Here is a 144,179-nt window from a genome sequence, read left to right on the forward strand (position 1 = left end):
CATTGAATCTGCTTAACGAACCCACAACATCATTGGGTCGTGATGACCAACTACAACTAATTCGAACAGATTTGCAAAAGAGAATTAAAGAAGCGTTTAAAGTAAATCAACAGCAATACAATTTACGTACAAGACAGCAAACATTTCAGGTCGGCCAAGAGGTTTTTAGGCGGAATTTTTCCCAAAGCAATTTAGAAAAAAACTACAATTCAAAATTAGCACCTCTCTTTGTGAAGGCAAAAGTGCGTGAAAAGCTAGGTAGTCACTATTATCTCCTCGAAAACATGGACGGAAAAATAGTGGGCACATTTCATTCTAAAGATATAAAACTGTAGACGACTTTTTCCTGGTTATTTACTATCGAAATCTGGTAAATAACCCGGTTTTGTAATGCGTCTTCTAGATAAAAGAGAATAATACTTGATAGTTGAATCGCAGACTTTCAATGACTAGTGTAATTTAGATTTTCTCTTTTTATGTACATACATAACAACATGCCTACTCATGTACTCTTGTTATTTGTATAACACTTAGGACATGTTAACTTCTAGTTCATCCTTCCACCCTTACCTAACATTATGTTAAATTTAACATTAACATTACATATTACAACTAATTCTCTCTTAATGGATTTTGTTTTGTTTGCCTTTTGCTCTGCATCATTCGCTAATGGTAAGATCAGTCATTCGATCGGTTTCAGCAAGTGTAATCAACAATTTGTATATTGGAAATGAAAATAATAAAACATAAATAATGTTCTCATAAAGTGATTAAAAAATCAATAAATTGTGAAAAAATCGGAAATTATAGGTAAATCCTTTAAGATATTACATTTTATCAACTTATTAAATTCATCATTATCAACTGAAAAGTTGGAAAAAAGTAGTTTGAAAGCTACTGCCATAAGTCGATATAAATAAAGAATACTACCAATAATGCTACATATCGCCTTAAACATTTATCGATCGTTTCATATGGTTAGGTTAGAGGTTTCTCCTTTTACCTCGAGTTAGACAAACTTCCTTTCTGATTGAGACTCCGTAAGAAAAACACCCAAAGCTTCAAAAAATTTAAGTTTTCAAGTAATATATTCTTATTGGAAGTATATCATATTGATCTGTAAAATCAGCAACAATCTGTGCGATCTTATACTTTTTCCTGTGATTTAAAAGTAAACATACAGCCAAAGTATTACGGAAAACTAAACCACGTATATTTTTTTTTGTGAAGGTAATCAAATTTAACATTTGTCCATAACTCCGCCCGTGATAACTTAGGTGCATTATATTCAACAGGAAACTTCAATATAGTCCCAGAAAAACAGAGTAGATCCATCAATAATCCTTCGTCAAATATATAAGTGCATAGACAAATTCCTTCCAAGGCAATAATAATTGACCCAAGTCGTGGCTACCCACAGGGCAGTGGCGACTTGGGCAAATTTCTTGAAGTTTACTAAGGACAAACTAAAATCCCAGTTGAAACAACCCCAACATAAGACTCATCCATGATATGCGGCAAAAAGTCAGGAATCCATCCTAATACCTTCATGTCTAGCGTTTTTCTCCAAAGATTGCTGCTTCAAAACATGTGAATAGGATCTAACCTAACCTTAACATATTGGTAACATCGTTGTGTTTAAAGGCATATTAAAGGCATCCGGTATACAAAGTGTGCGCATATAAAAACACCAAAGTGGACATCAGTAAAAACTACTTCTGCAATAGTCCCGGCATTACCAGGAAAAGATCAAATCTGTTTCCAGAGATCCCGAGCATATAAACCCATAACAGGTCAACAAGACAACCTTTCCAAATCACTTAAAATCGTCGTAATTATGAAAAATGTATATTAAAAATTATTATTAATTCAAGCTGCTTATTATTAACGCCAACTACAAACATCCAAAAGGACATTTTTCCGTCCAAAAAAAAAAAATCGCCATTGTAAAAAAAAAAACCGATCAAGGCAAAAATACCTCATCTCATTCTTACTTCTTAAAAACAGCACAAAAAAACAGAAAAAAAACAACACCATCGACATCGTGGAGGCCTTCATGCTGTACCTGGAAATTGTTGGTGAGTAAATAACAAAACAAATATGCAAATAATATTTCTCGTTCTTACATTGCCTTGATTTGTTTTTATAATTTACATATATACATACATACGTAGCAAAGTAAATCAATCGTGGGAGGGAAAGAGCAACGACGATAATCAAAAATAATAATTGACAAAGAGTTGAAGATCATGTAAAAACGGTAATCATCATTACTTTTCATATTTCGCTATTGCTACTTCCCTCTTCTATACGATCAGTTTTTTTTGTGATTTGTTTTGCTACAGCAAAAGAACTTTCTTCAAATTCTTCACTTTTACTTTATTCAGAGTTCATTGAACTTAGTAATTTATGCTCGCAAGATGAAATTAATAGGGTAGATCTTATATTGTTAAATATCAGTATCAAACAAGAATCTCCGAATAATTATTGTTACGATGACATCATTAATCATATAAGTATAACCTTAGTGTTTTTTTCTATCCTGGTAAATAAAATGAATAAGGTATATTAAAGTAAATAGCTGTAATATAGACATTCATAACTTTAGACAAAATAATAAAAAAAATATGAAATTATTGTTTACTAAAACATGAATAAAACTAGTGTGAAATCTATCATGATGAATTAAATTAATAATATGTTTTCATTTCAAAAGATGAGAGACTAAGGAAAAGGAGTTAAGCTTACTTAGGGGTTCTTGAATCTAATCCGTGCTCGAAAGAACGAAGGCTGGTGTGGGTTGTGAAGCACCTTCTCCCCTCAACATCTGGGAGAACTCGAAAAATATAAGATAATGTTAGGAAAATATCACAATACCTCATGATTTTTTTTTTTAATAGTATTTGTTTTTTTCTCAATTTCCTTTGTAAAGAAATAACGTTGTTTGGTAAAAAGTTAGTATTTTGAAATAGAAGGGAGTCTGTAATAATTAATTCAAGTAATGAAAAAAGTGGTTTAGAGAGAAGGGACCCGAACCCCCCACCCGACTAGTGCTAGCTAGAGAAGGCTCCCGCTGTCCTCAAACTCTCTTAATTTCATAGTGCATTAAATCCAGTATCTTGGAAGTTAGCACACCGACATATATGTCCGGTACATTACACATACCATGGATTCCTTGGTGGAGGTCTGGGCATGCTTTGCCATTGCGCTGATATGTTATCGAGATGAGGAGTGCTTTGATTAAGCAATTGGGCTAGTTGAGTGGGATATGCTTCGTGTTGTGTCTGTTTGTACTTTGTTTGCTACGTTTAAGCGGGTGCGTACCTTTGCTGCAACAAGGTAGTGGTCCGAATCAATGTTTGCGCCTCGGAACGATCGTACAATTTGATTTCTCGTTTTCTGATCTGGTGACAGCCAGGTGCCCTTATGAATATCGAGATGATTAAATCTGGTACTGCTAACTACCATGTTTTTTGCAGCTGCAAAGTCTGTCAGCCTCATACCATTGTCAGATGTTTCACTGTGGAGACTGAATTTCCTGACTGTTGGGCCAAAGATATTCTCCTTTCCAATTTTGGCATTACAATCGCCTAGAATGATTTTAATGTCATGGGCAGGGCATCGGTCATATGTTTCTTCTAAGCGCTCGTAAAATATATCTTTGGTCTGTTCATCCTTTTCTTCAGTGGGAGCATGAGCGCAAATAAAGCTGATGTTGAAGAATTTAGCTTTTATTCGAATTGCAGCAAGTCTTTCATTCACTGGAGTGAAGCTGGATACAAGATGTTTTAGTCTCCGACTAACTACGAATCCGCAACCAAACTCATGCTTTACGTCATGGCAGCTATAATACAGTGCGTCACCTTTAGGTGTTGTTGTGACGCCTTTCCCAATCCATCATATTTCCTGTATGGCAGTAATATCGGGCTTGTACTTTTCAAGTACGTCTGCCAATGCGAAGACTGCACCTTCTCTATAAAGAGTGCGAACATTCCAGGTGCAGATTCGCAGATCATGGTCCTTAAAACGTTTGCGGGGTTCGTCAACTTTACAACAACAAAACACAAAAACAAAAATCGCCGGAGCGCTTTTTAAATAAATCGCGATTTAAATTGACATTTTTAGATTTTTAGATTGACCTTCATGAAAATTTCGTAAACTTTGCCGTTATTGAGATATGGAAGTTCAAATTGGGACAATGTATTGGCACACCGAAATATCTAAAACTTTGTTCCTAGTCTTCGGTATAGGTCAACACCTTCACCTTTGTCGGTATAGGTCAACACCTTCATAAAACGGTACCCCCCGATTTTCGGTATTTTGAAGGTTGTGGCTACAGCTACCCACCGAAGAGGCTGAAATTTTGTATTTAGTCTTCATTGGAGGTAAAAGCCCTTCTGCCTGAAATTCGTCGGTATAGGCCCACGTTTCGATATAGGCCCTATAGAATCGTACCTCTCGATTTTCGTAATTCTGAAGGTTGTGATGTCAATATCCCACCGAAAGACTGAAATTTGATGTTTAGTCTTCAATGGATTTTATAAAATATTCCAGAAAAGAACTATCAGTATAGGAAATTTGGTATTTGGTCTTCATTTGGGGAAAAAAAATTACATATGAATTTTGTCGGTATAGGTCCACGCATATTTTCAGAATTTTTGAAGTTTATTATACCAATGAAATGGATGAAATTTGGTCTTTAATTGGGTTATTAAACGTTCCATATGAAATTTGCGTTATAGGCCCACGCATAGAACCCATACCATAGAACGCTACGACCCGTTTTTCGGTATTTTGAAGCTTTTAGCCTCATTATATCACTAAAATGGCTGAAATTTGGTATTTGGTCTTCATTTGGGGTATTAAAGGTTCCATATGAAATTTGAATAGCCCCATAGAACGGTACCCCCGATTTTCGGTATTGTGAAAGTTTTAGCCACAATATTCAACCGGAATAACTGAAATTTGGTATGTAGTCTTCGATAGAGGTTCAACACATTTTTACAGGAACAAAACATCCTTTACAAAAAATCAGAAAGTATAGGTCCACGCTTTGGTATGGAACTCATTTAAGATTTTAGAAGATCTTAATCACCTTTGTCTAGCGAATTGGTTGTAGTATTTTGGAATTTGTTATACCTTCAGCATTTATGCTAACGAGGGTATATACACTTTCATACGGACAAAATGTGCCTCATCGAAATAATGGTTTTAGACCCCAAGTATGTTTGGACGAAATGTGTTTCAGACAATTTTGAGTCAATTGAGCAATGTCCGCCCGTCTGTCTGTCTGTCTGTCTGGCTGGAGCGCACGATAACTCTCGAACGGATCAACCGATTCGATCCAAAATTTGGCTTTCGTAATATTTTGTCCAAACTTAGTTTAAGTTCGAAGATGGGCTATACCGGTCCACTCCTTCCGGTACCTCTCCCACAAAAGTTCGAAAATGTTCGGAAAATTTGTGCGCACGATAACTCTTGAAGGAAGTAGCCGATTTGATCCATACTTTGCACATAGTGAAATTTCTACTAAACTTAGATGAGGTTCCAAAATGGACTCCATCGGTCCACTCCTTCGGGTACCTCCCACACAAAATTAGATTAGGACCAGTTCTCGAATCGCTTTGATTTTTGTTGCAGCAACTTGTATTCATTGCCCCCGATACGACGGTACAAGTTTAATCAGGGGCAAGTCCAAACTTCCTTAGAAAATAGCCTGAAAGATGCAAAAAGCTCTTATAACACCGTGTGTAGTGGATGGAGCTCAAGATAACTCTCGGATCTGCTGATTCGGTCTAAAATTTGGCCTTCGTAATATTTTACCCAAACTTAGTTTAAGTTCGAAGATGGCCTATATCGGTCCACTCCTTCCGGTACCTCCCCCACAAAAGTTCGAAAATGTTCGGAAAATTTGTGCGCACGATAACTCTTGAAACGAGTAACCGATTTGGTCCATACTTTGCCGTGAAATATTGAAATGTGTTCCAGACTTAGATAAGGTTTCAATATGGACTCAATCTGTCCACTCCTTCGGGTACCTCCCACACAAAATTTCGGAAAAGTTCAGTTTAGGGCCATCTCTCGAATCGCTTTGATTTTTGTTTTAGCAACTTGTACTCACTGCACTCCATACGACGGTACAAGTATCATCAGGGGCAAGCCCTACTTCCTGAGAAAATAGCCTGAAAGATGCAAAAAAACCCCTATGACACCGTGTGAGGTGGTTGGAGCGCAAAATAACTCTCGAACGGATCTGCCGATTCGGTCCAAAAGTTGGACTTAGTAATATTTTGTCCGGCGACCTGACTTAACGCCCAAGGACATAACGCCCAAAATTAATTTTGGGCGTTATGTCCGCCCCGACCCCGGACTTAACACCCAAAATAAAATTGGGTGTTATGTCCGCCCTAACTCCGGACATAAGGCCCAAAAATAATCGGACACAACGCCAAAAAATATTATGTTGAGTTTTTTCATATTTTAATGATTATTATTTGTAATGCAGGGCCGGTTTCAATTGATGTGTTCCAAAACCTACAATAAATTATTATTTTGAACATTCTGTCTAATTTTGTTATAAAAAAAATTTAAAATTTTCAAAATGGTAGACTCTTTTAGGTTATATTATGGTTAAGTAGATTTTAAAAATGATTTGATTGATTCCTAAAATAGCAAACATCATTCAGTAGATTTTAAACTAGTTGGACGCATAAGGAGCTCTGAAAAATCGAAATCTCCTCAGGAATTTATTAGCACATTTCCAAATAACGAACACTGACAAAACGGAATGTTTAACAGCGTGTTGAGTGACTTATTTCTTATTGTGAATTAAAAATTGAGTCATAGATAAAACCTAAAGATGTTGAAAGCGATGGAGCAAAAGTCGAAATGGTATATTTTATAAAAAATCGCGCGCGCGATTTCTTATAAAATATACCGTTTTCGACTTTTGCTCGATCGCTTTCGTAATTTGTTAAGTGTTAATATGTATTTAAAATTGTTTCCTCATTGAAAATAAAATTGAGTCACAGTCATAAAACCTAAAGATGTTGAAAGTGATCGAGCAAAAGTCGAAAACGGTATATTTTATAAAAAATCGCGCGCGCGATTTCTTATAAAATATACCGTTTTCGACTTTTGCTCGATCGCTTTCGTAAGTTGTTAGGTTAAATTAAATTATTTCCTCATTGAAAATAAAATTGAGTCATAGAGCAAACCTGAATATGCAGGAAGTCAAAAACCGTATATTTAAAAAAACGCGCGCGCGATTTCTTGTAAAATATACCGTTTTTTGACTTTTGCTCCATCGCTTTCAGCATATTCAGGTTTGAAGTTTGATTTTGATTTTCTATGACTCAATGTTTTATTTATGGCGTTGTAGATGTGTACATGTAGCAAGAAAAATCTTTTATATGGAATATGTTTTTAAAAAATAAAATTGCAGGTTTGCAAAATTGTGCATGCTTGTAAATCTTGTTTCGAGAAAACTCAAGTAAATCATAACGATCACAGTACTGTAATGTTGGGTCCATTTGTCCACAAATTGTTGGAAAATCCGTATACATTTAAATATGATTTCAGTAAGCTTATTTTTTATTTATTACATACATATATAAAACAACTTTATTTCTAAATAAATCTGAATTTTACTTATGAAGTGGGAAAATCATTAATTTCGGAAAACGGACATAAAGCCCAATGGGCCTTATGTCCGCTATGGGGGCGGACTTAACGCCCAATTTTATTTTGGGCGTTAAGTCCGGGGTCAATGAGGACATAACGCCCAAAATTGATTTTGGGCGTTATGTCCGTTGGGCGTTAAGTCCGGTCGCCATTTTGTCCAAAACTATTTTAAGTTTAAAGATAAGGCATATCAGTCCACTCCTTCAGGTACCTCCCCCACAAACGTTCAAAAATGTTCGAAAGAATTGTTCGTACGGTAACTCTTGAAGGGAGTGGCCGAATTGGTCTATACTTTACACATCCTAATATATCTACCAGATATATGTAGATAAGGTTCAAATATGGACTATATTTGTCCATTCCACGCGGTTACTCCCACACAAAATTTCGGATATGTTCACTTTAAGACCTGATATCGAGTCACTTTGATTTTTGTTGAAGCAACTTTCATTCGCTGCCTCAATTACGATGGTAAAAGTTTTTGTAGGGGCCATACTTCTTGAGCAAACAGCCCGAAGAGTTTAAAAACCCCCTATGGCACCATATGTTGTGGCTGGAGGTCCACTTCCATAATGGTCAATGTCGATCCATTCCTCTTAGTATCTCCTCCGCAAAATTTTTGATGTTTAATCCTAATCTACATTTTTGTCGGTTCAAACGCCCAAAAATTTTAAAACCCCCTAAATACATACGTATTTTGGGGAAAAAAATTGTTTCAATATACACAGGCTTTTTCACTTGTTTCTACGACTGATACTTTTTCACTTGTTTCTATTCACTTCAATACAGTTCAGAACTTAACGCCGTTCTTACTTTTTCAAAGATTATCCTTCTCCTATAACCCCCGTAAGAATAATACATTTAAGAAACACATTTTACACTCTTCACACCATTGTGCGCAGTTAGTTCAGTGTGTCAATCCATCGGTTGTAATTTAATTTAGTTTGATTTGATGAAATTGCATGTGTGTATTTGTGCATCATTGCAAGTTTATGTTGCTGTTGTTGCCGTGTTGCATATTTAGTAACACGAACGATGATGATGGTGTCGCTGCATGTCTAACTTTAGCATTACTGGCTTGGGATTTCTTAGTCAATGTTGTCTTTATTTTTTCTACGTTAGTGCATCTAATCGTGTTGTCTGTCACAACGTGTATGTTGACATTGAGTCCGGCAGTCATATGTACGTGTAGATTGCATTGTTGCATACGATGTCACAAACGTGTGTGTATGAAGTGCATATGCACGAATGAATATTAGAGTTCGAAAGGTAGGTAATATTAGAAATACATGCATGCGAAATTCGTTCACAAAAGCCGAACAAAAACTGACTTCAATAATATAATTTGATGTGATTTGATTCGATTTCATTGATGTTGCCACTCATACGTTGCATGTTCTAGTTGTTGTTCTTGTTTCATATTACACGACCGTTCAGTCTACACTGTTTGGTATTGCATAATCATCGCAATGTTTGAGGGTCTCATATACTCTGCTGTGCAATGTGCAATTCTATATTCATTAGCTTTAACAGTTTCATGTCATGAAGATGTTTTTCCACTGTCATCAATTTTGAACGCAAATAAAAAAGAAACAAAATCGCATAGAATTGTTAATTCGTTTATTTATTTTATTACATCCAAAAATTCGTTTCGTTATTATGCAATGTTTGCAAGGGATTGTATTTTTGGCAATTCAATAGTGTTTTACATACATATGTATGTGTTGAATTTAGATGATGCTGTTTTGAGATTTCGATAATCGAATAAGATTAGAATATCTAAAATTCGAGCCACATAAGCCGAAGTACACATTAGAAAGTAATGTAATGGCTATATTACACTATATGTTTTTCACATCTACGACAGCAGCTGGTCTGTATATTAGTATCTCCAAAGTGACAACACATATGTAAAAAAACATATGATGTAATATACACGTAATCTATCTAGCTTCAGCATAACATTATAGAATAAAATAAATGTGGCTGCATTGTCCATTTCTCATTGTTCCTGGCTAATGAGTATATGCCCTTGCTAAACATTTCCTACTAAGGCAATATTTATCGTTTACTAATCTCTGCAGGCTAAATCTGTCGGCGCACTCTATTTTACATTTTTCACAGTGTTGGAGTATGAAATAACTGACATTTGTTCAACATTGAAGGCAGGCAACATCGGGGAAAGATATATATAGGGGCTGTATCAAAATCTGAACCGATTTTTGCTAAAATCGGTGAAACTACTCAGGAGCCTAAGAAAATATCACATATTAAATTTGAAGGCCATTCGATTAAAATTGACCGAGTAATAGCAACATCGTTGAAAGATATATATAGAGGCTGTATCTGAATCTGAACCGATTGTTGTAAAAATCAGTGTAGCTACTCAGGGTCCTAAGAAAGAACACATACTAAATTTGAAGGCTACTCGATCAAAATTGAAGGAGTTATAGCAAAATCGGGAAATGATATATATGGGGGCTATATAAAATCTGAACCGATATATCTCAGAAGGTTGCAGGGATGGGCAGAATGTTTTTACACATTTTGATTTGGAAGAGATGTACAATTAACGGAAAACAGGAGCCAAGGTGGCAATAGGTGGCAATCAAAAGATCTGCTCTACTAAATATTAAGAATTTTAAATTTTTTTATCAACTTTAAATTTTGATTTCTTGATAACGGTACATTGCCCATGTGCAGTTAATGTCAACTTTTTTTAATAACACTTTATATTTATGGCCCACTCATCAAATCTCTATCCAAAACTTTAAGTATTATCAACAAATTTTTGAGAAAATTTTATTTTGAATGTCCTCTAATTTTCATATGAATATCGCCTTAGATCACCTGGGAAATATTTTTCATATTTAAAGAGCTATAACTTCATTATGGATGCAATTATCGACAAAATTCTTTCAGATTCCTTGTATCGGATGTGTTTACTGTAAGAAGAAAACATAAACATATGTAAAAGTTAACATCACATTTTTTGATTTTTGTCCACGCGGCAATGGAACTACACACTAAATTTTGGATTTTATTAAATTGACAACTGAAATGTGAAGAAATTTCCATTACTTTCGAAGTTTTTGACCCTGGGAAGAAGTTCGTATGACTGATATCAGTTTCAAAATTGTATTCACTTTTAATCTTTCCAAACCAAAAACAAATGATTTGAATCATATAAAAAATTATATTTTACAAAATATTGAAGATTTTTGCATGGGATTTGGTTCAGTTGCATATGTTTTGACCATTAAATTTCAAGGCGTGTTATGCATTTTCATATTTGTCAACATTTTGTCGTATAACGTGCCAAAACGTTTTATTTTCTTATATTTGAAGCAATGCAATAACTGCAAAAAATACTTAATTTTACTTTTAAAAAATATTTTAAATAAAATAACTTTATTCGTTTCAAGATCTCTCAAATTTAAAGTTGTTTATTGTTTATTTTTGGGTAGGAGAAAAATTATAGTTGGAGTCGTTTATCTTCCTAATGGTAACATGGAGGCTTTTGAGCATGATGTTGCCGATTTGTTGGTAAGGTATCCTGAAGTTTTGATCATGTGTGATTTTACCAACGACTTATTTTGTCTTGACAGTTCGGTTAAGGTTAGAGATTCATGCAGAAGGCTAAGTGTTTCCATCAGACACAATTTTCTACCAACCCATTACAGTGTGGTGCATGGAAGACTCAATTGTTTCTTCAGGTCAGCTTATTTGCCCTAGCATTTCTGACCATGCCTTTATATTTTTGTCCTTTGATATATCCGTTTCTCGAGTTGATCACTTCTTTGAGTTTATTGACTATGGTGCGTGAAGTCACGAGACTTTTTTGATGCAGTTGCCGCATTTGATTTTTCTTCTATTTATAATACAAATAATGTTAACGTCTCAAATCGTTGCTTTCCATGTTCCCTTTTAAAAAGAGGAGATAATTTAGGATCACTGATATCAGTGCTCACTCTTAAATATTTGAAGATTATTCTTCCTTTTGTTTCCAATCACTTTGTTCACTTGGTGAATAACATTTTAACAACCTCAGTCTTGCCTGATACCTGGAAGTTGTCTAAAATTGTGCCTGTTAGAAAGACAAATTTAGTAGGGTCGATTCAAGAATTTCGCCCGATATCTATTTTGCGGATTTACTCCAAAATAGTTTAATATATTGTAAAGATGCAAGTGACGTCCTATCTTGAGTGTAATAACATTTTTCATGATACCCAGTGCGGTTTTAGGAGGGCAAGGAGTACGTCATCTCTTTTGCTAACTATATTAACATGGTAACATCCCAATGCATTCATGATGCCTATTTTCCTGTACTGTGTTGAGGTGTATTCTGGTACATCGGGGTGTAATCTTCATATTATACACTTAGCAGTCAATAGGTTTATTGGCTTCGTATATATGCTAAATCGCCGAGCTCATATCACCCCTTATGCGATTGATTTTTTTGGTTGCACGTTTCAGTCACTTGTAAATTCTCGACTTCCCCTCATTTTTTTCAAGGCTATCAAACACCAATGCCCTCAGTTTATGGTGGACAAACTTGTCTCAATTAGGCGTAATAAAATTCAAATTCCTATTGTTCACCATATCATGGATGAATCATTTCTGGTGCGTGTAGCACATTTGTACAACACTTGCCTAATGAATTGAACATTTTCACCATGATTACGCCTACATTCTAAAAACGTCTTCGTAATCACTTTGTAATAGTTCAAACGTACTTATATTGAAAACGTGTTAACGTGTTATTAAAAACACGTTTTCATTTCAGTCTTATTATTAACCCTTAATATTTTTTTGATCTCACAATTTTTTTAATAATATTAATATAGGATTATTTGTATGTCCTGATTAGGAGTAGTGTATTCTTCTCAGTGTTGTATATAATGTAACCTTTAAAATATTTTCTTTATCTCACTTAATTTTAGTATGATTTGTTTACATGAAAGAATTTTAAATAAATAAATAAATTTCCTAAAATGTGCTTATAAAATCCTTTACATAATTGTAAAGGTGATCTTGACTTCTTCCATTCGCATAAGAATAAAACTTTAAATTTTTTTACCATTCCGACCTCTTACTATTATCCGACCATCACCAAACTCAACACGTTTCTTTCCCTCCCCCATGTATTAACGACTATTAGGATATTTCAGGTTTTTGACCACATACGCCAACCTATTTTGTATCAATGCAATGGTGAACTTTTCTTCTTCCATTGACAGCATTTCCTTTTGGAATACCCCTAAGAAGCGGATATATACGCTTAATAAAAAAACGTTGAATTTTCTTCACATAAGTTTTTAGTCCATTCCAACCCATGAATACGATCAGACCACCACAAAAATCGGTAGCTTCTTCCTCTGTGGGATCTCTATTAAGCCCCAGAATTTCGTGACGAAATGGGACGTATTACCGACTACTCCGATATATTCGTTGTCTGACCCACTACGTTAACCTCGTTACATCGTTGTAAAGGTGTTATATTCTTCTTTCATTATCAGGTTTCCTTTTGTTATACCCAATAATATTATCAAATAAGTTGTTTGCCCATCCCGACCCCTTCATATTACCCTACCATCACCAAAATACCGAAATTCGGGAGGTGCCGTTCCATTGTGGCTATATCAAAACGTCCATCTATACCTACAAATTTCTGGCAGAAAGTTTTTAGACTCAAAGAAGACTAAATACCAAATTTCCGATATTTCGGTAAAACTTTCAAAATAGCGAAAAACAAGAGGTACGCTTCTATGGGGGATACAGGAAACCGCGGACCTATACTGATAATTCTCTTCTGGCATATTTTATAACCCCTTGGAAGACTAAATAACAAATTTCAGTCCTTCTGTGGCATATTGACGTCAAACCCTTCTGAACTACGAAAATCGGGAGGTACCGTTCTATGGGGACAAAATCGAAACGTGGACCTACACCGACGAATTTCAGTCAGATAGACTTTTACCTTCAACAAACACTAAATATCAACTTTCAGAATTTCGGTGGGTTGTTGTGGCCACAACCTTCAAAATACTGAAAATCGGGAGGTACCGTTCTATGGGGGCTATATGAAGACTTGGGCCCATAGCAACAAATTACTGGGGGAAAGATTTGTGGCCCCAACGAAGGCTAAGTACTAAATTTCAGTCATTTCAGTGCGATAATGAGACTTAAACCTTCAAAATACCGAAAATCGGGTGGTATCGTTCTATGGGGGCTATATGAAGGGCGTGGACCTATACAGACAAATTTCATATGGAACTTTTAGTACCCCAAATGAAGATCAAATACTAAATTTTAGCCACTTCGGTGGATTATTGTGGCCACAACCTTCAAAATACCGAAAATCGGGAGGTACCGTTCTATGGGGCTATATGAAGACTAGGTCCACATCCGACAAATTTCTGGGGGAAAGTCATATGAAACGTTTAATACCCCAAATGAAGACCAAATACCACATTTCGGTGGGATATTGAGGCCACAACCTTCAAAATACCGGAAGTAGGGAGGTACCGTTCTATATGGGCTGTACTAAGGCGCGGAACTGTACCGTTTCGCAGGGAAAGATTTGTAGCCCCAACGAAGACTGAGTACAAAATTTCCGCCATTTCGTTGTTATAATGAGGCTAAAACCTTCAATAAAGCGAAAATTCTCTTGCAGAGAAGTGTCAGTATAATTCCTAGTTTTGATTTTTGGTATTTTGAAAGCTTAGGTATGACACTTCGGTGTATGAGACATTTCTACAGGTAATTGTCAGTATAGTCATGTAATGTTACTGCACGATTTTCGGTATTTTGAGAGATTCTGCCATTTTATCCTACCAAAAATACTGACAATTGGTATCAGATCTTCGTTGGGGAATTAAGACAATCTCGTAGAAAACGGTCGCAAAGGTCAACGTTTTAATATAGCCCCTATGGAACGGTACCTTCAGATTTTCGGTATTTCCAAAGTGAACCCATATTATCCAACCGAGATGGCTGAAATCTGGTTTTTATACCCTCCACCATAGTATGGAGGGTATATTATGTTTGTTTTTCTGCTTGTAACACATCCAAATAATCATTTGCGATCATATAATATAATTCTAAGACGATCTAGCCATGTCCGTCTGTTGTAATCACTCTAGCGTTCGCAGTAATTGGGCTAGAGCGCTATATTTTTGCACCCGAGTGTTTTTTCCATAGGCAAGTCAATTTCGTAGATGGGCCATATCGGCGCACGTTTTGGTATAGCCCCCATATAACAGTACCTCCCGATTTACGGTATTTTGGGAATTTTAGCTACATTTTTTGACCAAACTACTTGTAAATTCATGGTCAAAACACATGTCCACAAAAACCGTCAATATAGGCCTATATTTTGGTACGTAGTGACGTACACAGGATTTCATTTCGGGGGGCCCACCTTGACCAAAAATCATAAAATTTTAAAATGTTATACGCAACGAGAGCTATTTTAAAGGTTGATTTTATATAAAATAATAACACAAAGTACATAAATTCAATAGAATGGTCTACAAAATATAAGATACAAGTTTAAAATTTGTTGATACACTATATCCAATGTTTAAGCATTATTTCCTTTTTCGATTGTTTTCAGCTACATACAAACATGTGTATATTACAATTAGAACTTTGTTGATGATAGAAAAAAAAATCAAGTGGGTATGCAAAATATAGCAGATTTTAGCAGTTTTTTATGCACAACAAATTATTTTTCTTCGTTACTTTTTCCTCTGTTTAGCAGCCAAGTTAATGGCAGTGAATCAAATTTGTAATTGGTTTCTGAGATGTTGTTCGCGGAAAACCTTTTATATATGGGACATTTTGTAATTATATCATCAATGCATTGAAATCCTAAATATGAAAATAAAGAGGCAGTGTGAACATTATATATATTTTGTAGAATGTATAGGGTGCCACCGTGGTGCAATGGTATGCACATCCGGCCCCCTGGGTCGCCCCCCCCCCCCCTGAGTACGTCCCTGGCCACAATATAAAGGTACCTCCCGAATTTCGGTTTTTTGAGGATTTTACCTACAATTTTAAAACGAACTACCTGTAAATTGACGTTTGAGGTTCCCAGTGATCACAAAATATATCCACCAAAAACTGTCAATATAGGTCCATGTTTTGGTATAGCCTCCATGTAACGGTGCCTTCCGATTTTCAGTATTTCGAGGATTTTTGACCAAAGTTTCTGCAATTCGACATTTGAGGTACCCAGTGGTCACAAAACATCTCCACAAACAATTATCAACATGGGTCCACACTTTGATTTATCCCCATATATGGTTGCCAACCGATTGATTTGCATTTTGTTTACCTTATTTAGGTATCAGTGGTCACAAACTATCATTATTCCATTTTAGTTCAGAATATTTTATGGTGGAAGGTATAAAAAGTTCGTCCCAGGGATAGTGGTGTAGGGATAGTTGGCGTTGATGAATCAGTGGATCAGTAAGTCAATCTCTCAACTCTTTTATTAATTTATGTAAATTACTTCATCTATGCCTGCTAACTGTAGGGCATTGTGTAGTCGACATTGTTCTTCTTTTCTTGGTTGTTGAAGTTAGTTGTCAATCAATACTTACTTTTACTTTTTAAAAAAATAAACAAACTTATTTAATTTTTATTTATTTATATAAAAACAATAATTTATTCAATATTTATGAAATGTGTGTGTTTTTACATGAATTTGCTTAAACTAATTATGATTTTTTAACAAAACAAAAGATATTACGAACATAATTTTAAATCAATATACATATAATATTTTTTACAAACAATATAAAATGAACTAAAAATACAAACATACAATGTAAACTAAAATTATTAATGAGTATTGGATTTTTTTATCAATAAATGAAGAAAATGTAGGAGCAAATATGGGAAATAAAACCGAAAGTTAAAAGCAATTTTAAAATGATGAAAACCATAGAAATTTTGATAATTGAAATAATTTTCGGAATATGAAGTAGACGAAATTATGTAAAGCCTGTTGTACAATAATATCTTGCAATGAGTATGAAATAAATGAGGACACATTATTGAATTTTGAAAAAATGCTATTCAGTGATGTTTCGTGTTTGGAGTTTCCCTTGACAAAAAATATTTTTTCTAAATGCGCTTAATGGAATTTAGACAACTGATTTATCCGGAAAATTTGTGAATAATTTTTAGTCAATTCACACGAGGAAAATTAGTCAGATGTCGGTAGCGAATTTTAATTCAACTCTCGACTTTGGATTCTTACTTTGTTCGAACACAGTATATAAAGTATCCGGAACGATAACTTGGGTGCGACGACCTCCTCCAGTAACTACAAAGTGTAACTAACCAAAAATGTATAAAGCATGAAATGGACACGAAATTGTGAGTGTAAATATGTATGCAGTTATATGTATATATGTGTTTTTGCTTATTTTGTACATTTAACTTAAAAATTTTAACGGCAATTAACAAAACGAAAAGGAAGAGTTTATGATATGTGTGATTTTGAGCAGAGAGTGTGTTTTCTTTTTAGAGAAATTGGCACCACAGTGCCTACGATTTGTTTCAAATTTGGAAACACAAGGAGATACTACAACATCCTATTACACAAAATGCTGTACATGTATATATGCGTGTATGTGTGTTCTTCATTAAAATTAATAAATTAAAATTAAAATAATGTCTTTTAAAAATTTTGTTCGTCGTAACGTAACGTAACGCTTCTTAATCCACTTAACTTAAAGCCAACAGTGGTTCATCTTCCAATTCCTTATGCACCGATTTCTTTTTGTATTTCTTTTGTTGTAATTTTGTTTTAACTAATTTCGTCTTTGATTTGCTGGCGTGTTTCGTTTTCTTTAGTTTCTTTTCTTCGGCAGCCTTTTCTTTATCCAATAGCTCCAATTGTTCAAAGATATTTTTCGGATGTGGATGATTACTGGGTTTTGTGGAATTCTTGGCCTGATAGACAACAACGAAATGTGAGAAGGCTGTATCGACGGGCACATTAATATCAGCAAAATCACGGAAATGGGCAAATTGTTCTTCGGGATAAGTGTATTTTTGTACAAAATCAACGGTATCTTCTGGATGATAGGGCATTTCTTCTTCCGGATAGAATGTACCACCACGTATTACACCAAAATCTCCCGAACCTAATATTGAGGCATCGTAGCCTCCTTGTTTTTGATTGGGGGCTAAACCAGGACCAAGATTGCCTTCGGGGCGAGCGTCAGCATATTTGGGTACAAATGGAGCATCAGGCAGAGAGAAATAAGGACGAGAATGTCCCGATGGTGGTGCCTCCCGGAAAAAGGGTGGATAATAATTTTGAGCAGCCTGACTGTGCGAATCGGCTGGATTTACGCGATGTATTGGTTCGGGTATATCGGCTCTTGCATTAAAACGTGAACTTTGTACTGGTCGAAAGTGTTGCGCTGTTGTTGTTGTTGGCGGCTCATAAAATTGTCTCTCCTGAGAACGCAGTATGGTTATGGGAGAAAAATCATTCGGCTCCATAAGCATATCAGTGTCTTCCTCGGGGAATTCATCTGGAAAGAGAAATATGATAGAAAATTTAAATTTTATTCAAAACAATGCAATATTGTTAGGACTGTAACTGGTTAAATATAGCTCCCATATACTTTTTCGGGCCTTTAGTTAAGAATATTATGATGTAAATCCGTCATCCGTATCATATAGTCGGTTCCGCCCAACTTCGATATGTTCCTTACTGGTTTTGTATGTACGCATGTGTATATGCAAATAAGGCGAGTGAGTTGTAATTCAGACCGCGAATTAAAAACGTCAGTAAAGTAAGCAGTAACCTGAATAGAGTAAAGCTGTATGCTTACTAGAGTTAAGCTGTGTGCTTAGTAATGAAGTAATGTCTGGTGTGAGTAAGTGAATAACGCCAATAAAGCATTGTGAAACTTCGATTTATATGGTATCGGGGAATAAAACACCGTCTACACGGGATTAAGTTAAACCCTAATTCCGTAACATTATTATACCAGCAATACAATCTTTGAGTTCGGCTGAACGCTGTTGTATAAAATCCAGAACATAACTTAAAAAAAGAGTTCCCCTCTATCTCAGGAAATATATATTTAATACATTCATTACAAATATTTGTTATAATTTTTACTATTAATCGGCAAAATGATATTCAACTAATTTAGGATGAAGTAGTACTTCAAAAGCTTCTTTTGGAAACTGTCTACAGAGAATCATTGTAAATGTAGTGTGTTTTTCATCATTTAACAATATCCGATTTGTATGCATGAAATTAAGTGTAACAATTAAAAATCAGTCAGTATCAGTTGGCTTTGAACCAACAAACATGTGCATTACGATTAAAGTCATTTCATTGGGTCATCGTATAACTTTTGGAGCAGTATGCCAGGAAGCATGGACTTGTCCACGGAAAAATCGGTTGATCAGTCCGAGGAGAGTTATCGTGCTCCCCAGCCACTACTTATGGTGTCATAGGGTTTTTCACCTTTCGGACTGTTTTATCAAAAAGGATGGGCATGCCCCTGAAAAAAATTTACCGTCGTAATTGAAGCAGAGAATGCAGGTTGCCTCAACAAAAATTAAAGTGATTTGAGAGCAGGTCTTTAAGTGAACTTATCCGAAATTTTGTGTGGGAGGTACCCGAAGGATGGGACAAATATAGTCGATATTCCAACCTGATCTACATCTGGTAGATATATTACAATGTGTAAAGTATGGACCAAATCGGTCACTTCCTTCAACAGTTATAGTGCGTATAATTTTTCCGAACAATCTTGAACTTTTGGGGGGAGGTACCTGAAGGAGTAGACCCATATGGCTTTTCTTCGAACTTAAACTATGTTTGGACAAAATATTACGAAGGCCACACTTTTGGACGAAATCGGTTGATCCGTTCGAGATTTATTATGTTATCCAACTACTACATACGGCGTCATAGAGTTTTTTTTGCACCTTTAAGGCTATTTTCTCAGGAAGTATGAACTTGCTCCTGACGAAACTTGTACCGTCGTATGGGGGGCAGTGAATACAAGTTGTCACAATAAAAATCAAAGCGATTCGAGAAAAGGTCCTAAACTGAACTTTTCCGAAACATTGTATGGGTGGTACCCGAAGGAGTGCACCGATTGAGTCCATACTAGAACCTCATTTAAGTCTGCTAGAAATTTCACGATGTGCTAAGTATGGACCAAATCGTTTACTCCCTTCAAGAGTTATTGTGCGCACAAATTTTCCGAACATTTTCGAACTTTTGTGGGGGAGATACCGGAAGGAACTTAAACTAAGTTTGGACAAAATATTACGACAACCAAATTTTGGACCGAATCGGTAGATCCGTTCGAGAGTTATCGTTCGCTCCAGCCAGCCAGGCACACAGACAGACGGACGGACATGGCTAAATCAACTCCAAATTGTCTGGAACGGATTTGGTCCAAACATACTTGATGTCTATAACCATTATTTCGATGAGGCACAGTTTGCCCCTATGAAAGTGTATATACTCTCGTTAGCCTAAATGCAGACTGAATTTTTGGTGGAGAAGTTTCGTGACTGCAGGGAAGCTGAAATGTCAAATTACTGGTAGATCAGTCAAACATGTAGGTAAACCCCTCAAAATACAGAAAATCGGGAGGTTGAAAGGTATGGGGGCTATACCGAAACATGGACCTGTGTTGTTACTTTTTGATGAATAACAGGTAGTTTGGCCAGAAATTGTAGTAAAATCCTGAAAATCTGGAGGTACTGCTACATCGAAATGTGGACCTATGTTGACAATTTATTGTGGATAAGTTTTCTGACCACCTGTAACTTCACGTGTTAAAATTCAGATAATTCGGTTAGCAAATGTAATAAAACTCTTCAAACTCCTAAAATCAGGGGGTATTTTCTTTGTATGGAGTTATGTCAAGACATGGACCTATATTGACTGGGAACATCCAATGTCAACTAACAGGTAGTTCGTTCATCAAATGTAGCTAAATTCCTCGAAATAACTAAAATAGGAAAGTACAGTTATATAAGGCTACACCAAAACATGGACCAATGTTGAACATTTTTGGTGGAGAAATTCCTTGACTGCAGGGAACCTCAAATATCAAATAACGGTTAGTTCAGTCCAACAATGTAGCTAAACCCCTCAAAATGCAGAAAACTGGGAAGTACTGTTATATGGGGGCTATTCCAAAACATGGACCTATGTCTACAATTTTTAGCAGATAATTTTTTTACCGCTAGGAACACTAAATGCCATGTTATAGTTAATTCGCTCAGAAAATTTAGCTAAAAAATTAAAATACTGAACTAAGTTGGAACCGTTGCATGGGGGATACACCAAAACTTGGATCGATATAGCCCATCTCCGGACTGGACTTGCCTGCAAATAAAAGACCCATCTTCAGCGTCCTGTATCAACTGTTGTGGATGTTAGAGAAATTACCACAGACGTACAAGCACAGATCGACTCAGAATTTTAACCTGATCAAGAATATATATATACAAGGCTGCCCTAAAAAAGAACAAATATTATTTTGAGAGGACTACCTCCTAATTTTTTCATTGGATCCACAAACGTTAGATATGCAATTTTATGGCGATCAGTTAATGTTAACCAGTGTCATCTGACTGATTTGTGTTTCCATAGTAATGTGTATGGCACCAAAAAGTGAATTTTCAAGAAAATGATCTACAGGCCTCATTTATGGTCCAATCGATAAAAACATTTTACCAGTTCGTTCTTGTGCCTAAAAACCAGTCCAATTTGAGTAAGATTTTGATTTACTCCAATATGCAAATTTGGCCAACTTTAGGTAATTTGTAATGAGTTCTCCTAATTTCGAAGGCTGTCAAAAAAACTTAATGCAGTGTAGAATCAAAAAACCCAATTTTATTACTTGGGCCGTTTGTCTACCGGTCTCAGATATTTCGCGACTTTATAGATTGTTATACATTTGCACTCATAATGCCTGCGGTTCGATTCCCAGGCCGGGCAAAAATATCATACTTTCCAAATGTGGCATAATACCACTCAGTGTAATGTAGGCGACATTTCCCCAGTATTCCACCCATGTAAAACTTCTCTTAAGTGGTGTCGTAAGACATGCTCTTCAGAATCGGCCACAAAAAGTAGGTCCCATATCATTGAGCTAATATGAATCGGCGTGCACTCATTGATTTAAGAGAAGTCTCCCGTGTCTCCTCGGGGATGTGTATGGAAGCATATGTATGTATTCCCAGCAAAAAATTGCCTCCAATGATGTAGTTAAATCATATGTACAAGTGATTTGGAATGACATCAACTCATGATTTTTGCAAGAGCATGACTACCGAAAGATGCACTCCATTAGTACTGCATTTTAAATAACCCTTTGACATTGCATTATAACTACATCTTTAGAGTAGAATAGGATGGAGTCCAATTTGCATCCAAAGCATGTGTTTTGATGCTGTGCTTTGTATTGAATTTTAAGGTACTCTTCGGAATGTGTTTTAATCAGTTAAAAGATGCAATAAAAATGCAACCATCACAAAATGTTCCAGAATAAATAAAATAAATTTATTACTTGTGTAAGCAACAATATTAAGAACTTTATTACATAAACACAAATAATGAAAAATATTCATTCAACGGCAACTGAGTTTGAGAGAGGAGGGATCTGCATTTAATCCAATATGAAATGTTCTTGCTTCATCTGTTAAAATATGTTCGATGCCAAAGATGCTATTCAATTTTCATCGATGAATTTTATATGAGCGTGGACACCAAAAGATGATATTCATTTTTGGATCCAAAGCATGTCATTTAAACCAATGCTTGACATGTCATTTTCACCAATGTTTTGGCATGTCATTTCCACCAATGCTTTGCAATGACCTTATCATTACGACGAGAGTTTTAACATGCTAATGAAAAGATCGGATCTTTCACGACTTCCTTTGCATTGGTTCAAATGCTAATGAAAAGATCGGATCTTTCACCTTCCTTCACATTTTGCTGGGGTGTAATTATACTGTCTTCCCATCACCAGATGAGATTTCGACATGTACTCCAACAGAACTCCATTAGGAAATGTTCTTCTCCTGACTTACCGTAATGGTGTGAATTTTTTATACCCTCCGCCATAATATGGAGGGTATAATTAAAATTGTCATTCATTTAAAGTATGTATAACCATGTCCGCCTGTCCGTCCTTCTGTTGAAATCAAGATACACTTCGACATTTTTAAGATAGAGCTTTGTAAATTGGATTAGAAGTTTCTATTTCTCCTAGGATGTTTGGTATTGCAAATGGCCTATATCGGTCCACGTTTTGATACAGCCCACATAGAACGGTACCACCCGATTTTCGGTATTCATACCAAAATGGCTAAAATTTAGTACTTAGTCTTCGGTATAGGTCTACGCCTTCATATAGGCCCCACAGAGCGGTACATCCCAATTTTCGGTATTTTGAAAGTTGTAGCCTCAATATTCAACCGAAATGGCTGAATTTTGGTATTTAGTTTACGTTGCGGGTGCAAAACTTTCCACCCGAAAGTTTTTTTTGCCTTGATATTGCCCCCTATAGAACTTTACCTCATGATTTTCGGTATTTTAAAGGTTGTGGCTTTTAATATTCCACCGAAATAGCTATAATTTGGTATTTAATATTGCTTGGTCGTATGAAACTTTCCCCTGAAATTTGTCCATACAGGGCCACGCCTTCATATAGCGCTCATAGAACAATAACTCCCAGTTTTCGGTATTTTCAAAGTTAGTTAGTCTTCTTCATAAACGAAAGGAAACTAATTGATCACATGTACTTCAATTCAACTTGTGGTGGAGAAAATAACAAGTTCGGCCGGGCCGAACTGAACGCTGTTCTTACTTGTTTAAATTTTAGAAATTTATGCACTCTTTTTGTTTCTACAAACTGGCTTACTTGTAGGGATCTCTAAGCAACTGCTTGTAAAATGTATCGAACGGAGCGCTTTTTTCACGACTCCCTTGAACTGCATCCGAATGCAATTAAAATGTGAGAAATTAATGTAAATCGTTGGATCGCATCCAAATGGAGTGCATTATTCACGATTGCGTTTAAACTGCATCATAACATGCTGTGATAGAACTAGTTTACATTGCACTGCTTCCAATTTATTTGGCTGGGTTATATTTTAGAGCTGTATCTAATGGAGTTTCCTTCTTCCTCGTTGCGGTTTTCATACTCGTAATACATTAAATTGCTTTGAGCATTACTTCTGCGAAAGACTCTACATCCAATAGTGATTCAAATCGATAATGTTTCATATTAGACAAGTAAGCCAAGGCTACGAGTATAGTCGGACGGGCCGACAATGTGATACCCTACACCTTTACCCCTGGGAATTAGCTTTCCACATATCAAAAATTTTTTATGGAACAAATAAACTTATTGTAACATTGTGGATTCTGGTACCGTATCCCACCAACATTAAATAATAACATAGTAATTGTTTCACAAACATCCCAGAAGGGACAAGGGAGACTTCTTTCACACCATTGAGTGAGTATACCCCGATTTATATTCGCTCAATCATATGGGACCCACAGCTTATCTCCGAGTCCGAACGGCGTGTCCTAAAACACCACTTGTAGAAAAGTTTTACATGGCTGAAATACTCAGAAAATGTCGCAAATCTTATTGAAGGATATTTTGCCACCGTTGAAAATTTGATTTTGCCTGGCTGGGCAATGTATGTATGAAAATCCAATTGGACAGTTGAAACGTAAGGGCACCATGTAAATTGCAATAATGCAAAAACTGGGAATGGAAAAATGTGGTTTTCTACACAAAACCCAGTACATATTAGACACGTTTTTTGCATCAGGGGGAAAGGACAGTAGTTCTTTTTCCATATGTAGGCTACTTTGTCGGTGTATGCCCTCCAGGAAATAATATATAGACCAAATTTTTTTTTTGTATTTTTCATACAAAAGTGATGGTCTATTTCATCCTCTAAATAATATCAGATCATCATCCAGAATTGTAAGCACCTTCTGATGATGATCGCCATCTCAAGCTTCATCTTTGTCATATAATCTTACCTTTCGAGGCGATTGGACTATTATTGCGATCTACAGATCAGCTAGAAATAGGATTAAACTTATGTTTTTGGTCCATTTCACCCGCTAAATATTTCACGATCATCACCAATTCAAATAGCGATATATTCTGATGTGAAACCGACCTCCATACTAAATTTCGTGACGATCGGTCCATAATTGCGGCCTGGAGTTTGATTACAATTTATAATGGACAGACGGACGGACGGACACACATCTCAAAATCGCTTTATCTCGCCGAGATTGGTATACCACATTGTGGGTCTCCGACGAATATTTCGCGGTGTTACATGATTTTTTACCAAAATAAACTTATAATACCCTTTCCACATAGTGGTATAGGGTATAAATATCAAGAGGGAGAACTGTTAACCCTGGCTTTTCCTGAGGGTTATGCACGAAAGCCTACAGCCTTGTTTTCAATCTCGTTTTTTACTGAACTGTGGAAAGGTTCTTTCTTTCTCATTTACATTGAGTACCACTTCAGTTAATGTCCAATTTTAAAATCGAAGGTATCTATAAAAAAAAAATATGGTTAGGATCGATCTATTTTAAGACTTAATATTTGACGTTGTACTCGTACTTGGTGTTTCTTCGAAATATATATGTGCCATTGTGCGTTAAGGTTATATATTAACGTCGTATTACAAACTATTTATTGTCATCGGCATATTTATGCGTGTCCAGGTTTAACCATTACTTTGGCTATGTCATGTTAAGAGAATGAATAATGATATTCCTGGTTGAAAAGCTTGAGTCGCTAGGGGAATGCCAAGGCTCCGGCGGGAAAACCAAGTTAAAAATTATATCTCAAAGTATAGTAAGCAAAAGAGATGAGCCAAATATAAGATAGTCGCTTGAGAAAACTGTTCTCATTTTGTCTTATCGAATTTTTCTCTAGACAGTTTGTTTTGTATTGAACCACCTATGTAACTAAAAATTATTTTGAAATTAACTAAGTGATATTTTGTAGATCACATCTTATCAGAAGATCAGAGAACAATCGACAGCGGCTAATTATTTTCACATCTTTTGCACAAGTGAATCATTAATTTTACTTATCCACAACTATTACGAATGATTTCGATGATGTTTATTTTCAAATCAATGTCGCGGTTTATTGTTTTATAATACCTTCATATAAACATCAACAGCTGGACAATAAAGACATTCCGCCAATAATAAATAACCTTGATTTTCATTGTTCTAAAAGAAGTCACAGGCAGTTGCAAAAAACAACAACATATCTACAAAAATAATTACAAACATTAAAACAAATAATCATTATTATAAAGAATGGGTGTCATGAAAATTAAATAAAATATCCAAACAAAAGTAAGAATCTTAGTTACCGCTGCTACATGAGTTGTTCTATTCTTAATGATCGCATAATTCAAGCTTATAATGACGGTGCTGCTATGTAAGCAAGTGTTGTTTGAGTGTGTAGATTCCCATAAATTATTTACGGTTTGTTAGCATCGTCTTGTGATGAACGGGCGTAGTAGCCATCTAGCTGCTGGTACAAAATCCTCCTCATGATGATCTCAGCTGACTCAGTAGTAGAAGTTTTCAGTTAAAATTATTATATTACGCTAAAATCGTGGTTAACAGACGTTCTATGTTAGAACACATGTTCCTCTAACACTTGATGCTTGCTTAGCTGGCTCACTGACTGAGTCAGTTAGAATGTCTTGCCAGCATTATCCACTGGGCGTTGATGTTTATACTATCATCACTATAGTCATCATGAACATCAACTGTGGCCATTATGATACGATGACGTGAAATTAGAAAAAAAACATGGACAGACCACCAGACGCCTCTTTAGATGTGAACGAACCAAAAGGTCAAGTTAGCGATTTCTTTGTTTGTTTTTTGCTATGAAAAACAAATTCCGAAACCCAGAAGTGTTCTATGATTAATTTCAACATGTTGCAAATACTGACAGCGATGATGGCTGTGATTAGCCACAGCAACTAGGAAAAATACACATAATTATCAACCGGAATAAATTAGTCATAGGGGTAATTTATAAAACTGCTAACTCAATTTGTGGGAGGTTATGTCTTTTTCATGGAAGCGAATATAATTTTAGAAAAGTGAGTCCAAAAGGAAGTACTTAAGATGTTTACAAATGTTTTTTTTAATGACAAACTACTGCGTGATGTTATGTTATGAGACAACCGCACTAATTTAATGCTTATTCCGAAATAGTTAATAAATGTTGAACAGACAGTACTACCTACTTGTACATGATGTTAACAATAAACATGTAAGAACGGAGTTAAGTTCGTTGCATTGAAGTAAAATGGAACAATCATTATCCTTTCGTTTATGAAAGTACAAAATTCTGCGCCACGTCAAAGCATATCCTAGAGGAAGTAGTATATGCTAACTGGAGTATATCACTTTCCTTTAATAACGTTTAATACCAATAAGACAGACATTGGTGTCTTATACTCATCCAGAGTCGGAAATACCATGTTACAGTCATTTAATCAGCAAATACCTGCGTACGTACCAAAATATTACCCTATATTGATAATTTTTCTGAGAGGAAGTTTTCTACCCATTTCTATGAACGCACAATTTCTTTTTAATGGCAGATACATCAAAACGTGCCTCTTTATCCACAATCCCATGTAGAATACTACATCCCAAATTAAAATACCGAAAATCGGGAGGTACCGCTCTATGCGGGCTATAAGAAGGCGTGGACATATACCGACAAATTTTAGGTGGAAAGTACAGTACCACTAACAAAGACTAAATAACAAATTTCAGTCATTTCGGTGGAATATTGTGGTCGCAACCTTTAAAATACAGGAAATCGGGAGGTACTGATCTATGCGTGCTATATGAAGACTTTGAACTAAACCGACCACTTTTAGGTGCAAAGTTTTGTACCCCCTACGAAGACTAAATACCAAATTCCAGCCATTTCAGTTGTATATTGAGGCTAAAACCTTCAAAATACCGAAAATCTGGAGGTTCTATGGGGGCTATATTGACACATTTCTGGTGGAAAGTTTCAAAACGTGAACCGATATAGGTACAATTCTATGGAGTCTATATGAACACGTGGACCTACGCAGACAAATTTCTGGGGGAATGTTTTATAAGGAATAATATCCAAATATCAGATATTTGGGTGTTCACAATGCCAAAATTCTTAGGAATAATGGGAACTTCTGTATCAAATTATAAAGCTCTATCTTACAAATTGCGAGCTGCATCTTGATTTCAACGGACGGACGGTCGGACATGGCTACTTCGTCTTAGAATTTCATGCTGCTCAAGAATATAAATGCTTCACAGGATCTCCGACGAATATTTCGATGTGTTACAAACGGAATGAGCAATTTAATTATACCCCAGTAAAATGTTATCGAAGTTGTTCCATGAGGTGCCATGACTTAACTGGATATTTTGCATTGGTTCAAATGAAGTCGTGAAATATCCGGTATTTTCATCAGCATTTTAACCCATTCAAAGGAAGTCGTGAATGATCCGATCTTTTCATCAGCATTTGAACCCATTCCAAAGATCCAATAGATATGCATTTTGTGTTTTTATTTATACATATCGCTCATTTACTCAAAGAGTGGCATAACCCAGTTTCCGATCATCAGCGTGAATTCCGTAAGCAACACAGCGCAACAACAGCGCTTCACGCCATCTCCACACATATTAGTCGAGGACTCAACCAGAGCAACCCGTGTGACAGAACAGTGATTGTGGCGTTTGACTTATAAAAACACGGTGCGCCTTAAATAATTTTAAATGGAAGGTGCTTACACCTGCGAAGTTTTTGCAGATTCTGAAACTACAATGCTCATAAATGAGAAATATCAAGAAACAAAAAAAAATCGCCGGAAAGATTTTCAAATAAATCGCGATTTAATTTCACATTTTTAGGGGTTCTTTAGGTTTTCACGATTTTGCTTGGAAACCGCGAGCCCTATGTAAATGGGCCTAACGAAAATGTTGTAGCTGTGAAAATTCTCCACAAGTTGACCTTTACGATATTTTCGTAGGCTTTACCGTTTTTGAGATATAGAAGTTCAAAGTGAGACAATGCACTGACTGTATCGCCTCCTTATAAAACAATGTCAATACTGCAATTTCCCAAATTAAACTTATATATCTTGAAAATGATACAACATAGGAAAAAATAAAACATCCAATCTCGTAGAGAATTTTTACAGCTTCAACATTTTCTTTAGTCCCATTTTGATATGACTTGCGGTTTCCAAGCAAACTCTTGAAGACCTAAGATAAAAACTTAAAAATTTGAACTGAACCTCTATATCTCAAAAATGGTAAAACCTACGAAAAACCCTAAACGTCAGTCTTGTAGAGAATTTTAACACCTACAACATTTTCTTTAGACTTGTTTCGATACGACTTGCGGTTTCCAAGCAAAATCGTGAAAAAATAAAAAACCTAAAATTGTGAATTTTGATCGCGATTTATTTAAAAATCCCTCCGGCGATTTTTTCTGTACTTTTTTATTTTTCTTATCTATGAACATTGCTGTTTCAGAATCCGCGAAATCTTCCCATGTGTAAGCGGTTTTCATCAAAAGTTAGTTAAGGCGCACTGACCATGATATTGTTTTATAAGGAGGCGATACAGTCAGTGCATTGTCTCAATTTGAACTTCTATATCTCAAAACCGGTGAAACCTACGAAAATATCATAAAGGCCAATCATGTGGAGAATTTTCACAGCAACAACATTTTTTAGGACTCGCGGTTTCCAAGCAAGATCGTGAAAACCTAAAGAAACCCTAAAAATGTGAACTTAAATCGCGATTTATTTGAAAATCCCTCAGGCGATTTTTTTTGTTTCTTGATATTTCTCATCTATGAGCATTGTAGTTTCAGAATCTGCAAAACTTTCCAGGTGTAAGCACCTTCCATTTAAATTTGGTTAAGGCACACCGTGAAAAAGCCTTTGGTATTGTCCAGAACTCTACGCTGTTTGAGGACATCGACCAGAAAACGCTCCGGCCAAGCTTGAAACGTTGGATAAACATTTGGAATGTGTGGACGCCAGTCGTACGTGGAATTCCGGAACAAGAAGTCCAAGGCCCGTAGAGTGAAACAGGGAGGTGGGGTGATATCTCCGGAACTGTTTAAACTCTACCTCTCCTGAATTCCGCCCCTCCAGACGGCATTGAGATCGTAACGTATGCGGCGTCAGGTGTCTTCCCAGATGACATTTGTGAAAAGCTAAACTCCTATCCACCAATAAATCTACGGCCACTCTGTTCACCACATGGGCGTCAGAGTTGAGAACAATATAGTTAAATGCCATGGCAGCAGAATTCAGACCACCAGACCCAAACGTGCCAGGACGATCTTCATGATCTAGAAAGAGACGACCAACGTTACAAGAGAGAACCCCTGGATCAACAAGCCTATCAAGCAGGTTTAGGTAGCATTCACATGAATGCAGTCGCAGATGTCGTGTTCATGTGGTCCTCGGGGAACATCCACCATCTATCGCAGCCGAGGAGCGTTAGCTGTCAGGAAAAGGATGAGTAGTTTTGGCTCAATACGCTCGGGATGGTGCAGCCGTCTAAATTCCTATAGGCCAAGGAGTCATGACAGCGTACAAAAAATCTGCCCAGCAGGCAGCACAGGCCCGCATGACACACTGCACCTTTTCAACTGCCCTACCAAAACTACTAGCGAACTGAAGTACACTAGCGGTCATCTGAATAGGTTTGAATTTTTTTCTTTTTATATGTTAAGGTATCTTCTGATGTGTTCGTATTGCAGATCCATACTATTTACTTTTTGAGAGTCCTATACTATGCCAACATTCCCAAGAAAAAACTTGACGGTGTTGCCATATTTTCGGAAAATATCCCAATTATAATAAAAAATGTACATAAAAGTGTCCAATTTTTGCGATCATCAGAATAGGTTTGAATCAAATAAAATTGAAAAATTGTACTACCCATGCAAATATTGCGCAATTTTTTGGTATAGTTTAGTAAAATGGAACATTCTGATAAATCCTACAACAAATTTGACCCGCTTTATTAGGAACGTGGGTTCAATTCTCAACATGGAAAAGTTACCAAGAACTTTCAGATAAAATCAAGAAATATTCCAACAAAAACGTTTTATAAACCAGCTTTAAATGACTTTTTGAATTCGTTAGATCTCTTCTGAGCTTCGAAAATTGTCTGAAAGCAAATACCAAGTGTTAGCCATATTATTAGGATGGATAAATTAGGAAGGACATTGAAAATAGTTTGTATTTTAGCTCAGGTTTAATTTTTAACTATCCTTGCAGTACAAATTTAAGTATTATCATGCTCACAAATCCACCATAGTTGACCACATGTTTCATTAACGTTCGAAAATTGGTCTGGAAGAATGTCTCTTCGACGACAATAAAGTAGAAAATTGTAAATCAAATTTAACTCAAAGGGGCATGATATCGCCGACTTTTATAGTGCTGTATAACCTCAGTAGTCCATTCTTTTGTACTTATTCGTGTTTGTTTTATGACTTGTGAACAGAAAAAAACTTTTTGACCTGACTATATAGGTATTACAGCACTATAAAAGTCGGCGATATCATGCCCCTTTGACTTAAATTTGAATTACAATTTTCTACTTTATTGTCGTCGAAGAAACATTCTTCCATACCAATTTTCGAACATTTATGATACATGTGGGCAACTATGGTGGATTTGTGAGCATGATAACACATAAATTTGTACTGCAAGGATAGTTAAAAAATGAAACTTGAACTAAAATACCAACAATTTTCAATAACCTTTCTATTTTATCGATCCTAATAATATGGCCACACTTGGTATTTGCTTTCAGACAATTTTCGAAGCTCAGAATAGATCTAACGAAATCAAAAAGTCATTTAAAGCAAATTTATAAAACGTTTTGGTTTGAATATTTCTTGATTTTATCTGAAAGTTCTTGGTAACTTTTCAATGTTGAGAATTGAACCCACGTTCCAAATAAAGCGGGTCAAATTTGTTGTAGGATTTATCAGAATGTTCCATTTTACTAAACTAAACCAAAAACCTGCGCAATATTTGCTTGGATAGTACAATTTTTCAATTTTATTTGATTCAAACCTATTCTGATGATCGCAAAAATTGGTCACTTTTTTGTACATTTTTTATTATAATTGGGATAATTTCCGAAAATATGGCAACTTCGTCAAGTTTTTTCTTGGGAATGTGGGCATAGTATAGGACTCTCAAAAACTAAATAGTATGGATCTGCAATACGAACACATCAGAAGATACCTTAACATATAAAAAGAAAAAAATTCAAACCTATTCAGATGACCGCTAGTGTATGTAGCTTTGTAGTTACAAACCATCGAATTCTATTTCACTTGCACATTTTGCTGGGACCCTCCATATTATGGTGGATGGTATAGAAGCAAGTAAAAACGATAAGTTCGCCCGGGCCAAACTTTTTATACCCTCCACCATAAAATTTTCTTTACAAAAATGGTATCATTATTATCATTTCCTGTTCACAAATTTAAGTGCAAAACCACCACGGATACCACAACTGCCTATATTATCCAATCTAATCTAAAAAATGTGTTCAATCAGGTGTCTGTATCAAAGTGTGGAATTTTTGGTGGAAATGTTTTGTAACTGCTAGGAAGTTCATATGTCAAATTACGGGTAGTTCCGAGTCGAACTAAATAGGAAAAAAAACTCCTCGAGACTTTCAATATCAAACGAGGTTTTTGACAAGTTGGCAGTCTAAACAACTAGGCCAAATATGACATTTTGGAAGCAAAAAGTCCAAAAAAGTGCATAAAAAATGTTTATTTCGGGTCCCGTTGTGCGAAAAAACGGTAAAACCAAAACGAAAAATTATGAATAAAAAGTTTAAAAAATGTTGACAACACTTTTGTTATCGGTAGAACTTTACGACTAATTTTTATTGGTCGCTAACTTACCAAATAATAACTTTAACTACCGAAATTATAGGCATTTTAATTTTACAGATTTTTGTCGATAACACCCTGCATCAACATCGATCAAAATTAGCCGTTACTGCTAACTTTCAAAAAAAATGAAAATGAGTCTGTCGAACTGGGCGATAAGACTTGGACCGACTGTGGACTTTGAAAATTACTAATTACATGAATTGCATTGGTTGGGAATTGTCAACATGATGGTAAAAGATGCTCCGCCAGAAAGGCAAACGAGTTATTTGACGACAAACTCCCGAAGGGAAAGCTCCGGTGGAAATGGTAAGTTGAAGATAATATTACACAACATTGCGATTGCTGCGTATAGAAATATATACTAAGTACAGTTTATTGAACAAAGTACAGTTTATAAAAGCCATATAAGTAAGTAAGTAATCAGGTTCTGGAGCTCAACTTTTATTATACTCTCCTTCTTATAGCTGCAAATCCTTTAAAACTTATTCATAATTTTACCGATTTTTGTCAGTAACCAAAAATGAGTTACAGAATTGAAATTCGTCGATAAAGGTCTACGTTTCGATGCAGCCCCCACAGAACGGTACCTCTCGATTTTCGTAATCCTGTAGTGCGATTCTCTAAGTCCGTGTTTAGACACACAAATTTCTCGGGAAAGTAAATTCAGTTTTTAGGCAATAGGGGGTAGGAAAGAGTATTGAGGAGCTCTTTCCTCTCCGCTCTCTCCCAAAAAACTCAATTTACTTTCCCGAGAAATTTGTGTGTCTAAACACAGACTAACTCAATTTTGAAGTTACCGACAATTGTCGGTAAGATTAAAATGCTCATAATTTCGGTAATTACCGATTTTTTTCGGTAAGTTAGCAACGAATACAAAGCAGTCGTAAAGTTCTACCGATAGTAAGAGTGTTGTCAAATTTTATTGAACTTTTCATTCATAATTTTGGGTTTAAATTTTACAGATTTTTGTCGGTAACTCAAAAAATGTGTAAAAGAATCGCACTACTGAAGGTTGTGACGTCAATATTCCACCGAAATGATTTAAATTTGTTATTTAGTCTTCCATGGGGTTATAAAATATTCCAGAATAGAATTGTCAGTATAGGTCCACGTCTTCCTATATATCCCTCAGAAGCGTACCTCTCGATTTTCGGCATTTTGAAGGTTTTAGTCACATAATCTTACCGAAATATCGGAAATTTAATATTTAGCCTTCTGTGAGTCTAAAAACTTTCCGCCAGAAATTTGTCGGTATAGATCGACGTTTTGATTTAGCCCCCATAGTCGGTACCTCCAGAATTTCAGTATTTCGAACATTAGCCATATTGCTTTACCGAAATTGCTGAAATTTGGTATTTAGTCATCTTCATAAACGAAAGGATTATATAAATTCTTAATTAAAAGGTGAATCGGTTAAAAAAACCTCACGCACAAAATGAGTTTAAAATTTGAATTTATCAGAGTTATGGGTAATTTTTTGAAGTCAGTGTTAGCAGATATCAAGCTTTTTGTAGAAAATTAACCTATGTTGAAACTGAGGTATGGGGTATTGTAACTCGCGATCAGTTTTACTATACAATAACTTTTGACCGCATTTCGGCAAAATAAATTGTTTTAGCCCGATTCACCGAGGGGTTTCCTAAAATAATAATTTGAGCGGAAGCTGTGGTCGTACTAATGTAAAAAAATCGGAAAAAATCGTTGAAATAAACGAGTTTCATTATGTTATTTTCCAATTAGTGGTTTTACAACACAATGTAGAGCTTAATGCTCAAAGGAGAAGTTAAAGAGCACACTTCAGAGTTGAAGTTTCTAATGTATGATTTTTTTAATATATCCACTGTATCTACCTCAAACGGATGCTGACATTTTGAAACATGAAAAATGGGGTTTTTTGAATTTTTGCTCTAATCGGGACGCGCATCTGGCTATAGGTGTCCGTCCGTCCGTCTGTCCGTCTAAACCTTGTAATCACGCTACAGGTCGCAAGTTTAATCCGATCTTCACCAAGCTTTGTTGTTGTTGATGAAGGTCCCGGAGGGGAAGAAGCCAGTAGAAACGGTGTAAAGTAGGTTGCCGTATGTGGTCAAGCAACGAATATATCGCAATATTGCGATTTTAATTATAATGGCGAATATCACAGCTTTGCTTGGGCACCTTCCAAAAGCGAAGCATGGCTATGAAAGTAGAAAATCCCATCTTGACAATGATGCAAAATAGTTTGGCGTAGTTGGTCAAATAACGGAGATATCGCAATAGTCGGTAATACATTCCTTTTTTTGTTTAATGAGGGTCCCATATAGGAATAAGCCTATTGATCTTAGTAATAGTCGGTATGGGCAAAAAACTTATGTGGAGAACATTCACAGTTTTATTCATATGCGAATATCTTAGCTTCAGTAGTATTCCGAAGAAAAGCCCGCCAATGGAAAACTATTAGATGAATTGTACTGACGAGTATATAAGCTTTGGTTGGATGCGTTTGAACAATGAAGACATTCTGAGCTTTAAAATGTTCTGAATTACGTTACCAAAATTGGTGAAATTCTTGTGATGTTGAAAAAGACGATGATTCCAAAGAGAGAGCTCCATATTGAAACTAAACCATCTGAGCTTTATATTAATACAAATTGTGGCATTGATAGTCAAATATCAGAGTAATCGCTAAGCTATCACAATTTAATATGTTGAATCTTTTACTTTAATTATAAATACCTCTGCTTCTATTCGGTGTATTAAAGACATGTTAAATGCTAATCAAGAAGTACCAAGTAGGTGTCGACAGTAGTCAAATATAAAATTATATATTAATTATTTTGTTTCAGTTCGCCTTAAGAGTCATTTGGTATAAGACCAGATAGGTAAAAATTTTAGTATCTCCCTAAAAGAAATGTTTACGAGTGAAAAGTTTATGCACAGGGGTAGTGGTGTAGGGTATCACATGTCGGCCTCGTCCCGATTATAGCCTTTGCCCACTTGTTTAAAATCGAATCGTGCGTGAGCTTTTTTATATTTCAATGGAATAAACTTTATTTTAGTTATTAATAACCAAAAGATCTTTCTTAATTAATTTGATTAATCGAGCTAATATGGCCTAAGGAGTTTTGTATTGAAAAATGAATTCTAGCGAAATACCACACACTCAACCATTACGCTACGATCGTTTCGCCTGGTGGTTTAAGCCAGGCTCATCAGGCGTATTTGAATGCTAATGGCTAGAAGACAAAGGCTGATTTTGATAACTTCTATTTATACAAACATTTTTACAATTTTGTAATTATGAAGTATTTATGGAAGTCTTTTTCTTTATCAAGTCACCCTAGTGTCTTGTCTAGGAATCATTTTCTCAATACATACACATATACAATCGAAGGGGGGTTTCCTTCATGAATTGTAATGCCTTCAGTTTTTGAAGTTTTTTGGATATCATGTCGACTAGTTTTGTTGATATGATACATTGGCATCATGTCGACTAGTTTGTTGATATGATACATTGGCAGTGGCTTAGAACGCTGAGATCTCGACAACATTGTCTGTTTGTTGGAGAGGACCCAGGTTCAAACCTCAGCCGGGGCAGCCGGGCTCTGCTGTGAAGATTTTTGTTTATTATTGTCTTTTTAGGACGAAGGCCATTATTTATGAAAGTTTTTAATTAATTAATTTGATTAATCGAGCTAATATGGCCTAAGGAGTTTTGTATTGAAAAATGAATTCTAGCGAAATACCACACACTCAACCATTACGCTACGATCGTTTCGCCTGGTGGTTTAAGCCAGGCTCATCAGGCGTATTTGAATGCTAATGGCTAGAAGACAAAGGCTGATTTTGATAACTTCTATTTATACAAACATTTTTACAATTTTGTAATTATGAAGTATTTATGGAAGTCTTTTTCTTTATCAAGTCACCCTAGTGTCTTGTCTAGGAATCATTTTCTCAATACATACACATATACAATCGAAGGGGGGTTTCCTTCATGAATTGTAATGCCTTCAGTTTTTGAAGTTTTTTGGATATCATGTCGACTAGTTTTGTTGATATGATACATTGGCATCATGTCGACTAGTTTGTTGATATGATACATTGGCAGATCTTTCATCCGTACTACAGGAAATCATTTTTGAGAAAAAGTCATAACCCTAATCTAAATACGTATAAGCCACATGCAGAAGGATGTTTTGTTGTGAGAATGTCAAAAACTCGTATAAAGTAGCACTAGTCCTTTATTATTAGTCATAGATTGTTGATATTCATGTTTTTTATGAATGTAGAATTTATTTCCTTAATATGTATAATTTTCATTTATTTGGAATATTGGCTGCCCCAGCAGTTTGCAGCAAACTGGCATTAAAAATGTCAACCATTTGAAAATGTAATTAGCAAATAATTCATAAATAATTACTACAACACCGCTTCTTGATAAATTATTAATATTTTCATAAATTATACAACAATTAGTTAAAGCAAACAACCTGTTGAAAATATCCACGTTCAGATCAAGTTCAATCAAAAAAGGCTTTATTTGAAATATAACTTCGTTAATAATTTAATGCGATATATAAATCCCTCTATTTGAGCTAATTTAATGGGACATTGACAAATGGCAGCGTAACAAAGTAAACTAAGTTTAACAGCTATTCTACTGAAATCGTTGTACAATGTCATGAATTGTCAACATTTTGCCAGTGACACTTCAGAAGTCGTGACACGTTTTGAATCATTTATTCGCATGTCAAAGAAATGCCATTATTTTGAAAACACCATTAAAAACCGATATCATGCGGAAATAATAAAACCAAATGTTCTCGCGAAGTGCACTGTTGGCGGTGGGGTTTTTGTTTTTCTATGTTATTGTTAAAATATAGAGCAATTTTATGCTGTTGACTTAGTGAACTAAAATCAAAGATATGAAGAAAGATAATAACAATAAACTCACTATAAAACGTGGTATGTAAATTTTATTTTCTGCAACATGCACAGACATTTGATATGCTGACATTAATGAATGACAGATTTTAATAAATAAAATGTTTTCAGACATGCACTTGAGGGTGGTGATCATTGTGATCTGTTCTGTTGTTATACAACTGGCCATAGCTCGTATATCACACCTGTTCAACAAAAGGGTAGTAATTCAAAATGTTTAAATTTAAATTTTTATTAGAATCTCCCATTATTTTTTCTACACTTTCGTCAAAATACACCGTTATGACACACTACTGAATATTGTACCTTTAGAGTAACAAATTTTTTAGTCACTTCTGAAAAATAGAAAATTTAAAGTTATTACCCTTTTGTTAACCGAGTGCGATATGTATATAAGTTATATAAGAACAAAGGGACCTCTAATGAAATTAAAACAATGTTTCTTTTAAAGACTAGGTAGATTTAGTTACTTGGACTAAAGAAATGGTCAGTGGAAGATTGTTCAATCAGTAAACCTTTATAATTTGTTCACCCAACAACTAATGGAGTTTGAAGTTTGCTGTGCAAAATCGTAAAAATTCCTAGTTCCAGTGTAGGGCCAAAATTGTTGCGGCTACTACTAAAGTGAATCGGTTAATGGGTAAGTAAGCAATGGTATGGAAAGTATGAATAGGACTGAAATCAGTTCAACGGATTATATAAAGAGGCTAAATATTTATACATAAAAACTCTACAAATACAAATCGTCATCACTGGATAGACAAACGGAAAACCAAATAGATTAAACAGATAGATCAAAGCTCAGAGGATTATGAAGTTTTATATTTTCAGTTTTCATTTAAAGATCGTGAAAATATATAAATATAAACTATTTATCCCATAATGGGTATAGGGTATTATCAATTTACCCAAATTAACAGCGAAATGTTTATATCCTCAGCCTCTAGGTTAAAGAGGGTTTGTGCACTAGGGCTATAACCAAAAACAAATACCTTGCAAGTACCATGTTCTTAGTCAAAATTTTTTTTCGAACAAACATGTATATTTATATATGCTTTTTTAAAATTAAAATAAACGCACAGATATCGCGATTTGGCGAAAAAAATTTATTTTACTTACGTAGAATAGTCCGATATTGATATTGATTATATACAATTTGAATAAGAAATAGCTTATTTAATAACGATTTGCTATCACAATGGAAAACATAGAAGAAATAACTGCAATGGAAAATTTGTATGAAATCGATGCGGGAACTTTTTTACCGGTAGGGCGAAAGCGATATAGCATTTCTTAATATTTTTCATGTTCTATACGGCTATGTGGTGGTATTTTTGATATTTGCAAAAAATTCAGAAAACTCATAACCCTAATATACTATTTGATACGACCAAAAATGTGCCCTATGGATATTATGGTTTTAGAACCCAAGTAGTTTTGGGACTAAATTCATTTCAGACAATTTTGAGTCAATTTTGCCATGTCCGTCCGTCTGTCTGGCTTGCTGATACGCACAATAAGTCTCGAATGGATCAACCGATCCGAACAAAATTTTGCACTTCGTAATATTTTGCCCAAACTTAGTTTAACTTAGAAGATGGGCCATATCAGTCCACTAATTCGGGTACCTCCCCCACAAAAGTTAAAAATGTTTATGTAAAATGGTGTGAACCATATCTAAACTTTGCATATCGTATTATTCCTTCCAGATATAGATCAGGTTCGAATATAGGCTATATCGGTCCACTCCTTCGGGCACTTCCCACACACTACTTAGGAAAAAAAGTTAAGTTTAAGAGCTCCTCTCGGATCGGTTTGAAAACATTTTCAGCAGGCTGCACTTGCCCACTTAATGAGATTATGGCCTTAATGCTCCAAGAAACCCTGACGGAACTAACTAAAATGGCAACTCCGCAAGATAACTCTCGCAGAGAGTTTCTGATTGGTCTAAACATTGCACATCGTAGTTTTCTATCCGATCATGCATCACGTTCGAATATGAAATACATCGGTCCTATCCTTCGGGTTCTTCCCACACAAAATTTGGGAAAAGTGCAGTTTTGAGGACTCCTCTCGAGAAAAAGTGGAAAAAAGGGATTTATTACCGATATCTCCATTATTTGACCACCTACGCCGACCTAGTTTGCATCATTGTAAAGATGGGATCTTCTACTTTCATAGTCAGGCTTTGCTCTTGGAAAGTCCCCAACGAAAGCTGTGATTTCCGTCATTATAATTAAAATCGCAAAAATGAAAAGTTAGGTTTTATTTGCGACTATTGTGATATCTTCGTTGTTTGATCACCTACGAGAACCTGCTTAACATACTTAGAAAGGTGATATTTTCTACTTTCATTGTCAGGTATTGGTATACCCCTTATAGAAGCTGAGATATTAGCTTTGGAAAAAAACGTTGCCTTTTTATCCAAATAAGTTTTTTGCCCATTCCGACCCCTAAATATTATTCGACCCTCACCAAAATCAATCGGCTGCTTCCTCTTTGAGATCCCCATTAACCCTCAAAATATCCGATCAAAATTGCGACCTGTAGCGTGATTTCCAAAAAAAAATGGATAAATGGGATGCATTACCGACTATTGCGATATCTCCGTTATTTGGTCACATACGCCGACCTACTTTGCATCATTGTAAAGATGGGATCATCTACTTTCATAGTCAGGCTTTGCTTTTGGAAAGTCCCCAACCAAAGCTGTGATATTCGTCATTGTAATTAAAATCGCAAAACTAAAAATTTGGGTTTTATTTGCGACTATTGTGTTATCTTCGTTGTTTGATCACCTACGAGAACCTGTTTTTCATCATTAGAAAGGTGATATTTTTTACTTTCATTGTCATTTTGGTATACCCCATATAGAAGTTGAGATATTCGCTTTGGAAGAAAACGTTGTCCTTTTTATCCACATATGTTTTTTGCCCATTACGACCCCTAAATATTATCCGACCATTACCAAAATCAATAGGCTTCTTCCACTCCGGGACCCCCATCAACAGCCTAAATTTGGTGACGATCCGATCAAAACTGCGAACTGTAGCGTGATTACAAGGTTTAGATGGACAGACGGACCGACAGACACACAAAGCCACATCGACTCAGCTCGACGAGACATTCATTTTGGTATATATAAGTATTGGTCTACGACCATTATTTCGATGCGTTACAAACTTTTTGACCAAAACCAACTTATAATACCCTCCCCACATAGTGGTGTAGGGTATAAAAAAAGAATTAAATGATTATGATATATGTCAATAACTTGGTACAGGATCACATTACGGTACCTAAATATTCCATGTATTTTGAGGGTATATCTTTGTCAGAACAGCTGCTGATTCTTTCTTACTTGTTGTTCTGGACCCTTTGGTATGCCGATCTTCATATCTCATTTAAAGAAATTATAACTATACTCCAGCTCTAGTTATGGGTCATCGTTACGAAATCTGATTTCTCTTACACTGAATGCCCGGCTTAGATTTCCAAGAAAGACAGCATCATATTTTCAACGGTGTCAAAAATACTCCTCTCTGCCAGTGTGTCTTAACACCCTGTAAAAAGTTGTTTTCGTATTATCGACCTAATCTATATCGGAGTGTACACATTGATAAATAAGATAAATCTCTTTTGTCCTTTAGGGAAGGAACATAAAAAAGAAATAACAATTTATTTTCCTGAGGACATATTCCGACAAAGAAATTCTATTTGGCAAAAAAGTAGCACAGTCGAACCTTTCTAGAACGTCGGTTGGGGGACCAACGTTACGTTATAGAGAAATTGGGGCAAAATGACAAACCATTCACTTTAAAGCAATAAAATGAAACTATGCATTCTCTTTGAAAGCAGTCATTGAAAAGTTAACGTATTTTGAATCAAACTTTATTTTAAGAGCGTTAATAAGTGAGTTTTGTTTCTTCTTTTTAGTGTGAACTTTAATGAACACAAAATGGTGGTTGTCTGGGTTCGAACCTTCGGCTTTCCTTTTCCACTTGCAAACATGAACGGTCATTAAGCTCGACTGAAACGAGAAATTAATTAAAATTGATATTAAAATTATCTTTGTCCTAATAGGCAAAATTTTCGAGAGAAATTAATTAAAATGAATAACTTTTTCAAAAATTCGCTACAGAGATGTCGTTATAGAAATTGTATATCCACAATTTACATAAATTGCATTTACGTTTTAAGCGCATCCCATTTCAATGATCACCATTAAAATCATCATCCTATACGCTTTAAATACAATCCCTCAAAAATCAACGGATCAGTCAATGGATGTAGCATCACGGTACATTTTAGCATTGTACATTCTGTGGGTATAATTAAATGTGTCATTCCGTTTGTAACACATCGAAATATTCATCGGAGATCCTAGAAATTTTATAAATTTTTATGGGCGGTATTGGTCCACGATTTTATTTAGTCTTCGATGGGTAGAGTTCTTAAATCTAATAAACTAGTACAGTACCATAGTTCAGATGAAGTCACTCATACCCAATTCATTCATCCAAACAACCGGTATCCTTGGGACCTACGTTTTACCACCGAGTCCGAACGGAGTGTCGCGTCCAGCATTACACTGAGGGGATTTGCCACCGCCGAGTGTCGAGTCCAGCATTACACAAATCCCCTCAGGATTTGCGATCGCCAAAAATGTTGATGTCTGTTCACCGACGACCTTCTGAGTACAAGATGGACGCATGGGTATTTGCAAAATCAGGTGAAGGTATAACTTGGTGATAGAGTTTGGGAATTCCCGACTTTTTTTCATTCCCGGGAAATCGGGAATACAAATTTCTCATTCCCGGAAACCCGGGAATGTCCCGGGAAATCGAGAGAGCAAACATAAAGGAAATAAATACTCCTTATATGTATAGTTTTATCATTAGTTATCTCTTTGGAACAATATGGAACAATATTAACGACGATACGCCGAAATCTTGAAAGTGCCAATGCATCATATATGGCAGCTGTTCAAGCCAACCAGTTCTTCCTGACTAATTTGCGGAGATTATATAAATTGCTGTTTCCCACGATCATCCTCGCAAAAGCTTCCTTCATATCAAAGATTGCTTTGCGACTCTATTTTTTAGGTCAATAATATGGGGGGTCCTTTTTATGGTTCGAAGGGCGTGTCGATCCTAGAATAAATCCGTTGATAAAGGATTTTTACAAGGCTGACCTTTTGTGTACAAATCTTCACAATTGCACCACGGTGTCACCAAAGATATAGAGGCGTACTTATGTGAATATACATACTATATGTAGTTATTACTGACTTCCATTCCTAATATACACGATTTACCACTTACACATTATACAGTTTTTAATATTACATACAATAATTTTGGAGAAAACAACAATTCGAATCGATCACAGAGTTTATATCTTAGTAAATTAATATACTTCAAGAATGCCATTAATAAAAATATGGACTAGAACAACAAGGAAATAACTCCAAAAAGTTCAGAATTATGTGAGGTTATACAGACTTCGAATTCCAGAAAAAACAATAATTATTGAGAGGACCAAAATGTATGTACTTTAAACGAATTATCGCGATTTTTATTATGGACCTTAAGTTTGTTACAAATGATCGAAAATTAAGAATTATCGGGACGTGAATAATCGCTATGCCACTAAATTTTCAACAATTAATAACTATAAGACAAATAATATAAGACTTATATATGAAAAATACAAATACCCGTATTCCCGGGAATTTCAAAAATCCCGTCCGAAAAAATCGAGAATTCCCGGGAAATCCCGGGTCGGGAATTCCCGACCAGAAACTCACCAAGTTGGTGAGTTTGAGTGAAAAAATCTTCAAAAGATTTATGTACCAATATGCTTTGAAGGCGAATACAGGCGTCACACAGTGGTTAAGGAATCGATTTTCCTGGCCGCAACTCCAATTTTTATGGCTACCGATTGTTAATTTCTGTATTGGGTTCGAAAGTAAACATATTGAAACAAAGGAAACCAAATAATTTTTTCGCAATTTTGGAAAATACGCCATTTTTTTTGCAAATTTCTAGAGAAAGAAATAGCTATTTCTCAGAAACTATAATAGATATTGAGTTCATTGTTTTTTTTTTTTTTTTTGGCTAGGTAGGTAGGATGGATGTCTTTAAGAAACGTTTCAATAAATTCCGTACAGTTTACACAAAGTCATCTTTTTTATTTTTCATCGGGTACTTAATTTAGTGAAATTCCAAATTTAGTGCACTAGACGTTTTAGGGAACAGCTTGAAACAAAGTTCCGTTTTCACAGAATGATGCCCGAGAGTGTCCTCATTCAGCCTATATATACTTTTGTACAAGTCAAGTTCCGCACTTTTTTAAATTTTTTGAAATTACGTGGGTAAAAATATGTTTCTTCCATACCGATTCCCATATAAGTTATAGCTTTTTTACACGAATGGAAATTTTTTAATATTTTTCAATTTTTTGAAAAAATGTAAAAAAATGTTTGACCTTTTTTAAATAGTTCTAGCTATTGAAAAACTCAAAAACACTATTTTTTGATACAAAATATGAAAAAAATTCAAAATTTTAACCTTGACCTTGAATTCCTCTTCAACTACTAGACCGATTTCGAAAGTTTGCATGCATCGGAAAGCTGATTATGTAATCTGTCGAACAACAAATGAAAATAAACCTACCCGTTCAAAAGTTATAGAGTTTTGACCAGGAAAAAACGATTCTGAACCACTGTGCTTCGTATGAACCATATATCGATATATGTACATAGTAAAACAAATCAAGCTACAACGATTGGGTTGACTAGGCCGTGTCAGCAGGATGGATAAAGGTACCCCCACCAGAAAGACATATAAATACGGGCCACAAGTCATCATTTGCGACCCTATAAAATATTGTTACGAATGTAACTGGTAGATTTAAGTAAATTTTTATGAATTTCTGTTAATTTAAGAATTTGAATTGTTAAATTTGTACCATTTTTGCAACAACACCTACTGTATGGAGTTTACTGCAATCACTGTTTACTTAGAGGTAGTTTACACTATCTATCAATGTCATATGACACGAAATAAAAACATTCCATATTTACCCACGGAGGCAATAAGGAGACGTAGTTTTTTAAATTTTTGCTGGGGTGGACGCACAGAGTAAATGGCATAAGGAAAATCTCTAATATTACACATATTAGCGAATATATAACGATGGAAAGTTTCATGTCATATGACATTTACATATAGTTTAAACTACCCCTTAATTAAGTGTTTTTGTACCCTCACTCTCTCTATCTTTTAATATAACTATTCAGTTATGCTTCTATCAGCCAAGATCACCCATATACGTTAACGTGACTGCAACAACAACATATGTTCTCTTTATTCTCTTCTATCGTGGTTTAGCAAAGGAAAAACTCGCTCAGAGAGAATATAATGCACAAAATACTTTGAGCACCACCGTTCTACATTGTAACGTCATTCATTGCAACCCCTCCTACTCCCTCGTATATTTTACCTTGGCACCATTAGTAGTTTACTTGCATTCGTCCGTTTGTATACGAGTATATGTGTATGTAAATCTGGACCTCGTTTGAGCATTGGAAAGCCTCCAGATGAAGGATGCTAGAACAGTCTATGCATACACAAGCGAGTACAAATAAGGAGGTGTAGCGGGTGGGCGATTAAGTAGTTATTCAGACCACGACTTAAAACCGGCAGTGTAATCTAAAGAGTAAAGAATTAACCTGAATAGAGTAAAGCTTTGTGCTCACTTGAGATAGGCTGTGTGCTTAGTTACGTAATAAAGTCTTGCGTGAATAACTGAAGTGAATAACGTCAATAAAGCACTGTAGGATAGTAATCTAAAACGAACTCTAGTTTTAGTTGATGCAAATCGTATCGGGGAATAAAACAACATATACACGGAGCTAAGGTAAACTTTAATTCCGTAACAGTATATGGCGAAAACCAAAAATGTTTTACAATCGATGAATCCGAGTTTCACCCATACAGAATTCGTGAACTGTTAACCTATTCTATCCCAGCAAAAATTCGGATCCAGTAGTCATTACGTAACCGATTACAAAGTAATGTAAACAAGCTTCTTTTCCCATTATAAGTAATCTGAAAAGTAATGGGATAGTTCTTAAAAAAATTACAAGACGACCCTACTTACTTTGCTCCTCACTAAGTAATGAGGACGGTGGCACAGTGAGTGTGTGTCCGACTATAAATCCTAGGGCTGTGTGTTCAATGCTCACTGTCGTCACGCGAGTTTTTTTAATTAAAAAATAAGAGTTCGTGGTGCACATGCGCGCTGAACATTTAAGTTCTTAAGCAACCCTTAATGTTCGTGTGCGTGGCATAGTATGTAGTGTCTTTGGCTAGAAATCGGAGGGTTCGTGTGTTCAACTCGCACACCGACCGAAATAAAATAAAGTAAAATAAAAGTACGAAGTGTAATGAAATTAAAAAAATCTCTACATCAACTGTTCTAAAAATAGAATTTTTTTCAATTTACTTTTCAACTTCTAGTGGCCACAAAATAACTAGTTATTCGAGTGGTCATAAAATAACTACAAACTGAGTGCGACATGCCCTTGTAAAAATAATGGGGAAGAAAGGGGGTTTGCGAGTAGTTACGGCTGCCAAATATCCCTTACAAAACCCATGATTTTGGGAGGACTTTTTTGCTGGGATATAGTATGATATACATTCTTTAAAATGAAGTGTTTTAGGAGGAATCCCATAAGGTCGACCATTAAAATTAATTTACGTGGAAGCTGTGTTGGCATCAATGTAGAAAAATAGGTAAAAATGGGTTGAAGCCAACAAGTTTTTTTATGCTCCCTTCCGATTTCTGGCTTAACCTTACATTTTATAGACATATGCCCAAAGAAAGACTCAAAGAATACTTCATGGGCAATATGATACTATTGTATCATTTTTCGATATATCCACTGCATCCACCTAAAATTGGTGCTGACATTTTGAAGCCGGAATTTCGGGGTTTTTTGATTTGTTTTAATAATTCGGACGCGCAACAAGATAATATTCAAAACTCATAATAGAATTATAAAACTCGTGATTTTACGTCGTTTAATGCATATCACATGAGTGTGCTCCTGGAGTCTAAAATTTACAAGTGCCATTCAATTTCATTTGTACCCCGCGTGAATTTAGTTTTTTTACACGACGGATCTAATGAGCCCAGCGATCGAATCCATCTACTAAAACCGCGGATATAGATACCCTGAAAATAGGAAAATCAGCAAAAATTTATTTTGACAAATCCGCGTACTAAACCGCATTTTTCTTTAACATTTTTTACGTAAATGGAATCCTTTATACGCGATTATAATATTTGCGAAAACGCGGGTCATAAATTACAGAGATTCGCGAGTAATATGGGTTTTTACCAAAAATAGAATGTGGAGGCACATCCGCGGTTCTTAAAGAATCTGTTTGAAATATGTGTATATAGACGTATTTTTGATGGGTGCTACTGAAACCGGATGCGCATCAAAATTGTGTGCAAATTGCGCGATTTGTACCCGCTTTAAAGTTTTTTGTATTGTGTGATGCAACTGGCGGCACACTTTGGCCGCTGAGTGAAACATCGAAGTATGCATAGATATTGAAAGAGATTGATTGGCTGTATCCAAAAACGGATGCGCATCAACTGATTTTAATTAATTCGCGAATAATAGGATTTTTAATTTCCACATTTTTTGAATTATTGTAATTTCAATATTACTCTTAATTTCCTATCCTTATAAGTTACCACAGTAAGCAAATAAGCTCTCACGATGGCAAACCATATTTCTTCAGTACACATTAATTATTGTATGGGATTTTAGCGAAATAGTTGGAGAACTCCCAAATATTTTTTTTTCTAATTTTCGGATCAAACCAAAAAATATATTTGCAACAATATTTTCCAACAAAAAGTTCTTCTCTTTTGTTGTTGCTATAATATGCAATTTATGTACCCAATCTCTATAAATTTGGTATCATATTTTTCTACGCATTGTCTATATTCCGCATATATTTTTTGAGGGTTTGTACGGACTCTGGGACAGGATAATTTGGTTTTTCTTTAATTTGTTTATTATTTGTTGATTATCCGCAAAAATAATATTAAATTTAATAGCTATTTAAACATCTACGAATAGATATGGAATGCTGTTAACGATTTATGCATACATTTTCTCATAACAACAAATAAGATATTTTTAAATATATTTTTCTTTATATGAGAATAAAAACCGCTAACAGATTTGAAACCAGATTTTTTTCCTAACCTCTATGCCAAAAATTGTAGATGTGCTCCCAAAAATTTTTTTTAATTTTTTTCAAGTGGAGTTGCAAAGGATTTTTGGTTTTCGCCATATATATTGGGGGCCACCGTGGTGCAATGGTTAGCACGTCCGCCTTGCACTCAGAAGGTCTGCGGTTCGAATCCCAGGCCAAGCAACATCAAATTTTCAACGGTGGCAAAATTCCCCCTCAGTAATGCCGGCGACAATTCTGAGTATTTAAGCCATGAAAAACTTCTCTACAAGTGGTGTCGCAAGACACGCCGTTCGGACTCGGCAATAAAAAGTAGGTCCCATATCATTGAGCCAATATGAATCGGCGTGCACTCATTGATATGAGAGAAGTCTCCCTTGTCCCTTCAGGGATGTTGTGGGAACATATGTATGTATGTATATATATTCTTGATCGATCTATGTATCCCTGTCCGTTTGTGGCAAGCACTGTAGCATATACAAAAATTGAGATAGGATGCTGAAATTTGAAGAATGTAAAAAAGTAAAGAAAAGCCGACTGCTTTGCCGACAGATATATACCCTCAGCCTATGTGTTTAAACTTTCACCTACGGACATGTAATGGACCGAATTGGCCATTATGGAATTGGATGTTATTTTGAGAGTCATATCTTGTCGATAGATACCATGTCCACTAGTCATTTCAGTGGGTCATCGTATAACTTTTGGACAGTATGGCAGGAATCATATGGCAGGGCCATAACAAACAGCATCGGTATACATTTCCAAAGGATCTCCGAACAGACCCTAAAGTGCACTTAGACACAACTGTTGAACTTTTGTGAGGGAGAAACATAAGAAGAAGGTCGATATCGGCCATTTTAGAAGTTAAACTAAATTTGGACAAAATATTAGGAGATCCAAAGTTTGGACCAAATTGGTTGCTCCGTTCAAGAGATATCGTGCATACCATTTTAGTGACATTTTTTAAATACAGGGGTTGAGTACCGTTAGTTGTGGACCAGTAGTTTCCATCTTTGAACTGAATCTAAGCTTGGACAAAATATGACGAAGCCCAAATTTGGACCAAATCAGTTGATCAGTTCGGTGCCATAGGGGATTCGTACACCTTTCGGACTTTTTTTTCTCAATAAGTGTAGATTTGCCCCTGAAAAAAATGTTACCGTCGTAGTTGAGACAGCGAATGCAAGTTACTTTAACAGAAGTCAAAATGATTCGAGAGTAGGTCTTAATGTGAACTTATTCGAAATTTTTTGTGGGAGGTATCCGAAGGAATGCCCAAATATAGTCCATATTCGAACCTGATCTATTGGGAGATAAATTAGGATGTGTAAAGTATGGACCAAATCGGTCACTTCCACCAAGAGTTATCGTTCGCAAATTTTTTCCGAACTCTTTTGAACTTTTGTGGAGGTACTTGAAAGAGTGGACCGATATGGCTTATCTTCGAACTTAAACTAAGTTTGGAAAAAATATTACGAAGGCCAAATTTTTGACCGAATCGGCAGATCATTTCGAGAGTTATATTGCGCTCCAACCACTATACACGGTGTCATAGGGGCTTTTTGCAGTTTTTAGCCTATTTTCTCAGAAAGTATGGTCTTGCCCCTGATGAAGCTTGTACGTCGTATAGGGACAATGAATACAAGTTGTTATAACAAAAATCAAAGCGATTCGAGAGCAGGTCCTAAATTGAACTTTTCCGACATTTTTTGTGGACCGATTAAGTCCATATTGGAAGCTCATCTAAGTCTGGTAGACATTTCACGACGTACAAAGTATGGACCAAATCGGTTACTGTCTTTAAGAATTATCTTGTGCACAAATTTTCCGAACATTTTCGAAAGCCAAATGTTGGACCGAATTCGTTGATCCGTTCGAGCGCTATCATGCGCCCTAGCCATACAGGGAGACGGACATGGCTAAGACAACTTCAAATTTCTGAAACGGATTTCGTCCAAACATACTTGGAGTCTAAAACTATTGTTTCGGTGAGGCACATTTCGCCCGTATGCAAGGTATAAAAATGTTTCCACCAAAAATTGTGGACATACATTGAATTTCCCCCATATAATGGTACCGCCCAATTTTCAAGTATTTTCAGACCAAATTGGCTATAACTTAGCATTTAAGATCCAAGAGCTCAAAAAACTTATCCACAAAAAAATTGTGGACTTAAGTCCACATTTTGGAATAGCCCTTATATAACTGTATCGCCTGAATTAAGGTATTTTGAAAGTTTTAGCTACATTTTCAGACCGAATTGGCTATAATTTGGCACTTAAGGTTCAAAATGGACAAAAAACTTATCCATCTAAAATTGTGGACATTGGTCAACGTTTTCGAATATGCCCCATATGAGGGTAACGCCCGATTTCAGACTATTTCAGATTTTTAACAGACCGAATTAGTTAAATTTAGGTATTTGGGGTTCTCAGTGGTCAAAAAATTTCTTCACCTAAACTTGTGGGCATTGGTGCTTTCGTAATAGACTGAAAGTTTATTATTCCATATAAGTTTTAAATATTTCATGGTGAAGGGTACAAAAAGTTCAGCCCGGCCAAAATGAACACTTTTTAATGGTTTATTGTTCGTTTATTGTTAAAATAAATTTAAATTATTTTGTCACTTATATATTTTTCCAGTACCTCATCAGATTTCTAACAAATCCCTGGCTAACATGCAGTACTAAGTCCTTTCACTTTTTATTTAAGCTTAAATTCATTATTTTTAATGAAATATGTGACAAACGGCTAATTAAAAATCAAGGTTCGTATATTGGTTCCTCAGCTACATAATAAATTATATTAAAAGAATCTTCAGCACTAATCTTGACATTAAATACAGTAACATCCCACACACACACATTAAAATATATGCAAAACACCAAAAATGCCTAAATGGCGTGAAAAGCATACGGCTTTGTATGTTCTATGAGACACAATCAGAGTCACATGTGTGCCGTCACACTCGTAATCCATTGCACGTTTGTCTTAAACAAAAGACTTAAGAAACAAACTTGGCATATCTAAGTATACAAAACAAGGACGTTATAAAACTAGCAATGAAAGAATGAACGAATGCAGGTATTGCCATGAGGAGTCACGGTTTTTAGGTGGTTCTTACCATTAAATACCCCTGTTCAGTTCTGTGTTCTATCTGATGTGTCATTGTGTTTAGACTGTTAAGATTTTTTTGTTTAACTGACTTTTGCCATAATAATAAGTGTATGCTTAGAATTTTCAAGTATGGCATTTAACAAAAGGGGCCATTCATTGCTGCAAGCGAATATACAAACTAGACAACAAAAACGATCATCAGTTTCCCTGAAAACAAAAAAACTCTGTATAATTCGTTACAGGCCAATTTGCCATGAGAATCTTAGCTTTAGGATAAATTCTTAGTTTCTTTAGAATATTCATTAACTTTTTTCAAGAATCTTCTTATTCGTATGAGGAGTGGCCTGAAAGACAACAGTAAAAATATACGTTCAAAACAGCGGGGTAATAAATAATAATTGAATATTATCTCAAATTGAATATCTAAAAGTTCTTAGGCGAAAATTATTTTCTATGGCAATGTTGGGTTTGACACTTAAAGCATCAAATGTCATGATAATTATTTCTTTGTTTTGTTGAAGTTTTGTTTTTGGTAAAATGCCAACTGATGTCGTGAATAGAACAAAAATTACTGTTCATGGCATTATAATGATTATTATCCCGCTGTATGATTCCAGCTTGTTTGTTTATTATGAAGTATCATATTGATTGGATTGTAATTTATGTATATTCGTATTCATTTCATATTCTGATTAATATGAATCTTCTGATTAAGATTTCTTATCATTATTAGAATTTTTATTTTTTGATTCTGTTATTCTCTTTTAAGTGGGAAGTTAAAATTGGAATACCAGAAACATATTCGGATAGTATAAGAACATACCATTATCCTGTGTGAAAATACTTTAATATCAAACTAGAAGGAACATCTTCGTTTCCACATTCTGAAACTACGGTTAGGCATGACTAAATCAACATATGGTCAGTCTTATGCTGAGCAAAACAAGTATAGCCGGACTATTCAAGGATCAACATTTCCTTTAAGGGGATGCTAAATTATTATACCCTCCTCCATAATATGGAGGGTATAATTAAATTTGTAATTCCACTTGTAACACATCGAAATATTCATCGGGAATAAAGGGGTATAAGTATATATATTCTTGATCAGGGTAAAATTCTAAGTCGATATAACAATGTCCGTCCGTCCCTCCGTCTGTTGAAATCAAGATACAGCTCGCAAATTGTTAGATAGATAGAAGTTTCTATTACTCCTAGGATGTTTGATATTGCAAATGGGTCATATCGGTCCACGTTTTGATACAGCCCCTATAGAACGGAACTACCCGATTTTCGGTATTTTCAAGGTTGTGGGCTCAATATTCCACCGAAATGGCTGAAATTTGGTATTTAGTCCCGTATAAAACTTTCTATACGAAATTTGTCGGTATAGGTTCACGCCTTCATATAGCCCCCATAGAACAGTACCAGTACCAACAGTAACACACCGAAATGGCGGAAGTGTGATTTTTAGTCGTCGCTGGGGGTATTCAACGTTCCCCTCTAAATTTGTCTTTATAGTCCACGCCTTCATATAGCCCCCACAGAACTGTACATACCAGTTTTCGGTACTTGAAAGGTTGTGGCCTCAATATGAAAATTTTAGGTATAAGTTTTCGCCTTCATATTGCCCCCATAAAACTGTACCTGCCGGTTTTCGGTATTTTGAAAGGTTGTGGCTTCCATTTTCCACAGAAATGGCTGAAATTTTGAATTTAGTCTTGGTTGGTAGTGTAAAACTTTCCTCCCGAAATTTGCTCGTACAGGGTTACACCTTCATATAGCCCCATAGAACGGTTTCTCCCGAATTTCGGTATTTTGGTATTTAGTCTTCTTTATAAACGAAGGAAACTAATTGTTCAGTTTTACTTTAATACAACTCGTGGTGGAGGGTAACAAGTTCGCCGGACCGAACTTAGCGCCGTTCTTACTATTTTTTTAATGGGAAGTTAAAACAAGTAAGAACGACCTTAAATTCGTCCGGCCGAACTTCTTATACCTTCCATCACGAGTTGTATTGTATTTCGGTAAAACAATGTGGCTATTGGGGTTATAACGAAACGTGGATAACCTTCAAAATACCGAAATTCGGGCCTATAATGACAAATTTCTGCGGTAAATTTTGTAACTCTAAAGAAGCATGGTAGAACAAGAAAAGGTAGCAGCAATACCCAGCTGACTGAACTGGGTTGTAGTGTTAGTGTCAAATTTCATATGACATTTTATACATTTATTTCTATTTCGATGTACATTAGGGACATATATTTTTTGAGAAAAAAAAATATATCATTCGGAAAAAAACATTTCCCAGAAAGACTTCTTCATTTCAATGATATGTAACCTCCTCCAAGTTCGAACGATAAGCCGCGCAGTAAATCACCGCTTGTAGAGGCGATACAACGTTTGTTAATATGTGAGGTATTTTGTTAAAATTTAAAAAAATAAAGCCCTAATAAACATGTGCTTCTTTGATTTTTAAAACAAAACATTGAAACAGCTTCTCCTTTTTCTATGAATTTCCAGCGACCCCAAACTTTTCTGCAACAATTCTACTTTCTTCGAGAATTTATGCATTTAGTGGAATGATGTGGAACCATAAAAATTGAAAATGTAACGAATTTTCATTCATGTTTTCCAAAATATTCAACCAAATGTGAAAAATTATTAGTTTTTTTAAGCCTTTACCTAATTAAGTGCGTGTTGCGTGTGCGTTCAAAAATACAAAAACAAAATACATGTATTTCAAATTGAAAACAACAACAAATACATGTATTTTGTTTTTGTATTTTTGAACGCACACGCAACACGCACTTAATTAGGTAAAGGCTTTAAATTCCAATAATTTATAGACATTTCCTTGTTTTGTTTACAAATACAACTGGCAGTAACGTTACAAACAAAAACAAATTCCTTTGTGGTTGTTGTTCGAGTTGTATTTGTTGTAGTATTAACTTTACCTTATATTTGTTCTACCATGCTAAAGAAGACAAAATACCCAATTTCGGCCAATGCGGTAGGGTAATGTGGCTAAAACGCTAATCATCGAACTTCAGCCATTTCTGTGGGATATTGATGCCACCAACTTCAAAATACCGAAAATCGGGAGGTACCGTTCTATGGGGATTATATGAAGACGTGGACCATAACCTACAAATTTCAGGTGGAAATTTGTATACTTTCAACGAAGACTAAATATCAAATTTCAGCCATTTCTGTGGCATATTGAGTCCACCAACTTTAAAATACCGAAAATCGGGAGGTACCATTCTGTGGGGGCTATATCGAAACATGGACCGATATAGCCCAATTTCAATACCAAACATCCTAGGAGTAATAGAAACTTTTGTACAAATTATATAATTCTATCTTAAAAATTGCGAGCTGTATCTTGATTTCAACAGGCGGGCATGGCTATTTCGACTTACAGCTTGTTTTTGTCACAAACATTTTCCGATTCTTTCGTTTATTTCACAAACAACAACACATTTTGGTTTTTGTATCAACTGTTGTTTTCTGAAAAGAAATTCCATCGTTTTGAACCGAAATTTGTTGATTGTTACAGAATTTCGCTGAAAGCACATAAATATAATGGAAAAATGATTTGCAGATATTTTAAGATAGCCATACATGTAAAATCGCTTAGTACAGGACAAATATCAGCAACTTCCCAATATGGTCTTTGACATTTTTTGAAAATTGTTTTTAAAATTTGTCTATATGGCGAAAACCAAAAATGTTTTGCAATCGATAAATCCGAGATTCACTCATCCAGAATTCGCGAACTGTTAACGTATTCTATATAGTATGACTGTAATTCTTTAAAATGAAGTGTTTTAGGAGGAATCCCATAAGGTCGACCATTAAAATTAATTTCCTTGGAATCAATGTAGAAAAATAGGTAAAAATTGGTTGAAGCCAACAAGTTTTTTATGCTCCCTTTCGATTTCTGGTTTAACCTTACATTTTATATTCATATGCCCAAAGAAAGACTCAAAGAATACTTCATGGGCAATATGATACCAGTGTATTATTTTTCGATATATCCACTGCATCCACCTACAATTGATGCTGACATTTTGAAGCCGGAATTTCGGGGTTTTTTAATTTTTTTTAATAATTCGGACGCGCAACATGATAATATTCAAAACTCATAATAGGATTATAGAACTCGTGATTTTACGTCGTTTAATGCATATCTCATGAGTGTGCTTCTTACACCATCCTAGTAATTGGAGTCTAAAGGCCAATATTTGACCAATTTTTTTAAAAAACCTATATTTGGCGCGTGAAATTAGTTTTTTTTACGCGACGGATCTAATGATACCTTCCGCGATCGAATTTATCCGCTAAAAACGTGGATATAGATACCTTGGAAATACAAAAATCCTCAACAATATATTTGAAAAATTGGCGTATTAAACCGCGATCTTCTTTAAAAATTTTTACAAAAATGGAATCCTTTATACAAGATTATAATGTGTGCGAAAACGTGTGTCATAAATTACACAGATTCGCGTTTTTTTACCAAAAATAGAATGTGGAGGCACATCCGCGGTTCTTGAAGAATCTGTTTGAAATATGTGTATATAGACGTATTTTTGATGGGTGCTACTGAAACCGGATGCGCATCAAAATCATGTGCAAATTGCGCGATTTTTACCCACTTTAAAGTTTTTTGTGTTGTGTGATGCAACTGGCGGCACACTTTGGCCGCTGAGTGAAACATCGAAATATGCATAGATATTGAAAGAGATTGATTGGCTGTATCCAAAAACGGATGCGCATCAACTGATTTTAACTAATTCGCGATTAATAGGCTTTTTAATTTCCACATTTTTTGAATGATTGTACAGTCGAAATCGCTTATAACGTCGTCGTTTATAACGTCATATCGCTTATAACGTCGAAATCCACAAGTCCCGAATTTCTGCCCTTTATATTCCACAGAAATAAATATCGCATATAACGTCGTCGCTTATAACGTCATATCGGTTGTAACGTCGATTTTTTGTGAAATATTTGAATTTTGCTCTCGGTTATAACGTCGAACCATGCAAAGAAGACAAATATTTCTCAATATTTTGTGGTATGTATGTATATGGGCAATATTATTGAAAATTTAACATCGTTGAAGCCAAGGTTTACCCGTTTATAACTCGCGAATAGTGATTGTATATTGTACAATTTACATGCTTTTGGATAAAATGAAATGTTTTTAGACTTGGCCAAAAATATTGGCCTTCAAAGTTGATTTGCGTGGAAGCTGTGGCTATATTTATGTTAAAAAATGGTTAAAAATGGGTTGAAGCCAACGTGTATTTTTTTGTTTTCTCTCGATTTGTGATTAAACCACACTTTTCACGATTTTCCCGTTAAAGTAAAAGTAGAAGGCAACTAAAAAAGGACCATCTCACTAGTGTATAACTTCTCAAAATTTGATCTGCGTCTACCATTAAATGATGCTGACATTTTGAAGCCAGATTTTAAGTGTTTTTTGAAATGTTCTCATAATTTCGTTCCGCAAACAGGTTTTTCAAAAAATCATATATAGGAATGAAGAACTCACGATTCTGACTTATTTGATATATGTGTCGTGAATGTAGCCTACACAGCTTCAGAAAAATCTGTATGCAAACACGAAAATTTTGTGCGAACAAATTTCTTAAAATCATATATTTCTGGTCTAATTTGTACAATTGGCATTCGATTTACTCGTGCATGATTGCAAATTTTGGATTTTTACGTTGCGGATCTAATGAATCATTATTCGTTAAAATCCATCTACTAAAACGCGAGATAGGAGAAATTCCAAGGTAGGAAAATCACCTAAAATTGTTTTTGAAAATATTGCGCATTTTATCGCGTATTCTGTCGGCCGCTTGCACTACTATGAAAAAACAAGTGCAGCATCTTCCTTTTTGCGGAAACAGAGATTTAAAAACTTCACTGATAAGGGAACTACATTCATTTTATCCCAAAAATAGTGTGTGATGCTACATCTACGGTTCTTGACTGATTACCTTGAAATAGGTATATATCGATGCAGATTTTCATGTTGACACTAAAACCGGATGCGGAACGAAATTGTATGAACTTTGCGCAAATTAGCGATATTTTATAGGTTTTTTAATGCTAAGATGCAGCCGATGCTACATCTTAGCATCCAAATTATATTTCGAAAAATATATACCAATTAAAAGATAGGGTCTTGCTGTACATGAAAATCACATGCGGACAAAACGATTTTGATAATTACGCGATTTACACATATTTTAATAATGCATATAAGTTAAAGCGGTTTATTTGAACTCTATTTCCGTTTAAGAAGTCTAATGACTTATTTCAACAACCTGATAACTTTCCTCAATGGGAAACCTTCTATGTGAATGTAGATTAAACAAAATCCGCCCATTTTCTTGGGAGTTTTAAGAAAAATAAAAGAAGTACTCCTATAGAATTTTTCCAATATTTTCAACTCTATAATGCATGTGAAAACTATTATTCCAAACCAAAATTTGTTTTTGTATCACAAATATGAGCTTATTTTGGCTATAATATCCTAACTACTATCCCGATGATTATAAGTTTGGTCTCACTTGATTCCCCGTGAAGTCTTTCTTTAAAACTGTTACTTTTTTCTAATTTTTGACGGGTAGATGGACCTATATTTTCAAACAATTGGGATTACATTTAAAATTTTGTCAATTTTTTGTAAATTCCGCGAATGCTGAGTAACATTTTACAAATATTATGCAATCTACTAAATCACGTCACTTCGTGATAACTTTTTAGTGCCAATTGTGCTCAATAAAATAACTAGTGTTTTTATAATAATTTTTTCTTAAAAGCAGAAGTAAAACCGCGATAACATTTGTCCGCAACAACCAAAAATTTGCTCGCGAGCGGATTTGTACTGGGGAATTTTTTCTTAACCTATGTACCAAAATCGTTAATGTAGCGCGAAAAGAAAAAAATCAATTTTTTGGAAATGGAATATGAAATAATTGGCAGTTTTGCCCATATATTTTCAAACTTAAACAACAACAAAATACCAAACATATGCGCAACATGTTCGAAAATGGGGTTGGACAACTGAATTACGACTCCCATAAAGCTTGAATTTTTTGCCACCTAATGTCAAATTTGTTTTCAACCTATGGACCAAGGTGTATTAAAAACACATTGCCGGAATCGGAAAGTATCCACTTTCATGGCAAGAATAGAAAAGGATCAAAGTAGGAAATTAAATGTGTTGGATGTCGTGTTATTGTTAGATGAAGCGTGGAAAAATGTAAAGTCGTATGCCATTGCTGATTGTTTTCATCGTGCGCGATTGCCAATGGCCCTTTAAACGATTCTGAAGACATTTATCTTCATTCTCATTTCTCCCTGCAAGTAGAAGATATTGATGAATAAGTTGCCATTGATCACAATGTTTTCAATGACTACATAATATTAGAAGATGAAGACAATTCTAACGAAGAAACACTTCAAAAATTTATTTACACAGAAGAATGTGTTTTTAAAGACACTTTAAAACTCAGATCTGAGTTAATTTTAAAACTTATGTTACAATTCAAAAGCAAAAACTAAAATAACAGATTATTTTAAAGATAATCAGATAACCATGTCACATATTTACGTAATATATCTGCTGAAGAATGTATTTAATATAGTTATTTTTTATTATTTTGTTTTTATGTCATTCATACGTATGTACATGGACGGAAAAGTAATAAAACAACGTATTTATACCCAAAAGTCACTATACGTAATAAAATTTCACCTCTTTTATAAGTATCGTTTATAACGACTATCGCTTATAGCGTCCGGTTTTGGTCGGTCCCTTGACCGACGTTATACGCGATTTCGACTGTAATTTTAATATTACTCTTAATTTCCTATCCTTATAAGTTATCACAGTAAGCAAATAAGCTTTCACGATGGTAAACTACATTTCTTGATGTAGTTTTAGCAGTACACATTAATTATTGTATGGGATTTTAGCGAAATATTGGAGGACTCCCAAATATTTTTTTCTAATTCTTCGAATCAAACCAAAAAATATATTTGCAACTATATTTTCCAACAATAAGTTTTTCTCTGTTCTTGTTGCTATAATATGTAATTAATGTACCCACTCTCTATAAATTTGGTATCATATTTTTCTACGCATTGTCTAGATTCCGCAAATATTTTTAAAATTTTTTTGAGGGTTTGTATGGACTTTGGAACAGGATAATTTGGATTTACTTCAACATTTTTTTATTATTTGTTGATTTTCCGCGAAAATAATAAAAAATTTAATAACTATTTAAACATCTACGAATAGATATGGAATGCTGTTAACGATTTATGCATACATTTTCTCATAACAACAAATAAGCTATTTTTAAATATTTTTTCTTTATATGAGAATAAAAACCGCTATAACCAATTTTGTCAACGCGAAAAGATTTGAAACCAGAATTTTTTTCTTTACCTATATGCAAAAATTGTAAATGTGCTCGCAAAAAAAATTTTTAATTTTTTTCAAATAGAATTGCAGAGGATTTTTGGTTTTTGCCATATATAGAAAATTTTTGGAATTGTCACAAATAACACAATTTTCAGTGAGAACAAAGAAATGTTCAAAATGAAAATATTGGAAATACTGATATGAAAAACTTTTCGGAATCAGATAAATGCTTTTAATTTTTTTATAAAAACCAAATTTAAACCATTTTTTAACTTAATTTCTTGTTAGAATCGAGCTTAATAACCGATGATTTTTGCAAGTGAAAAAGCTAACCCGAAGATCCGAACTCTAAAGTTGGGTAATCTAGTTCCTAGTTCCTTGTACTAGTTGCAAAACGTATGTGTAACGGCATGAAATATAACGTGTGATATTAAGTATAAGCAGTTTGTTCAAAGTTTAGTTTAGTTAGAAGATGGGCCCTATAGGTTCACTCCTTCGAAAGCAGTAACCGATTTGGTACAGGGGCAAGAAAGCTGTAAAAACCCCTATGGCACCATGTGTAGTGACCTTCGTCATATTTTGTCCAAACTTAGTTTCAGTTCGAAGATAGGTAATACAGGTCCACAACTTCCGGTACTTTCCCCTAATATTTAAAAATTGTCGAACACTGCACTGTGGTCCTAGCCCGCGACAAAAATGCAGAAATCGATGTCTACAAATTATGATTGTAACTATTCAAATCTATCGTAGACACATTAAATTTTAGTATTCCGGCTTTCTTTTTACAACTACTAACGGTACTTGCTAAAGCAGAGCCACAGAAGTGAGCATTTCAATTTGAAGAAATTGAGACATAGAAATTTCCATTAACGTAGTGACAAGTTACAAGTGATATCACAAAAAAGTAATGTGTAAAATTACAATAGTAAGAAATGGAAGTTAAAGTTAAAGTTAATGGTATTTTTATTGTTTTTAATTGATAACATCATAAAGTTTTATCTTTGTTTTGTAGTAACATTGATTTCTTTTGAAATATACTATTGTGAATGTGTTTTTTATTTAATATTGTGAAAAGAAATAGACTTTAAGCACATTGTATCCTCGCGGATCCTCACGTTATTTTTATTTAAATGTTCGTGGAAGTGTCCAAAATTAGAAAAAAATTCAGTTTTCATTATACTGAATATACTCGGAGTTTTAATGAATGTTTAGTATAGGGTTTTTGGTTGTTTTCAAGCAATCGGTGTTGCTGTTTTGCATTTTGTTTCGATCTTATTTCATAAAAATTCATGTTCTTAGGATTACAGTATGAATGTGTGTTTCACATTTGTATGTTTTTTAAATATCGTGTTCAAAAAACATTGTCAATGTCAGCATGGGACGGGCGGTATTCGAAGAAATTATACCAAACCATCAGGTAGAGGTTGTGCGATATGATTTCTCTAAGTCTCTGCAAAGGAATTTCAAAAATCATGATACAGAACAAGAGAACAAAAAAAATTTATAAACATACATATTGGCTTGCTATAAAAGACACCATTATTTCTGAAGGATAAATACCACTTCAAGAATTATTTGCCACTGAAAGTAAAAACGCGGAAGGCCTGTCGTAGATTAAAGCTCCATACAGAAAACTAAACAACGTAGAATGGTGAAATTGTCAAGCAGAACCACCTGTGTGGTCTTGTTTACTGTTTTTATATATTCTGGTACATTTTTAGTCGATTTGGGAACTCTCCTAATCGAGATATGATGTAGCTAGTATTTATTGTAATAAATGCCAACCCCTCCTCGCGAACTAAAAATTTCATAAAACATCTTAGTTTCCAGATATTCCCTGTTTGAAACCTACATGACATTGTTTACATCTGATATAATCTGGTACACCCTTGGTCCATATGTTAACCCACATAGTAAGAATATTCCGTGCCTCATATTGTTGATATTTGTTACCAGTTAATCCCTGTCATGAATAAAATTCATAAAATGTTATGATTTTTACAAATGTTTTTGTAGAAAATTTAGGCCAAATACTTAAATATGCCGAAATACCGTTATGAGGGGTCTATACTTAAAAGTGGACCAATTCTGACGATTTTTGAGAAAAATTATCTTCTAGTTACTACTATCTTGGTTAGAAATATTTCTGTCGCTCTCTCCCATACAAGCTAAACCACAGTGATAGCTAATACAATTTTGTTTTTCAAAATAGTCTGGCTTTATCCCATTATTGTTGTTTTATTATTTTAAAACAACTAATTTATTAGGGGAAAAAATTTTCACTAAAATGGTAGCACGAATATCTTGAACGGAGCTACCGATTTGGTCCATACTTTGCATCTCCTAATATTTTCTCCAATTGTAGATTAACTTCGGAAATGGTCCATATAGATCTTCTCTTTAGGCTACCTCGCCCAAATAGGTACACAATTTTCGTTTAAGTGCAGTTTGGGGTCTCATTGGAGATTCTTTCGAAAATTACTGATGCTACTTTTTGTGGTCTTGTTTACAGCGATATTATGTTTTTTGTGGGCAAGTCCACGCTTCCTGACGTAGTGGTCATACGTCCTAAAACAGGCACACAATCCGAAAATACATAATTATTGCGGAAACGTATTTTGGTTTCTGAGCAGGTATTCGCTTCGATATTGTCAATATCTCTGTGGGCAAAGCTGACTGATACTTGTTTACTTTTAATATTGGTCACTTTTGTCTAAATGCCCCAACCAAAACTGGGATATTCGTCGTTACATTTAAAATAAAAAGTTGGATGTCGTTTGACTATCTACGCCATCCTACTTTACATCATTTAATTGTCAGGCTGCTTTTATTGTCAGTATGTCCTTAATAGAAGAGGGCATAAAAACATAAGATTAAAACGTTGAAGCTTTAACAAAAAAGTTGTTTGCCCATTCCTTGAATACTCCCTGAATATTATCTGACCATTACCAAAATCAATAGGCTTTTTCATCTCTGGAAGACTATCCGATATTAATGGGGAACTGTAGCGTGATTACATAGTTTAGATGGACAGACGCAAGGAGCCAAATGCCATCAGCTCGTCGAAACATTCATTATGCCACTATTGCGATGTGTTACAAACTTTTGATACTTACTTATAATACCCTCATCACATAGTGGTGTTGCGTATAAATATATTTTAATTGCTATTTCAAGAAATTACAGCAATGGTGGATGTAATACAAATAAATTTCAATTACTTTAGAAATTTTAATAACAGTTTTGTCCCTAATGTTTTTATAATCACTGGCGCACGGTATATTGCAATAAATATTTCACAACATAAAATCTTTTCCTTTATAATTAATATATTTCTTATTTATTTGAAGGCAGAAATCAATTTATTTGCCTTCAATGACATTTACGTTTTCGTATTCATTTATCATAAATGGCCGAGAGGCAAAATAACGTTCAACTTCGTTTTCAATGTCCTTCCTAACAACCATTGACAGACTATTATTTAAAGCTAATTTAATGAGATATTTGCCTAGATAATTATTAATGGCTGTTAAATAAAATTTGATCTACTTTTTCTTGTGCGAAAATATGTTTGTTGTTGGCCCCGTACGTGTAATTACCACAGCCATTAAGCGAGAAGAAACACTAAAAATTAATTTCGCAAACGATATTCCATCAAAGAAAAAACTAAACAAAACTGCTGCACAACACATGCAACACTTTAAACAAATTGGACAAGGCACTTAATAACACCACATTTAATATTTACTTTTTTGGGCTTTTTCTCTTTAAAATAAGTAAATAGCCATATTTATAGGCAACACTGAATATGAGATATGCTACAAATGTTTAAATTCAATACTTTAGGGCGATGTAGAAATTAGGAAATGTAAAAAATATTAATATTGCGAAGTAAAACAAACTTATTTTTTATTCATGAATAGAAATTATTATTAACATAATAAATATCTATAATTTATATCATCCAATACTAAAATAATTGAGGAACCGCGTAATTATGAACGATGGATTCAAGCCCACATAAACATAATACTTTTTGAACTATAAGTATAGATACGATTAATCCAGTAGTGCGGTACTTTATACGCCTTTCGCCCATAAGAGCACCAAACTCCGAAAACTATATCGAATCGAAGGATATCGTTAAAGGAACAGATCAATGTGGATGAAATTTAAATGTTTAGTTAATTTTTTTTTCAAATTGTCGCATACACTAATATCAAATTTCGAGCGCGCACGTACTTCTTCCTATGTATTAAAAATTTCTTCCGACTGTCCTCTCGTCAATTCATGCAGAAAATGAAGGCCAAAAATTGGCTAAACAATTATTAAATAAGCACTTTTATTATTGTAGCTGTTCGAAAGGATTCAAATGTCTTTTTATTAATTTTCTCGTTTAGAGTTAAGCTTGATGATCGGAAATTATTTGCAAGTGAAAAAGGAAAGCCAAGGACTCGAACCCACATAGTCACCAAATTACGTTACCTGGTTTCACTGGTGGTAAAGCAGATCTTCGGACTTATCGACTATGTAGTGGTTTCTCTGTCCTAGAAATTTTCGTTTTTCAAATGCAAACGTGTTTTATACATTTACGCGGATATTTGGCCGCTGAAATGTATTTTCTTCACGACAAACGCTTTTTTTGCGCTGCTTTTGAAGTTATGAGTTTTGGCTTTGAACGCTAACTAAAAAATCCAAATGAGGAAAAAAACAGTAAAAGAGTTTTAAGTTCTGCCGGGCCAGATTTTTCCTACCCCACGTCATGAAATATTCTGAGCTAATATGGAATAATTAGTTTCCTTTCTGTTCCCTTAACGCTAAGTTATACTAAATTTTGATCGAAAATGTAAAAATGCCTGAAATCGGGTGGTTCTGTTATATAGGGATCTTTTAGACGTAAATTTGTTGTATTTGATGGACAATTAAATAAACGCGAAGTATTGTGGGAGTACATCATTTTACCCGGACCGGATTTGTGCCGCAATGGAAAGTGTTTGTTTAGCATATCGTCGGTTCAGGTATTTATTTCATCTGTATCCATTTATGGCCTGTTACTGCACGTTTTTCACGTTTGCATTCTATAGAAGGACTTATTAGATGCCCTGACGATATAAGATGAAATCCCCACGCATGTGTCGGGGAGTTGAACCTTCTGTCACTGAGGCATAGATGGAATGATACGGCAGATAACAAACCATCAGAAACTGTATTGCTAGCAACACATTATGTTGTCTGACCGACATTATGTTACTTGGTCTCCTCATGAAGGTGATCGACACTGGATATTTAAACACAACGTTGTCTGTACTTGTTGTTAGTCCTTAAACCTTTTTTATTCCCTCCACCATAGTATGGAGGGTATAATTAAATTTTTCATTCAGTTTGTAACACATCTTAATATTCGTCGGAGACCCCTTCTGGTTTTCGGTAGTTTGAAGGTTATACCCTCAATATCAAACCGAAATTACTGAAATTAAGTCTTCCATTGGGTTAAAAATATTCCAGATGAGAATTATTAGTATAGACCCACGTCTTTGTGCAGCACCTAACCGAAAACACTCAAATTTATTATTTAGTCTTCGTTGGAATTACAAAATTTCCTCCAGAAATTTCTCGGTATAGGTCAACGTTTTATAGAGTCTCCATAGAACGGTACTGCTGATTAATAAGTGAAATTTCGTATTTAAGATCCCTTATAGGTACAAACTTATTACAAACTTATTTTCAAGTACAAAACATCTTATGTAAAATATCAGACAGTATTTGCCCAAGCTTTTTATAGCCATCGTATAAGGTTAGCCTTTCAAGATTTGAGTGACATTTTTTACCGATTTTTTTTGTCAAATTTTCGAACCTGTAATTTAATATTAGATGTAGCCAAAGGATACAAAAAGTTCAATTCGGAAAATTGTAAATATTGGTCCATGTTTTGGGAAGAACAGTGATCACGCACATATGAGCTCTTTTAAAGGAAGTATTATAAGTAAGGATATTCTGCAAGGAATAAGGGGAAGAGCTTGATACTTTCATAAACGAAACAAATTGTTCCTATATACTTCCAAACAATTCGTGGTGGAGGGTATAAAAAGTTTCGTGGTGGAGGGCATAAAAAGTTTGCCCCGGCCGAACTTAATGCCGTTCTTACTTGTTTTTGTTTTTAATAGAACATAGGTGACTTTTTTATTGGGATAGCTTTTGCAATTTTGTGTTTGTTTTTTTTTCAAAGTAATTAATCCCATTGTTGTTGTTTTAATATGTTAAAACAACGAATTTATTAGCGAAGAACATTTGGCATTGTTCGCCAAGGGTGAGGCAGGGAAGACTATAGTTTCGATTGTCGCCCTTTTTTATTTCCATCGTTGATTATTGTGTGACGTATGGAATGGAAGAAACCAAGCAACGGACCTGACCGGCTTTAACATAACAAAGTCCCTGACTTATATTGGTCCCACTTTCATTTCAACTGGACACTTACTTACCTGTGGTGTTAGCAGACGAACTGTCTTTAACACGCTAACATGTGCCGCACTTTTAACCATAAGAACGACAAGTAACTCAACCCTATTAAAAAACATCATACTATGAAAAAAGAAAACAAACCCCTATAAAGTTAAAGATCCATGCAAATGTTTTAAGGACCATGACCCTTTATAGAAGTTGCCGTTTGTGCGCTGGCAGATGTATTTGATGAGTACACGAAGTGCGATGGAATCGGGCCCAGGTAAAGTTCTTAACGATCACGCCCTGTATTATGAAACATAACCTGGTCTCTAGATTCACTGCGGTAGATGAGAGAACATCATTCTCATCTGCGCCCACGACCCAACCGATAAAAAGGATGAATAAACCAAGGAAATATTATACGAGCGCCTTCATGAGGTAACATCTAACAATGGAATGAGGCAGATCGCTTATGCAACGGTAAAAAAACATGGCTGTGAGCAACCCCAACATAGACACGGTCACATGGATGTCCCCTTATCGATCATGTTGAGATGGACGGAAGACGCTCTTCCAGTGCGTTACATATCCGATCGATTCGAGGAGAGATCATCGATTCGGACCATATCTTTTAGCAGCCAAACTAAGCACTCGCCTTAATATAGCGGCACTATGCATTCGCCTTAATATACACGGTATAACCCAGGACGGAAGCTGGGTATCGAGAAGCTGCACACACAACAGATATCATAAGCCTACTTACACACATACTAGAAGACGGCAATCCTTGCCCCTCTAATGTGGAAACGCAGTGACAGCAAACTGCGGGTACAAACAACTAACATCAGGATCAGGAGTTTCATAAGGCTACTGAAGAGAAGAACGCGCCATTCAAGGCTTTCTTGCATTTAGTAGCAACACGAAGCTCCAAGGAAAAATATCCTGAGAATGGGAGAGAGGGGAATTGTGTTTTCAGAAGAAAATGTAAAATAATATCAGTTGGTTTGCCGACAGAGATATACCCTCAGCATGTGCAAGTTCATACTTTCATCGATGGACGATATAGAATCGAATACCGGCTACGAATCCAAAATTCTTCTTCCCAATAATTATGCAGTGGGGGGTTTTCAGATATTGTGGCCCCTTTTTAGCGTATGAACTTTCCGACAAAAATATATATTTGGACTAAAGCTCGTAAGTTATGCGGAGGAGGTACCTTTTGGAAATGGATTTTATTTTGGGAGTCATTTCAGTTGGTCACCGTATTACTTAGAGGTTTTGCACCAGTATGTCAGGAAGCATGGACTTGCCCACGAAAAACATAATATCATTGTAAACAGGACCGCAAGGATTAGCGTTGGTATAATTTTCCAAAGGATCTTCGAACAGTTCCTAATCTGCACTCAAATAGAAATGTTGAGCTTTAGTGTACACATTGCACCGTAGGGGTGTTTTTTTTGCAATTTTCAGGCCAGGAAGTATACACTTGCTCCTGAAATACTTGTACTGTCGTAATGGGGGCAGCTAATACAAGTTACTACAACAAAAATCAAAACGATTTGTGAGCAGCTCTTAAATTCCACGTTTGTATGGGAGGTACCCGAAGTAGTAGACCGATATAGACCATAGCAGACCCTTCGAGAGTTAAGTCCTCGACACATAAGAAGCATGGTATTCTCGCTTAAGTCATATCTGGTAAATGACTAAAGACCAAGTTCGACCTAATTCATATGTGATCCTGAAATCTCTTTATTAGGACGAACTTGTTTTTAGTCTTTTATCAGATATGACTTCAGCCAGAAATCTATGCCTCTTATGTGTCGAGGCCTTTATAGTGCACAATTTTAGCGAACATTTTTTAACTTTATGGTGGAAATACCCAAAGGAGTGAGCCTATAATACCCATCTTCCAACTTTAACTAAGTTTGGCAAAATTATGGACCTAATCGGTTGATCCACTCGAAAGTATCGTGCGCTCCAGCCACGACATATCGTGCCATAGAGGGTTTTAAGAACTTTTGGGCCAATTACTCAGGAAGTATGGACTTGCAAAAAGAATCAAAGCGATTCGAGAGCAGGCCTTAAACTGCACTTTTCTGAAAATTGGGTAGGTGGGTACCGGAAGGAGTGGACCGATAGTGACCATATTCGAAACCCATCTGTGTCTGGTAGAAGTTTCCCGAGGGGCAAAATGTGGACCGAAAATTTTAGAATTTTTGTGGGGGAGTTACATGAAGTAGTGGACCGATATGACCCACCTTTGAACTTAAACTAATTTTGGAAAAAATATTACGTAAGTCAAATTTTTTAGCTAATCGGTTGATCCGTTCGAGATTTATTGTACGCTACAGCCAGCCAGACAGAAAGACGGACGGACATGGCTAAATCAATTCCAAATTGTCTGAAACGGATTTCGTCCAAACATACTTGGGGTCGAAAACCATTATTTCGTATGAAATTGTATATACGATCGTCAGCGTAAATGCTGAGGGTATAAAAAGGATTTGAAAGGATAATTTCATCTCGATTTAGGTATTGAATATGGGCAGCATTGATTGTTTACCACCTAGCGAAAATGAGTTCATGGCAGCAATGTTTCGGCAGAAGAACAAAAAGTCAGCACCAATTAATAGGCTGCCTCCCAAAATTTGCATGGCCGGTGGCGACATACTGATAAGGAGTATGCATAAGTTGATTAGCAAAATTTGGCTGGACGAATAAATCCCCTACGATTGGACCTATGTCTGCTCCAGCCCGTACACAAACAAGGAGACAAATCCTAGAGAAGATACATGAAAAACAGGTCAAAGCTGTTAATATGATTATACAGAATAACATTTACTGACACTAGATCAGCAGTTAAAATAGGAAAGGACGTCTTGGAAACTTTACACACCATAAGACTTTTCAGACAATGTGACGTTCGATATCGAAAATTGGGAGGTACCGTTCTGTGGAGGCAAAAGTTTTGTAGCCCCAAGGAAGACCAAATTTTTGACATTTTGGTGTAAAGCCTCATTACCTTCAAATTACCGGAAATCTGGAATGAAATGAAATAAACTATGTGGAACTATCTAGTTCACTAGGCAGTTTCAATAGCCTACATCATTTGTATGAACAAACTGCACATACGTAATACTCATACGTTTTGGAAGTAGTACAGTGAACTCGAGACTAGATTACCCAACTCTAGAAGTAAGAGTGGAGTAAAAATGTGATGCTTACTTGTCGTTTTTAACATGTAGGGTACAAACACAAATATTTATAACTTAAGAAAATAAAAGCACTAACAACAACATTTGTATAATATACTACAATTTAATAGTATATTACGCTTTGGCAGATCTGTATCTGATGACTAAAGAAAAAATAACATAAAACCATAAATCCAAGTACATAAAACTAAATACCAAAACAACAACAACAAATTAAATAGCTGTCTTTGTTAATGCGTGAACTGAATAATTTGGCTAAATGATATGTTACGTTTCAAAATTGTGTCTGTCTTGTTGTTGCGTCGTTACTTTTGCCTTCTTTTTTGTCTAGGCTTTGTTTTAATAGTCATTCATGGATTTGAAATGCAGCCGCCGTAGCAACACCACTAATTGATTTGACGCACTAAATACTATACAGAAGAGAGGAGGTGGTAACTAGACGGACATTTAGTTAAAGCTCACGTCGCTTAAATACTTGTTGGTTAGTAAACAAAAACGTAAACAAAAACTACTAACCTTAACCTTGTTGAACAAATGACTTGCCTATTGAATACGAATAAAAAAACTATGTGCAAAAATGATAATGGTTAAAGCAAAAGTTCTGAATACATCATTAATATTCAGAATTGTTTTAACCATAATCGTAAAATGGTTCTTCGAAAATTAAAGCAATGACAAACATTGGGGCTTGAAGGTTTTTTCGTTTAATTAAGTTAATTTGTTACTGTTTGATTTGAAATATGTAACGAAGTTTTGTGAAGTACTAATGCGGGCCAAGATAGCTAGACTAGTTCTACCGACAATTCTCTAGTCAGGTACAAATAATAGAACAACAACATTGACTCATGTCCAAAGTGTCACATCATGGGCTCAATTTTGTTCCTATGAAAAAGTGAATTGGAAAAAATTAAAAAATGTGAAATAAAACAAATTATAAGGAAAATATTTTTCTTTTCAAATTTTCATAAAAAAGGAATCCAACCCCGGGCTTGTGGTGAAATTGTACTCTCCATGGGTATGTTTCCAATTATACTGTCAATGTATGTCACGTGAAAAATGTAACAATCCGATATTACTTTTCATTAAGGGCACGGAAAACATTATTTACATTATTTCGTGATATTACGTTTAAAAAGTGATATAAATACTCACGTATAGAAAGAAACATACCTGAAAAGAAAAATACAAAATATTAAAACATTAAGTAAATTATTTATATAAAATAAGTAAATAAAAATTAATATCACAAACATAGACAGAACTGTAGTCGTTATTGTTTTAAGCTATAAGTAATTGTAATTTAAAATTATAGGAACTATTTAAATATGTAAATAAATAAAACAGATACATTTTTTTCATATAACATACAAGTGAGAATCATTTCAAATTATTTCCAACTTTGTCTACATTATTTTGTGTAAGGAACGAAAATGTTATTCTTTAATATAGCTTCATTTATAATTTTTTGACAAATTGTTTTTTTTATTTATTGCATCACCCTGTCGGACTTTTATTAACCAGTTGATCAAATGATTGATAATAGATCGATAATTTTTAAACTGACTAAAAACTGGCTGAAAAGTTATCTAGAGATGAACCACTTTGAACAGAAAAAATTTTCGGCAATTGTCCATGTCTAGATAACATTTCGACCAATATAAAGTTAGTCGAAAAGTTATCTAGAGATTAACCACTCTGAAAACAGAAACATGTACCGTCTGCAAAGTATTTGTGTTTGTCGAAGAAATTAGGCACAAATGTATAAATAATTCGCACTTGCTTTTTCTTAATATTCTTCGTATAAATGCAGCATCCAGTTATAGAATACAGTGTTGATGGACTGAACATATTCGTACATATTACTCGTATTATTCTGGAATTAAAAAGGAACACAAAGGAAATATACAAATTTGCCCCTTATTCTCTCTAACAAAAAGAGAGAGAGAGACAAAGAGAGGGAGAGAGAGAATATGAAAAGTCAAAAATAAAAAACACACAGAAACAAAAATTGTTATTTTTTCACATTATGTTTTAAACTGACTAAAAATAGGCAAAAAAAGTTAGTTTATTATCAGTCGAAAAGTTATCTGGCGTTGGACAATACTGACCACTCAGGCGCTCATCGCCTTGTAAAATTAGTCAGTTGGCATAAGGCAAAATGATCGATAAAATGCCACTTATGTTTAAAAAAAAGCCAACCTTAAGTGAGCTTTAAATCGGCCACAGTCCCTACAGGGCAATGCCAGAAGAATGGCAATTAGAAGCAAGGTAAGTAGACATAATGGCCATGTTGGGTTTCCAAAAAACTATAGGCTGCTTCATTAGTTGTTAATGATATGTGGTTTGATCTAATTTTTTAGCAAATGCACACTTTAATAATGGTTTATTATTAAACTTAAGTTTCCGAATGCACGGAAGTAGCAAAAGTCATTATAATTGTTCATGGTCTACATAATTTGTTTTTGAATAGTTGGAATTGAAAATTAAAGAAAATCAAGATAAAGTTGGTGGTATTTCTTCATTAAATAAATTTGTCACAATCTTTTGACTGCAAATTGTAGCTTTTCATGTTTACAGACTTCCTAAGAGAACTGATGAGTTTATCTGGAGTATCCAAAACTACCCAACAAAAAGTTTGCATCCATGGATGCTTTCTATTGACTTGTACAAATGCCGCAACATTACATTACATTCCAAAAGAGAATTATCAGCATAGGTCCACGTCTTTCTATATTCCCCATTGAAGCGTGTCTCTTGATTTTGGGGTTGTGGAAGGTTTTAGCCACATTATCTTACCGAAATATCAGAAATTCATTCACACTTCAAGAAATCATGACCCAAATACCCATATATTCTTTAAAAAACTGTGCATAGATTCACTATCTGAGTCCATTTTCGCTTGTCTGTCGGTCCATATTGTCTGATTCGCATGAAAATTGTGAAAGATCATTTTTTTAGCCAAACGCTATATCTGTCCAATTTTGATGAAATTTGGGATGTATGAGAGAGTTTTGTTTAGAAATAATAATTATGAAATATAGTTCATTAACGCCACGTGTTATATCATCGTAAATTATTCAATTTAGATTTTAGGTAATTAATTATTGCAATGGTTTCAGATATGAATATAGCTCCTATATATTTCCCCCGATTTTATTTATACGACGCACCAAACACAAAATTGGACAAACAATTTGATGAAGCTAGGCAATTTAACGGAGTTTGGTCTAGAAAAAATTCTGCATGATTTTCGGAGGTAGCACTGTACTTTCCCCTATTAGGAAAAACGATTTATATACAGATTGCCTTAAAACGGTACAAAACCCATATACATGTCCAACAGCAATGAAAAACTAAACACCTATACGTCTCAATAATTTGAGAATTTTTTTATGTTATAACTTTTATAAATAGATCGCATTATCATTGGGCGGAAAAATCTGCCAAAGTCCGTTATAGAAAGGAAAGACTACAAATAAAATCTGTTGATAAATTTAAAATCCACAATAATTAAAATCTGTCAATGGACCCGAAGAAATGAGGTAGTAAATACATATTTTTGAATTGTAATGAATAAAACGGTCATCTTCGTGGGGACACGAAGGATGTAGCGGTGCATCGCCGTCATCCTTGTCACGATTTAATGACAGGCTTCCACCACCTATCATGATGTAGAGAGAGCTCCAAAGGTATAAAAGAGAGACTCTAGACCAACAAGAGGATATCGTAGAACATTTCAATCTGAGAACCCGCAATAGCTCGTCTATGGGGGCTATATTAAAACGTGCATCTGAACCCACAATTCTCTGCAAGCATGTCAAATACTAAACACCAAATTTTAGTCATTTCTGTCGGAAGGTGTGGTTAAACCTTCAAAATACCGAAAATCGGGAGGAACCATTCTATAGGGGTCGTATCAAAACGTAGGCATATATTGTCTAATTTCTGGGGGAAGTTTTGTAGCCCTAAAAGACTAAATACCACGAGGTATTTAAAAACGTGGGCCTATACAGGCAAATTTCTGTGAGAAAATTTTGTTGCCCCAAAGAAGTCCAATTACCAAATTTCAGACATTTCCGTAAGACAATGTTGATAAAAGCTTTTAACAAATTGTTTTTTATTTATTTTATCAATGAGAGAACATGACTGCTTGTAATTTATTATTTTTTAATAATATTTCGTTTGAATGTATATTTTTGACCTATATCTGGCAAAGGAACACTTTCATAATGACATACTTTGAAACTTGAGAATCCAAATGCACGGAAGTAACAAAAGTCATTAAAGTTTAAATAATTTGGAAATTGAAAAAAAGTAAAAAAGTATCAGTCGGCTTTTCCGACAGAGATATACCCTCAGCCTGTGTTAATTATTTACGGGGTTTTCAGTATTATGGGCGTATCAACTTGCCGACAAAAATATGGATTTGGATTAAAGCTCAAAAGTATTGCGGGGAGGTATCTAAAGGAATGGACCGACATAGTCCATTTTGGAAGTGGGCCCTCTTTTTGGAGACATTCTTCTCTTTTTCGAGACATATGGCGCTTACCAGTCATTTCAGTTGTTCACCACATAATTTAGACCTTTGGACCATTATATCAGGAAACATGAACTTGCCCACGAAAAACATATAATCGATGTTAAAAGGGACACTAGTAGAGTTGAGTAATCTAGTTCCTAGTTCACTGTACTAGTTCCGAAACGTATGAGTAACGTTATAAAATCGAACGTGTGATATTACGTATACGAATTTTGTTCATACAAATGATGTGGCAATTGAAACTGCATATTTCATATGGCACAACTCTATGTAGACATTAGTAAAAATGTCCATATAATCCTCGAACAGACCCTTAACCGCAATTTAGCAAAAATGTTGAACATTTGTGTGGGTGGCACCCCAAGCAGTTGACCGATAGGACACATTTGGACACATGACACGCGTACTGGACCGTGACCGATATAGTCCATATTTGAACATGATCTATGTCTCGTTAAACTATAACTATGTACAAAATATGGACCAGTTACTCCTTTCGAAAGTTTTTTTTTTTTGAATTTTTTGCGAAAAAATTTAACTTTTATGGGGGTAGTGGACCGGTATGACCCATCTTCGATCTTAAACTATGTTTCTACAAAATATTACGAAAGCCAAATTTTGGACCAAATATGTTAATCCAATCGCGAGTTGTGGTGCGCTCCAGACAGACAGACTGACGGACATTACTAAATCGACTCCAAATTGTCTGAAACGGATTGCTTCTAAACATATTTGGCCTGACTTCTTTTTATAACGTACATGAAGAAAAAGCGTAATCAACACTTTGTGTAGCCAAAAATGCTGTTGAAGCGTTTAAAACCCATTTTTTTGGGGTGAAAAAGTGCTTCAACAATTGAGCGCATGCTAAAGTTTATAAAACATGTTGGAGAATACTTTGAAAAACATTAAAACCATTTTTGATTTTTTAAAACAACAAAACTGAGATTAGGTGCAACCTGTCATATAATAAAATAAAAAAAAAATAAATAATTAAAATAAAATATTTTTTTTATATTCTGAAACTCATATAAAAACTCATTTATTTAAAAAAAATTTAATTTGAGGATTTTTTGAAAGTACACACCCAAACGACATGAAGCCCTAGTTGGATTTTGTTGTGTCAGATCCAGCTTGGATTTTATGGCCCCATCTAAACATGGTTAAATATTGCCTTTTTAAAGTAATTCTGGGCTATATCTCTGAAACCTATGTGAATCTTCATCTGACATTTGAAGCGAATTTGTAGATAAGGGCAAGAATAAAATATTTGGAAAAATAATAAACTCGAGAGACTATATTTATTGCCTCAAATTTTAAAAAATATCGAAAATGTCCATAATTTATATATATTTCGCACCATATCTCCAAAACCGTCAATTTTTTTCTTAATGTTTCGCTGAAATGTAATACACAACAGAACATACCATTGTTGTAAAATGTCTCTATCACGTTGTTTTCAGTAAAATTTTCAACGACGATATGTCAGTAATGTGTTGAAATCCGAAATGCGAGGATAAACTATTGGTAAAAGCTATGATGCACAATACAGCTGAAACAACATGAAGTAAACATTTTTGAGTTTCAGAATTTTCTGAAGAATTGCTGAGAACTTTATTTGGAAGATTTTTGCAAAAACTTGCTTGGTTGAACACCCAATAGTTTAGCTGAATACTGACCAGAATTTTAGCAATTATGTAAAATTTTCTATATTTTTTCGATTTTGATGCCTTAGATGGAGTTTTTCTGATGTGGCCCTACTAGCGTTTTTGTAGTCTCAAATGTACTTTCAAAAAATGTGTACTAGAAGTTGTTTGAATTTTCAGTGTTGCATAGTGCAAATTTAGCAAAGTTTATGGCCTGAAAGACGACATCTTTGCGAATGCAAAACTATGTTCCCTAAAAGTTCTAATACACTAAGTTTGGAATTTCAATAAAATCGAAACGGAAATTTATTGAAATGTTTCTTAAAGGCAACTGAACAATTTGGTACGAGGATTTTATTAAACCCTTCTTCATTTTTAAAATTGTTCCAATGATGCTTTTTCTCCTCCTTAGAATCTGTCTACTACCTTTAAATACGGCTGTGTACTTCGTACATACAATCAATGATAATAACATATTCTAATGAGAGACGATTTATATAAGGCCTGCTTTTCAGCATCTACGCTAGAACTAAACTAACATCTTGGCTAACGGCAACGATAGGATCACATCCTACTCCTCAACCCCATTGTGCAAAGGCAATAGTCCACTGTGATTAGAAAAAAAATACTTTCACATCGTGTTTTATTTTTCTCTAATTTCTTTTTTATATTTCTATGCAAAAAGCAGCAATTTTACATACCGCAGAAACAATGATAACAAATCTGTTCAATTTCCTTTCCTTTTATTTTTCTCTAATTTCTTTTTTATATTGCTAGGCAAAAAGCAGCAATCCTACCTACCTAAGAAACAATGATCACAAATCTGTTCAATTTCTCCAGAAATTTGCAAAAATGAAATATTTTTCAAAACGAGGGAAATTTGTCGTTTTTGGAGCACCCACAACTTCCAATATGATCTATCTTTTTTGGTTTCTTTAGTCTTAATATGAATTTAATGGAATGGCATTTGACTAGGAAACCCGATTTCTGAACCATTGTGCGCCAATGGCAATAATTCTTTCGAAATCATGAGAATTTCTTTCTTCCATCATTTATTTAAAAAAATTTTAATTTGAGGATTTTTTGAAAGTACACACCCAAACGACATGAAGCCCTAGTTGGATTTTGTTGTGTCAGATCCAGCTTGGATTTTATGGCCCCATCTAAACATGGTTAACTATTGACTTTTTAAAGTAATTCTGGGCTATATCTCTGAAACCTCTGAGAGAAGTCTCCCTTGTCCCATCTGGGATGTTTGTGGAACAATTATATATATCTCTGAAACCTATGTGAATCTTCATCTGACATTTGAAGCGAATTTGTAGATAAGGGCAAGAATAAAATATTTGGAAAAATAATAAACTCGAGAGACTATATTTATTGCCTCAAATTTTAAAAAATATCGAAAATGTCCATAATTTGTATATATTTCGCACCATATCTCCAAAACCGTCAATTTTTTTCTTAATGTTTCGCTGAAATGTAATACACAACAGAACATACCATTGTTGTAAAATGTCTCTATCACGTTGTTTTCAGTAAAATTTTCAACGACGATATGTCAGTAATGTGTTGAAATCCGAAATGCGAGAATAAACTATTGGTAAAAGCTATGATGCACAATACAGCTGAAACAACATGAAGTAAACATTTTTGAGTTTCAGAATTTTCTGAAGAATTGCTGAGAACTTTATTTGGAAGATTTTTGCAAAAACTTGCTTGGTTGAACACCCAATAGTTTAGCTGAATACTGACCAGAATTTTAGCAATTATGTAAAATTATCTATATTTTTTCGATTTTGATGCCTTAGATGGAGTTTTTCTGATGTGGCCCTACTAGCGTTTTTGTAGTCTCAAATGTACTTTCAAAAAATGTGTACTAGAAGTTGTTTGAATTTTCAGTGTTGCATAGTGCAAATTTAGCAAAGTTTATGGCCTGAAAGACGACATCTTTGCGAATGCAAAACTATGTTCCCTAAAAGTTCTAATACACTAAGTTTGGAATTTAAATAAAATCGAAACGGAAATTTATTGAAATGTTTCTTAAAGGCAACTGAACAATTTGGTACGAGGATTTTATTAAACCCTTCTTCATTTTTAAAATTGTTCCAATGATGCTTTTTCTCCTCCTTAGAATCTGTCTACTACCTTTAAATACGGCTGTGTACTTCGTACATACAATCAAAGATAATAACATATTCTAATGAGAGACGATTTATATAAGGCCTGCTTTTCAGCATCTACGCTAGAACTAAACTAACATCTTGGCTAACGGCAACGATAGGATCACGTCCTACTCGTCAACCCCTTTGTGCAAAGGTAATAGTCCACTGTGATTAGAAAAAAAATACTTTCACATCGTGTTTTATTTTTCTCTAATTTCTTTTTTATATTGCTATGCAAAAAGCAGCAATTTTACATACTGCAGAAACAATGATCACAAATCTGTTCAATTTCCTTTCCTTTTATTTTTCTCTAATTTCTTTTTTATATTGCTAGGCAAAAAGCAGCAATCCTACCTACCTAAGAAACAATGATCACAAATCTGTTCAATTTCTCCAGAAATTTGCAAAAATGAAATATTTTTCAAAACGAGGGAAATTTGTCGTTTTTGGAGCACCCACAACTTCCAATATGATCTATCTTTTTTGGTTTCTTTAGTCTTAATATGAATTTAATGGAATGGCATTTGACTAGGAAAACCGATTTCTGAACCATTGTGCGCCAATAGCAATAATTCTTTCGAAATCATGAGAATTTCTTTCTTCCATCAATATTTCTATAATAACATAAAGTTTTCGGATTCAGAAGCAAGCAACAATCACATATATTTTGATTTAATTACACTCTAAACCGAAGGCCATCTGAACTCCGTAATTACTCTACAAGTTTTCTATTTTGTTGCCACTCCTCCTAACCCACTGTTGTTAAATTTACTTAAGATCGGAAAATAGTCATGGAAATTCGGGAAATTTTCAAACTATGAAGTGTATCATTGGCCCTCTTCTGGTTTTGAGATTTTTTTTTTCAAAATATTATAGACTTTATAACTTCTGAAGTAAACGATGTACTTTAGGGAAAGGGCTTGATTTTGCATTTTTACATTAATTTACCTTATTTTGACTGAAAATTTCCCCAAAAATTACCACTCGAAATTCAGTGTCTACTTGAGATTAAAACGATCCAAAATATATCCTGTACTTTGCCAAGTTTGGTATCTTCTATGTATTCCCTACGCCACTCATATGTACATATTTTCAATAAATTACATGTTTAAATCATCTGCTTCATTATATTCTACGCATATTTTGTCAGTATACTTTGAATATTTCGTTTTACTACACTTTCACTTTTTCTAATAGAATTGCATAAGAAACAAAAATGAATTAACTCTAAATAATATTAATTATAGTATATTAAATATGAAATGCCCTCTAAGACCTTTAAATCGTCCCGCAGAAATAAGAGAATGTATTGTATGTTTCATAAGCTGAAATCAATATTATTTTTTTTTAAATGAAAGTTATTTGCATTTTTGTTTTGGACACAGCTAATTAATCATTTACAAAAATCAACAGCTGCTCAACGTGTAGCAAAATATTTATAGAAAACATGATCAAAAAAAACATAAAATTGATATGTAAAATTGGTTAATCAATCAATCAGGGGTGAAATAAAAGAAAAAAATAAATTTTATTCAAATCATAAAAACAAAATTCAAATAACTGAACACATGATTAATGTGGGACAATTAAAACAATGGTCGCCGATCTACAATAAATTTGCCGTCCGTAAACAGTCCAAGCAAAAAAATGTGCGGTATTGGTTCAAAGAAGGGCTTCAAATTTTACATAATTAATTTGGATATTTATGGCTTTATTTATCTATTTTATTCATTATTGGCGTACTGCTTTGAATTTTTATATTGTTATATAAAATTTTAATTAAATTTATTTTATGTGTGAGGTCTAATGTTATGCTATGTTTCTATTGCGTTTATTGTTTGTTAAAATACATAATTTAGTAATGTCTTATTTTTTATCTTAATCTTTTGATAAGAAAAATTAAGAATTTATACACTATGATAAATATTATAATTACATGGATATAAAGGGAAGATAAAATTTTTGCAGAACTTTGTAGGAGATTGTCCCAGATACGCTAACTTAACCGAGATTTTTAAGCTTTTTATTCCCACTTTTTTATCCTTCTTCACCGTATGCAGAACATTACACTATTTCAATTTAATTTATTATTTGAAAAAATGGATTTAGTTCTCATCATGGTACAATGATAGGGGCAGAGTCATCAAATCCTTTTACTTTTACGTGCAAATTGTGGCAAAAATACAATATTTATATATTTTTGAATACAGTAAAATCGGTAATTCTATCGCAGATGAATCAAAAATCTCCATAATTCGTAAAAGTCGGTATTCAAAAAATAGATGAAAATGAAAAACTTAGAATGCCACAACTGATGAATGGAAGTACCGAAGAGATGTTCCCAGGCCAAAAAATATTACATTACATCAAAGTAGTGTTGGTGAAATTTGCTTTAATATTTTATAGAACACTAAATAACAACTTTCAAAATGCCGAGAGGTTCCATTCTACACGGACGAAAAAAGGACTTTCTAACATATGTCCCAAACATATTTTGCAGCAAACATATTTATGTTTGCAACAGTCCCAAACATAACATATGTTTGGATCCTGCAAACAAATTAATGTTTGGGTGCAAATAAATATTTGTTTGTTTGCAAACACGTATAAGTTTGGGTGGAAACGAATATATGTTTGGGTGCAAAGGAATATATGTTTGGGTGCAAACAAATATATGTTTAGATGAAATATAAATACAAAACCTAAATCCACAAATCCACAAAAAGACAAACACCATACCACAAACAATGGGTCTCCCGTGAGCGTAAATGTATTCTCGCTCAAAACCTGTGTAGGCCCTAACTGTGGGTGACCGAGAGTAAATTTTCGCTCACGGGAGACCCTTTGCCTTATTCCGACATACACACATTTATAAATGGTGCTGTTTTTTCTTTTATTGAAATGTATAGAAATATAAAACACAAAAGCAACAACAGACGCGTAGATACATTCAAAATTCCAAACACCAGAAATAGTGTCACACCCTTAGAAAGAAGAAGGAATAAAAGCTATTAATTATAAAATATAGAAACATCGTTGATCGCATCTCGTTAATTGTAAAATAAAACACATTCTCCTCAAAATTGCTATCATCAACTGGAAATCGGCTTCTGAAAACAAATGATTATGTAATGTAATAAATAGATACATCCATATTTCAAATATATGTTATTACAAACATTAAATTCGATTTCTTCCTTGTCCAATAAAATATTTCCATTCACCTTTTTGATTCAATTATAAAATTTCCAATTATAAAATGTGTTGGGTATTTAATTTTCTATACAACACAATTTTTTAAGAAAACACAACTACTGATTTATTCACTCATTTTCCCGTCTTTTTCGTAAAAAGAACGAAAATAATTCATACTATTATTTTCCTCTTCGCTTGCTATGTTTGTTAACTGTTGCAGGAAAAATGACTGCTTGTGGATAAAAAATCGCAACAGCAAACGGAACACACGTGTTTGGCCGCATATCGCATACACACCACCAAATCAAAAACAAACTTTTTAACCCTCCCGTCGTCGCTTCCACGTCTTCTATACCATACACACAGCTCTTTGTTATAATCCAGCAAAAAAAGTCCTCCCAAAATCATGGGTTTTGTAAGGGATTTTTGGCAGCCGTAACTACTCGCAAACCCCCTTTCTTCCCCATTATTTTTACAAGGGCATGTCGCACTCAGTTTGTAGTAACGATATCATGCCCCTTTGACTTAAGTTTGATTTACAATTTTCTACTTTATTGTCGTCGAAGAAACATTCTTCCAGACCAATTTTCGAACATTTATGATACATGTGGTCAACTATGGTGGATTTGTGAGCATGAAAATACTTAAATTTGTACTGCAAGGATAGTTAAAAAATGAAACTTGAACTAAAATGCCAACTATTTTCATTGACCTTTCTAATTTATCGATCATAATAATATGGCTACACTTCCTATTTGCTTTCAGACAATTTTCGAAGCTCAGAAGAGATCTAACAAAATCAAAAAAAATCATTTAAAGCAAGTTTATAAAACGTTTTTGTTTGAATATTTCATGATTTTATCTGAAAGTTCTTGGTAACTTTTCCAGGTTGAGAATTGAACCCACGTTCCTAATAAAGCGGGTCAACTTTGTTTTAAGATTTATCAGAATTTTTCCATTTTCCTAAACTATTCTGATGATCGCAAAAATTGGACACTTTTTTGTAAATTTTTTATTATAATTGGGATATTTTCCGAAAATATGGCAACACCGTCAAGTTTTTTCTTGGGAATGTTGGCATAGTATAGGACTCTCAAAAAGTAAATAGTATGGATCTGTAATACGAACACATCAGAAGATACCTTAACATATAAAAAGAAACAAATTCAAACCTATTCAGATGACCGCTAGTGTATATACCAAAATGAATGTCTCGACGAGCTGAGTCGATCTGGCTGTGTGTGTCCATCCGTCTGTCCATTTAAACTAGAGTTTGGGAATTCCCGACTTTTTTCCATTCCCGGGAAATCGGGAATGAAAATTTCTCATTCCCGGGAACCCGGGAATTCCCGGGACTATGGTAAATCGAATTCGTGGGGCATAGACGTGACAGAGAGTAAGCAAACATGAAATACCTACTCCCTTTATGTGTAGTTGTGTCATTAGTTATCTCTTTGGAACAATATAAAGGGTAAAATAGCAATAGGGTCAAAAAGCAATAGCAAACATCTTAAACGACGTTGTGCCAAAATCTTGAAAGAACCAATAAATCATATATGACATATGGCAGCTGTTCAAGAATATCTTATGTATGCGGTCAAAATCCAATTATTCCTGACTAATTAGCGGAGGTTATATAAAACATCTTTTTCCAACTACCATCCTAGCAAAGCTTCCTTGATATCGAAGAGTGCTGTCCGATTATATTTTTAAAGTCAACGATATCGTATGTTCTTCTTATGGTTCGAAATGCGTGTTGATCATATAACAAATCCATTTATAACGAATTTTTACACGGCTGACCTTTTGAGTACACCGCTTCACAATGGCAACACGTTGGCACTAATGATATAGAGTCGTACTTATATAAACATACATACCATTGTTATTACTGGTTTCCAATCCTTATATGCTCTATTTGTCACTTACATATTATACAGTGTTTTATATTGCAAACAATAACTTTGGAGAAAACAACAATTCGAATGGATCACAGCTTTTATATCTTAGCAAATTAATATCCTTCAAGAATGCCACCAATAAAAATGTAGACTAGAACAGCCGTGATAAACTATAAATCAAGAATTATGTGAGGTTATACAGACTTCGAATTCCAGAAAAAAACACCAATTATCGAGAGGACCAATACACACATATTTTATACGAATTATGGCGATTTTTCCAATGGGCCCGCATTACGAATAATCGGGGCACGAATTATCGCCACTCTACTATATTTCCAATATTTAATAACTATAAGACAAATAATATATGACTTATACATGAAAATACAAATACCCGTATTCCCGGGAATTTCAAAAAATTTTCCCGGGAAATCCCGTTCAAAAAATTTCGGGAATTCCCGGGAAATCCCGGGCCGGGAATTCCCGACCAGAAACTCTAATTTAAACCTTATAATCACGCTACAGGTCGCAATTTTAATCCGAACGTCACCAAATTTTGGGTGTTGATAAAGGTCCCGGAGGGGAAGAAGCCAATTGATTTAGGTATATATTCAGGGGTCGGAATGGGCAAAAAGCTTATTTGGAGAAAAAGTCAACGTTTTATTTCAAAGTAAATATCTCCGCTTCTATAAGGGGTATATCAAAAACAAAACCTGCTAATGAAAGTAGAAAATATCACCTAGGTTGTTGTACATAGGTGGTCAAACAACGAAGATAGCGCAATAGGCGATAATAGAACACAACTTTTCATTTTTTCGATTTTAATAATAATGACGAATATCACAGCTTTGGTTGGGGACCTTCCAAAAATAAAGTCTGACTATGCAAGGAGATAATCCCATCTTTACAATGATGTAAAGCAGGTTGGCGTAGGTGGCCAAATAACGGAGATATCGCAATAGTCGGTAATACATTCAATTTTTTAATTTTTTTGTAATCACGCTACACGTCGCAATTTTGATTGGATCGTCACGAAATTTTGGGTGTTAATGGGGGTCCCACATAGGAAAAAACCAATTGATTTTGGTAATGGTCGGATATTATTCAGGGGTCAGAATGTGAAAAAAACTTATTTGGAGAAAAGGCCCAACGATTTATTTCAAAGCGAATATCTCTCTTCTGTAAGAGGTATATCGAAAGCAAAAACTGGCAAGGAATGTAGGTTGTATAGGTGGTCAAACAATAGAGATATTGCAATAGTCGGTTATGCATCCCTTTTTCCATTTTTGTGCAGTCACACTACAGGTCGGAATTTTGATCGGATCCTCACGAAATTTTGGGGGTTTAAGGGAGTCTCACAGAGAAAGAAGCCTATTGATGGTTGGCGTAATTTTCCATTTTTTTATTTGAGTTGTACTGACGATGCACCTAAATACGTTTCAACAAAATAGACCTGTATTAATGAAGACATTCAGAGCAAAGGCGCGCTATCCCAATTTTAATATTTTGATTTTTACCAGTCAAAAGCTTATGTAGGGTATCACATAGTAGGCTCCGACCCGATTATAGACTTGGTTCACTTGTTACTTCTATATTTCATTAAATTACAATTTAAAAAAATATTATATAGTTACCACAAGTGATTTAATCATAGAAAATAATTTATTTTCTTTACTATTCTTAATCCGGACAATGTGATAATTCGATCACCGACGAAACCTGTGGTGTCCGGGTTATCGAGATTATACAGTATATATGGGAGCAATATCCAAATCTGAATCGATTCTTACCAAAATAAATAGGGATCGATCGCCCTAGGGCCAAAAAATCTTCTCCAGTTTGTATGCGAATTGGTCAATAACTGTACTTTGTTTTCAAAAATACATGGCCAGACAGACAAGCCTAAAGGGACTCAGTAAGTGAATCTTTGCATGTTGCAAACTCATTCGTTATGACATAATACCCTTAGGGTCATTATTACATGTGTTCTTTTACTATCTGGTGGATTTGAATATGCAAAATAAACTAACTTGGAGGCATTAAAAATATAATTTTCACATTGAAAGTTAATGACAAAAAGCTCCTCCCTGAAATTACATCATCACTTTTAACTATAAGTTAACCGGAATGCTAAAAATCTGTTCGGTAAATCCAATCAATAACAAATGAAGACTTATAATAATGGGCGTTAGGGTATTAAAATATCGTTATATGTTTTTTATATGTTATATGTTTTACTAAAATATAAAGATATTATGTGATATTTAATATTGTCTTAGTCTTAATGTCTAGTTCATTTGTTTTTCTGGCAGACAATTTTGGCCGAGCAGAAACTATCAATATATTTGGATACGTTGATTTTGACATTTCTGATTGATTTTTGAACAAATTTGTGTAGGAAAGCAACTTATGTTGTAATAAGAATGCTGGGCTATAGGCAATTTTCTCACCTTGTGGAAACTAATTTTGTTTATATCTGTGTATATTAAAGTCTTTTAGTCCAGATTTATTGCCGTGGCTAACTAATAATTAATAACATACTAATCTGCTAAGAAATCAACGTTTAACGGCAACAAAATAAATTTTAAACAATTTTTGATGATTTTACAAATTTAATTTGACGATTTTCATCAAAAAAAAAATTACTTGCATATATTGCATGTTTTTGCATATTTTGTGCATATGCAAATATGCAAAAATAAAAAATATGAGCCCGTCATTGCATTCAGTTTTCTTCGAAACGAATTTTGGTCCAATCAGAATCCGATGTCTAGTTATAAAGTAAGCGAGAGCCCTGTTGTAACGATCTTGGACAAAAATATAAAAAATATTTTCTAACATAGAAAATATGTTGGTACCCAAACGAATAATATTGAGATATGTTACAAAATTTTGCAAACATATATTTTTTAGGATCCAAACATAATAAGTTTTCACCCGCCCTGAATTATATAATAACTATTATATAATAACTAACTATTGTATAATAACAATAATAACTCTAGAAGAGACAATTAGAGAAGAAGAATAGAAGTAAAGGTATTTCTTATTAATATATAAATATTTCAAAATATTAAAAGTGGTTTAGCTTAGCGTATTTTGCAATAACTCTGACATTTTACTATCAATGCCAACACATTAGCTCTCAGTTTAAAATTCAGACGGTCTAGTTTCACTATCAGGCTCTCCCCTTGACATGTGTCCAACAGGAGCAGAGATATCCTCATTGGAAGTCAAATTCTACAAATTGGAATATCTGAGCGCATTTTTCTATATCTTAAGTATTTGTCTACTTTTGGTAACGCAATTGTGATCAGTTGAAAGCTCAGAATATGTTGATTATGATTATGTAATGTGTGATTATGTGGAAATGTACACAATAAAGCTGGGATATTCATCATAACAATTCGACTAAAAAATGGTACGCCAACCTATTAGAAAAGCAGATATTAGCATAAAAATAATGTTTTGATTGTTTTTAAGACTGGAGTATTACCCCAATGGCTTAAACTTCATCATTACTTTCTGTTACAGAGAGTAATGTTTTTCAAAACGAACTGACAGTGTTGCAAAGTTTTACTGATCGCTACCAATGATTTCATCCCGGCGAAGGGAATTATCAATTGGCTTTTAGCTTTTTGAAATGATGCCTTTTTAGTGAAAAACCGAACTCTTTAAGTGTCTAGTATTCTCAAATAAATGAGAATCACACTCACATTACAGCTTTCCCAAAAAGCATCAGATCAAAAATATTTGCAAACAACTATCAGCACGTATCAACTAAGAACTCATCGAGTTCCGTAAGTTGAAAAGAACATCACCAAAGTTGCCTGTGAGTAATTGTTGTTGAAATTTGCTAAATTCCCCGGCGCGTGCCATCAGATGTTTTATTGTTTCTTCGGTTTTTCGCTAAAAAAAAGGCATCATTTAAAAAAGCTGAAAACGAACTGATAATTCCCTTTGAATGGCAACACTGTCAGTACGTTTTGAAAAACATTACTCTTTATAGCAGGAAGTAATGATGAAGTTTAAGCCATTGGGGTAATACTCCAGTCTTAAAAACAGTCAAATGAGATTGAAACTTCAAACAAAACAAATAACAATAAAATGTTGAATTCTCTCCACATATGTACGTTTTCTGCCAATTCTACTCCTGAATATTTTGCGACCATCACCAAAGTTAATAGTCTCTCTAGAACCCCCATCCTCTCTAGATCCCCCATTAACCCCCAAAATTTCGTTACGATCCGATCAAAATTGTGACCTGTAGCATGATTACAAGGTTTAGATAGACAAACGGATGGACACACATGTCCAGATCGACTCAGCTCGCCTAGACACTCATTCTCGTCTGACATCAAGACATCAAATTTTTGGAGGCTTGTAACCGCGACAATGTAACTGATAAAGGAAAATATGAAAAAAACCCAAAAGTTGAAAAACAAAAAATGCCATAACGCATTCATTTTTCAACCGACTTCGTTGGTTTTTCCCATTTTGTAAAGACAACTAAATTTCCTACTTGCTAACAGTAAATAATTGTACTGTTAGGTGTCGTCTACGCAGCCTAGAGCACAAGGAAAAACATTTTACTGATTTTTAATGCGTTTTTGTCACACTTAAACCACTATTCCTTAGCCATTTGTTAACCGATTTTAAAAATCTATGGCTTGTTCGAAAGGCATTACTCTCCCCTTTATAATAAAAAACCGTGTGTGCAAATCGGTTGTGGAAAAAAGAAGTAATGTCCGTTTAAATTTGAAAATCCAAGAAAGTCAATTTTTCACTACATTTACCGTTATAAAATTAAAACCCGAAGTGACCCAAAGAAACCAAAGGTATTTTCGTCTTCTATGGACTCCCACAAAACCGAATTTGTGCATCAGAAGTACTGCAAAAAAATTTTGTCCACTTTTGTATCATAGTGTTATGGTTAATTTTCCATGACTCAAAAAATTATACACAGTGTTGTTTAGCACAAAACATACTTCATTTGAATTAAATTTACGACAACTCTTCACAGAGTAGGCTTCATTAATTAAATTGCAATAAATTACATATTTTCAATAAAATTATAATTTATGAATATTTCAATTAAAATGAATTCTTGGTCATAAATCCAAGCCACCACCACAATCTAATAAGTTAAATAAAATATTAATCAAGTAATTTCATAAACAAAATGCAATGAAGTATTGAAATGACCACATAATGACAAATGATTAATTGTTTTTCGAAACGATCAGTGGTGGTATGTTTTGAAAGTAAAGTACAATAACAAAATATCAAAAAAAACAGTATATAATACTTTAAATGAAAGCATTATATTGAAATATTTAATTGACAAATAAATAATAGTTTTGTTTCACAAAATGCCAAAAACAAAATATATTTCCTAATTTGTGAGCAAATTTGCCGTTAATTGGGGTTTGAATGGAATGGAAACAAAACCGAACATAATTCGAAAAAAGCTACACTTTTAAATCGGGTGGAACTTTCAATTTAAATATTCGTTATACATAATACGAATTTAATTAAAAACTAGTAAGGAAAGTCGGAAGAGACCAACTATATAATACACTATACAATAGTCCCGAACTTATTTCTAGACCGCCACACTCTTACAAATTCCATTAATATTGGGCCGACAATGAGAAAATATCTTTGAATAATATCGAGAACTATGGAAATATATCCCTAATTTGCTATAACCTCCATATACAACAAACGTCAAGAAAACTTTTCTACATTAAACCACCCTCCCTCCTTCAAAAGCTCATAAAAAACAATAACAACAATATTATTTAATTTTACGAAATTTAATACAGTCATATTTCACACTTGTTTAACTTATTATCCGACAGTAGTTGCAACAAACTAAAGTGCATACTGTGCTCCTCTTTCTTTGGCGCTTCATCCCAAATCAAAGTTTACGTAATTGTTATTAATGTGAAAATAAAGTGGTTAGTTAGCTGGTTGCCTGGCTGGTAGAGCGGCTTTCTCTGTTGTTGGATTTTTATGATATTGATACTCGTCATCATATGCAGCAACAGCATAATAATGGTATGTGAAATGACCCGGTAATGCGGCAACATAATCTGAACATGAATTTATCATCAACATTTGGTCACAGTTGACAACATGTTTAATGGGCCTTTCGCTTCGGAGTTGGCATAGTATTTTTTAAGAATTCATGGAAAAATTATGCATATTTTGTCATAATAATAAACCAGGTAAAGGAATTTATGCGGAGTAGTTTCTATTAAAATTAAAAGTTTGACATATTTTATATTATAATAATTGTTCCTCAATCATCCCTGAAAGGATAAAGGAGACTTATATCAATGAGTGCACCCGATTCATATTAGCTCAATGATATGGGACCTACTGTTTATCGCCGAGTCCGAACGGCGTGTCTTAAGACATCACTTTGTAGAGAAGTTTTACATGGCTGAAATACACAGGAAATGTCGCCAACATTACTGAGGGGCAACATTTAAATCGGTTAACAAATGACTAAGTTATAGTGGTTTAAGTCTGAAAACCACCCCAAAAAAACTGTAACTAAATTCCTCATAATTTTCAAAAATATAATGTTTTTTGTTTTGTTTTGAAAATTGTGAGAAATTCAGTTATAGTTTTTGTGTGGGTGTTTTCAGACTTAAACCACTATAACTTAGCCATTTGTTAACCGATTTGAAAAAATAATAGCTTGTTCGAAAGATTTTATTCTTTAAAAGGAAGAAGGATTAATAGAAATCCTTTGTGCAAAAAAGAAAATATGTCCGTTTAAATTCGAAAATGTTAGAAACTCAGATTTTCACTACTTTTACCGTTATAAAAAAAAACCAAGGGATACAAACGAACTGAAGGTATTGTCGTTGTCCATAGATCCCAACACAATATAATTTTGCATCAAAACGCTTGAATATTCTGGTCAACTTTTGTAGCACAGTGCCATTCATCGACATTTTTCGAAAAGTTTGCACCTTCTCAAGGCCAAAACTGCCTCAAGGAGCGTTCCAATGCTTTTGGGATGTATTAGAGACTTCTTAACTACTGTCTTGGCTACAATTGTTGTTCGTGTGTTCGATCGAAAATATGCCAAAATGTCCAAAAAACGTGGATAAAAAACTTAAAGTCAAAATCGGGAGGCTCGATTTTCACGATAGACCTATGGTCTAGTAGACTTTTTTGCTAAGTTCAATCCTAGGAATAAGAAACGCGAAGGGTCCAATAAGAGTTTTTTCCTTCCATACAAATCGCCCCGTCCTAATTATTATACCCTCCACCTTAATATGGAGGGAAGAATTAAATTTGTCATTCCGTTTGTAACACATCGAAATATTCGTCGGAAACTCTTAAAGTACGTATATTATTGATCAGCACAAAATTCTAAGTCGATCTAACCATGTCCATCCGTCTACTGAAATCAAGATACAGCTCTCAATTTTAACGAGCTTTATAATTTGGTATAGAAGTATCTATTACCACTAGGATGGTTGGTATTGAAAATGGGCTATATAGGACCACGTTTTCATATAGCCCCCATAGAACGGTACCTCCCGATTTTCTCAATTTTGAAAGTTTTATCATTATTAGCACAACGAAATTGCTGAAATTTGGTATTTAGTCTCCATTGGGGGTGTACAACTTTCCACCCGAAATTTGTCGGTATACATAAGTCCACGTCTTCATATAGCCCCCATAGAGCGGTACCTCCTGATTTTCGTTATTTTGAAGGTTGTGGCAATATCCCAATGAAATGACTGAAATTTCGTATATAGTTTTCATTGGGGGTATAAAAACTTACACTTGAAATTCATCGATATTGTTCCACGCCTTCATATAGACCCTTCCGATTTTTTGTATTTTGAAGGTTCTGGTATCAATATCCACCATTGAAATCCTCCACCTATTCATGCCTACATATAGCCGCCACATACCCGTACCTCCAGATTTTTGGTATTTTTATACCCTCCGCCATACTATAGAGAGTATATTAAGTTTATTTTTCCGTTTTAACGCATTGAAATGTACATTTTCGACTATATAAAGTACATATACGCTTGATCAGGATAAAATTCTGAGTCGATATAGCCATGTCCGTCTGTTGTAATCACTCTAACGTCCACAATAATTGTAATTACTCTGTTGTAATCACTCTAACGTCCACACTATATTTTTGCACCCGATTGTCATTTTCCATAGGCAGGTCAAGTACGAAGATGGAATATATCGGCCCACGTTTTGAAATAGCCCCCATACAACGGTATCTCCCGATTTTCGGTATTTTGGGGATTTTAGTTACATTTTTTGACCGAACTAGCCGTAATTTAAAAGTTGAAGTTCCTAGTGATCACAATACATCTCCACCAAAAACTGTCAACATAAGTCCATGTTTTTGTATATCCTTAATATAACGGTACCTCCCAATTTTTGGTATTTTAAGGATTTTAGCTACAAGTTTTAACCGAACTACCTGTAATTTGACAGTAGAAGTTCCTAGTGATAACAAAACATCTCCACCAAAACCGTCAACATAGGTCCATGTTTTATTATAGCCCCCCATATAACGGTACTTCCCGATTTTCGGTATTTTGAGGATTTTAGCTAAATTTCATGACCGTACTACCTGTAATTTGCCATCTGAAATTCCTTGTGGCTACAAAACATCTCCAGGAAAAGCTGTGAACACAGGTCCATGGTTTGATGCAGCCCCCATATAACGGTACCTACCAATTTTCGTTATTTTGATGATTTTAGCTACAATTTTCGACCGAACTATCTGTAATTCCACATTTGGTCACAGTGGTCACAAAACCTCTCCACCAGTAATTGCCAACATAGGTCCACACATTGATATAGCCCCATATAAAGGTGCAGACCCATTGAAGATATTTTTATACGCATTTTAACTTAACGCTTTTTCACTTGTTTTTAAAGTGGGATGTAGTCAAAATTTAATTACATTCGGTAAAGGTAGAGAAGACTATAGTTTCGGTCTCCGCACAAGAACTCATCAGGTCTCTTTATCAATTTTATGACGACTAGAGCTCAATTTTGAATCTGAGTATTTTCATCACTGCAAAGCTATGTCCTATAGGAAACTCAAAGAACGGCGCAACATCGACGTAATCTCTATTAATTTAAAGATGAAAGTTACCTGAAAACTAAATATTTAAAAATTAAAATCATAGTTGTTTTATGTTTAACTTTTCCTTCGACGTTATCAATTGAAATGCACTTATGTATATTTATTCTTCTTTATTTCCCTATTCGCGTTTCGAATTAGAGGCGACTAAAACAAAATAAAAAAATAATTATTTGTATAAGATTTCATATGTTTTAAAGGATCTCCGTCCCTCGCATCAATTAGAAGCCCTATAGAATATCGAATTCCCGTCCATACTTGAATGTTATCTAACCATGTAATTTCGTTCAGGTCTGCTAGGAGAAGTTATCCGTAGTATATTTTATAGCAATTTGTATTTGGGGTTTCTCATGATATGTCCCAGGTATGCTGTCCTCCTCCGTATATTATAGAGGGGAGAGTTGAATACTACCAACGAAGACCAAATAAAAAATGTCAGCCATTTCGGAGGAATATTGAGGCCACAACCTTCAAAAAATCGGGAGGTACCGTTCTATGGGGGCTATATGAAGGCGTGGACCTATACCGACAAAATTCTGGGGAAAAGTTTAATACACCTAACGAAACTAACTACCAAATTTTAGTAATTTCGGAGAGATAATGAAGCTAAAACCTTCAAAATACCGAAAATTGGGTGGTATTGTTCTATGGGGGCTATATCAAAACACGAAATAAGCTCTTTTATTTTTCCTCAGGAACTAAATTTTAATGAAATTTCAATTTTAGTGTAGTAGAACTTTTAGGAAACAGCATGGAACAGAGTTTCGTTTTCGTAGAATAATGCCCGAGAGTTTCCTCTTTCAGCGCATATTTATTTATTTGTGTTTGACCATTTTTAATATGTAGGAAGATATAAAAAACACAAAAACACAATTTTTTTAATGAAAAATAGTAAAAAAAACTCAAAAGTTAACTTTTGATTTCCTTGATTAACTTGATTTCCTCTGCAAATACCAGACCGAATTTGACCGCTCATAAATTTTCAGTTAGCTTATTGTGTTATCTGTCTACGTTACAGGATTTTGACCAGGAAAACCCGATTCTACGCCACTGTGCGACGTTTATGTTTTTTATATGGACAAATGGGAAACAAAAACGATTAACATTAGGTGTGTACGAGGGCGGTTCGGAAACTTTTTAGCTTATCAATGAAAGAGAATAATTAGTTTTTCAAAAATATTTTTATTTTTCAATATAATCTCCTAAAACTTCAATACCTAGTCCAACACTTTTCTAGCAATTCTATCCCTTGATTAAAATAGTTTTCCTCAGGGTCTTCAAAATAGTGGTTTACAACTGTAATTGCATCTTCATTTGAGGTAAAACGCTTGCCAGCAAGGAATTTTTTTAGATTTGGGAACAAGTAAAAGTCACTGGGAGCTAAAGCAGGAGAATAAGGTGGGTGGTCAAGCAACTCGTACTTTAATTCGTTGATTTTAGCCATAAACACTCTTGTGCGCTGGTGCGTTGTCTTGATGAAAAATTATTTTTTTGTGTTGTAAGCCAGGACGTTTTTCTCGAATTTGTACATTTAATTGATCCAAAAGGTTGCAATAGTACTCTGAATTTATTGTTTTACCCTTTTGCAGATAGTCAATCAATAAAATACTTTTGAAGTCCCAAAAAACCGCTGCCATAACCTTACCAGACGATTGAATTGTTTTTGCCTTCTTTGGGGCACTTCCTCCAGCTTCAGTCCATTGTTTGGATTGTTCTTTTGTCTCTGGAGTATAGTGGTGGATCAATGTCTCATCAACAGTTATGAAACGGCGCTTAAAATAAATTTTATTTCGCTTAAAACGATCCAAACAAGCTTGAGAAATGTTCATTCTTATGCGCTTTTGATCGACTGTTAACAAATGCGGCACCCATCTTGCAGAAAGCTTTTTCATCTGTAGTTCTTCATGCAAAATTAAATGGACTCGATCATTTGAGATGCCCATGATATTAGCAATTTCACGCACTTCTATTCGTCGATCATTTAATACCATATCATGCACTTTGACTACAATTTCTGTTGTTGTTGCTGTTTTTGGACGTCTACTACGTGGTTCATCTTCAATGCTTGTACGACCACGTTTAAATTCAGCAACCCAATTTTCTACTGTTGCATATGAAGGAGCACTTTCACCTAACACATTCACCATATCATTATGAATTTCTTGTCCCGATAAACCTTTTTTATGTAAATATTTATAACAGCACGCATTTCTAATTTTTCCATTGTAAAAAAATTGCGGATGCGTCTTTTTTGAACACCTGTTTCTTTATGAAGGAGTTGCCAGATCGAAACAAAATTTAACATGTGTTCATAACAGAGATGGAAGTTTCCAAAACACTTAACTTTTTTCTGTTTAAAAAGTTTCCGAACTGCCCTCGTACAATAACTTTCCCATCAATTATTACTCAGCATGTTCCAGCAACCTCTCTCAATGAATTTTACTCTCTCAAACTCTCTCAAGCTAGAAAAATAGCAGAAAGTTATCGAACAACATTTTGTAATAACTTGCAAGAAAGTCAGCTGTTTCCCAAAATATATGAAAATTGTTTTTGTTTCTTTTCATATTTTTAACCAAATGGAACCAATACATAAATTTTAACAAGTAAGAACGGCGTTAAGTTCGGCCGGGCCGAACTTGTTATACCCTCCACCACAAGTTGTATTGAAGTAAAATGGAATAATTAGTTTCCTTTTGTGTATGAAGAAGACTTAATACTAAATTTCAGCAATTTCAGTAAAACAATGTGAGGCACCATTCTATGGGGGCTATTTCAAAACGTCGATCTATACCAACAAATAATAAAAAATACCGAAAATCAAGAAGTACGCTTCTATGGGGATATAGGAAGACGTGGACCTATACTGATAATACTCTTCTGGAATATTTTATAACTCTTGGAAGACGAAATAACGAATTTCAGCCATTTCGGTTGGATATTGACGTCACAATCTTCAGTATTACGAAAATCTGGAGGTACCGTTCTATGGGGGCTATATCGAAACGTGGACCTATACCGACGAATTTTAGTCAGAAATGGGGCAATATGAAAGCGTGGACCTGTACAGACATATTTCTGGCGAACAGTTTTATATCACATTGAAGACTAAATACCAAATTTCAGCCACTTTGGTGGAATATTGAATACACAACCTTCAAAATACGAGGTACCTTTCCATGGGGGCTATATGAAGGCGTGGACCTATACCTAAAAATTCCGAAAATCGGGAGGTACCGTTCTATGGGGGCTATATGGAGGTGTGGACCGATACCGACAAAATTCTGGGGGAAAGTTTCATACCCCTAAAGAAGACTACGTACCAAATTTCAGCCATTTTGGTAGGATAATGAAGCTAAAACCTTAAAAATACCGAAAATCGGGAGGTACCGTTCTATGGGGGCTATATCAAAACGTGGACCGATATATCCCATTTTCAATACCAACCATCCTGCAAGTAATAAAAACTTCTATCTTTAAAATTGCGAGCTGTATCTTGATTTCAACAGACAGACAGACGGACGGACTTACGGACGGACGGACGGACAGACGGACATGGTCAAATCGACATAGAATTTTATGCTGATCAATTATAGGGTCTCCGACGAATATTTCGATGTGTTGCAAACGGAATGACAAATTTAATTATACCCTCCATATGGTGGAGGGTATAAAAATTGCATTTTTTCTCATTTAAAGCAATAATCCAATCCACACCGATTTTGAATCTAAAACATTTGATATTGTAAAATTTTCTTAGTCAAAAATTTTAACATTTCAAGTTGTTTACATTGAACAGCTGATTAACAGTCAGTTTACAAATTTTTACGGGACAAATTTTCGCAGCAAATATTTGAAAGTTCTCAGCCACAGAACTGTCAAAACACCTCTCTTAACTCGCTCTCTTTTACTGGACAATTTTGTTATCGAACAGCATTCAGTAAAAATTTATACGAATTTGTACAAATTATTGGGTTATCGTACACAGCTATTGCTGTTATACATTCTGCTGTCTTTCCGGTAAATTGGTTAGCCATCTATAACCAAAATTTGAAACTATTATCAAATGCATTTGTTTCTGTCTTTATTTCTATACGTCTTTGTGTGAAGCAAAGAAATAAAGACAGAAATATAGTGAGAAACAAATGTTATGTCAGGTTAGTTATCTCATGTAGCTCTAAAGTTTATTTTCAATTGTATATCTGCTTACAGTGACTTCAAAAATTTGCCGATGATTCTGATAAATTCAAATTTTAAACTCATTTGTGCATGAGGGTTTTTCACCGAATCACCTTATAATTAAGATTTTATGTAATCTTATGTAGAAACTCATCACGCTATGATGCAGGCATATAAGGTTGTAAAAGTCATAACCCTAATATGCACTCATAGAAATGAGAAAAATCTCCCTTGTCCTTTCTGGGATGTTTGTAGAACAAGTATTATTAAAAAAGTAGGACAAATTACAGAGTTAGCGTGAAAATAATTACATAATCACATTGACAGTTCAGGGTTTTTTGGCATATTGAGAACCGCCGTGTCAAATTACAGCCTAAAATAAAAATAGCTGTCTGTTATGTAAGGAGCTTGTTAGATTGTATCTATCTTATCCACCTGCAATACAACCCGGATTGATTATTTTTTCAAAATGCAACATCTAAATCTTTGACCCCGATAAAAATGAATTATGTGCCATTAAAAGAAACACCTTCGTAGATAACAGTTTACTTAAGTAAAACCACAAGTCGTTAATCCCCCCGTTTTATGACAACTTTACTTATCTGGATCATCATCGCAGCATTTTTAAGCTTACACAAAAATTCATCATCATCTCTTGTTTTTGTTTTTTGTTGGTGATGTAAGTGAAGTTAACCAAAATATAAACATAAAAATTTTCATTTGCATGTTAATTGAATTTATTGCATGTCACGCTTTTCTACAAAAAATATCAAATACAACAACAATTATTACGTTTTTGAACATATACTGTTATTTTGTTGTATTTTTTTCTTCATCGTCTTCCTTCCATTATCGTTAAAATGTTGTAGTGGGTAATTTCTAAACTGGTTTTCTTTAACTCTGCACCTAACTTTGCAATTTTCTTGGTGTTAAGATGTGCTTTGGTGCAGATGGCCAATTTGTGCTGTTTGTTTCTCAAGACATTTTTTTAGCTCTAACCGTTGCAAGATCAACCACTTGGAAAACAGAAAACAATCTTGTATTTTGTCATTTTCTCAGTTCACTGACAATGGGACAACGACCGACCGATCAACTACTTTCTCCATAGCCACCACACTGTGAGTTGCAAATTTAGTTGATGTTGATTTACGAAGTTGTTGGACCGTTTGGCTAAGAGTGGAATTTTGTAAAATGAAATTTACAAAAGAAAAAGAAATATTGAAAACATATTTTTGTCAATAACCTACATGGAATATGGAAAATTAATATTTGTACTTTTGGAATGCCACTGATCGTAGTAGCTGCACTGTCGGACGCGAAATTTAAAAACTTTTTTTTATAAAATAGTTACCTAATAGGATTAAATGACCGATGTTGGAAACTAATACAGAACTCAACATTCATGATTGAGGAACACACTAAACATAATAATTAACAGGTAAGAATGGCGTTGTATTAAAGTAAAACTGAACAATTATTTTCCTTTCGTTTATGAAAAAGACCAAACACCAAATTTCGGAAGGTACAGTTCTATGGTGGCAATACGAAGGCGTAAACTTATAACTGCAAATTTTAGGTGGAGAGTTCTTCACCCCCATCGAAGACTAAGTTCCAAATTTCAGGCATATTGGTGGAGTACTGCGGCCACAACCTTCAAAATACCCAAAATTTGGATGCACCGTTTTATAGGGGCTATATGAAGGCGTGGACTATACCGACAAATTTAGAGGAGAAAGTTGAATACCCCCAATGAAAACTTAATACCAAATTTCAGCCATTTCGGTGGAATATTGAAGCCACCTTCAAAATACCGAAAATCGGCAGGTACACTTCTATAGGGGCTATACGAAGGACCTATACCGACAAATTTCATATGGAAATTTTTGTACCACAAATGAAGTCTAAATAACAAATTTAAGCCATTTCGGAGGAATATTGAAGTTACAACCTTCAAAATACCAAAAATCGTTAGGTACCGTTCTATGGGGGCTACATGAAGGCGTGGACATATACCGACCGATATACCCTCAGCCTGTGTGAATTGAAACTTCCATCTAAGGACGGATCGAATGTGTTTAGAGTCTTTTCAGAATTTTGTGGCCTTTTTTGGACATTTAAACTTGCTGACAAAAATGTGGATTGGGATTTAAGTTCAAAAGTGTTGCTGATGTGGATCTTATTTTGGAAGTCATGTCATGACCAAATTAGTTGCCCCGTTCAAGAGATATCGTGCATACCATATTCGAAGTGAAACAAAGTTTGGACAAAATATGACAAATTTCGGACCAAATCGGTTGATCAGTTCGAGAGTTATCGTTCTCTCCAGCCACTACATATGGTGCCATAGGGGTTTTTTTACACATTTCGGACTGTTTTCTCAAGAAGTATGGACTTGCTACTGAAAAACGTTTACCGTCGTAATTGAGGCAGCGAACGCAAGTTGCTTCAACAAAAATCAAAGTGATTCGAGAGCAGGCCTTAAAATGAACTTATCCGAAATTTTGTGTGGGAGGTACCCGAAGTAGTGGACAAAGATATTCCAACCTGATTTATATCTGGTAGATATATTAGGATGGAGCAAAGTATGGAGCAAATCGTTCACTTCCTTCAAGTGTTATCGTGCGCACAATTGTTACGAACTTTTTTACTTTTGTGGGGGAGGTACCTGAAGGAGTGGGCCGATATGGGTTATCTTGTAACTTAAACTCCATTTGAACAAAATATTACGAAGGCCAAATTTTTGGCCGAATCGCCAGATCCGTCCGAGAGTTATCTTGCGCTCCACCCACTACACACGGTGTTATAGTGTTTTTATTTTGCAACTTTCAGACCATTTTCTCAGGAAGTATGGACTTGCCCCTGATGGGACTTGTATCGGGTGCAGTGAAATACAAGTTGCAGCAACAAAATCAAAGCGATTCGAGAGCTGGTCCTAAACCGAACTTTTCCCAAATTTTGTGTGGGAGGTACCCGAAGAAGTGGACCGTTTGAGTTTATATTGGAACCTCATCTATGTCTGGTAGAAATTTCACGATGTGCAACGTGTGGACCAAATCGGTTACTCCCTGCAAGAGTTATCCTGTGCACAAATTTTCCGAACATTTTCGAAGTTTTGTAGGGGAGGTACCGGAAGGAGTGGACCGATATAACCCATCTTCGAACATAAACTAATTTTGAACAAAATATTACGAAAGCCAAACCTTGGACCGAATCGGTTGATCGGTTTGAGAGTTATCAGGCGCACCAGCGAGACAGACAGACGGACGGACATTGCTAAGTCGACTCCAAATTGTCTGTAACGGATTTCGTCCAAACTAAAACCATTATTTCGATGAGGCACATTTTGCCCGTATGAAAGTGTATATCATAAATGCTGAGGGTATAAAAATGCATATAGAAATGTCTTCAATCGGTTGGCAATCTTATATGGGGATAAATCAAAGTGTGGACCTATGTTGATAATTGTTGGTGGAGAAGTTTTGTGACCACTGGGAACCTCACATGTCGAACTGCAGATAATATAATTGTTCCACAAACATCCCAGACGGGGCAAGGGAAATAAACAGTAGGTCCCATATCATTGAGTTAATATGAATCGAGGTGCACTCATTGATATGAGAGATTCTACCTTGTCGAACAGAAAATTTATAGCTAAAATCCTCAAAATACAGAGGTACCGTTACCAAAACATAAACCAATGTTGACAATGTTTGGAGGAGATGTTTTGTGACTACTCGAACCTCAAATGTCAAAATACCGAAAATCGTGAGGTACCGTTATATGGGTGCTGCAACAAAGCGTGGACCTTTGTTGACAAATTTTGGTGGTGATGTTTTGTGATCACTAGGAACCTCGACTATCAAATTGCTGGTAATTCGGTCAAAAATTGTAGCTAAAATTCTCAAAATACCGAAAATTGGGAGGTATCGTTATATGGGTGCTATACCAAAACTTGGACCTATGTTGAAAGTTTTCGGCGGAGTTGTTTTGTGGCCACTGGGAACTTCAAACGTCAAATTACAGGTAGCAATTGTAGCTACAATCCTCAAATACAATCTTCAAAATACCGAAAATCGGGAGGCACGGTTATGTGGGGGCTGTACCAAAACGTGGACCTACATATGTTGACAGTTTTCGGTGGAGATGTTTTTTGACCACTAGGAACATCAAACGTCAAATTACAAGTAGTTTGGTGAAAAATTGCAGCAAAAATCCTCAAAATACCGGAAATAAGGAGGTACCTTTATATGGGGGCTGCACCAAAACGTGGACCTATGTTGACAGTTTTCGGTGGAGATGTTTTTTGACCACTGGGAACATCAAACGTCAAATTACAGTTAGTCTGGTGAAAAATTGCAGCAAAAATCCTCAAAATACCGGAAATCGGGAGGTACATTTATATTGGGGCTGCACAGTGTGTCCAAATTCAATATTTTGTGCCAAAAATGCAAAAAACAAATTGTCGAAAATTCCCAAAAATTGTATATGAAGGGATAGAAAACATGCTAAGAGAGAACAACAAAAATTTCGTTGGTTGTACCGTTATAATTGAAGTAACGGTACCTATAACATGATCTTATTTTCGTTAAAACAAATTCTAAAAATCGCAAGGATATTCGTCGATTTTGTGAGGACCATATTATCACGAGTTATTGGAATTTTTTAATGGTTCTTTTTGCTATCCGATAATATGAAACCTGACGTATTAAATTGTGCTTAGAAGTAAATGTATTTGCGTTTCTGTTCTGTATAATAACCTGATTTGTTTTGAACATTTTTACGTGTATATTTTTAATAAGTTCTTTTTTAATAGGATATAACTAAAAAGTTTCACGGGTTCCACTGTTGTAATGGTACCTACATATAGAGGAGCTCTCGAACTATCAAATTTTCAATTGAGAAATTGCGACCAAGTGCGACGCCGAATAATAGGCCCTTTATAACGTTACCACCCGATCTTACATGTTTTGAAGATTTTACCTACAGTAATCAACAGATCTAGCTAAAAATTTAAATATAACGTTTTCTACGAGTAAACTATCTCCTTACTAAAAATTGTATATATAGGTCCACGTTTTGATGTAGCCCCCATATAAGGGAACCGCCCGATTTCAGGTATTTTAGGGTTTTTAAATACATTTTCGACACGAAGTTGCTGCAATTTTGCATTTAGGGTTCCTAGTGGTCAATAAACTTGCACACACAATATTGTGGGCATAGGTCCACTTTATGATAGAACTCTCATATAACGGTACCCCTGATTTTTGGTATTTTGGAGTTCAAAGATACATTTTCCGACCGAATTATATATTGATTAATATTTGCAAATATAATTTGCTAATATTCAACAAAATGAAATAATGAAAATAGTTTCATTGTTGACAGACTGTCATTCTTTTATTTATGGCAACAATGACGTCGCCATTCATTGATAATGGCCCTTAGTTGGTGATACTGGCGATCAGCTACGGTATATGAATCAGCTGTCGTTAACATAGTCCCACGCTTTTGAATAGCACCCATAAACAAAAACAACTTAATTTAAACACCGATATATTACCATTTTTACGCTAAGTAAATATTCCTCTATGAATTTAATTAGTTAAATTTTTGTTATAGTATGCATATTAATTGAATTATTTTATGTTGTTAAAACACAAGTCTGTATTTGAAAATATAGCGTTTTATGTTTCTATAACTCCGAAGCGTGTTTTAAATACTCTAAGAAATTATCAATTCTTATTTAAATGTATCTAAATTACACAAACTTTAAAATATCGAAAACCTCTTTTTATTCATTTAAATTCTATAGAAGACGTTGACCGAATGGCTTGTAACCACAAGGAATAAAAGATCCATGTCTGATAAACATCTCCTCCAAATTTCATAGCTCTATCTTTATCCGTTTAGAAAATATAGATTTTTGACACAAAAAACCCATTTTGGACACACTGTGGGATGTAGCAAAACGTGAACCTATGTTGACAGTTTCCGGTCGAGATATTTTGTGACCACTGAGAACCTCAAACGTCAAAGTACAGATAGTGCGGTTTAAAATTGTAGCTAAAATCTTCAAAATACCGAAAATCGGGAGGTACCGATATAGATAATTTTCAATAACAAACTTCCTATTAGTAATAACATGTGTATATCGACTTAGAATTTAATGCTGATATTTCGATGTATTACAAATGGAATGACAAGTTTAAACAGAGGTAATAAAAATATGGATATAATCGTGGGACCTTAATTGCAATCTCATCAAAGTGTATTACTTTTTATCAGAGATGTAGTTAAACGGGTAATAGTTATTCGGTCTCCTCCCCCGGTATAGTATTTTTTAAAATGTTTGTATATTTTTTACTACACATTTTTATAACGAAGGTATATGGCGAAAAACAAAAATTTTTTACAATCGATGAATCCGAGTTTCACCCTTTCAGAATTCGCGAACTGTTAACATATTCTATATAGTATGATATACATTCTTTAAACTGACGTGTTTTAGGAGGAATCCCATAAGGTCGACCATTAAAATTAATTTACGTGGAAGCTGTGTTGGCATCAATGTAGAAAAATAGGTAAAAATGGGTTGAAGCCAACAAGTTTTTTATGCTCCCTTCCGATTTTAGGCTTAACCTTACATTTTATAGACATATGCCCAAAGAAAGACTCAAAGAATACTTCATGGGCAATATGATACTAGTGTATCATTTTTCGATATATCCACTGCATCCACCTAAAATTGATGCTGACATTTTGAAGCCGGAATTTCGGGGTTTTTTGAATTGTTTTAATAATTCGGACGCGCAACAAGATAATATTCAAAACTCACATTAGGATTATAAAACTCGTGATTCTACGTCGTTTAATGCATATCTCATGAGTGTGCTCCTTACAGCATCCTAGTAATTGGAGTCTAAAGGCCAATATTTGATGCGTGATTTTTTTTAAAAAACCTATTTTTTGCGTTTAAAATTTACAAGTGTCATTCAATTTCCTTTGTACCCCTCGTGAATTTAGTTTTTTTACGAGACGGATTTAATGAGACCTTCCGCGATCGAATCCATCCACTAAAACCGCGGATATAGATACCCTGAAAATAGGAAAAGCAGCAAAAAATTATTTCGACAAATCCGCGTACTAAACCGCGATTTTCTTGAAATTTTTTTACTTAAATTGAATCCTTTATACGCGATTATAATATTTGCGAAAACGCGTGTCATAAATTACAGAGATTCGCGTGTAATATGGGTTTTTCACCAAAAATAGAATGTGGAGGCACATCCGCGGTTCTTGAAGAATCTAATTAAAATTGGTATATTTGGACGTATTTTTGATTGGCGCTGACGAAACCGGATGCGCATCAAAATCGTATGAACATTGCGCGACTTTTACCAACTTTAAGGTTTTTTGCAGTGTATGATGTAACTGGCGGCACACAATGGCCCCTGAGTGAATCATCGAAATATGCATAAATTTTGAAAGAGATTGATTCGCTGTATCCAAAAACGGATGCGCATCAACCGACTTTAACTAATTCGCGAATAACGGGCTTTTTAATTTTAATATTAATTGAATGATTGTAATTTCAATATTACTCTTAATTTCCTACCCTTATAAGTTATCACAGTAATCAGTTAAACTCTCGCGATGGTAAACCATATTTTTTGAGGAAGTTTTAACAGTATACATTCATTATTCTATGGGATTTTAGCAAAATAGTTGGAGAACTCCCAAATATTTTTTTCTAATTTTTAGAATCAAACCAAAAAAATATTTGCAACAATATTTTCCAACAATAAGTTTTTCTCTTTTGTTGTTGCTATAATATTCAATTTATGTACCCAATCTCTATAAATTTGGTATGATATTTTTCTACGCATTGTCTAGATTCCGCATATATTCTTTCATTTATTTTTTGAGGGTTTGTACGGATTCTGGGAGAGGATAATTTGGATTTACTTCAAAATTTTTTATTATTTGTTGACTTTCCGCGAAAATAATAATAAATTTAATAACTATTTAAACATCTACGAATAGATATGGACTGCTGTTAACGATTTATGCATACATTTTCTCATAACAACAAAAAAGATATTTTTAAATATTTTTTCTTTATATGAGAATAAAAACCGCTATAACTTTTGGCCAATTTCGTGAACGCGAGCAGATTTGAAACCGGATTTTTTTCCTTTACCTCTGTACCAAAAATCGTAGATGTGCTCGTAAAAAAAATTTTTAATTTTTTTCAAATGGAATTGTAAAGGAATTTTGTTATTCGCCATATACACTTTCATACGGCCAAATATGCCTCATCGAAATAATGGTTTTAGACCCCAAGTATGTTTGGACGAAATACGTTTCAGGCAATTTTGAGTTCATTTAGCTATGTTTGTCCGTCTGTCTGGCTGGTTGGACCGCACGATAACTCTTGAACGGATCAGCCAATTTGGAACGGATCAGCCAAACTTAGTTTAAGTTCGAAGTTGGGTTATATCGGTCCGCTCCTTCCGGTACCTCCCCAAAAAAGTTCGAAAATGTTCGGAAAATTTGTGCGAACGATAACACTTGAAGAGAGTAACCGAGTTGGTCCATACTTTCCAAATCGTAAAATTTCTACCAGACATAGATGAGGTTCCAATATGGACCCAATCGGTCCACACCTTTGGATACCTCCCACACAAAATTTCGGAAAAGTTCATTTTAATGCATGCTCTCGAATCGCTTTGATTTTTGTTGTAACAACTTGTATTCACTGTCCCCTATACGACGGTACATGTTTCATCAGGGGCAAGTCCATACTTCCTGAGAAAATAGCATGAAAGGTGCAAAAAGACCCTTATGACTCCGCCTGTAGTGGTTGGAGAGCAAGATAACTCTCGAAGGATCTGCCGATTTCGTCCAAAATTTGGATTTCGTAATATTTTGTCCATGCTTAGTTTAAGTTCGAAGATGAGCCATATCGGTCCACTCCTTCTGCTACCTTCACAAAAGTTCTAAACTTTCGCTAAAATCGTGTACACGGTAACTTTCGAAGGTAGTAACCGAGTTGGTCCATACTGTGCACATCGTAATATTTATACGAGACATAGATTAGGTTCGAATATGGACTATATGTGTCAACTTCTTCGGGTACCTTCCACACCAACGTTCCGAAAAGTGCAGTTTAAGAGCTGCTCTCAAATCCCATTGATTTCTGTTGTAGCAGTTTGTATTCGTTGCCCCCATTACGACGACACAAGTTTTTTTCAGGAGCAAGTCTATAGTTCCTCAGAAAATGGCCCGAACGCTGCAAAAACCCCTACGACATCAGTAGCTGGTGCGCCCGGTAAGTATCGAACGGATCAGCCGATTCGGTCCAAAGTTTGGCCTTCGTAATATTTGTCCAAACTTGGTTTATGTTCGAAGGTGAGCCATATCGGTTTAAAAAAAGTTCACTAAAATGGTACGCACTATATCTTAAACGGACATGTCGATTTGGTCCAAGGTAAAGTGTAAGAATTTAATACTTTAAAACGATTTTTGCTATTTTTACCATTAAGTAGCGTTCATAAATATTTCGCATGTTCAAGAAAGTTGTTTATTGATGCCATTGCTACACTATTGTGGTTGATTGTTTTCTTGAATTTTGAACGGTTTAGTATCTATGGAGCAGAAGTCGAGAAAAGAGGATAAAAATCGCAATCGTTTTGCTATTTTGACCATTAAGATCCGTTTCTACAGAGTTCGTATATTCTAGAAAGATGTTTATTGAGATTTGAGGTACATTTTTGTAGTTGGTTGTTTGCTTCAAATTTGATCCGTTTGATTACTGTATAACAAAAGTTGAGAAAAAATTTGAAAAGAAATTTGACCATGGCGATTTTGACCTTTCAGGTGAAGTTTGATGGATTATATGTGTTCACAATTTTTGTTATTTAAGACAAGAGCTACAACTTTGCCTCTGAGACAAATTCAAATTTCCCAACGGTTGAGAAGATATAGTTCTGACTAAACGACCCTTTTTACATCAAAGATTCACACTTTTGGAGGTCTATAACCGCAAAAGTTAATGTGATACGAAAAAACGGCGAGACACGTGTCTTTTCATTTGTGGTGTTCTATCACAGTGTGGAGTCAAAATATGGTTAATAAGACATGTCTCAAAAAATTACAAACAGTGATATTATTTAAAACATTTTAATTGTAATTCCATTAATAATTCATTAAATTTCACTTTATTAATTTATGTTTAATTCAAATTTGTATGGCCTTAGTCTTAAGGCCAAAGAGGATATATATGTATATATGTACACTTTGATGCCATCAAAAATTTGTCTCATCAAAATAATAGTTCGAAGGCATCAACCGATTTGGTCCAAAGTTTGGTTCATGCAATAGTTTGTCCAAACTTAGAACAAGTTGGCCCATAAGTCTACTCCTTCGGGTACCTCCCCCACTAAAGTTCAAAATTTTTCGCTAAAATTGTGCACACGATAACTTTCGAAAGGAGTATTGATTGCATATAGTAATACTTCCTTCAGCTTTGAATATAGGCTAAATGGAAAGAGTTCTATCCTCAGCCTGTGACATAAAAAAACCAGTTATATGATACCCCACAACACTGTGAATATGTAAAATATATTACCGATTTCATTATAACTTGGCACATTTATTTCTAGACCAAATTCCGTGACACATTCCAAATTTCATTGACATCGGACGGATATAGAGCCTGGGAGCTATATTCAAATCTGAACTGATTTTCACCAAAAGCAATAATTTGTTATTCCGTTTGTAACACATCGAAACATTGATAAGGGTAAAATTCTAAGCCGAAATAACCATGTCCGTCCGTCTGTTGAAATCAAGATACAGCTCGCAATTTTTGAGATGGAGCTTTGTAATTTGGTACAGAAGTTTCTATTACTCCTAGGATGTTTGGTATTGCAAATAGGCTATATCGGTCCACGCTTGGATATAACCCCCATTAAAAGGTACCACCGTATTTCGATATTTTGAAGGTTTTAGCCTCATTATAACACCGAAATGGCTGAAATTTCGTATGTAGTCTTCGTTAGCGGTATAAAACTTTCCCCCAGAAACTTGTCGGTACAGGTGCACGCCTTAGTATAACACCTATATAACGGTACCTCCCGATTTTCGGTATTTTGAAGGTGGTGACGTCAGTATCCCACCGAAAGTATCCCTAATTTCTGTATTTTGAAGGTTAGCCACATTATTTTACAGAACTTGCTGAAATTTGGTATTTAGTCTTCTTCACAAACGAAAGGAAACTATGTAATTGTTCCATTTTACTTCAATCAGTAGATCTACATCAGTAGCTCTTTGAATGATGTTGGTCAGCGTATTCGCAAATTAAATGAAGACCTTGGCAATATCAAGTCGGCCAAAGCTAATGGTCTCCTCTTAAATCGTAACAAGTCCAATTGTCTTGTTATACACAAAAATAAAAAAGTGTCCATTGAAAATGTAGAACTAATACTAAATCAAGAGAAAATTGATGTGGTTTCACATGCCAAAAATTTAGGAGTAATTTTCAATTCCTCACTTAGATGGGATAATCATGTAAATATCGCGGTTGGACAAACATATGCCAAGTTACGTGCCTTCTGGTTAACTCACTCATACACTCCACAGAACATACGAGCACTTTTGGCGAAAACATTTTTGATACCCGGACTTACATATGGCTGCGAGCTGTTTGCTAACTCCGACGCTAGGAGCAAACGAAAACTAAATGTGGCATATAATAGCATCATACGTTATGTCTACGGTATCGAAGATTCCGACATGTGTCTCCATTTACTAATTGCCTTTACGGTATGAGTTTCAATTCTTTCCTTAATATGAAAACTTTAATTTTTTTTTACATAAGATAATCACCAAACAAAAACCGAAACACCTTTTTGACAGAATGCAATTTGCCAGATCCAATAGAGGTAGGAAAATTGTACCATTGAGACGGCGAAGTCTGGTATCAGAATGGCAATTTTTCATTGGTACTATACGTCTTTGGAATTCGCTGCCAAATCAAATACAAAGCAGCAACAACGTATCAGCCTTCAAATTCAGACTTAAAATTTTTTTCTGAATAATTTGTATTCTTTTAAGCTATTGTAAGCAAAGCACTCTACACCATTTACATTCCAAACATTTTTTGTATTTTTCGTATTTTTTATAATTTTGATCATTTGTTTTACACCCCTTAATTGTAACTTGTTTAGCTTAAGAAGGATTTATAGTTCGCCAAATAATCCTGTAACTATAACTTATAAGATTCCTATCTTCTTGTGCAGGAGTAACAAAACCGAATAAATAAATAAAATAAATAAATACAACTCGTGGTGGAGGGTATAACAAGTTCGGCCTGGCCGAACTGAACGCCGTTCTTACTTGTTTTTAGAAATTTTCGTCATAACCCAACTTAGATTTTTATGAAGATAAAATTTGACCACAAACACTTATTTAAATTTTCAATTTTAAAATTTTCTCCAATAACTACTGAACCGATTTCCCTGAGGGAAACCTTCCCTGTACCCTACTTTTTAAAAATGCTATATCTTCATAAATAAAAATTAAATATCGTTCGTTGGTTGAGAACGGCTGGACCGATTTGGATAATTTTTTTGAAATGTTTGTTATAACACAACATAGGTTTTCGTGGAATGAAAATTTTATAATGCCCACTTTTTCAAATATGTTATATCTACAAAACTACAGAACCGATTTGGAAATTTTCAGGGAATGTGCAAAGTTTGCCGTTGTAATTTATATTTTATGAATTTTGGATGAAGAGGGGTACCTTTCCCACGCCTTTCTTATGAACGCTATACGTATTTGCCAAACTTATGATTATATCGGAAAAAGAGAAAAAGGCATGCCTTGTTAGACATTACACTTGATCATAAAAAAATCCTTGTGAAACAGGATGTACGGGTGTATCCTTGCGCAGGAGGGATATACTAAATATTAAGGAAAGTACTTCGTTTTCAATACAGAGTGAATATGCATCGATATTCGAATACAACCTTTATGTATACCCAGGTTTTAAAGGGGGATTCTATTCAAAGGAGCAAAATGTTTGTTTCAATTTGCGCCTTTATTTTGTTTTCGTTATATAATTCTTATATAACTTGGATTTGACTCAGTTTTCTCCAAACACATGATACAATATATAATAAAACTTCAACACTTCATATCTTCTATAAATATGACAAAAAAATTGCTGCTGAAAAAAAAAATTTTTGGGGGTTCTATTCAAGTAAGAGGCAGTGTATTTTAATAAAAAAAGAAAAGATTGACAAAAAAGACAAACAAATATATTTTTGGCCACGAAATTTGCGTTTGCAACCACATTGCAATGGTTTAGCGCTAACCCATATTTAGGCCATCAAATTTTTACCACAATTTAAGAATTAAATGTAACTTACCATTTTTCTTTTCTGATTTTTTATCCACTTTCTCCTCGGTATCCTTGGAGGGTTTAGCATGGACGATGTTCAACAGCAAATAAATACATAAACCCAAATAGAGCGTTTTCATTTTTGGTAACATTTTGTATTCTTTAAATGAATAAATAACTAAACGCGTATTTGGGAAACGAACAAAATAAATGCAAGAAAAAAAAAACAAAAAAAAAAACTTGAAATAATAAAACTAACTTCTGCAATTAAAAATTAAAAAACAATTAATTAAAACCAAACAAAATAACCGGAGGCAGGAAAGGTCATTGGTAGATTATTGCAAACAAAACTACAAAAATTACAATTTAAAATGTAAAAGGCCGGTAGATATGAACGGGTGTTACGTTTTTGTTTTTCTTTCATTCAGAATTATTATTGTCTTCACATTTGTTGCTTTTGTTTCATTCTGCGGTGCATTCGATAGTAATTGTTTTTGGGGTTTTAAACAGCTAATTCTTACATTGACTGCACTTTTTTAATTTGTTATTTTTATTTTTTTTTTTCTTGCATAGCAAGTACTTTATGTGTTATTTATGTATGTAGTTTCGTAGTTGTTGTTGTTCTTTTATACACGCAACACTTGCCGATTAATAAATGCGGATATTTGATACGCTTATATGCAATAATTGTAATTTGTAATTTTTATTATGGTCAGTTGGTTGGTTTGATGTTTCATTGAGGTTTGCTTTGCCTTCAGTTATGGTTTATTTTCGATTTTATTTTCAAATTACTTGAAGCCAATGTGTTTACAAGCAACTTGGCCAATACTTTTTTTTTCAAATTTTTCGCTATTATTTGTTGCTTTGGCTTTGAAAAGTTGTGGTGCATAACAATTTTGTAAAATTGAGTCATACTACGTGCTTAGAAGAAAACAAAATGTAACAGAACCCAACTTACAGCAACAAAATTATAAGTTTTCAACTCTTTGTTGTTGGTGATATTCACCTAATGTCAGACACATAAAAACATTTTTTTACGGATGTCAATAGAAGGTGTTCTTTACACGAATCGTTGTTATGTAATTTAGTTGTCCAACAAGTGCATCAGGTATCACGGTCGGCTTGACAGAATATTATATACAATTTAAATTAAATACGTTAAAATGTACTGTAATAAAATGAACATAAACAAGTGGGTAAATCGTTAAGTTCGACCAGATTAAATTTTTAAAACCCGAATAACAAACATTATCTTTAATTGTGTAAATAAAGTAATCTCCCTTCGAAGAAACATTTAGTGGATAACTAAACAGTAGCGGAATATTCAGCGAATGTAGCAAATGTCCCAGTGTATATGATCTATGGATTGCACATGATCTATGGATTTTTGGCACCTCTTAGACACCCATGATGGGATTAGTTTCCGGTTTTGTAACCCACCCTAAAAACACTACAATGATAAACGGCGCCGCCCATGTAATACCCTACACCACTTCCTCTGGGCACTATTTTTCCATGAAATTTATTTTATGTGAATGCGACAGGTTATAGGTTATTTTTTTATTTTCTAACGGACAGACGCACTGTGGGCGAAATCCAAATCTAGCGGGGAAAAATTAATAACTTCTAAACTAATAGAGGTAAGCGGCTATAATTTGGTGCAGATGTTACTTATGTGTATAGGTATGATTACACTGAGTATGGCGAATATAGCTCACCGTTAAAGCATATCGTCCTCGTAACGGTACGTCCGCATGTAAGGTATTTTGGGTATGTGGACCACATTTCACTGTTAATTTTGCTGTATTTTGGTATTTAGGATCTTCAGGGGGTATATAACCTTACTTCCAATGATGGGGGTCTTAGATCCACGTTTTGGTTTATCCCTGAGATTTTCGTTATTTTGAATGTATTCTTCATATTTTTCTATCAAATTGATTGTACTTTGGTATTTTGGGTCCTAAGTACACACAAAACCTCCGTACCAAAAATGTTCGACCTAGATCAACGTTTTTATATAGTGCCCATATATATAGGTATCTCCCGATATCCAGAATTAAGAAAGTTTTAGCAACATTTTCCAACGGAAATGGCTGCAAATTTTGTTTTCGGGTTTTTATTAGACAAAACACCTACACACCAGACATTATTCACTTAGGTTCACGTTTTGGTACATCCCCCATACAAATGTAATGCTTTATATTACGTATTTTCATGTAAAAATGGGTTTAAAAAATTGTTGATAACATAAAAAAGGCAAAAAAAGGCAGACGAAATGTTGGGAGTAGATACGGAGTATGTAATTTAATATTAAAAAAGTCCTGTAGTGTTTCCGTGTGTTTCCCATAAGTTGCACTTTACTCAAAATGCTCTAAGTAGAAAAAAACTCATATAAATGTTTAAACATTTTTTCCAGAATATTTACAACATCCAATAATGCTATTATTATTTTTTTTAATAAACAATACTTCCAAACTATCTGAAAAAATTAAATTACGGTCATATTTACTTTTTTTGTCCATATTACTTGTCATCAAAAAAGTCGATTTTATCACTTGCAAAAAAACTCCTAGTAAATGTACCGTTATAACGGCTAATAACCATTAAATGCAATACTGATTGTTATTTTTAAGTTTAAAAATACTGCATTAATGAAAGGCTAAATAAAAAATGTCAGTTTTTTAGTGGGATATTGACTTCACAACCTTCAGAATTACGAAAATCGGGAGGTACCTTTCTATGGGGGCTATATTGAAACGTGGAGCTATACCGACGAATTTGAGTCAGAAAAAATTTTACCTCCAGCAATGGCTAAATACCAATTTTCAGCCATTTCGGTGGGTTGCTGTGGCCACAAACTTCAAAAAATCGAAAATCGGAAAAAACCGTTCTATGGGGGCTACATGAAGGCGTGAACCTATACCGACAAATTTCTTGCAGAAAGTGATATGATGCTAAAACCTTCAAAATACAAAAAATTGGGCGGTACCGTTCTGTGGGGGCTATATGAAGACGTGGGCCCATAACGACAAATTTCACATGTTAAGTTTTATACCCCATATAAGGACTAAATACCAAATTTCATGCATTTCGGTGGAATATTGAGGCCACAACCTCCAAAATACCTCAGATTGAGAGGCACTGTTCTATGGGGGCTATACTAAGGCGTGGACTTGCACCGACAAGTTTCTGGGGGAAAGTTTTGTACCACCAACGAAGACCAAATACCAACTTTCAGCCATTTCGGAGGAATATTGAGGCTACAACCTTCAAAATACCGAAAATCGGGTGGTACCGTCCTGTGGGGGCTATATGAAGTCGTGGACCCATAACGACAAATTTCACATGGCAAGTTTTACACCCCATATGAGGACTAAATACTAAATTTCACCCATTTCGGTGGAATATTGAGGCCACAACCTCCAAAATACCGCATATCGGTCGGTACTGCTCTATGGGGACTATATGAAGGCGTGGGCCTATACCGACAACATTCAGGGGAAGATACCCCCAGCGAAGTTTAAGTGCCAAATTTCAGCCATTTTGGTGTAATAGTGAAGCTAAAACCTTACAAAATACCGAAAATCGGATGGTACCGTTCTATGAGGGCTATATCAAAACATGGACCGATATAGCCCATTTGCAATAGAAACTTACATACCAAATTACAAAGCTCTTAAAAATTGCGATTTGTATCTTAGGCGGGCGGATGGACAGAGGGACATGGTTATATCGACTTAGAAGTTTGCCCTGATCAAGAATACATATACTTTATAGGGTCTCTACGATAAATATTACGATGTGTTACAAACGGAATGACAAATTTAATTGTACCCTCCAGCCGTACATCAACACTTAGGAAAGTCTTTATCGGACAACAAACTTTTCGCTTATATGCTATTTAATGGCTGTTGTAGAATCGTTTTGAAATTTTTAACAAAGGTACTCGATATGAGGTTTTTTGCAGGTAAGCCCATAACGTATTTTGTCACCTACAGCATTTTTGAAATTAGTGATAGGTTATTTCATTTACGTCTACTACTCCTGTTATTATTGTTTCGTACAGTCATATGCTGAGGGCATATTTCTGTCAACAAAACTGACTGATACTATTTTACTTGATTATTGATCGATTCGGCAAAAGTTACAGAATGCTATTTAATAAGGACTTTTATTTTTTTTTTAATACAAATTTCAATTTTCGAAGAAACATAAATCTGTAACTGTAGCCAAAACATTCTATCTTTCTATTATGATACAAGAAATAACAACAATAAATAATAACATCTTTAGCTTCTAGTAATTGTATGTTCATATGCGCTTTATCTCTGGTATGTTGCGAGGGCTGAACGATAACTATCTGGCCTAAAGATGAAAACGCGAACATTTACCATAAAAAATAGTTTTATTTTCTTAAGTAGACTCCAGCATTATTTATACGCTTGTTGAATCCTTTTTCCCAGACACTTCCAAAAAATGGGTTTTGAACTCCTTTGCAGCATCTTCTGGCTACGAAAATCGTTGACCACGCCTTTTTTCTTGATATGCTGGAATCAAATAAATTCATTGGATTAGGACTGTACGGCGGATGACCCATAAATTCCACGTTTTGTCCGGTCAAACAGGTGCTGGTTTGAATAGATGTGTGAGAGCTCGAATTGTCATGATGCAGAATGATTCGCCTTCTATTCTTTCTTCTTTTCTTCGCATCCTTTTTTCGAATTTCTCAAGCGACTTCTGGCAAACAAATTGTAGTGTACCACTCACAATTATCCGTCTTTCATTTCTGAAGCCGTATAGTCGCCATACTGTCAGCTTTGCCGAAGAAACAGGCAACCATTTGCTTCGAAGTGCTTCTTACATAAATAACTTTCGTTGGATTTAGCTCGCTTTCGAAGACCTAAACGGTGGATTCTTGTTTTGTTTCTGGCTCCTAAGCATAGATCCAAGATTCGTCGTCTCTGACGATTTTATAAACGTCTTTTGAAGCACAACGATAATTTTCGTTCACTATTTCTTTACACCAATCCACAAGAGCCTCTTTTTGAGCCATTGTCGAATTTTTCTGGATCTAACGAGAATAATCCATTTTTGCGGCCAGGTGTTCATGCAATGTCAAATGTTAGTTAGTGAAAGAAATGCCCAAGGACGCTTCTAAATGCCAAAGACGGTATATAACATGGCGATCTTGAATTATCAGTTCACGCACGGCTTAATTTTTTCTGGCACAACGGCCGATTTTGAATTCACGATTGAATTCATTAAACCAGTTTTTCCTAGTCCTATAGGATGCCCCTTTATCAATATACGAAGATTTAATTTGATCGATGCGCTCTTGCCTTGATTATCCACGTTGAAATTTTTGAAAAATGGTCGGACCAAAATGTTCACAAATAAATTACATTTTTTTGCAAACTGATTTTTTAAGTCACTGTAAACAACACAACACAAGGTCGTATGACAAACTGTCCTGTGTACGTATGGCCTACAAACTGTCAAACTGTCCAAAAATATTTCAAATGGTGCATGACTACACGTGGTGTTGCCTAGGCCAGATAGTTTTCGTGCAGCCCTCGTATCATGTATTTCAATCATGTATGTATTACTGGACGGCGAAAATATGTCGAAATTATATCAAAGAAATTTTGTGTAAAACTTGAACCAATTGTTGGTTGTGTAGTGTTTTATACGGTCGGCTCCGTCCGACTACAGCCCTCCTCACTTGCTTCAAATTGGTAAAATTATCATACTATGTACACTTTATGACATTGTGTAGGGTATCTAAAGGTAGGTGTCTGACGTGCCTATTGAATCTCCGAATTCATTTTAATAACCAATATTGCTCACAGGTTCTTTATATGTATTTATCCAAAAATTGTAATTACACTGTTAAGATTCCAACACGCCAGCAACCAGAACATGGAGGTGTGTTCAAAATGTTTAAATTTTAATGTTTTCTATACCAAAAATTATTTTCAAACAGCTGCATGCTTAAATTGCATTGAAGCGGTTATGGAGTGTATGTAATATTATTTCACATTTTTAGGTTATCAGATTCATCACTTCTCCACCAATAAGTTGGTAATTAAAACATAAATTTTATAGTTAATCGACTTCTACACGAAATACACTTATTCCATTACGTGTTTGCAAACCACAAAATATTAAGCCACTCCAGCTATCGATGCAGGTCGTTTTTCCATGCATAAATCAAGTGAAAACTTTAAACATTTCCTGTATAACTCGGAATTCAAGTGTCCATACGGATATTAAATTAAGCGTAAACCAAAAATTATGCAAACATTTTTTTCCACTGGAGATTTCTTTTCATTTGACCATTTCACGCTGACTTGTCCGAGATAGTTATGACGACGGAATAGACATAGACATGCAATTTTCTTGTTTTGGGTCTTCAATTTCCTCTTTTTAATTTTGCAAATTCGAAAACAAACGCAACTTTCCAAAGCCAGACACGACTAACACTTATTTTTCAGTATTTTTGTTGCATTGTTGTTTTTTAATAACACCAACATGACCATAAAAATTACACCTTTAACTTAAACTTGTATGTTGCTCCAATAACCAGAAGAAAATTGAAACAACAAAAACAAATAACACGCACACACGATTTCAGATCTTTTAGTCAACGAACGAACGTCTAGCTGGTTTAGTTAGCAGCGAATTTCGTACGTTTTCCTATACGTTCGTTGAAGTACCAAAGAGCCGTTAGAAGAACGTCCGATTTACGTACATCCGCCGTTAACATGTGCTTACCACGAACGTTACAAACTGTTTGAATTGTGACCAAGATCATAATAGACCATAATGCTGCACAGCCAGACAAGGCAGGCAGGCAGACAGTCATTAAGTCAGGGAGCTACCAGACGACAACATGCATAAAATTTTCAAAGATCACAAAATGAACTCTATTTTTAGTTCTCTTAAATAGAAGAAGGGGTTCATTTCTTGTAATTCTCTTAATTGGAAATCTCTTAATTTTTTCCTGAGCGAATGAACATCAAACTATTACTCATAAAATCAGCTGTTCAAGTTTATTTCTTGACTTAAACGAATCTACCGCATATTTACCATGCTTTTGTTGATATTTGTTTTCGTTTTTAGTCCGGCTTTTGTTTTGGTCAGCAGTTTCGTTGGCTAGCTAGTCTGGCTTAATCAATTCAAACAAACAACATTGCCTTAACGCCACCATCTTACAATGAAATGCCGGTAGTGTTTCGGTCATTTAATTCTTGAAACCAGTTTTATGTTTTGCTGACTTTGTTTATTTTAAGTTTTTTTATTTGTAAACGGAATTTTGGGTTCGTTTAATTTTTTTGTACATGTTTATTTATTAGTTTTTGTTTTATATGTCTTTTCTGCACTCCAGTTCCGTGAATTTTCCGATGTCAATTTGTATTGTTTTTATAATTTAAACTTCAAGTTGCACAGCGAATAATCTTAATATAATTGGTTTTTGATCGATGAAGTATGAGGCTATACCAAAACTTGGACACGTCCTGTGAACTACCCTGTAGGAAATCTCTATTGACTTATTACTGGCATTATCACCAGTACTACTAACCAATTGTAGACAACCCAACGTATTTTTTTTCACTAGTGACACTGGAACTGGTATGACAGCAGTAAGTCTCTAGTTGCTTAAGGATTTGGAGATAGTGAGTCAATAGTTCATGAAAAGTCATGTAAAAGCTAATTACACAGTACCAGATAACCACTACTTTTTTGTCGACATTTTGGATCATACGAGCCCTAACCACTATTAATTCGTACACAGAGCATATTTCAACAATGTGTTATTAAAGTTTGTATATTAGGGCGACCCAAAAAAACAAAATATTTTTATTTTGGAGCTCCTAGCTCCCAAATTTGTTTCCATTTGATGCAAAAACCTTATATATGAAATTTTACGGGGATTGGTTAACGTTAACCCGTATCTACCGAGCGATCTTTGTTTCCATAGTAATTTGTATAGGGTCAAAGGTGCATTTTCACGAACATTTTCTAAAGGCCGCAATTATGGTCCAATCGATGAAAAAACTTTAGGATTTCATTATTGTGGCTAAAAAATGATCTCTACAAAAATGTATGACGATAGGTTAACGGTAACCCGTGTCCCCTGGCCGCTCTTTATTTTTCATAGTACTTTGTATGGGGATCAAAAACGAATTTTCCGAAAATCGCCTTACAGGCCATATTTATTTTCCAATCGATGGAAAAACAATTAACCAGTATATTATTGTGCCTAAAAAATGAATCCTACAAAGATTTATGAAAATTTATTCTCTTTAGACAAGCATTTGATGTTAATTAAGTTTCATGTTAAATAGTGAAAAAATACCTGGTGTACGAATTAATAGTGGTTAGGGCTCGTATTAGTAGATTTTTGGAGCAAACTGAATAAGACAATTGACTTAGTTCAAACAGTAACACACAAATTTATTAAAACTGTATATTTAATATATAACGTATATTTGTATATTTTAATATATTTTTTCTTAATCGTTTTTTCAAAATTTTGTAATTTTGAACGGATAGAGATGCTCTATATATATGAAGGCGTGGACCTATTACGATGGAATATTGAGGCCACAACCTTCAAAATTCCGAAAATCGGGAGGTACTGTTCTATGGGCGTTATATGAAAGCGTGGACCTATACCGACAAATTTCAGGTGGAAAGTTTTACACCCCCAACGAAGACTAAATACCAAATTTCAGTCAGTTCGTGTTATATTGTGGTCGCAACCTTACCGAAAATCGGGAGCAATGTTCATAGAATAGAAAAAAAAAATCCATAAACAAGAAATAAATCGCTGGAGGGGTTTTAAATAAATCATATATTATATGAGGCTATATCAAAACATGTCCCTATGGCAACAAATTTTGGGACGAAAAAGGATAAAAACTTGAAAGTACCTGAAATCGAGCGGTACCGTTATATTTGCGATATACCACAATTTTTGGTGCACACGATTTTTGACCACATGGAATTCTAAATGCCATATGACAGCCAATTTTGGCCGAAAAGGTAGACAACACCTTCACAGTACTTGAATTTGGGCGGTATTGTTATAAGGATGCTATACGAAAACGTGGACCTTTGTCCACAATTTTTGATGGAGAAGTGTTTTTACTAGGGTTATTACTTGTTACAACCTCGTATCCCTGCATGATATTTAAATGAGTTTTTACCTCAGATTACATAAAATCATAATTATAAAGTGATTCGATAAAAAAGCTTGCGCTCAAAAAGCTTTTAAATTTTTATTTTTCAGAACATTTGACAATTTTTTGAAGTCACTGTAAGCAGATATTTAACTGAAAACAAGTAAAAAGTCGTTAAGTTCGGCCGGGCCGAAATTTTTATACCCTCCACCATAGAATAGTCTTAATATAAATGGAATAATAAGAGCCCTTTCACAATTTTAGGTGTAACAACTTTTCGACAATGGATAGACTCCTACTGCCTCCCACTATTGCTTAAATTACACTGTGAACACAAATGTTGGGGCAGAGATAATTATTTTTGGAGATGAAAGCCGTGAGTCGAACTTCCTCGTTACGGCGTGATGAAGTTTTTGCAAGAGACCCTGTAAGCCATCATGAATTAGCATTATATCTTTGTTTGTTGTTTTTGTAGAGCACTTAAGCAACAGTGAACAAAGATATAACGCTAATTCCTGATGGCCCACAGGGTCTTTAACAAAAATTTCATCATGCCACAACGCGGAAGTTCGACTCACGGCGGATCTGTCCTTCGGGGTTCATAATATACCCACCAAAGCCTTTCATCACCAAGAGGAATTTTCCGTGCCCCAGAATTTCACCTCCATTTTGTTGCACAGTGTTATCGAATGTAATATAAAAAAATGTGTTCAGCTAAGTGAAAGGTACCACCTACGGGGATATATCAAAGAGTCAACCTATCTTTAAATTTTTTCGTAGTTTCATCAAAACAATATAGACCCTCAAAAATGGACCCATGTTGACGAATTTTAGTGAAGAAATTGCGTGACCACTGAAAATTCCCGAAAATCGGGAGGTACAGTTGTATGGGGGGATATACCAAAACATGGACCTATATTGACGATTATTTTTAAATAGACAAAATTGTAGCTAAAATTCTCAAAATACCGATCATTACAGCTAGTTCGGTTAAAAATTGCAGCTAAAATTCTCAAAATACCGAAAATCGGGAGATACCGTTATATGGGGGCTATACCAAAACATGGACCTATGTTGACGATGTTTGGTGGAGATGTTTCATGACCACTGAGAACCTCAAATGGCAAATTACAGCTAGTTCGGTTAAAAATTGTAGCTAAAATTCTCAAAATACCGAAAATCGGGAGGTACGGTTATAAGGGGGCCATACCAAAACATGAACCTATGTTGACGATGTTTGGTGGAGATGTTTCATGACCACTGAGAACCGCAAATGTCAAATTTCAGATAGTTCGGTTACAAATTCTGGCTAAAATTCCCAAAATACCGAAAATCGGGAGGTACCGTTATATGGGTGCTATACCAAAACATGGACCTATGTTGATGATGTTTTGTTGGAGATATTTTATGACCACTGAGAACTTCAAATGTCAAATTACAGCTATTTCGGTTAAAAACTGTAGCTTAAATTCTCAAAATATCGAAAATCGGGAGGTACCGTTATATGGGGGCTATACCAAAACATGGACCTATGTTGACGATGTTTGGTGGAGATGTTTCATGACCACTGAGAACCTCAAATGGCAAATTACAGCTAGTTCGGTTAAAAATTGTAGCTAAAATTCTCAAAATCCCGAAAATCGGGAGGTACGGTTATAAGGGGGCCATACCAAAACATGAACCTATGTTGACGATGTTTGGTGGAGATGTTTCATGACCACTGAGAACCGCAAATGTCAAATTTCAGATAGTTCGGTTACAAATTCTGGCTAAAATTCCCAAAATACCGAAAATCGGGAGGTACCGTTATATGGGTGCTATACCAAAACATGGACCTATGTTGATGATGTTTTGTTGGAGATATTTTATGACCACTGAGAACTTCAAATGTCAAATTACAGCTATTTCGGTTAAAAACTGTAGCTTAAATTCTCAAAATACCGAAAATCGGGTGGTACCGTTATATGGGGGCTATACCAAAACATGGACCTATGTTGACGATGTTTGGTGGAGATGTTTCATGACCACTGAGAACCTCAAATGGCAAATTACAGCTAGTTCGGTTAAAAACTGTAGCTTAAATTCTCAAAATACCGAAAATCGGGAGGTACCGTTATATGGGGGCTATACCAAAACATGGACCTATGTTGACGATGTTTGGTGGAGATGTTTCATGACAACTGAGAACCTCAAATGTCAAATTTCAGATAGTTCGGTTACAAATTCTGGCTAAAATTCCCAACATACCGAAAATCGGGAGGTACCGATATATGGGGGCTATACCAAAACATGGACCTATGTTGACGATGTTTCGTGGAGATATTTCATGACCACTGAGAACCTCAAATGTCAAATTGCAGATAGTTCGGTTAAAAATTGTGGCTAAAATTCTCAAAACACCGAAAATCGGGAGATACCGTTATATGGGGACTATACCAAAACATGGACCTATGCCCATATCCTTTGGGATATAAGTTTGTTGATTACTAGGAACCCTAAGTGCCAAATTATAGCTAATTCGACCTGCAAATGTGGTGAAGGACGTCAAAATACCTCAAATCCGGAGGTACCGTTATATGGGGGCTATACCAAATAGTGGACCGATATAGCCCATCTTCGAGCTTGACCTGCCTATGGAAAAAAGACCCCCGGGTGCAAAATTTCAGCACTCTATCTCAATTATTGCGGATGCTAGAGTGATTACAACAGACGGACATACGGACATGGCTAGATCGTCTTAGAATTTTATCCTGATCAAGAATATATATATGATTAGTTCGATGTGTTACAAACGGAATGACAAACTTAATATACCCTCCATACTATGGTGGAGGGTATAACAAGGTATAGGAGCACACGGCAAAACCAAAATGACATAACGATTTGTTTCTCACTAATTTTATCAACGTATTATAACATATACATATGTATATCATTTTATATTATATATAACTTTATTTCATATATCATTAAAATTAAAAAATTAATGGTTTGTGCGGAACCTTTTTCAATATTCAAATTGAATAAAAGTTATTAAAATAGGTAAAAGGTTATTCATTCCTGCAACAGGAAGTATTTTTTGAGAAAAAAAATTCATTTCATAGTATTTATCAAAAAAAAACTTTTTTATAATAAAACAGAATGAAAGTTATTTTAGGCATTAACAGGCAAAAGTTCATTCATTCTCACCACAGGAGATCATTTTTGAGAAAAAATGTCAAAAAGCTAATTCGGTCTGAAACGTCAAATTACTTGAAATATGTGCAGGCTCTGCCAAAACTTGGACCTATATCCAAAAGTTTCTGTAGAAACGTTTTTTGCCCCCAGGAACCTGAATGCAAATTATAGCTAATTCGGTATGAAAATGTGGTTAAAAACCCAAATAACTTGAAATTGGGAGGTACGGTTAAATGGGGGCTATACCAAAACTTGGACCTATATCCATAAGTTTCTGTAGATATGTTTTTTTAAATATGTAGCATACCCAATTCAAATCTTCCCTATTATCAATGAAATATAATTGTAAGCACAGCTTTTATGTTTACGACATTATATACACAATAGGCCGGGCGATTTCAAAACCTAGGATTCTACTGAACAAAAAAGTCTGGTAGAGCATATGTCTACGGTGAAAATCGAGCCTCCCGATTTTGACTTAAAGTATTTTATCCACTTTGTTGGGTATTTTGACAAAAAGCACCTAAACCATTGAGATTTTCGACCCACACTAAGACAAAAATTGTAGCCAAGACAATAATTAAGAACTTTCTAGTACATCGCAAAAGCATTGTAATGCCCCTTCAGACAGTTTTTGTCTTAAGACTGTGCACATTTGTCGGAAAATGTCGATAAATGACCATGTGCTACAAAAGTTGACCAGAAAAATATTCAAGCGTTCTGATGCAAAAATTCCATCGTGTTGGGGTCCATGGACAATAACATTCCAATATGACTGATGATCGGATTTAACCACCCGTGAAGCTTAGCATAATGTTTGAATGTGCGGGACTTCGGTGGATTCCTAATTTTTCAACGTACCTCTTAGTTCAAAACAGCTCAACTCGAAAGAGAATTAATTAAAAACGTTTTTTTAACGGTAAAGCTGCTAAGAAAGCTTCTGCACAAGTTGAGGAAGAGGAGGACGACGGTGAAAAAGAAGAGTATGAAGTCAAAGACATTGTTGGACACAAAGCAGAACGTGGAGTTTCATATTTCCTTATCAGATGAAATACATGGGAAGCTGAAAATAGTCTCAATTTTCGGGAAATAATTGAAAAATACCAGAAAAAGCAAGCTGCTACTACTTCGGTGAAAAACTGTGGTACGCCAGCCTCGAAAAAGGGTAAAAAAGATGCTGACGCAGCAACCGCCGCGAAAGAAATAGGTTTTCTTCAGATAAAGTCAAATAAAAAGTAAGAAGTTCAACGGTTTAAGGCACAAGTGTTCAATAGAAAAATTTGGCATAGACTATGATGAAGTATAAGCGCAAGACAATCAAAGTTGTATTAAGATCATATTCCAAGAACGAAATATTTTCAAAATTATAATCAAAGTTTTTGTAATTCTTAAATATTGCCCAACTGAAGAAATGGTAGCCAATTTGTTAACAACACCTTTACCAAGAAATCAACTGCTATATTTGGGATCTTTAATTGGACTTCTAAACAAAGATGGGGAGTGTTGAACGGTACAATTTTCATCAGGGGCAAGTTCATACTTCCTGAGAAAATAGCCTGAAATATGCAAAACCCTCGTGTGTAGTACTTGGAGCGCAAGATAATTCTCGAACGGATCTGCCGATTCGGTCCAAAATTTGGCCTTCTTAATATTTTGTTAAAACTTAGTTTCAGTTCGAAGATAAGCCCTATCTGCCCACTCCTACTGGTACCTCCTCCACAGAAGTTAAAAAATTTTCGGAAAATTGTGCGCACAAGATTTCGTGAAGGGAGTGACCGATTTGGTCCATACTTTACACATCCTAATATATCTACCAGATATAGATCAGGTTTGAATATGGTATATATTTGTCCAAATCTTCATGTACCTCTCACAAAAAATGTCGGATAAGTTCACTTTAAGACCTGCTCTCGAATCTCTTTGATTTTTATTGAAGCAGCTAGCATTCGCTGCCTCAATTGCAACGGTAAAAGTTTTTCCAGGGGCAAGTCCATAATTTTTGCGAAAACAGTGGATGGAGAGCACGATAACCCTCGAACTGATCATTCGATTTGGTCCAAAATTTGCCTTCGTCATATTTTGTCCAAACTTAGTTTCAGTTCGAAGATCGGCAATACCGGCCCACAACTTCCGGTACTTCCCCCAATATTTAAAAAATGTCATTAAAATGGTATAAACGATATCTATTGAATGGGGCAACCAATTTGGTCCAAACTTTGGATCTCCTAATATTTTGTCTAAATTTAGTTTATCTCGGCCAGTATCGCTTCTCTCCTTAAGGTATCTCCCCAACAAAAGTTCAATATTTGTGTCTAAGTGCCGTTTAGGGTCTTTTCGAAGATCCTTTGGAAATGTATACCGATGCTGTTCGTTGTGGTCATGTTTACAGCGATATTATGTTTTCGTGGACAAGTCCATACTTCCTGGCATACTGGTCCAAAAAAAAATTTTGGAAATGTATACTCACCCCTCAGTAATGTTGGCGATATTTTCTGAGTATTTCAGCCATGTAAAACTTCTCTGCAAGTGGTGTTTTAGGACACGCCGTTCGGACTCGGCGATAAACTGTGGGCCCCATATCATTGAGCTAATATGAATCGGGGTGCACTCAATAATATGAGAGAAGTCTCCCTTGTCCCATCTGCAATGTTTGTGAAACACTTGCTCTTTTGTTTTGGAAAAAAATTATGCCGTTCCCCACTTATAGGGATCTACAAACCGACTTGTTTCTAGGGATCTCTAGAGAAAATATATGTATGTATTTTCAACTAATATCCTAGAACAGACAAGGAAACTTTTATAATATCACAGAGTGAAATCCCATTCTAATTTTAGTTCGGCGATTAGGAACTTCCTTGCCTATTCTAAATAATAAACCTTATATGTCTTTAAAAATAAATAAAAGATACATGTGAGTCATAAAAACACAAACTTCATTTCTATTGGGTCGATGGAATGGGCTTAAATGGTGATGAAAATATCGGACCTTTGACGACTTCCTTTGAATGGGTTCTGATACCAATGAAAATATAGGATCCTTCACGACTTCATTTGAACCAATGCAAAAGATCCAGTGATATCATGGCATCTCATGGAATCACTTCTATAAAATTTTGCTGGGATTTTGAACAAATCATTTCATTTTATGAAAAGATTTTCGCAACTGTAAGCGGGAAGTATTAACAGAACTGGATTTGTGGATAAATATGTCGAAAGCAAAATAATCTCGACAATCAAATCCACTCGACGTCATTTTATTATGTGACGAACATTTGTTTTCAAACATTTATATTTTACATCAAATTTTAATAAAAATACCTGCGACTACAGCATCAGCCGTAAGAAACTTTTCTACACTGCGTAGAATAAAAAACATAATCAAATGCAAAGCAAAGGATGCTCTTCCTTAGCTCTTATGTCTATGCATAAAGCTGAAGTTAATCTTGACGAAATACCAAACATATTTGTTGCCAAAAATAAATATATAAAATGTATAAACTTTTCTTAACTTCTATGTTTATAAAATATAAAATGTATCTAAAATGTATAAAACAGTTAATTTGTTACATGTAAATAGTAAAAATCTTAATAAAATTTTTAACAATAACTAGTAATATTTTATTAGAATTGGGAAAAAGCAACATTTTTATAATATGATATTTATTATAGTTAATGAACCAGTTGTAAAAGACAATGGGGTTGGGAAATTCAGGAATATACTAAAACGTGAACCAATATGCGTAATTTTCGTTTGAAGGATTTTTTAGCAATTGTTTATAGCTATTAAGAACCCGAATCTGCTTCAATTATGCCCAAGAAATTTTTTATGGGGGTCCAATACTGATAATTTGAAATTCTAAATATCCAAGACCTAATATACATATTATAGTCCGTATAAAATTTTAGACTTCTATCTTAAATTTTGTGAACTCTCTCTATTGAACTTATATACTTTGTGTCAATATTTCGTATAAAATCATCTAAAATCCTTTAAAATAGCTTTACGTAACGCTACACACATTTAAAATTTGCATGATTTTGGGTATAGTTGGGTCCCCCGCCACAAAAGAAATCCTGCGTACGTCCCTGCGCCATACTGCTATCGATGGAATAAGACGGACTATTACTACACTTCTACTAAATGATCTAAATCTATTCCAGACTTATATAGATTTCTTGGTAAGTAAACAAAGTTGTCCCTAAATTAAACGACAATGCATTTACATAGCGTTAGAGCTGAACGAATTTTCCTTTAAATGTAGCTACTAATGATTCAGATTATCCACAAATGATTTTCCATGCCAAAAATTTTATTGAAAAACTAATGATCTCTGTGTTGTCACATTACCCCCAAAAACCGATGCCATACCACAAAGTTGCATGACTCTGTTGCGGTTTCTTGTTGCAGCATTAACCTTTTTTGGTTCAATTCGCAATTGCATGTTACGGTTGTTGGTTGCTGCTGGAATTGTTTTTTTAGTTTGAGCAATCAAAACCAGCGGTACCTAAAAACCCAGAAAAAGAAGAATAAATAAATTTTATTATTAACAAAAAAACCAGAAGGAAACCAAAAATCTTTGGCAAAATGTTAAACACCGGGTGGAAACTGTGATAGGTCTTGCCATGGCAAACATTTGCCATTGTTGTCTTTAGTTGATTCCGTTAGTTGCTTTGCCATGAAAATTGATCTTTTTGACATAAATGTTGGCAGTGGTTCACCAGAAGAATAGAAGCTATGATATGTCCAGATATTTCGTGGGCCACACTATGATAATGTGTGCAATATTGTAAATTTGCTTTGCAGGGCTGAGATACATACATATGTGACATGGAATCGAATATAATCCGTTACACAGCCTTGGGATTAATGATGATTTTGAGTTTCATTAGGTGAAGAGATGAACTGTGCATTAATGTTTGTGTATTGCTATACATAGCTGAAGTCTTGATGTACCCAATAGTTTTAAGCCTTTTTGACCTTTTTTGTCAAAAATTATTTCGTGTAGCGAGAATGAATGAACTTTTGCCTATTAATGCCAAAAATAACGTTAATTCCACTTAATTATTAAAAAAAATGTCAGGCACAAACAACTTGAAAATGTTTTTTAAATACTATGAATGGAAAAAACAAGTAATAACGCGGCCTGGCCGAACTTGTTATACCCTCCTTGTATTTAAGTAAAATGGAACAATACCAAATTTCAGCAACCTCGGTAAAACAGTGTGGCTAACCTTCAAAATACTGAAATTCGGGAGGTACGGTTCCATGGGGGCTATATCAAAAATTTGATCTGTACCTACAAATTTCTTGCTGATAGCTTTTAGACAAAGAAGACTAAATACTAAATTTTCGATATTTCCATAAAATTTTCAAAATACCAAAAATCATGAGGTATGCTTCTATGGGGAATATAGAAACCCACGGACCTATACTGATAATTCTCTTCTGGAATATTATATAACAACTTGGAAGACTAAATAACATCTTTCAGTCTTTCGGTGGGATATTGACGACACAACTTTCAAAATTACGAAAATCGGGAAGATACCGTTCTATGTTGGCTATATCAAAACGTGGACCTATTCCGACGAATTTCAGTCAGAAAGGCATTTACCTCCAACAAAGACTGGGAGAAAGTTGTATACCCCAAACGAAGACTAAGTACAAAATTTCAGCCATTACCGTGTGATAATGAGGCTAAAGCTTCAAAATACCAAAACTCGGGAGGTACCGTTCTAAGTGGGCTATATGAATTCGTAGACCTATACAGACAAATTGCATATGGAACGCTTAATACCCCAAATGAAGATCAAAAACTTCAGCCATTTCGGCGAAATATTGAGGCCACGACCTTCAAACTACCGGAAATAGGGAGGTACCGTTCTATGGGGGCTATACTAAGGCATGGACCTATACCGACAAATTTCACATGGAACGTTTAATACCCCGAATGGCTACCAAAATTCAGCCATTTCGCTGGAATATTGAAGCAACATCCTTCAAAATACCGGAAGTAGGGAAGTACCATTCTATGTGGGCTATACTAAGGCGGAAAGTTTTATACTCCCAACGAAGTTTAAATACCACATTTCAGCCATTTCGGTGGATTATTGCGGCCACAACCTTCAAAATACCGAAAATCGGGAGGTACCGTTCTATGTGGGCTATATAAAGGAGTGAACCTATACCGACAAATTTCTGGGGGAAAGTTTTTTACCCCCCAACGAAGACTAAGTACCAAATTTCAGCCACTTCGGTGTGATAATGAGGCTAAAACCTTCAAAATACCGTTCTATGGGAGCTATATCAAATATATAGCCGATTTGCAATACCAAACATCCTTGGAGTAATAGAAACTTCTATACCAAATTAAAAAGCTCTATCCCAAAAATTACGAGCTGTATCTTGACTTCAACAGACGGGCGGACAGACGGACATGGTTATATCGACTTAGAATGTTTCCCTGATCAAGAATATATATAATTTATAGGGTCTCCGATGAATATTTCGATGCGCTACAAACGGAATGAAAAATTTAATTATACTCTCCATACTCGTATTTAAATATTGAAAACGGTCACGCGAAAACCACTTTCAATTGATATGATATATGGAATTAACTTAATATATATCGTCACAATAAGTGCCCGAAGTCGTATCTCAAAAAAAGTCAAAATTAGTTTTTTTGATTGAATCTAATAAATAAGACTAAAATACATGCTCTTGCAAAATTTCAAGCTTATACGTTAAAAAATAACGATCCTATTCAAAAAAAGGCATTTCGGAAAATGGCGTAACATCGCAGATTTTGTTGTAATGACGGATCCCAAAACCAAGCGTTTCCGCGGTTTTGGTTTCATTACTTACTCGTATATGATTGATAATACCCCATATTCACGCTTTTATAAGATTTATATTCCATAAAACAGTTTTTCATTTTATAACGTTTTTTGCATCCCCTGTAAACTTATTATTTTGTTAGTTACGACTTTTGGCATTTATAGTGACGATATGTAATGATATATCAATCAAATTGATGTGAAACAAAAGCTTATGTAATTTTTTTGGTTATGTCGTGTGGCTTTAAAGCTTGTTTGGAGTTATATATGTGCTTAAGTGACTCCAAAAATAATGCCAAATTTTAGAAAATCACTTCTATATCTAAACCCAATACCAAATTTGGTACCGTTTAGTACTTTTCGTAGAACCATCTCTACATATCAACCCTCGCAAGCTATCTTCATTCCAAATATCAGAAATACAACCCTATCCCTAGAACCTATACGAAAACAAGTGAGCAAAAGTTATAGTCGGACGGGGCCGACCATGTGATACCCTACACCACTGCCCCTGGGAATTAGCTTTCAGCAAATCAAAATTACTTACTATATGGAACAATTAAGCTTATTGTGAGAAATAACTTTGTCTATTCTGCCAACATATCACATTAAGCTTGGGACATACAGTTTATCGCCGAGTCCGAATGGCGTGTCTTTAGACACCACTTTTAAAGAAGTTTTAAATGGCTGAAATACTCAGAAAATGTCGCCAATATTACTGAGGTGTAGAAAGCTTGATGTTACCTCGCCGGGGAATGGAACCATGACATTCTGCGTGCAAGGCGGATGCGAAGTTGAAACATGGCTCCACTCTATGGAATAATATTAGAAACGAAGATACGTACTTTTTATACCCTCAGCTTTTAGGCTAAAGAGGGTATTTACACTTTGATACGGCCAAAAATGTGCCTCATCGAAATAATGGTTTTAGACCCCAAGTATGTGTGTACGATATCCGTTTCAGACAATTTTGAGTCGATCTAGCAATGTCCGTCTGTCTGTCTGTCTGGCTGGCTGGTGCGCGCGATAACTCTCGAACGGATCAATTGATTCGGTTCAAATTTTGGGTATCGAAATATTTTGTCCAGATTTGATTTAAGTTCGAAGATGGGCCATATCGGTCCACTCCTTCAGGTACCTCTCCCACAAAAGTTCAAAAATGTTCGGAAAAATTGTCTGCACGATAGCTCTTGAAGGGAGTAACCGAATTAGTCCATACTTTGCACATCGTGACATTTCTACCAGACATAGATGAGTTTCCAATATGGACCCTATTGGTTCACTCTTTCTTGTACCTCCCACACAAAATTTTGCTTAAGCGCAGTTTAAGGCCTGGTCTCGAATCGCATTGATTTTTGTTGCAGCCACTTGTATTCACTACCCCCATTACGACGATATAATTTTTTTCAGGAGCAAGTCCATATATCCTCAGAAATCAGCACGAAAACTGCAAACAACCCATATAATACAATGTGTCGTAGTTGGAGTGCACGATAACTCTCGAACGGGTCAACATATTTGGTTAAAATTTTCGGTCTTTCAATATTTTGTCCAAACTTAGTTTAAATTCCAAGATAGACCATATCGGTCCACTCCTTCCGGTACCTCCCCCATAAAGGTTCAAAATTTTTCGCTAAGATTGTGGGCATGATAACTCTAGGAGGGAATAACCGAATTGAGCCAAACTTTGCTATTGGTAATATTACATTCAGGCATAGATCGAGTTCTAATATGGACTATATCGGTCCATTCATTTGAGTACCTCCCACACAAAATTTGGAAAAAAAATATAGTTTAACAACTCCTCTCTGATCTTATTAATTTGTGACGCAGCAGGTTGCACTTGCGGCCCTGTTACGACTATGTAATTTTTTTTTCGTGGGAAAGTCCACACTTCCTGAGATGATGACCCAAAAAGGTTCAGAAAATCCTACCGGCACCACCTAAACTGGCTAATGTGCAAAATAACCCTTTAAGAGAGAAATCAATTTAGCTCAAACTTTGTAAATTGAAAAGTAAAATTGTAATATATTTAAATTCAGAAAATTAAGTACAACATATTTAATTATATTGTCTGTAAGGAAAATATCCATAGACTAAAAAAGAAAGAAAAAATTTTTCCTACAGATTTGTATTAGGTCCGAATATGTACTACATCGGATCACTCCTATGGGTATGGGGTTTGGAAAAAATGCACTCGTCTTGGATCATTCTAAATTTTGTTGCAACATGTAGTTTTTTGCGGCCCTTTCCATCCTGGAAAATTTTCCCAACAGCTAAAAACCTACAGAAGTATTGTGTTAACTTTTTTTCTTCGGGTACGTGGCTGAGGGTATATCTCTGTCGGCTCAGCTGACTGATACTTTCTTACTTGTTTTTTTTTTTTGCTTTGAGCATATTAAACGTCTCGGAAGTCTATTTATCAAAAATCAAAAAAAAAACATGTAAAATTTCCATGTGTTGACATATCTAATAAGGTGCCACCGTGGTTTTTACGCTGAATGCCCGGGTTCGGTTCCTAGGCCAGACCATATGAAATCTTCAGCGGTGGCAATATACCCGTCAGTAATAATGGTGACATTTTCTGAGTATTTCAGCCATGAAAAACTTCTCTACATGCGGTGTCTTAGGACGGGTCGTTTGGACTCGGCGATAAACAGTAGGTCCCTTATCATTGAGCTCGTATGAATCGAGGTGAACTCATACATATGAGAGAATCCTCCCTTGACCCTACTGGGATGTTTGTGGAACAATTATGTATATCATTATACATTTCTAATAAAAGTTCCAAAATTGGAAAATTGACATTGGTAGCCCCTTCTGATACATCTGTAAATTTTGTTGAATATTAGGTTCCTTTTTGGAATAGCCTAATATAAATAATTATTAGACAGCGGAATTTTATGCAACCCCTATTTTTGGTCCGATTGATGTCAAATTTTGGGACAGGGCATATTTTTGGCTTCTGATTGCATTACAATCGAAACATATGACATATGCAAAATTATGCAAAATGCATAAATTTTTGCATATGCAAAATTTATGCATTTTACATATTTTCTTATGCAACAAATATTGCAATAATAGGTACAAAAATGTTTGAGTGTACAATTTTTATACCCTCCTCCATAGGATGGGGGTATATTAAGTTTGTCACTACGTTTGTAACTACTCGAAACAATCATTGTAGACCCCACAAACTATATATATTCTTGATCAGCGTGCAATTCTACATCGATATAGCCATGTCCGTCCGTCTGTCTGTCTGTCCGTCTGTGGAAATCACTCTAGCGTCCGAACGGATTGACGTAGGTGGATGACATTTTGGGCAAATCCATTATATGTACCTAGGACTTTTGGTATTGGAAGCGGGCTATGTAGGTCCACGCTTTCGTGTAGCCCCCATACAAAATGACGCGTGACGCGTCGTCGTTTTAAGGAATTTGTAAGATATTTGTCCCATTTTAACACCGAATTGGTTGTAAATTGGTATTTTGTGTCTCCAGAGGCCAAAAAACATTCCTACCAAAGTTGGTTTATATAGGTCCACGTTTTGGTATAGCCCCCATATAACGCCCCATATAAAGTACGCGTCATTTTAATATATTTGACAACAGAATCGGTTGTAACTTTGTATTTTGTGTTTCCAGAGGCTAAGAAACATTTCCACCGTAAAGTGTTTATATAGGTCCACGTTTTGATATAGCCCCCATAGGAGGATATCTCTCGATTTTCGGTATTTTGAAGGTTTTGGCCTCATTATCACACCGAGATGGCTGAAATTTGGTATTTAGTCTTCGTTGTGGGTTTTAAACCTTTCCCCCAGAAATTTTTAGGTATAGGTCCACGCCATCATATAGCCCCCATAGAGCGTTACCTTCCGATTTTCGGTATTTTGTGGCCACATTAATCCACCGAAATGGCTGAAATTTGTGGTGGAGGGTATAAAAAGTTCGGCCCGACCGAACTTAACGCTTTTCCTACTTGTTCTGTTTAAAATTCTCTTCAGACAAGTCAATAAAAAAGAGAAATGTATAACCACAGCCACAACCTTCAAAATACCGACAATCGGGATGTATCGTTCTATGGGGCTATATGTAGGCCTGAACCTAAACCGAAAAATTTTAGGTGGACAGACTTAATACCAAATTTCTGCCATTTCGGAGGGATATTGAGGGCACAACCTTCAAAATACCAGAAATCCGGAGGTACCGTTCTATGGGGGCTATGTGAAGACATGGACCTATACCGACAAATTTCAGGTGGAAAGGATTGTACCCACAACGAAGACAAAATATCAAATTTCAGTCATTTCTGTGGGATATTGTGGCCACAACCTTCAAAATACCGCAAGTCGGGAGGTACCACTCTATGGGGGTTATATGAAGACGACAAATTTTAGCTGGACAGTTTTTTACCCCAAAAGGAAGACTTAATACCAAATTTCAGCCATTTAGGAGGTATATTGAGGGCACAACCTTCAAAATACCAGAAATCCGGAGGTACCGTTCTATGGGGGCTATAAGAAGACGTGGACCTGTACCGACAAATTTCAGGTGGAAAATTGTATACCCACAACGAAGAAGAAATGCCAAATTTCAGTCATTTCGGTGGAATTTTGTGGCCACAACCTTCAAAATACCGAAAATCGGGAGGTGCCATTCTATGGGGGCCATATGAAGACGTGGACCTATGCAGACAAATTTCAGGTGGAATGTTTTATACCCCCAACGAAGACTAAATACCAATTTTCAGTCATTTCGGTGTGATATTGAGGCTACAACTTTCAAAATACCGAATACCCGTAGGTACCGTTCTATGGGGGCTATATGAAGACGTGAACCTATGCGGACAGATTTCAGTTGTAAAATTGCATACCCCTAACGAAGACTTAACACCAAATTTCAGCCATTTCGGTGGGATATTTAGACCACAAATCCTTGAATATATTTTTGCATATGGTTTTGCATATGCTCATTTTATGCAGATATGTAAAAATATGTCAAAATATGCACGATATGCAGAATATGCAAAATATGCAAAAATTTCTGGGCCTAATTCGTTTTATTTTGTAATAAAACGAGTTTCTGTCTAATCAGATTTTCTCTACGTCCATCCTAACCATTTATGCATTTGCATAGGATTCCGCAGTCTAATAATTATATAAGCCGCTGCAAATATACCCAATTACAATGCAATTTGCCATATCTGACCATGACCAAATTTTCAACAGACGGACACTGCTCCAATTTTATTGAACACTACAAATGCTATATACAAATTTTCAAAGGGAACATTGTGAGTTTATTGAAGATCTATCGTCCAAAAAAGTGCACTTGTACCATACATATGCTTGGAAAAGCACGTGATTTTGTGCTTTTTAGGGTATTTCGAAAATGGTTCATTGTGGAACTATACTGTAATATCAAAAATATATTTTAACCGGTAAAAAACAACTAGTAATGAGTAGAAATTCAAAAAATGTGCAAGCAAAAAAATGTATGACTCCCCGGTAGCGACACCGGGTGCATTTTGAAAAAAGGTGGCGAAGGGACCTCATGCTTCAATATACATATTGCTCATTTACTCAAAGAATGATGCATCTCAAAAAATCAAGTTTCGAGAAAAACGCGTTTTAATTTGTTTTTTTTTTTTTTTTTTTTTTTTTTAATTTGACTTCGCAAATTAAAAAGTTTATTACACAAAAAATAAAATAACTACTTGAACCATATTTTGTAAAGAGATAGCCAGATATCAATACCAAATTTATGTACAAGATCAATAATGATTTGAAGTGTTCAATGCTTCATAAACTCAAAAAATTCTTTTGATGATTTATGCAAAGCTCCTACAAAATAAGCTGTAACTCGTTGAGTTTTAGAGATATCAACTTGAAAAGCTGACACAAGATAAAGTATAAGTCGTAGAAAAAATAAAAATGCTAACTCTAAAAACATAACTAAAAACATAACTCAAGAATATGCCACTCTTTGAGTAAAAAATTCAGTTGGACAATTAATATGCTAGGGCTCCACGTAATTTGGAATAATGCTGGGAATTTCTCTATCATGATAGAGACAATTCATGGTATAAGTAAAGAGGTAGATTTAAATGAAAAAAATCTATAGAACCCTTGTTTTTCTTGAATTCCTAAAACTTCAAAATAAAAGCAACAAGTGGGTTTGTTTACAATCCATTTTTTGAGCATTTTATAAAAAACGCGAAAAATGAATGAAGAGTTAAGTTTTCTCCACATAATCGATTTGTGAATATGATAAACTGATTGTTTCAATGCAAATCTCACCAATTTCTTCCATACAAATGGTCTAAAAACAATTTTAAATATCATTGAATTCGATTGTTTTTAAAATTGTTTGGCATATTATTCAAACACCACACACACATACACAATTTGGTTCTATTGTTTTGAAGTTTTAGGCATACTCGAATGAAAAAATTTAAATTGACAAAAAGCTTTGGCTAACCTTTCTTATTAAACCATGAGACAATTGCATTCTACATAAAACCTATTATATGTTAGGCAGTAGGCCCGTTAGTTACCGAGGAGACACATTATTGCAATTTACATCAGGGAAAAGATCAATAGTTAATTTTCCATATGTAAATGCCCTCCAGGAAGTAAAATATGGACCAAATTTTAAATTTTTATATTTTTCATACAAAAGTAATGGTCCATTTAACCCACTAGATAATATGAGACATCATCCAAAATTGTAGGCATGTTCTTCGAGCTAAACTCTTACATCGTGCAAAATCTCGTGAATATAGCTCTATAATTGCGAGCTCTAGCGTGCTTCTGATTACACTACAAACAAATAGCTGGATATATTAGGGTGTAACTCTGTTATCTGAGCACGTAAATCAACATAATTGGCATCAATGGAAAGATCAAGAAATGGCATTCCAAATGCTATTTATCAGGCGGAATGTATTTTCCAGGAATACATATATAAGCTGTATATTAAAAATTTTCACAATTTTAACAAAAATGTTGTGGTCCATTTAACCCTCTAAATATCATCTGATCACTATCTCAAATTGGAAGCTTCTTCTCTGAAATATACTCTTACCTTATTTAAAATTTCGAGGCGAAATTTGCGATCTACACAGCAGTTACAAAATCAGATAAAAATTATGTTTTCGTCCATTTCATCCGCTAAATATTTTACGATCATCACCAAAAACAATAGGTGTCTATTCTGGTCTGAACCCAACCTCCATGGTCCATAATTGCGGCCTGGAGTTTAATTACAATTTATAATGGACAGACGGACGGACGGACACACATCTCAAAATCGCTTTATCTCGTCGAGATATGAAGATTGGTATACCATATACCATATTTCGCGGTGTTACATGAATTTTTTCCAAAACAAACAAATAATATCCTTTCCACATAGTGATGTAGGGTATAAAAAACTCATATATACAAACTTGTAAAGCTGTTTGTGTATGAGCTTTTTTGTTATCGAACCACCTTATAATTAATATTTTATCTAATCTTATGTAAAATCTAATATATACACTAGGGTTATGACTTTTTACAAGCTAATATACAAACTGATTTTAAAATTTGAACTAATCAGAATTATGGGCAATTTTTTGAAGTCACTGTAAACAGATATGAATTTAAAAATAAACTTTAGAGCCACATGAGATAACCAAACTTAGATAATATTTGTTGCTCACTAATTTTCTTTAATTTTGAGAATCATAAAAATGTCATAAACGCTTTTTTCAAAGATATAACTTAAAAAAATAATAAAAATTTTTTCAAAGTGGTTTGTGTATGACCTTTTTCAATATTTGATAGGAATAAACGTTATTTTAGTTATCAGTAGGCTTAAGTTAGTTCATTCGTACAACACTTCATAATTTTTCAAAAAAAATTAAATAGATTTTTAAAATCCCTATTTAATAAACCTTATTTTAGTGAGTAATAGGTAAAAGTTCATTCATCCGTGCTACAGGAATAGATTTTGAGAAAGAATGTCGAAAAGTCATAACCCTAATATACACTCTTTCTATAAGCTGAGACATTTGACTTCTGTTTAAATTAAAATTTTTTTTGCTCTCAAAAGTATTTGTAACATTTTTCACCCAACATTGTTGTAATCTTCACTGGAAATGCGTCATTAAATAACTTCTGTCTGTCAATTGTACGCCTTAAAAGCTACTACCAGCACCACTTGACCCGTGACACTTTACGAAATGTCGATGTAAAAAATGCCACCATCGCACAATTCCCCGCCAAGGTTAAGTACTTAAATTGCCGAAAAAAGAGTTCACAACATAAAAATTACAAAGCAAACGAAAAAAGTTTCAATTGACACTAATCTAACACAAAATTGACAGTGGAGCTGTTTTTATCGGTAAATTTAAACAATACAAGATATCCAGATAAATAGACAGGCCGACAGCCAAAGACAATTGAAGGGACAGGCAGCCGGAAAGGCAAGCTGACATACCGACAGACAGACAATAATAGCTAAGTTCAGTCATAGATCAAAGATACAAATTTCAGTTACAAGTACCGCAAAAGATATGCTTAGCAGCAACACTCCTTAAAATTGAGTACGCCAACAACAACAAAAACGTAAGACCAAAATATTAGAAATACAACAAAAAAAAAAACTATTCTGGCATGATTTTGCCATTTTAAGAAATTGTGGTATTGTTGTTGCTTAGGCCACCAAAAAAACAAAATATCAACGAAAATAGATAAATCAAAAAATGTTTTTTTTGTTAAGTGCTCTCTTGACAAAAGTCTTGAGACACCCACACTTTTTGTTGGCTGTTTTTTATATTTTTTTCTTGCAATGGAATTTTATTGAAGACTTTAAAAACAACAGAATTGATTCCAATAAAAATGATGTTTGGGTCTAAGAGTCACATTACAAAATGATTCTACTTCATCATCGTAACTGTCATGAACATCATGCAAAAAATGAATAATCTAAACAGGAAGTTTGAATTTTTTGAAATCCCATTTGTTGTTGTTGTTTCATTGAAGCAAAACAAGTTGAATAAAACCTAATTGATATTGATTCCATTATCATCAGTGATGTGGATGATTAATTCTTAAGCTGTTTATCTGTATTTATTTAAAATAAAAATAATATGTGTTTATGTATGTAAATATTTTGAGTAGAGTTTCAATTCCTGTTAAACTATAAAAAAGATTTATGAAACGCGCATGACTGTTCGTCACTACAAAGCACAAGGGAAAAATGTTTCTCACAAAACAACCCTCTCGATGCACTAAAAATCCCAACTCACATCAATGTCTACAGCGGTTTCAATTTTCTGAAGTCCATAAGACTCTCTTTTCATAGAACTACATATCAGGAAAAATGTTTAAAATCTTCATTTCCATTTCAAAAACTATGTATATTTGATACTACATTAATGATTTTTGGACCAAAATTTTTGGTACATACCCAGCAAAATGTTCGATGCCAAAGATGCTATTTTCACCAACCCTATGGCATGTAATTTTCACGTCTTGTTCGGAAAATGGAAAATGCTGTATTGAAAAATGATTTTCATTTTTTTATTTTATTAATTCAAAGGAATTAATGAAATAACTATAATTTATTTATCATCATAAAGTTTACTCTTGTGCCAGACACTGAAAAAAAAAACATGACAATTTTTTAGCATTTAGGAGAGAGAGGAGGCGAAGGAGCTCCCTTTCTCCCTTCTTACCCATTAGCTCAAACAATTTTCATGAAAATTTTCATAGTCTGGCACAAGAGTTACATCTATAATTGCAGTTTGTTCTCGTTGTTGTAACAGTAGTTAATATGTTTGTATTCTCATTTTTCTGCTTAATCTGACTCTGGGTCTATCAGTCGTAAGAATGTGGCTATTTCGCTATTCATATGGTTTGTAACCACAAAGATGCAAACTTAAGTTTCTTAGCAGGATTGGTAGGGCAATTGAAAAGGACCAGTGTGTCGTGGGGGCTGTGCTGTATGCTGGGCAGATGTTTTCCACGGTGTCATCAGTATAGGACTTTTGACGTCTGCACCATCCCGAGCGTATTGACCCAAAACTACTCTGGTTTGTCCTGACAGCTGGCGCTTCTCAGCTGCGATAGATGGTAGATGCTCTCCAAGGACCGCATTCACACGATAACTGTTTACTGCATCTGCGACTGCATTCGTGTGAATGCTACTTAAATCTGGTTGAAAGGGTTGTTGATCTAGAGGTTCTCTCTTGTAACGTTAGACTTCCCTTTCTAGATTATGAGCACGGCTTGCTCTTAATGAGTCCTCTGCTAATATGGAGATGGCCTTCAGCGCAGTTGTTCTGCTGCTTACGGATCCTATGCTATTGATCGGCAACTGGAAAGTTATTTCGTGTTTGGCGGGCGACAGGTTGTAAATTTAAGTGAGAAACTTGACTTCCGACTGTCCCAGCTGTTGCAGTCTAAACACCGCCGCTGCACGCAACAGAGTTTACTTCCTCCGCAACAGGTTTTGATTCATCTTACAAAAGGATTTTACTTCCAATCAGTGCAGTACAGATTTCGACATTGACTCCAACTGTAGATTACTATTTCGTGAATTTTATTTTATATATTATTGTTGAGCAGGATTCTCTAGAGCAGGCAAGGAAACTATTATAATTGGTATCACAGTTTATACAGTTGGCCATTCAGCCCAAACTAGTTAGCCCTGACTATTTAGTTTGCTGTCAAATACATAAAATACAAAGGAAATCAAATCACAATAATGAACAATCTATTATGTTTGTTGTCAAATGTTGTTAACAGAACTCTGAATGGCCAACTGTATAAACTGTGATTGGTATGTTCCTTTACTTTTAAAAATGGTAATTGTTGCAAAAATGGTAAAAGTGGTGAACTGCTCTCATATAAATTGTATGCTTTTAAAAGTAAGGAAACACTTTGCGGGTAAAAACTGGTAACCTCAGGCACGTAAAGGAACACGACTAATACCAAAGAGTGCAGTCCGACTCTACTTTTAGCTCAATGATTGAGACTTCCTAGCATAATAAATCTTACATTGCTTCAAACGTACATATCTAGACAATAAAAAGAATATATACATGTGTAAAAATAAAAACACAAAATTCATCTCTATTGGATCGATGGAATGGGTTCAAATGCTAAGGAAAAGATCGGATCTACCACGACTTCCCTTGAATTTGTTCAAATGCTGATGAAATGATCGGATCTTTCACGACTTCCTTCGAATGGTTTCAAATGATGATGAAAAGATCGGATCTTTCAAGACTTCATTTGAACCAATGCAAAAGATCCAGTGAAATCATGGCATCTCATGGAACCACTTCCATAAAATTTTGCTGGGTAGATTAAAAAAAATCGTCATTCCAAATCTGTTTTGGGTACCAACTTTGAATTTGTAGTAAAAATGATTGAGTTCTTCGTCCTTTTTTTCAAGATTTCACGCTATAACAACAAATTTTTCGCTTATAGTTTTCCTATTGGCGAACATTTTTAGAACATTATATTAAATCACAAGGAATACCAATTGTGGCATAACATTAAAATAATGTTTTATTAAATATTACAAAATTGAAACGCATATAAACCGCGTAATATGAAAATGACATGATGCGCATCCGATTTTACAACACAAGGAATCAATCCCTTTTATTTGATGTACAATTTGTGAAATTCTATTTGACGGCCACAATGTAGCATCTGTTGCATATTAGGGTGCAAAATACAGTAAAATGGTCAGAATTTCCACGATGTTCATTTACATTTTATTATAACCTTTAATAAATACATAATTTGATGTCGTTTCATTGAGATCCATGAAGATCCGTGGATGTAGCATCGCACTTTATTTTTAGAAAAATCAATTGTATCTCCGGATTCGCTATAGTTTTTAAATATCTATTTTCGCACATTTTAAGCAGGCGTATCGCTCTATTTATTTGAGTAGAAATGACACATCCACCTATAACGACAAATTTCATATGGAAAGTTTTCTACCCCCAACGAAGACTAAATACCAAATTTTAGCCATGTCGGTGTGACAATGATGCTAAAACCTTCAAAATATCGAAATATCTACCCCCAACGAAGACTAAATACCAAATTTTAGCCATGTCGGTGTGATAATGATGCTAAAACCTTCAAAATATCGAAAATCGGGAGGTACCGTTCTATAGGGGCTACATTAAGGCATGTACCTGTACCGACAAATTTCTGGAGGAAAGTTTGATACCCCCAACGAAGACTAAATACCAAATTTCAGCCATTTCGTTGGATTGTTGTGGCCACAACCTTCAAAATACCGAAAATCCGGAGGTACCGTTCTACGGGGGCTATATGAAGGCGTGGACCTATTTCGACAAATTTCTGGACGAAAGTTTTATACCCCAACGAAGACTCAGTACAAAATTTCAGCCATTTCGGAGTGATAATGAGACTTAAACCTTAAAAATATAAAAAATCGGGTGATAGCGTTCTATGGGGGCTATATCAAAACGAGGACCGATATAGAGAATTTGCAATACCAAACATCCTAGGAGTAATAGAAACTTCTATACCAAATTACAAAGATCTATCTTAAAAATTGCGAGCTGTATCTTGATTTCAACAGACAGACAGACGGACATGGTTATATCGACTTAGAATTTTACCCTGATCAAGAGTATATATATTTATAGGGTCTCTGATGAATATTTCGATGCGTTACAAACGGAATGACAAATTTAATTATACCCTTCATATTATGGTGGATGGAATAAAAAAGTCAAAATCGCATTCTTTTAAGATACTAGGTTGAGGAAGCAAGGCATTGATAAGTATATTCGAATTGACAATGATAACAAAAATTGGAAAATAAATGTGAAGGGGTTCTAATGCATTCATTCGGCTTTGTTGGAGTCCTTGAAGACGACAATACTTTGGTACCCAGCAAAAATCCTCATTACATACCTCCTTTCCCACCCATTATTTTAACAAGGGCATAATTATTTATTTTGCAACCACTGAAATAAGTAGATGCTGAGTAGATTCTGACTACTTATTTCAGTGGTTACAAAATAACCAGACAATATCGCAACGAAATGGCTGAAAATTATTATTTATTATTCTTTGGGACCACAAAAGATTTACCTGTAAATTTGTCAGTACAGTACAAGTTATATCAAAACGTGGACTTGTACCATCCATTCTCAGCGGGGCCTATATCAAAACATAGACCTGTAGTGCGATTCTGTAACTCCTTAACGACAGAATTAACGACGAATGTCGGTAGTTAACGATAATTTTCGGTAAGTGCTATTCTGTATACCAATTTTAACAATTTTTGTCGGTAAATTTTGTCGTTAATTACCGAAAATTATTGTTAAGTTAACAACCAAAAAAAAGTTGTTGTTAAGTCTTAACGACAGTACATTATTGCAATATTTTGCTGATTTCTTTTAAAAATGGCGTTTTTGTATGAGCATATATTATGTTAATGAGGAGTGTACACAAGGTAAATTCTGCCTTATTGAGAAAAATCTTCTTAAAGCGTTTACATAAGGGTTAACTATGTATGATAACATGGGTCAGCTTCGCCACTATTGTGCTTTCGCCAGCGCAGATTTTATTGAAGCTGCACAAAAACCACCAAAGAGAAAGTTGTAGAACTTCGATTAACTCATAACTTTCCCTTGGAGGCTGCGTTGACCTTTGTCTTACTTATTAAAGAGGAAAATCGTAAGCTACCGCTTCAAAAGAACTCAAGTGTGGTACTGTTATGTAAGGCTTATACCAACTCCCTTAACACTATCTTTGTAAGATACGTTCGTTGGCTTTTATGCCGTGTTGAAGCCAAAATGCTATAAGTTCGGATTTCCGAACTATAGGTCATGAGAAATTCCATTTAATATGGGCGTGAAATGAATAAATGACTCAAATGGCGGTAACGTGGATCCACGAACGTCACCGGAGGAGCTTAATTATGTGAAACTTCAAAGTTGAATTTTTACATAGCTCTTCTTATTATTGCGCTGCCCAAAATTACAGCGCTTTACATACAAATAGGAAGGATTTTACCAAATTTATAATTTTTAAATCATGCATTTATAAAATACAATTCATTACAGCAGGAAGTGACCTTTTGACCAATGATCCTTACATACATTCATCTATTAAATATTTTATGCCAGTAATACGTTGAAAATATGAATCTGTTGTAAACATAAATAATGCAGCTCCTGTTGATTCACCTAAGACGGTGTAGATGCACACATGCATATTTATTTGTCTAAAAGACAGGTTCTTGTCCACTTCAAAACCATAAATTGATAAATTGGGGATATTCTATATTTTGTTTCGCCGAGCTATTACGGTGGGGGCTAATGATATATTTCTTCATATCCTGGAATAAAACCACCAAAATATATGAAAATCGTGTATTGTTCCTTTACATCCTAGAAGTACTCACATACACACTTGAGGTTTTTGAAGATGTAGTTACTCCTGGGTTTCGCATTGCAAGTATCCCAACTTGCAGACACTAATTGTGCCTACCTTCCAAGAAAAGATATTTTTACCCCTTTTCGCGTTTTATATTCGTAATTGCGAAGAAATAATATTTTTAACTTATAAATACATTAATAAATACCAAAATATATTATTTGACAATTTGTCTTCCCATCGATATTCGTCGGTATGTGCTAACGATTTCTACAATCGGTAACATAAAGTTACAGAATACAACATTCGTTAACTCAACCGAATATTTTCGTTAACTACCGATGTCGGTTCGTTATTAAAAAAAGTTACAGAATCGCACTACTGTAGTGTCAAATTTACAGTTAAATGTTTAGTGACCCCAAACAACACCAAACACCAAATTTCACCCATTTCGTTGCGATACATACATAGTTTCAGAATCCGCAAAAACTTCCCAGGTGTAAGCACCTTCCATTTAAAGTTGCTTAAAGAGCAATTTTTAAGAACAATTTTCTTAAAATCTGATACAGCAAAATTTCTTGCATTTGATAGTGAATAACTGAGTTAATATTTACAACAGAAAAGTAAAAACATCTTAGTCAGCAGTGGGTCGGACGGACATTGTTATATCGACTTATCGATGTGTTACAAACGGAATGACAAATTTAATTATAATGGTGGAGGATATAAACTTGAGTATCCAATGAGCCACACACCAAGCTCATTAGATACTCAAGTTTCAACGTCGGCATGCTGCGGTCTTAACCTTAAAAGTACATAATAAAGGTCTATGTTAATGCGGCTTTATACCTACAAATCCCCCATTGGCCAATTTGAAACTTAGCATCTTTTGGCGACAGCCCCAATGTATTCCAATGCATACTGCTTTTCAAGATGACACTAGCAGACATACTCTCTTCAATATGCTGAAGAAAACTACTCGAGACGCGGAAGTAAATGATATAATCCTTAGCTGGTTTCAGTAGCGGGATCAACCTACCCGTTTTCCACACTTCGGGGAAGATTAGGGTGGCTATTGACAGGTTGACGATTTTCGAAAGATACTCGACTTTTACCTCAACAAGCCTCACTAGAAAGATGACCTAATTCGGTATCGGGAACTCGTGAATGCT

At 34.8% G+C, this 144,179-nt stretch overlaps 1 protein-coding gene across 12 annotated transcripts; it reads right to left on the reverse strand.

Moving 5' to 3' along the window:
• Positions 1 to 16,330: 16,330 nt before the first annotated feature.
• On the reverse strand, positions 16,331 to 116,188 carry LOC141397067 (uncharacterized). Of its 12 annotated transcripts, none has more exons than XM_073972927.1 (4): positions 116,146 to 116,166; positions 109,893 to 110,044; positions 109,400 to 109,549; positions 16,331 to 18,245 (listed from the first exon to the last, which is right to left on the reverse strand). In XM_073972927.1, the coding sequence occupies exons 3-4, from the start codon at positions 109,521 to 109,523 to the stop codon at positions 17,428 to 17,430; spliced, it is 942 nt and encodes a 313-aa protein (XP_073829028.1). In that variant the 5' UTR covers positions 109,524 to 109,549; positions 109,893 to 110,044; positions 116,146 to 116,166; the 3' UTR covers positions 16,331 to 17,427. The 12 variants fall into 12 exon arrangements, with proteins under 12 accessions (XP_073829028.1, XP_073829018.1, XP_073829021.1 ...); XM_073972917.1 differs by having other exon boundaries at positions 109,735 to 110,044; XM_073972920.1 differs by having other exon boundaries at positions 109,893 to 110,011; positions 115,922 to 116,161.
• Positions 116,189 to 144,179: the final 27,991 nt, after the last annotated feature.

The sequence above is a fragment of the Musca autumnalis genome, unplaced genomic scaffold (assembly GCF_047663935.1).
Source record: "Musca autumnalis isolate F117 unplaced genomic scaffold, ASM4766393v1 scaffold_3, whole genome shotgun sequence".
Lineage (NCBI taxonomy): Eukaryota > Metazoa > Arthropoda > Insecta > Diptera > Muscidae > Musca > Musca autumnalis.

Bases quoted from the DNA above. Each gene is read 5' to 3' on its own strand.
- LOC141397067 (XM_073972917.1), bottom strand. From the start codon at position 109,795: ATGAAAGAAAAACAAAAACGTAACACCCGTTCATATCTACCGGCCTTT. The intron at 109,550-109,734 runs GTAATTTTTGTA...ATACGCGTTTAG, and splicing joins GGCCTTTTACATTTTAAATT to TTATTTATTCATTTAAAGAA. The intron at 18,246-109,399 runs GTAAGTTACATT...TTCTCTTTCCAG, and splicing joins AAAATCAGAAAAGAAAAATG to ATGAATTCCCCGAGGAAGAC.